At 37.5% G+C, this 144,179-nt stretch overlaps 5 protein-coding genes across 7 annotated transcripts; 1 reads left to right on the top strand and 4 right to left on the bottom strand.

Moving 5' to 3' along the window:
• Positions 1 to 5,744: 5,744 nt before the first annotated feature.
• TM2D3_1 (TM2 domain-containing protein 3) lies at positions 5,745 to 15,834 on the bottom strand. 2 transcript variants are annotated; one of them, XM_051212315.1, is made up of 4 exons: positions 15,801 to 15,834; positions 15,710 to 15,764; positions 12,564 to 12,703; positions 5,745 to 7,685 (listed from the first exon to the last, which is right to left on the bottom strand). In XM_051212315.1, exons 3-4 carry the CDS (start codon positions 12,564 to 12,566, stop codon positions 6,861 to 6,863), a joined length of 828 nt encoding a protein of 275 aa, XP_051072485.1. In that variant the 5' UTR covers positions 12,567 to 12,703; positions 15,710 to 15,764; positions 15,801 to 15,834; the 3' UTR covers positions 5,745 to 6,860. The 2 variants fall into 2 exon arrangements, with proteins under 2 accessions (XP_051072485.1, XP_051072486.1); XM_051212316.1 differs by lacking the exons at positions 12,564 to 12,703; positions 15,710 to 15,764; positions 15,801 to 15,834 and having other exon boundaries at positions 5,745 to 7,026; positions 7,058 to 9,100.
• Positions 15,835 to 26,296: 10,462 nt separating this feature from the next.
• On the bottom strand, positions 26,297 to 87,239 carry TMEM8A (Transmembrane protein 8B). 2 transcript variants are annotated; one of them, XM_051212313.1, is made up of 14 exons: positions 87,151 to 87,239; positions 86,956 to 87,112; positions 86,645 to 86,912; positions 79,172 to 79,560; positions 73,131 to 73,612; positions 70,642 to 71,045; positions 67,851 to 68,015; positions 58,494 to 58,816; positions 53,842 to 53,986; positions 49,295 to 49,723; positions 46,480 to 46,884; positions 44,053 to 44,656; positions 34,124 to 39,448; positions 26,297 to 34,088 (listed from the first exon to the last, which is right to left on the bottom strand). In XM_051212313.1, exons 1-13 carry the CDS (start codon positions 87,203 to 87,205, stop codon positions 39,402 to 39,404), a joined length of 3,873 nt encoding a protein of 1,290 aa, XP_051072483.1. In that variant the 5' UTR covers positions 87,206 to 87,239; the 3' UTR covers positions 26,297 to 34,088; positions 34,124 to 39,401. The 2 variants fall into 2 exon arrangements, with proteins under 2 accessions (XP_051072483.1, XP_051072484.1); XM_051212314.1 differs by lacking the exons at positions 44,053 to 44,656; positions 46,480 to 46,884; positions 49,295 to 49,723; ... (7 more) ...; positions 86,956 to 87,112; positions 87,151 to 87,239 and having other exon boundaries at positions 26,297 to 34,653.
• Positions 87,240 to 102,632: 15,393 nt separating this feature from the next.
• Positions 102,633 to 104,856, bottom strand: MS3_00004402 (uncharacterized protein). Its single transcript, XM_051212312.1, has one exon. The coding sequence runs from the start codon at positions 103,545 to 103,547 to the stop codon at positions 102,813 to 102,815; it is 735 nt and encodes a 244-aa protein (XP_051072482.1). The 5' UTR covers positions 103,548 to 104,856; the 3' UTR covers positions 102,633 to 102,812.
• MS3_00004401 (uncharacterized protein) lies at positions 104,545 to 110,985 on the top strand. Its single transcript, XM_051212311.1, has one exon. It carries the CDS (start codon positions 109,213 to 109,215, stop codon positions 110,452 to 110,454), a length of 1,242 nt encoding a protein of 413 aa, XP_051072481.1. The 5' UTR covers positions 104,545 to 109,212; the 3' UTR covers positions 110,455 to 110,985.
• A 10,831-nt stretch (positions 110,986 to 121,816) lies between these two features.
• On the bottom strand, positions 121,817 to 130,333 carry NSA2 (Ribosome biogenesis protein). Its single transcript, XM_012945119.3, has 6 exons — positions 129,903 to 130,333; positions 129,799 to 129,866; positions 129,644 to 129,763; positions 129,459 to 129,609; positions 125,432 to 125,752; positions 121,817 to 123,116 (listed from the first exon to the last, which is right to left on the bottom strand). The coding sequence occupies exons 1-6, from the start codon at positions 129,903 to 129,905 to the stop codon at positions 122,997 to 122,999; spliced, it is 783 nt and encodes a 260-aa protein (XP_012800573.3). The 5' UTR covers positions 129,906 to 130,333; the 3' UTR covers positions 121,817 to 122,996.
• Between the last annotated feature and the right edge of the window lie 13,846 nt (positions 130,334 to 144,179).

Below are 144,179 nucleotides of genomic sequence, written 5' to 3'. Positions count from 1 at the left end.
GTAAAAAAATAAACTTATTTAGAAAAAATCACTCAAGTGGAAAATATAAGCACTATGATTAAATCAGAAAGGGGGTTTTGTGGAGACTGTAGTAATTGAATAGTTGAATTCATGAGTCGATTAAAGCTGGATCACCATGGAAAACCTGGAAGCACTGGACGGCCGTTTCGTCCTAGTATGGGACTCCTTCTATGATTAATTATGAAAATTATATTTCTCTATAAATGAATGACTATAGATAAGTTAAATTAATTACCTTGATTATAATTCGAAAAATTAATAGTTATAATAAATTTTTTTTGAAATTACAGAGAATTATGTTAACTATAGAAATAAAAGCAGGCAATAAGTATAATCAGTTTCTTTAACGAGTTTGTATAATTTGAAGGAAGTTCAAGTTTTATTATCAAGTGGAAAAACCAGGAAAAACTAAACGGCTATTTCATTCTAGTACAAAACTTTACATTGGCTCACCTCTACTATTCCAATCTAGGTCGAACTCGGGCTACTTTCCACTAACTAGATTTAAGGTAAATTTATTAACTTTCAAGTGAGGAGCTATGACCTATGGTAAAAACGAAATATGAAGCGAAACAATATCCCTTCGATAATATAGTATGAAGATCACACTATGTCACTGACCGAGTTGAAGAAAGGTGTCATGCTTAGGTCACCAGCTAACACAATGAAAGGTAATGCTGACAGAACACTTATAAGAGTTTTTTTCATTACTACATGTTTCTATAATGTGAATTTACCTGACACCGGTCTTCACTTCGAACGACTTTGTCAACTGTCCTCCATGCACGATTTTGCAGTGTAATCCATCATATGAGTTCTGTATGATATTGACTATCTTCTGAGGCACGCCGTAGTGTCGAAGAAGTTTCCATAGTGTTGTTCTGTCCACGCTATCAAATGCCTTTTCGTAGTCAATGAAGTTGATGTAGAGTGATGAATTCCATTCAATTGATTAATCCACAATGATCCGTAGAGTTGCGATTTGGTCTGTACACGATCTATCCTTACGGAATCCTGCCAGTTGGTCACGAAGTTCGGCGTCTACGGAGTCCTTCATCCTGTTTAACAATACCCTGTTGAAGACTTTTCCCGGTATTGAGAGAAGAGTGATGCCCCTGTATTTATCACACTTGCTGAGATCGCCTTTCTTCGGCATTTTGGTCAGAAGTCCTTCTTTCCAGTCTGTTGGTACTTGTTCCTCATCCCAAATCTTATTGTAGAGAATGTGGAGTATCCTTGCAGTTCCCGCTACGTCTGCTTTTAGTGCCTCTGCTGGGATGTTGTCCGGTCCTGCTGCTTTGCCACTCCTGATTTGTCTGATGGCCATGCTGATTTCTTCAATTGTTGGTGGGCCAACATCGATTGGGAGGTCCGTGGGTGCTGCTTCGATGTTGGGTGGGTTCAGTGGAGCTGGTCGATTCAAGAGTTCTTCGAAGTGTTCTACCCACCTGTTTTGTTGCTCTTCAATGTTGGTGATTACCTTGCCTTCCTTGCTTTTCACTGGCCGTTCTGGTTTGCGGCGATTTCCAGAGAGTTTCTTTGTCGTGTCATTCAGTTGTCTCATGTTTCCTTCTCTTGCAGCCTTTTCCGCCGTCATTGCTAAATCTTCCACATATTTACGTTTGTCGGTTCTGATGCTCCTCTTCACTTGTTTGTTTATTTCCGTGTATTCAGCTTGTGCCTTGGCTTTTTCTGCTCTTGTTCGGCTGGTATTGATTGCTGCCTTCCTGTTCCTTCTTTCTTGAATCTTATCCAGTGTATCAACAGTGATCCATTCCTTGTGATGGTGCTTCTTGTGACCCAGGACCTCATGACATGTTGAAGTGATTGCCTCTTTGATCCCTTTCCAGTTGCTCTCCACAGTAGTTCCTTCTCCATTGAGTAGATCATGAAAGGCCTGGACTATCTTGAAATTGTTGAGTTTGTTAGTATCCTGGAGAAAGGCCGTATTGAACTTTTGTGATACTGTCTGCCCAGTTGTCCAGTGCTTCTTGAGTTTCAATTTTATCTTGGCGACCAGTAAGTGATGATCTGATGCTATATCAGCTCCTCTCTTGGTTCTCACGTCCTCTATAGTCCTCCTGAACGTTTTCTTGATGCAAATATGGTCGATTTGGTTTTGTGTAGAGTGATCCGGTGAAGTCCATGTGGTTTTGTGTATGCGTTTATGTGGGAATATGGTGCCGCCTATAACCAGTTTATTGAAGGCACATAGGTTTGCAAATCTCTCACTATTTTCGTTTCTTTCTCCCAGTCCGTGTCGCCCCATGATGTCTTCATATCCAGTGTTGTCCGTTCCAACCTTGGCATTGAAATCTCCCATCAGAATGGTCAGGTCCTTTGTTGGGCACTTCTCGACGATTGACTGCAGCCTATTGTAGAATTGATCTTTAGCGTCTTCATTGTAGTCGTTGGTAGGCGCACAGCATTGGATTATGTTCATTGAAATACCCTCTTTCTTTGTTTTGAACGAGGCTTTGATGATCCTTGGTCCATGAGATTCCCATCCTATAAGCGCATTTTGCGCTTGTTTGGACAGCATCAATGCAACTCCTTGTGTATGTGGTGCATTTTCTTCCTCATGGCCGGAGTATAACAGGAGCTCTCCTGTAGTTAGTCGTTGTTGTCCAACTTGTGTCCAATGTGTTTCACTGATCCCAAGTACCTCTAGGTTGTATTTTCTCATTTCTGCAGCAATTTGGAAGGCTCTCCCGGTGTCCCACATTGTACGAACATTCCATGTACCTAAATAAATGGTTGCTCTGGTTGTCAGAAGGGGCATCGGCCTCGTAACTTCCGAAGGAATTCGGCTTTCATCATGAGGCGTCATAATTCTTCTAAATGAAGACCTTCTGACTCCCAGGGCAGAGTTTAAAAGGTTTGAATATTTTTTTCTGGTTAGCGTTTTTTTAGCGAGTTAGTTTTCTACGGGATGGGGACGCTAACCCCATGCCCAACCCTCCTCCTTTATCCAGGCTTGGGATCGGCAGTAGCCCCCGGAGGGACTCCAGGTGGAGTTTAGTTTGTAGTAACTGGAAATAAATAAAACATTCACATTTAAGTGTTGGATTAGCCGCAAACAAAATGAAAACTCATATACTTACTTACGCCTGTTACCCCTCGTGAAAGATTATAGGCCACTACTCACCAGCACTCTCTATCCAACCCTGTCCTGGGAAATCCTTTCCAGTTGTTATTCACCCTTTTCATGTCTGCTTCCAATTCCCGACGTACTGTGTTCTTCAACCTTCCTATTTTTCGTTTCCCTTCACGATTCTATGTTGGGACTTGACTCGTGATGCAGTTTGATGATTTCCTCAATATATGTCCTATCCACCTTCATTGTCTTTTCCTAATTCCCTCTTCAACTGGAAGCTGGTTTATCCTCTCCCACAGTAGGCTGTTGCTGATGGTATCCGTTTATCGGACATTAAGTACCTTGCGTAAACAATTGTTTATAAATACTTGTACCTTCTTGATCCAGGGTACGTATATCCACTCTGATGAATCCAATCACTCAAAATAATCAACGCGTAAAATGACTTACAATTAATATTTTCACAGTAAAAAGTAGCTACTTAAAAATTGTAAGTAGAATGCATATTTATATAGAAAATCCAGAAAGGAATTCCTTTTTGTAGCCCTGCTGTAATAAGATAAAGAGCCAGTTACATGAACTATTGTACACTATTTGAGCATTTAGTAGATTAAAACTTCATAGTTGAGGTTTCTTCATCTGTTCCGACTTCGAAAGCCATCATGAGTATAGCAGGTAGGTCACAACACTTTAACTCAGTGGGTTGGGCTAACAAATTGACAAACCTTGCACAGCAATTTCAATGATGAGATTTTGAATTTTTTTTCAATGGGATTTCTATCGATAGATCATTAAGCTTTTATTGTACTTGTGATCCAACTTGTTTATAGAGAAAGGAAGAGAAACTAAATTCTCTAAACAATACTGACAAGGAAATTGTCAATATGACGAGAACTTTTCTAAACATTGTATAAAATTACAAAATTAAGAATTCCAATCTTCTATATAAAAAAAGAATATTTAGAACTCCCAGCAACAGTAATACTCATAAGTATAACTGACAGAAAATAATAAACAATATTTTTGTGTATGTACAGAATTCATTATTTTATGACGAATTTTCCTATTGAATGGTAAATATCGTGTGAGGTTGACAGTTGTTTTGTAATATTCATAACAATATTTCATGTACATCACATCACTCGATGCACATGATTCGTTGTTTTACTTCGATGTTAATCCATATTCACTTAAAAAGTTTGCCGCATTAAGTTAACTATAAAAAAAACTTCATGATTGAACGATCTACATCAGAGAAAATGACAACACTGAAATCATTTTTAGTCGAAATACACATTAAAGAACAATCGTCTATCAAAAGAGCATAAATCAATCTTTTTTCAAAGTGGATTACATTTTTCTTCTACATATAAATTATATTTTAGTGTTATTTACTACACTTTGAAAGGGTGAGTTCACGTTAATCGTACGGAATTAACTTTTACGTTGACACAAGCTACTTTCATAGAATACTAACTAAATACGATCATAAATTCTATTACTAATCGGTTCTACTTATATCATTAACACTTAGGTTTCCAGATACTGAATAATTAACACCAGTGAGTGGGTAAGTAATCTCTGCTTACGGAATTTATCTATATCTTGATCAACAATATGATAATTGAACAGTACGTTTAGATGCTGATAAATTTAGCTAAGTGTGATAGTAAACGAACTCACCAACTATATCATTTGACTAAATTTTATAATATCATACCTGGCTCTCCATGCCTGAAATCAATAGTTTATTCGGTCACTCCATTACTGGAGAGAAATATTTAGAAAACGTATGACTGAAAACGTATTTCTGGATTTGAGATACACAATACTTCACGACCATGAAGTACGACAAAATGAATTGTTGCACAAAATAATAATTTTACAGACAGTTAAGCTTTTTATCTATCGAGAAAAGCAGTGACCAGAAAACTTACGTAACAACTCTTACTCAATAAGATTACGCATTGATGGGAACCAATCCTGAGAAAGATACTTTGAACAACCACTCATTATCACTTAAGGTGTATAGCACACTGCAATCTGTTGGAACCTTGACTTAACAGTATAATATTTTGTTTGTTTTACGTGTCTCTAGCACGATAAGTAAACAAAAAGTAAAAGATTTGCGACACTGCGACAATTAGGTATTGAACCTTGCTATATGTTCTTGAATTAAAACACCAGATACGATCCTACCAATATGAATCCAGTCTATAATCTTCTAATCCGAGTACGCGTTTGCCTATAAACCAGGAACTTAAGCTTTAACTAATGGTACGCTTTGACCAACAATAATTATTCTTGAACAGTGACTGAGATAATCTTAACGCGGATGAGTTCAGGTTGCACCCCTTATCCTATCCGAGTATTCAGTCCGGAGTAGGATCACAGTGAGCTGGCAAATTTATTGTTATATTCTAAATATACGGATTACCAGATGTCATTACGTTGTAAAGAGACTATCGTTTGTCTACAGTCAAGATCGAAGTAATAAAGGAAAGGGTGAAATAATTAGTCAATAATAAGTTAGGAATAGTCAAATGCATATCAACAGTTTAGACATTAAGCGAAAGCTTATAAATAGGATAATATAGAAATACTGTTAAACAATTATTTAGTAACTCTATGGTCAAAATAGGAATAATAGTTTATAATATGACAGTCCTAGAAGTTCCAACCTATGAAGTATTAACTTCGTTTTATTGTAAGCTACAATATTTATCATTTTCAATGTGGGTTTTTTTTTCAGAACTATCACAAGAGGATCTAGGTCACTCTCTACAAAACGGAAGAATTAGATTGATTAAGTGAAACTACATCTTACGGAGACATTATAACCAATATCTCAGTCAGAATATATAATAATTCTGAACTACCTTGCTTAAAACCTCTGAAAATGATCTATCAGAACTTGTAGCTTTTTATGCCCCAAGTCTTGATATCTTTAACTTTATTGAGAGTTGACGACTGAATATCAATCGCTCATTTAGGCTGTTAGTAAAAATGGGTGATTGGAGAATTTCTGTAAGTCACCATAAATGTTTATCACTGTCCTATGTAGAGGGAAATTCATTATAGTCAGTTAGTCAGCTACAACATATGACCAGACACATATATGCATCATTCCAAGTTGCCATACCTTATTAGAACAACAAATCCACTATAATGGTTTTGTAAGTTTAATTTGTTAGAGTACTTTTTCATACGCAACACCTAGAGTGCAACGATACAGGAGGAATCTTAGGAACAATAAACAAATGCAATTTAGGTTAAGTAAGCAATTGATGACTAGTGTTAATTAAATTGTCGTATTGATGTTACATAGATATAATATTATAATCATAATGATAGATAATCTGTTTATCACTAAATCGAACAGTGTTAATTGAATTAATACCGCTAAAGACAAAATTTTTGAAAGAAAATATTTTGATTGAAAACTATCGACAAACATTATCATCTGACTAAAATGAAAAATTATTAGGATAACCATGAACATTTGCATAAAAAAAGATTTGAGATTATATTTTCAGAAGGAACAGAAACAAATACATGAAAAATATACAAGTTATTAAAATATGTTCAAGTACTAGAAACTAACACTTGAAGGATACAGTTATATATAGGAGACAGGAAGAATTAAAGCACGAGATAGTTGTTGAAATTATTGGAAGTAGTAAAAAGTATAAATTACCTTGAATTATATGGGTGATTTACATCACTATTGCGTCCTATTATATCACCAGTATACAGCATCTCCAGGAGGCTTTACATATCCGGATACAATTAAGATAAAATCAACGATACTCCATAAACCAAGACCACCGAAGCTAAACAATTTGCCTAATCCTTCTATCCACATGCCCAAATAAAAACGATCAACTCCCAAACCACCGAAAAATAAACTTAAGATAACAGTTAGTACATAACTTTTACCAGAAGACCAATCACAAGGCACCATACGCCTGAATACTCTTCGTCCTAGGCATAGTATATGAGGAAATGGTTCACATTTCGTTTCATAAAAACTCCGAGGTACATTAGGTTGACGACAATTAGTTCGACCGATACAAACAATCTCAGTATCACCTAACTGGTGGCAAAATCGACACACAATCGGTTTTTGAATTAGGTAATTTGTTTGATCATTCATCGGATAAGAAAAGTCTGATGAATTAGTTTGAGAAGTTTGGTTTTCTTGAGCTATACCACTTGAATCTTTGCAATAAACTCCTGGACGGGGGAAGCAAGTAACATTGACTACCGCGCCATAAACACATGAAGTATTGAAATTGCACATAAGACAATAACCTGGTAACTCACTACACTTGTACTTCATATATGGACATAAATGCTGCCATTTAGCTTGCGTGGTCTGATTTGTACTCGGCTCATTTTTAGGTGAAGATAAGTTGGAAGCTGGGAATAGTGATACAGATGGATGAGAAGCATTTACATAGACATTTTGAACGACGTCAGATAACGAATGTCCAAAAATATAGTGAACTAGAAAGAAACAACCCAATGATATGATTATTCGACTTGGTATTTTCGTTGTAAATAACTATAAGGCAAAAAAATCAGACATTAAAACTTAAAAGGGAGAAAAATGTCACTTTCCAGAAATCTATGCAGTTAATTTTCGTTGGATTAACCAAAAGGATGGAAGTTAACAATTAACCAGACAACCCTTCATCAAAAATAACTCTTAATGATTAATCTCATTAAAATATTCAAAGTTAGATCATATTATCCATATGTAAGATTCGAATAGGAATCGCTTTCAGTTGACTGTAGGGACCAAAATATTATCAAGTTATGGGATAACAAACAGTACGATTAAGGTATTCTAATTTTAAGTAACACTGAAACTATTGATAAGGTTGAGAAGTAACAAAGTTGTTAAGTATAAAATCTAGTCGTTTCAGTTTAGTTATTCGAAAACCTTTACATAATTGGTTGGTTATTTGTACGAATTCGAACTAATAATCGCGCTCATACTCCAACGATATTCACAGGTTTATTAACATAACAACTGAAGTAATATCAAACTTGTTTTTTGACAGCTAGACAAACACTTGGGCAAAGCAGTAATGGATTGAATTAGAATAGGTATTATTTAGAAATGTATTGGAACAGAATGGAATAAGTGAAATTATGTATGCTTTCCGAATTAATAAATCCAGGAAATTAATCCAATCAGACATTCAAACACATACAAGTAGTCATATGCAAATGAAAGGGTTTATTTTATTTGAACACATAAATATTGGTACAAGAGGGCACCAAATATATATGCGCCACACAAAACAATGAGAATGGGAAGAGAAAAAAGGTAAGGAGCGTAAAAGAAAAAAAAGAACAATAACAACCAGACTAGTGTAAGGTAGTGTAATAATAATGGGGGAACGGAAAGGTACAATCAGAAGAAATCTTCCAGTTAAGGAAGATACAACCACTTTTTATAAAGTAAAAGAAGGTTACAGCAGGATCGCCACTGGCTTCTATTCTGAGCTATATATTACAACGTCTCTAGCCACTGTGTTGCACCATCTCTCGGACCCCAGCCAGGGAGTCGTAAAGGACCAACACAAACCAGCTCCTTGCAGCTTTCTTTCATACCCCGACACCATGTCATACACTGAACACCTCTCCGCTTCTTACAAATAATGTACGACGTGGAATTCTCTGGGACGGCATTCGTAAAACATGTCCAAGCCACCGAAGTCGGTGTTTCAAGATGGTGACACCGATTGCATTATCGTCTTTGTGCCCAAACACACGATGCCGAATCTCTGTATTACTAACATGGTGTTGCCACTGGATGTCAGAAATCCTCCAGAGACAACGATGATCAAGCACAGAGAGCCGTCTAACATCCTCAACTCGGAGAGGCCAGGTTTCACAAGCATAGAGCAAAACTGCTCTCACTGACGCGTTGTAGATCCGACCTTTTACAGCCAGACTAACATCACGAAGATGCCAAAGATGGCCCGGATTGACATAAGCCTCTCTGGCTTCACTATACGCGGATTGATCTCATCACTCACGCCACCACCAACACTTATGCAGCTACCCAGATACACGAACTTCTCGACTACTTCTATCTGCTCACCATCCAGGGTGAGTACAGGAATAGGATCCTGCCAGTCTTGTAGGAGTACTTTGCACATCGAAGGTACAAACCACATACCGCACCTACGGACATTGATTGTCAACTGATTAAGTGCGGATTGCATGCCTTGGGCATTATCGCACAGTAAGACAATATCATCCGCATACTCAAGGTCGAGAAGTCTCTCTCCAGGCAACAGATCCACACCACCATTACTTACATTCATCAGAGCTGTTTCCAGAATGTCGTCGATGGCAAAGTTGAAGAGGGATGGTGAGATTGAGCAGCCCTGTGTAACCCCACTGCTCGAATGGAACAATGGAGGAAGGTGGTTGTATGCCCTCACTCTACCTGAGGTGTTTGTATATAGGGCCTTTAAGATGTTACCAAACTTCTCAGGCACACAATTCTTCAATACACAATCCCAGAGAACAGTCCTGTCCAACGAATCGAAGGCAGCCCTGATGTCAAGAAACACTACGATTGTTGGCCTTTGATAAGTATGACGTTTGTGGTCAAACTCACGGTCACCCGGAGTAGACCGACGGGTCTCGATGATTTGTAAGGAGCCTGAAGAAACCCAGTGCTTATAAGTGGGACATTTCGCGAACCCACAACTCACTTTACTCGCCATTTTCATGGTGTCATGCAATTGCGACCAATGCTCATCTATACTTTTCGGTGGAATGGTAGCTAGCCTATAACCTAGCTCAGTTTGATACTTAGTTACAACAGAAGCTGCAACCAACTTGCTGACGTCAATCCTTTGGTGGCGGTCACTTTGTTGGCCACTGAGAAGTAAGGTAAGATTGGCGCAGACCAGGGCATGATCAGAATCCAGATAGGTACTCCAAAAGGGGCGGCAGTCTTGTATACAACTACGCCATCGGTAGCTGATTGCGATGTGATCAATCTGAGTCAAGGCTTGAGATTCAGAGGGAGGACGCCAGGTAGCACATCAGCGATGACTGTGCCGAAAGTTAGTGCTAGCCAGAAACAGATTGTGGTCTGTGCACGGTTGCAGTAGACGGTCCCCGTTATCTGTCCTGCGACCAACAAGTCCCCATCGGTCACCAAAAAGATTCCCTTCTGTGCCTAGGCACCCGACCTGAGCATTCAAGTCTTCGGCTAGTACTACAATATCTGTCGAACGCACTTTCTGGAGAAGAACAGTTAACTGGTGGTAAAACTCGTCCTTGGTTGCACCTAAGTTGCAATCTGTCGGGGTATAGGCGTAGACGACGAAAAGACATCGTTTCTCACGCCGATTTCTTCCCACTTTGATGGAACTTCCTAATCTAACAGCACATAACCAACCGACTGTTAATAGGGATCCAATCAATTAGTGCTGCCTCAGCTCTAGCGCTTAGTGCGACACCAACGCCAGCAAGACCAGACGAAGATGCCACAGGGTCCCCGAATAAACGCAAGTAAAACAAGCTTGTTGAAGCGACAGATGGAGAGCGAATTTTTAGTACTTCACCAGAGTCTTGAACACGGGTCTCGGATGGACAACAAACGTCGATATTAAGACTTTCTAAAGACATAGCCAGCCCTATCTGTTGTCCAACCTGCATAAATGTGCAAACCTTGAAGGCAGCCAGTTTGAATGGTGCACGTGGTTTCAGAAAAACTGCTTAAGTATTCGTATTTGGTGGTAGCATTCAATTTCCAACCAGGCAGTGACTCGAGAACATTTAGGTAGAACCGAGTTTCCACCATAAGCGAGCTGCTGTATAAGTCGAAAAATAAGGATACACAGAGCGGGAATAAAAGAGAGTGAATAAATGACGTGGTAAACAACAATAATAGTAATAATAATAATAATAATAATAATAATGTGAATTGTTTGACTGTTAATCGAAGCGTGAATAGAGTTTTCAGTAATTATCGTCATTTTCATTCTATGTGTGTGTGGGCTGTGATACTGCCCAGGTGCCCAGACCGAAGCAGGTGGTTTTCTTAGCGGGACACACCTTGAGCCTTTGACCTAAAGCTCTGACCCACAAGGCAGTGGAGCATCGTGAGGAGATGCAGTCCCATGGTAGCCGGTGACTAACGATTGGTTCATACGCCATTTTTTACCGCAGGATACTGGAGCCCATATGCACCATTGGTTTGGGATCCGGTTAAAGCGCCGGACATTCACTTTTCGTCCTCTCATTTTCGTAAACAACACCCCCGCCACGAGAAGGCAGTGAGTAGGACTTCCCTGGTAGAGGCTGTATACGCGTGGCCGTGTGAGAGTATTTCGAGAGGGAGGGCGAACCCACCCCGCTCTCGGCCATACCAGGGCATTTGAGGGCAGATGCAGATACAAGCTACTAATTATTCATACAAATAAATACAAAATAACCAATATAACTAAAATGACATGATTATCTATTCTTAAATGCAGATCAAATGAGTATATAAACTGGTCATATAAATTCATAATATTGTTCATTAATAAATATTATCACAATAACACTTGTTTGGTGATCACAAGCATTAGGAGTGAAGTTGGTAACAACCGCATTTTCCCAGAAACTAATTCAAGTTAATGAAAAACTTTTGGATACACAGTTGTGTGAAACCATCATATTTGTAGCTCAAGGTGAGGACAGTGGTGTTGTGAATTTTGAGCTAGATAGTTTGGTTGTAAAGTATTTATTGTTCTTCTGAACACCATCAGCACGTACCTCAAAGAAAAGTGAGCTATTAGAAATTACCTACAACTGGATAACAACCAACCGAATTCCAGGTCAACAGAACAAATTGTTAGCCAGCTGTGGGGGAACTCTAGCCGCTTCCTTCTCTTTGAAGTGTGTACTGATGATGTTGTTAAGAGGAACAATCGAAGCATCACAACCAGACCATCTAGCCCAGAGACCACAAAATGTCCAACATTGTTAAACATAATAAAGAACCCCCTAAAGGTTTATATGTATCTATTACATGTGTGAGGTAAGCAATTTGAAATAACACGTGATGTTAAGAACAATCTGCACAAATTCCTCGTTTCATCAATTGCAGTTCTCTTGAATTGCTCATGTCATCATATGATGTTCCAAAAGACCAGAATAGTACACTAAACTCAAGCTTGTAGACGAATGGATGATTAAGTGACACCAATATTATACTATGTTGTAAATAGGCTAGATAGTTACAAACTACAACAATACTGTACCATGTTAGGCTAGCAAACACAAATCTGTGCATACATACGACAGACAACTGTATGCCAATTATGTGAAGATACATATCTCTCATAATTACTCAATTTACCAAGTGCTTATGTATTACTTTATTTTTATTTTTACTTTATCTACATCAAATACGACATACCATTTAGTCAAATACTCGTTCTTCAATAATATTTTCTTATGAATTGGAAGTGGTTATTGTAGAAAATTTACGAGTGTAAATGACAGATGAGTAGTCCGTAAATAGTAGTGATATCATTCCAAAAGAAGAAAATGGATAACCTGAAAAACAGAAAGTAATAACAGTAAGTTTTTTCAACAGAGTCAAGCCACTCACCATCGTGGAATTTCAGACTTCGAAGTAGGTATTAGCATATTACACGCCTTCTCTGTAGATGTTATATAATTAGTATACATGGGTGTCATCAAAAAGCTGATAACCTTATGACTCGATTTATCACATAAGAAACTTAAAAGCATGACAAAGACTGTCATCACGACTATAAGTGAACTACTGTTGCAGTGTGCTGAAAAATTTAGAGTATGTATCTATTTGGAAAGCAACAGAATGTTGTTTATTTCTCCTGTATTTAAGTCTGACTACACTAAAAAATGTTCTACCTTGCCTTCTTATCTAAATTTCCTACAGTTAGCTACTTATTCCTTACCTCATCCTAAGTCATGTAGCAGTTCGGTTGAGTCTGTTATGAAGTAATTTCCTTGTAGGATATAAGTGGTGCTACGATGCAGGGCATTTAATTTACAAAATTTATTTACTTAAGCACATTGCTGATGACGTCAATCTACGTAATGTGTTGGACATATATTCTTCACTTCTTTTTGAGCCCTATATACGTCAGATCAAAAGGATCATATATTGCTGATACGTTGCAGCCAAACAAGCTATTCAGTGGTACACTGAGAAATCAGTTATTAGTAGGTCGAAAGGCAGTAATCTCGCCATGAATGACAAAAATTCAGTTAACTATGACGCAAAAACAGGTAATAACTTGTAGGAATACTAGGTTCACATCATTTAAGCCTGAAAATGTAATCATAAAATGCTTTTTTGAAATTTGTTTTAGCCTACACTTAAAAAGTCTGTAGTTGAAAACGCCTTTGTTAGTAGAGAGGTTCTAGCCATAGCTATCAAGTGGCTAGTAGATCAAAAACTATGCATGTATCCGACCACTTCAGCGGACATGGTGATTAGAAACAACGTGGATCCGAACGACAGTTAGTCCACTGTAAAATGTGCAGCTATTCACTACTTTGGTTAGTAAGGAGGATTAATTGTTTCCTTGTAGATGATTTCAGATGTGCTTCAGACTTGGTCAAACCCTTCACCAATAAAATCGGATATTGTCACTCGCAGGATGAAAACACCGCACCAATGTACTCAGAAAAACCCAAACGGTAAATCAATTACAGTTTCTGATTTTCTACCATTGTATTTAAGCACCAGTCAAATTACTTATACGACTTTTTGGATTTCGGTGGAATGTAAACAGGATACAGCCAGGTCGAGTATTCAAATTTAGGCTGTTCGAAACCTTAACTTTCTCAATTACCAAGTAAGTCTGTGATCTCTATAACTGTACGTGAATAAGTCCAATGGAAGTAGAGTTGTTGTTGTCAGCCGCTGTCTGAACACTCGATAACACTGCAATCTGTGACCAGTAAGTTTTACTTGGAACTTTCTGAAGTCTTGTAGATCACCAAAGATATATACAAACATGAAAAAACTGTCAGCCGAGATTGTGTTGTCCGTAAATATGAGGCAAATAGTGCTGTTGTTGAAAACACCAGCAACAAATTACCAGTCAAAACAATTTAGCGGGGAATTAGCCAGCTTACAGTTCCCTTTGTTAACTGAGTATGAACTGTAACCTTCAGGTGTGCTAATTCAGTAAGAAGCTACAAGGGATAAATTTGTAAGTAAACTGATTTAGTTTACAATCTGTGTACTATTTATAGGGCAATGATCACTATCCGAAAACGTCCCTCAAATCTTTACCATTACACCTGATCAAACCAGAAATAGCAATGAACTTCACATTGATAGGTACTGATACAAAACGGGACATTATAAAGTACAGATTCTATAACACTATATGATGTAGGACTACATTCAAGTTTATGTTATTAAAAAGGCGCATTAACATCACAATTTCTATTTATCAAGGTCAGCGAAAAAGATCTTGCGAAGGTGAACGACGTGGCTACACAAGGTTTTTTTTAAGAAAAGAGAGATAAAGTGGACAGGCGTTATCATTAAAAGGAAGATTAAGTGCGATTTTGTAACCGAACATTTTCTTTTCGTTTTTTGGATCCCATCATCAGCCCTCATACCCGTGACCTTTGCAATATAACTGTAAGTTTCAGGGCATCGAATAACAAATGCATGAAAAGCATTTTACAAAAACATTGATAACTGTCAACTGCTGTTCTGTTTTAAAATTCAAGTGATGAAAATTCCGTTTGTCACTGAAAACCCTGTTACTGTGTACGTAACCCCTAGTGTAAAAACCTTTATGTTAAATGAAAACTCCTTAAGCTCAAAATAAACTCACTTTGGCCGAGTACACTGAAACTAACTGGATGTCGAAAATAAACGTTAATGTATATGAGTACCTCGTATGGATTAAGCTTTCGTATATGCACGTAAAACCCCCACTAACTTTTTAAAATTACCATCGAAGACAATTCTTTTGTCATTTTTAATGTAGGTGTTTTACTATTTTTTCTACGTCAATGTTCCTGACAACTGTATATGTGAAAAATGTTAACAAATCGTTCCCATTTAAACCACTATGTTGATTATTGTCGAGCACGCATATGATTTGTCTGATCTACGGAATTAAAGGCGAACCTCCGAACCATGTAGTATACTAGAGCACTAAGTTCAGCTAAAATTTAACTATTTCACTTGTAAGATTTGACAGTTTAGAGTAGATTTTGGGAGGAAGTAGACGAATTGAGGGTAATTTAGATCAAAAATACAAATCAGGGTTAATTTCGGGAAAGAATGGACAGATTGAGTTGGCTTCGGGGGAGGCAAAATCGTTAATTTCGAAAGTTCTCTCATTGGGGAAAATACCAGAAGCAACACAAAAAGGGGAAATAAAGGCGAAGAAAGGGGAAATAAAGGGGTAAATGCTTTGGTAGCGAAATGGGAAATAAAGGGGAAAACGCATCAGAATGTGTGTACACACTATTTATCCCGGACTGGTGAAAAGTGCGACATTTTGATGACTCGTCACTTATATTCACGCTGACTATACTTACACACTTTCACCGAAATTCGAACAAAGTTCGCCTTTACTTCCCTTATTTTGTTTGCCTAGATATCAAAAAAATGCAAATTCTGCGAAATTACCTTGCGCGAGTAACCTTGAGACCAAACTCCCTCCGGGATGAAATTCACAAATCAGTTGTTTTTAGTAAAGACAGAGGCCATACGGCCAACGTTTTTCCTTTACTATTATGCTTTTGTGAGTGTCCAGTCTTCCTTCGAATGAGCTAGTGGAAAGTGAAGACACCACTGCTTCGGATAACAGGTTCGATGAGAAAACCTGTATGCCACGGATATTTTATTGATTCTTGCCTTTTACACTTGCCTACCATGTCCTCTGAGTTGTCTAAATCTGGTAGAAAAAAAACGAAAGGATTCATGAGGTCCAAATCATTTCCAAGTATTCTATACATCAGAATCAGGTCACCTCTTAATCTGCAATAGGACAGAGTAAAGAGGTCTAGCTTTTTAAACCGCTCTTGGTATGGTAAACCCTAGAGCTCTGGAATTGCACGGGTAGCTGCCCTCTGTCCTTTTTTTTCAGGATATCCTAGTCACCTTTTGAACAGGGGCTTGCAGCCTGAACGCAGTTCACAAGCCTAGTTCTCACTAAAGTTGTGTATACTGTGTTGAACATGGTAGTATTTAACTTGGCGAATGTTCGTCTTACAGCCCAAAGGGTTTTAAACCCTTTAGCTGTGACTACCAGGTGATGGGCCGTGATCTTAAGATCATGACCCACTGTCACTCCAAAATCCTTGTGAGACCAGACCACGGGTACAAGCGTTCCCCCTATGTTGTACCCGTTTACCTTTGTTTCCCCAAAGTGCCTGTAGACACACTTTGCCGTGTTGATGGGCACCAGCCACTCCGTAGACCAGTTGATCACAATATTTAAGTCTGCTTGAAGCGCGCATGCATTTGCGTCTCCCGTTATTTGATGTCAGATTTTTATATAGTCAGCGTATAGCAACATTGGGGACTACTATATTTGGGAGATCAATTACATACATTATAGAAAGTTGTAGGTCACCAACGTAGATGATCTATGTCAAGTGATCGGAGACCTACTCGGGATAGACGGGAATAGCGTGACGGACCAGCTAACGTCGAAGTCACACCTCGTGGTCGGGTGAATTTATCCGCAACGCAACCATGTAAACTTAATGTATCGCCCAGGGTCATCTGTGCGTTCAAGCAACCACAGATTTTGTCATTTCATAATATATTTTTAATTAAATAACTAGATTGTGTTCTTAATTCTGCTCTGTTTTTAATTTTTATTCGCCACGTCCGACTGCGTTACACTATGCGTTCATTGCACGCTGGAATAATATCTCAAGTCATAGTTAGTTTAATCACACAGGTTATTGTTTCCAGATAGACCATCAGTGCATGATGTTACTGAAGAAATCTTTGTTGTACTGTAGACTATGTTTTTATGAACAACTGACTGTTGTCTTCAGTCTCAAAGCAATATATATATATCCTTTGTCTTCTCTTACGTAAGTTCGACTGGCCTATATTTCGTGTTTTGCTTTTATCGGCTCAATTATGTTCATTTTACTCCGTTTAGCAACATGTCTGTGCAAATGGAACAATAATTATGACACTTGCTTAGTTTAGTATTCTTGGTTGCCGTATAATTTAGATTATTCTATAGAATTATAGTATACTTAAGTGTAGTCCTTAAAGCCTGTAACGAAACGGACCAGTTTAGTAAGTAGAACTGCCTGTTTTTAATGAGTATAGTGATTGAAATCAGTCTGATTAAAAATAGGAAAAAAGTGCCTTTGGTACTGTTCTTGTCATATATTATAAGATAGCTTTAAGTACGTTTGGTGTGAAGATGGCACAGGTATTCAGTGTTTGACAACGCTTTTACCAGTAACACCTTCTAATATAACTCGTACCCACCAAGAGAAATCAAAAGACAGAATCGAGGAGATCAGAAGTTGTATTTGACGATTGCCAATATATCGGAATTGTCTGATCTAGTCTGGCTAGCGATTGCAGCAGATGTTGAGCACGGCGTTCCCACACGTACGGATGCATGACCGAGCACCTTCAGCTTGGTGAGTCCACTAAAACTAATCTGGTCAGCATCCAATGTTGAAAACTTACAGAGCTATTTATTTTGGGGATTTATTTACCGCTACAGGTGTTTATTTGTAGACAGTACGTCTAACACTGTTCATGTTTCAAGACCACTATCATTAAACAATTTCCCCAGCAATAACGTCGGTAGCAGGATAGCTAAGCGTCTGAGCTTTTAGTTGCCCCCAAAACAGCAGTATACAGTCTTAGAAGATGAGTGTTCTGTGTCTCAATTAAATGTAGCTGGCTGTGGATAAATGTTAAGAATCTTTTTGACAACTGGAACTTTTAGTTTATCAGACGATAACTCTGCTTGTATGTCTTCCTATTGAACTAGATGCAGATGCATGAGAATACTTAAATGGGAGCAGAATAGTAGTAGCTGGCGTGATCTGATATTCATGAAGTCGAGGTAAGTCACAGCTGCATAAATTATTTCCTTAGAAACATCTAATGTGCTTATTTACCTTTTCAACATTCTTCACTAAATCCATTACCATCTTTTATTTAGAATGTAACAGGAGTGAGCCGTCACAGATGTTACAGTGTTTCACCTTTAGAACTATAGCCCTATGAAACTTTATGGGAGATCCACCTAACAGCAGATTACTAAAAGCATGCCGGACATCCACTTCCAGTGTTTTGGAGTTACTTCTTATACCCTTTCGTTTGAAAGAAGAAACAACAAATACAGCAGATTAACTACCAACGCCACAATGTAGTTGGTAACATGGTGTAAATCTTTGTTTCATATTCCATTGTTAATTAAAGTTCCTGAGTAAATTTGTAAACCTGATGCTACTTCGTTTTATCTAGTTAACCGTTACAAGAAACTTGTGAAACGCAAGCCTCTGAGCACCTAGTTGGTGTGTAGCAAATTTAAGTCACAGCAGTTGATGGATGGATACGTTACACATCCCAACCGTCCCTGTCTCTAATACCATATGATAAGCAAGCAGTGGGTAACCCCCAATTCTGGGCCTTCTTATAACCTATTTCAGCCGCCATGACGTGTTGCACTAGTACGTTGACAGGTACGCGTTTGAGCCATAGCTGTTTACTGGGATGCCGTCGGATTTGCAATCAATACCTTAGGTACACTTGCGGGTCACCAGTAACGTGAGGTCACGCGCCTGCCAAAACACAACTACAGGCCTGTTCAATGTTTTCATCCCCTTATACCAAACATAGCAAGAAACTCTGTATTTAGTGAATATAAGACTTTTATTTAATAAGGTATTAACAAAAACTGGCAACGCAGCAGGCACACATGACGCGATTTGTGTTCATTGAGTATCTGAAATAGAGGGTACGAGTATTAGCTTAATAGATGCAATTATAAATACTTAGATTTTGATTTCCAAAGAACCAGTGGACTTACTATGTTCGGAATCTGTAGGCAGACGCCTCATGCATATTAATTCATCAACTTGATCTATCAATTGCCTTAGTGTGTGCTGCACCGTCGTCTGTCAGAAAAGTGTACTGAGTGTGTGGATTTTACTGCGTAGAATGCGATACAGCCTGTTCGCTTCAGTACAATCTGGAGACGAAATAGCTGGTACATTTACATCTACATCTCCACAGGCTGTCCAAGTCCATCTGCAACACTGCGTCAAAACTAAATCAACTACTTCATGATACAAAGATGAACATAACATACCTGTGAACTCCGTCATTTGTAGATGAGTAAAAACCATGTGCTTACATGGAATTCGACATGTTTTAAATAAACGGCAAGTGCAAGTGCCGTTGCTTATATGCACTACCGGACAGAGAGGGATGTCTACGAAGAACACAAAGGGTGACTGGTTATTCTTGGTGTACACCAGTCCCCTTTTTATAATCTTTAAGGACTATAGAGCCAGCATAGGTGGTTAGCTTGCTTAGTAGAGGCATTAAGCAATCTTCAGCTTCGTATCTACGTTTGTGACTACAGTGTAAGCTGGACTGAAGTGACCTACGTTTGCTTAATTGCCTCTGCCATGTAAATGTCTTCCACATACATTTAGTCAACGCGTCTCCGTCAGACAACTTTCTCTTCAGTCGTCTGTGTGCACTTTCAACCCGGTTCACATAATACCGTAAACGAAACAAGGCCTTGCAACCACTAAACTTTGATCTATGAAAATTGAAAACAATAATAATAATCATTTACCTTTTTACTCTCTCACCATGGCCCTCTGGCTTCTTTTTATGGCCAAAAGAACATACATACACTACATGCTCGCAGCAAATTTCCGGCTTTTCTTTCTCCAGCCTGTTTTCACGTACTACAATAGGAGTCCAAGTTATCTATCTACTGCATAGATTGAGGCAAGGGCCTTACTATTCTCTCTAAAGTAATTAGGGAATTTAAATCAGCTGTATACTTCGTCTGTTCCAAGACCATGGAACAATTTTCCATTCTTATAGCTAGGTTTGACAGTTGCTCCGGATCACTATAATCAACATTTGCAGTTTTGAATAAGTCCTCTAAAGTTTCTCGAGCAATTACATGCGCCTGTCCAAACAACCGTTTTAGAATTTCCTTGGCTTTCTTGTAGCCAGCAGAGGCTTCCAACATAACACGCCTCTCAGTGGCTGTTTTTGCTTCACTACTACAATAATGTATCAAATAAAGCAGGCGTTGACTATCATCCGTGAGCCTTGATTCTACATAGGCCTCAAACTCCCTTAAAAACTTCCAGTAACCTCTTGGTTGGCCGTCAAAATAACTTAATTTAACCATTGGTAACTCTAGACTTACCAAAGGCACCGTAGGCATCACGTTTTTCGCTTGCTTCACGTCTAAACTAAGATTTTCTATGCTATCTGTCATTATATCACAACTAGATTCACTATAATGACAATTGTCCCTACCGGAATATGAACCATGACACACAGAAGCATCAAAAGGCACTCGCCTTGTTTGAGGGGATCCATTCTTTTGTTCATCTCCCTTAACATTCACGAGCCTTGGGCCTAATTTCCTTCGACGATTATTTGGTATCACAAGGGAACGACCAAATATTCCCAGAAACGATAATTGGAATCAACTTAACGAAAGCCAAACGACGTCGACCAATTAATATTTGTTTAGAACTGTAAGATCCAAACTAAAGTTTGGACTGATGGACAGCTGACCAGGTGGGTTAGATATGCGCCCTTGCCCGTTTGAAACCAAAACAGAGTAATTGGGTGAAAAGATGGTTCTATAATTCATCATAAATTTAAATGTACATTGTTACCTAAACAAATATGACCACTCAGCTACCCAACCAATAATTGTTCAATTGATCAAATCTAAATTACAATAAATAAGGAAGTTGATAAAGGATGCAAAAAATTACAAATCACAACAAATGAATGTTATTCTATCCTATCTGGATAGACAGATTCGCTCAAAAAATAATATTTGGTCGCCTTATAACACAAAGTGTTTCCAATTCTGGAAGAGTGCCTCAATTCACAACCAAAAATGCTCAATTCCAGTCAACACAGGTAAAGCAATCAAAAGGAGGAACAAACCAATATGTGTGTAGCCAAGACTAAGTATAATGTAAAACAACATAAGTGCAGTTCGGGAAGAAACACGGAGACTTAGTGAAGGCGTAATAAAAATAAAAACTATGATAAAATACAAATATTAACAATTCAAATGTAATCAAAAATTAACAATGTACAACTAAGGGGATCAATAGGAACAAAGTGCAAGTATATACATGTAGGGATTTCCACACACACACACACACACATAATATTCAAAACGGATCTTACAAGGCCATGATATATAGAATCCCAAAAGGGAACAGACTCACAGTTTGCAATTTGGTGTACCAGATCACATTAGGCTCATCAATGAAGATGCCACAGGTATTTGGAGTTTGAAAACGCTTTAACTAGTAACACTTGATATGAATCATACCCACCAAGGTAAATCAAAAGACAAAAGCGAGGAGGTTCGAAGATATATTTGATAGGCTATCAACATATCGAGGATCGTCTGATCTAATCTGGCTAGCGATTGCAGGGGACATTGAGCACGGCGTTTCCACTCGTGATCTGGTGCAGATGCATGACCGAGCACCTTCACTTAGATGAGTCCATTAAAACTAATGTGGTCAGCATCCACTGTCGAAAACTTACAGAGCTTCAGTCTTCAGTAATAAAGATAGTAGGTTGGTGAAACTGTGGTAATCCTGACAGATTGCCTTCCAGTTAACGTCCAGTTTCTCCTTGAAAATATTCACTGATGGGGCTGATACCACTTGTTCTGGTAAGGCGTTTCAACCATTGACTACTCGATGAGAAAAACGGGACCCCACTTTAAGTTTCTTAGATCGCGGCTTGTGAACCTTCTTGTTATGACCACGGAGATTATTAGTGCTGGAGGGAGCAAAAAGATAAGACATATTAACACCCAAATCATAATTAAAGATACGAAATGCCAGTATAAGGTCACCTCGCGTCCTACGATTCGACAAGTGGAAAAAGTTTAGGCGTTTTAAACGTTCATTATAAGGGGTTGAAAAAGACCCTTCAATAATTTCGTTCCCACACGCTGGACACGCTCAAGTGAGTTAGTATCCTTTACCAGACATGGGCTAGCTGCTTGGATACAGTACTCGAAATGTGGCCTTACATAGGCGGGATATAAAATTCGAAACGTTTCCTCGTCAAAAGATTTGAACGCTCGGCGAAGTGATCATAACGCACGAAAACCATTGACAGCGACTGCACTGCAATGCGTAGTTGTTTTTAAATCATGACTTATTATTACTCCTAAGTCTTTACGCTCTTGAACACATGGTAAAGGTTTACCATCAATAGTATAATGGTAACTGTTACCGTGACCGATGTGCATTAGCACACTCTCCTTAGAATTGATTTCTAAGCCTCAACCTCGAGCCCATCTAACTAATTCGTCTAAGTGCGCTTGGAGATCAAAATGATCAGCCTCACTTTTCATTGCTCTCCAGATTTTTACGTCATCCGCAGACAATAATGTCGACGACCTAAGCAATAGCGGTAACTCATTAACGTAGAGAAGGAGGAGCAGAGGGCCTAAGATGGTGCCTTGAAGTACGCCACTATTGACCGGCTTCCAATCGGATAGCGTCCCATTGACCCTTACTCTCTGTCTGCGGTCACATAAGAATTTACCTATACACTCCCTTACAGTACCTATTATTCCGAAGCTCGTGAGCTTCTGCATAGGACCTAAGTGTGAAACCTTGTCGAATCCTTTGCTAAAATCTATCACATCGACAGACAGACAGACCGTTATCTAGGGCTACTGTCCAATCCTCTCTCGCAATAAGAAAGTTAGTCAGACATGAACGCTTGTTACGAAATCCGTGATGCTCAGGAGCTAACAGATTGCGTGAATCTATGTGGCTTAGCAACCTAACCCGAATTATCTTTTCAAGCAACTTAACGACAATGCTAGTTAGACTGACAGGCCGGCAGTTAGGTACGATATGTCTCTGACCATCCTTAAATATAGGACTGACGATAGCGTCTTTACAATCTCAAGGGGGTCGAGCGAGTGGAAGGGACATGTTGAAGAGTGTCGCGAGCGGTTTTGAAATAATGTCCGCAAGAGATGACAGCAGCCGTGCATGTAATCCGTCACGGCCCGGCATCGTACAAGATTTGAGGTTACTTATTTATTTATCGAATTTATTTACCTGCCACAACGTTGATGTACAGCTTGTTACGGGTGAACTGAAGAAATTTTTCTGATTAAAACCTTTTTTGTATGTCAGAAACGCTTATCACTGATCACTTATACCTCTGCAATTCCCACAGAGCGAAAGTAAGAACAGAAAGACTGATAAAAGTGAAAATTTACTAACCCCCAAAACCCGACAACGACTCTAGTCAAAAATACACTCATTTGTACATTGATTGTACACCCATTTTGAATAATAATTAGAATGAAATGACATATATGAGAAACAGTCACAGTTATAACAAGTCACATGTTGAGCATAACTCATTTCAAATAAATACAAGAATATCGTATGTTACACAGAATAAAATATCATGCCGGAAAACAGAAATAAATACTGCGCTGTGTAATCATTACATTAACTTAAAGCGGATGTAATGTTAAATAAAAATCATAATGAGTAAATCAATCAAATTTTGACATTTCCTCCCGTCATTGTTACGGAAGAACTGAAGACATTTGTCTGATTAAAACCTTTTTTGTATATTAATAATTTTACTGTGTTCTTGGATGTATTTGTTTTACCTAACTTTTGAACTTGTTTATATAATTGATTTCGAACATTTCGGTTTCTCTCTGTCATTGGTTTGGTATTTGGGAGTTTTTGCTCCGGGAACCTACAAAATTGAAGGTTTGTTTTGTAATTGTTATAATTATTGTTGTTAGAACGACATTTAGGTCAACTATTTGTAAATCGCGAATAAACTTTGGTATCTAATTGGGATTTGGTTCTATTGTTAATTTGGGTTCGTGAATTGCAAATAGATCGACAAACCGTACTTCAATAAAGGGAACGAGCAAAATCTTGGACGTGACATAAAGTTCTTGAATTCTGGTTCTGTGTTCATACAGTGGGTTTGTCTGGACAATAATTTTGGATCCAAATTTCTGGTTCTACTGGTCGGTTTCGTTTGGAATAATTCGGATTTGTTTTGGAACGAAGGCATACTATGGAAACACGAAGCAAAAGACCGAGGGAAAATGACGAATTGGATGGTAAAATTTCCAGAGCTGCTTGTGGTATGTATGACGTTAATGATGATAAATGTGATGTTAGTATTAATAGTATGTCCTCTAGTCAGCTTAGTACTTCTAGATTAAAGTTAGGTAAAGCATTACTGAGGAAAAGAATTTAGAAAAAGACTTGGATTAGAACGACAGCTTAAGATGTTAGATCTCCAAGAAGAGGTTGATATAGCTGAATTGGAATGCAAGGTCATCGAGGACGATGAACAATTGCCTGTAGACAAATACGGGATAAAAGCCAAGGTGGAAAGTTCTTTGGATTGTGATACTGGGTGTAATAATCACTCAAGGGAGATATGTAACATCTCAAAAAGCGACTGGGTTGATGAATTGAAGGATACGTTACATACAATGGTTAATAATATGGTTTTACCTAAGATTGATATGATGTACTGTGATGGACAACCGGGTCAGTACTACCGTTTCATTAGTCAGTTTACTAGCATTATAGAGAGTAAACCGTCCGATAAGGGCCAATTGTTGCCGTATCTGTTATATTATTGCAAAGGAAAGGCCAGAACGGCTATTGAAGCATGCATTTCTTTGCCCAGTCATTTGGGTTATGATAGGGCTAAACGAATTTTATGATTTATTTGGTAAGAAACACCTTGTTGCACGAGAACTAATTACTGAGTTATTAAGCCACAAATCTATTGAAGGATCAGCTGACATATTAACTGACTTTGCGATTAAGTTACGTAATGTATGTATAACGTTGAAGGAAATGGGATACATGTCTGGTGTTAATTCTACGGCTAATTTGGAAGTAATAGTTTCATGCCTACCACTAGAATTATAGAATAGACGAGTGGAAGTCGCCGATTAGATCATGATGCACGGGAAGGAGCTGAGCTTTGAAGAATTTGTGATCTCTGTAGAAGAGAGGGCCAGAATTGCTCGAACATGTTATGGTAGATTAGTACAGTGTAACCCAAGGTTCGGTAAAAGGAATTCTGAAGACCAAGCTGATGGGAGATCATGCTTTCATGCAATTAGGCGAGACCCAAGCAACTCAGTCAAGGTTTCACGTTGTGAAATCTGCTTAGGTGATCATGAGGCTACAGATTGTCCAAGGTTAACAAAAATGAATGTAAGAGAAAGGAGACAGGAGGTAAGATGTGGTCTATGCTATTTATGTTTGAGGGAAGGTCACATAGCTATGTCATGCAACTCAGGCTTCAAGTCCGACGTTGAGAATTGAAAGGTTCGGCATAATTCATTATTATATATTGATGGTATTGACAACCATGTGGTGAACTTAGCTAAGGATTGGAACTCCTCAAAGGTTTGTTTGGGTATCATTCCGGTCAGACTATACGGTCTCAAGGGATTTTTGGAAACATACGCCCTTTTAAACAGTGGTTCAGATACTTCTCTTGTATGTGAAGAGTCAATTAATCAGTTGGGCCTCAAAGGTAAAGAGACTTCGATAAAAGTGACGACTGTGAATGGAACTACTACTTGTGAATGTCTGGAAGTAAATTTAGAGGTATTTCTATTAGATGAACGGGGTTCTATAAGGATCAACAAGGCTTATACGACCAAGAAACCTCCGATCGATTATGCAGAACCCTTAACCGAAATTCGGCTGAGACGGTGGAAACATTTAAAGGACATAACCCTCCCGAGGTTGCAAAGTAATCTTGTAGGAATATTGATTGGATGTGATGCTCCAGATGCACATTGGGTCCTGGAACAACGCCTGGGAGACAGGAGGCATCCGTCTGGTGTGCGTACTCACCTCGGTTGGATGATTATAGGTCCTAAAGGAGTATCAAGGTCTCTACATCGAGTTCAGTGGTGTCATTGTTCTACTAATGATATTTTGCGAGATATAGAAAGATTATATAATCATGAGTTCGAGGATGCAGATATGTTTCGTAATGGATATTCTGTCGAAGAAAAAAGAGCTCTAGAAATAGTTAGTAGTTCTTTTAGACTGGAGGGTGGCCATTTCCAAGTTGGTCTACCGTGAAAGTATGACAAGCCAAGGCTACCGAATAATTTGGAACTAGCTGAACGCAGACTAGAGTGTTTAAGGAAGAGGTTTGTGAAAGATAATAGTCTTCTGGAGAAATATCAAGTTGTGGTGAATAAACATTTGAGTAAGAGCTATATCATTGAAACTAGTAAGGAGGGATTTGACCGTGATGCTGTTTGTTCGTATGTTCTCCATCATCTTGTTATCAACCCTAAAAGCCTGGAAAACTGAGAATTGTTTTTGATTGTGCAGCTGTCTATCAAGGTTGTTCTCCTAATGGTCAGCTTTTGAGAGGACTAAGTACTGTAAATAGTTTAATTGGTGTACTTCTACGATTCAGATTAGGTAACGTAGCATTAGCCGCTGATACCGAAAAGATGTTTCTTCAAGTAAAGGTCTCGAGACAAGATAGGGGAGCGTTTCGTCTATTGTGGTGGGAAGACGGTGATATAAGACGGCAGGTTACGGAGTATTGTTTAACAGTTCATCCGTTTGGAGCCGTGTCCTCTCCTTTTTGTGCTAATTTCGCTCTTAGGAAAACGGTAGATACATTCGGTAAGAAATTGAATAAAGATGTCCAGGTAGTCGTAGATAAGAGTTTCTATGTCGACGACTATTTAGCCTCCATCGATAATGTGCAGGGTGCAATTGAGCTAGCAAAAACCCTTGGTTTACTCCTCGGAAAAGGTGGGTTCAGACTTACCAAGTGGATAAGCAACTGTTTACAAGTTCTCGAATCAACTCATCCAGAAGAGAGAGCAGAAGCCGTAAGAGGGATTGACTTTGAAAGACTTCCTACGGAACGCATGTTGGGATTATTTTGGAATACTATGGTTGATTCGTTTGAATTTGAAGTTCGCATACCGAAACGCCCCCTCACTAGGCGAGGTATGTTATCGAGTGTAGCCTAACTTTACGATCCCTTGGGATTGTTAGCACCGTTTATACTTCCCATGAAGCAGTTACTTCAACGTTTAGGTAAATTGGGACTAGGATGGGACAAAGAGATTCCAAATGAGGAAGGCAAACGCTGGTTGGATATTTTAACTGAATTTCAGAGGGTTGAGAACGTTAGTTTTCCACGTTGTGTATTGTTTTCGCAAACAGACCGCTCGCTCCTGGAACTTCATATTTTCAGTGATGCTTGGGAAACGATGTGGTGCAGTTGCATGCGTCCCCTCTTACATCCCTGATACTGAAATATGTTCTCGTCTTATTACGGTTAAGGCAAGAGTAACCCCCTTGAAGGTTCAAATTATACCGCGCTTGGAACTTACGGCAGCAGTGTTAGCAGCTCACATGGGGTCCCAGCTGCAATCCTAGTTACATATTAAGTTTGCAGAGGTTGGATTTTGAACGGATTCCATGATTGTCTTACATTATATTTGAAATGAGAAGAGCCAGTTTAAAACATTCATAGCAAACCGGATTTCAACTATTCACAGTCTTACTAAGGTGAACCAAAGGAGATTCGTACCTTCGAAAGAAAACATAGCAGACTTTGCATCCAGAGGTCTCAAGTTCAACATCAATGATGTCAAGGTATGGGAGGGTCTACATTTTCTGAAGAAGCCAAAGGAGTGTTGGCCTGCTGCTGCTGTACAAGGCCCTTACCCCCATCTCTTGGAATTAAAGAAGGCAATGTCCGCGCATGTAATGGTTGAAGAATCCATCGTTAATCTACTCATTAATTATTACTCAGATCGGACTAGATTACTTAAGGATGTTGCATGGTTAACCCGATTTAAGCGATATTCATTGATAATGCGTTCTGATAGAACTGATCTGTCTCTACAGGTGGGTATGCTCAGAGTTGATGAGTTAAGTTTAACTTGCTTAGATTTAATTCGATATGTCCAACGCATAGTATTCCGGAAAGAGATTGAAATGTTGTTGTTTGATACCATTAGCAACGTGAGAATAAATTCACCGTTACGAACCTTAAATCCAATGATGGTAAATGGATTATTGTGTGTCGGTGGCCGACTTCAAATTAGTTCTTGACCCAAGTCGAGGAAGCATCCCATAGTATTACCATCGAACCATACAATTTTGAATTTGATTCTACAGTATTACCATATTTTGGAGGGACATGTTGGAGCTACACGGGTAATGGCAACGGTCCGAGAAATATTTTTGGTTCTGAGGGGTTGTTTAGATATGAGGAGGGTGATAAAGGATTGTGTTTATTGTAAAAGGAGGAACACCCGTCCCATTCAGCAACTAATGGCACCATTACCTCCGACCAGGATAGAAGGTGGTCACTATCCATTTTTATCAATTGGGGCAGATTATTTTGGACCCATTATGATTAAACATGGTAGAAGTACTGAGAAGCGATATGGTTGTGTATTCACTTGTCTAAGGTTGAAAGCCGTGCATCTGGAGGTGACATATGGTTTTACCACAGACTCATCATGGCACTAATGAGGTTTGTCAGTAGGAAAGGTTATCCAAAAGAGATACAATGATAATGGATCAAATCTGGTGTGGGCTGAACGTGAACTAAGATGTCTTCAGGGTTGGGTGCAGGAGCGTATACACTCTGATTTACTAAAAAAAAGGGATTGGCTGGCATTTCAATCCTCCGGCTGCTAGTCATTGGGGAGGAGTATGGGAGTGCATGATTCGCTCTGTACGTAGGGTATTGGGTGCTCTTGTAAAGGAACAATCTTTAACAGAGGAATGCCTTGAAACTTTCATGATAGAGGCTGAGCGTATAATTAACAATCGACCTTTGATTCCTGTTACAGACGACTCGAATGATCTCGATGCAATAACACCAGCAAAACTGTTACTATTAAGAGAGAACGTTGCAGAATTCACTAATGCTCTGTCTAGTGACAGTTGTTCTAAGAGATGGAAGCAAGCGAATTCCTTGGCACATGTGTTTTGGAGACATTGGTCTAAGGATTATGTTTCGCTGTTTCAGCGTAGATACAAGTGGACCCAACTAGAGAGGAACATACGGGAGGGTGACTTAGTAATCATATGTTCTAACTTCTCCGAGAAAAAGAAGTGGCCCTTAGGTCTAGTACAGAGAGTGTGTTGTAACGGGTGGATTGCAGGTTAGATGCGCAGCGTTTTATTGATCGATTACAGTGACACGGAAAACACCAAATGAACGGCCTAGGGTTCTGATTGGCCCTGCTTCGCTGTCTAACCCAGCCAGTTGAGTCCAGAACACAAGTGACAGCCTCCGAGATATGAATCGTTGTATTTCAAACATACTCTGTTTATATACCAACCAAACAGACCACATCGTACCACAAAAATAGAAAACAACATCTGTACAATATTTAACGAGTGAAATAAATAATGGCCAATAGGGACATCATTAGACTTAACATGATAATGATTGGAATATTCCTCTGCATCCATAACAGAGTGATACTAAGTAAGGATAGAATAGTGAGACAGGTAGAACTGAGGACAAGGAAGGGGACCCTAATAAGAGATGTTCGAAAACTGCGTCTTCCTGAAGCTGCAGATGGTAGGTAGCTAATCGGATCCCTTGGCGTACTGGTGTAAGTCCTAGGGATCACGAGATTGTTGGTATATTGAATGCCCGTTGTTGGTTGCTTGTGATGCATATACTTGGATTATTGTTACCTATTTATTTTCCTGTAAAAAGAACTTTGGTTCTTTAGGTCGGGAGTGTTACGGGAGGACTGAAGACATTTGTCTGATTAAAACCTTTTTTGTATATTAATAATTTTACTGTGTTTTTGGATGTATTTGTTTTACCTAACTTTTGAACTTGTTTATATAATTGATTTCGAACATTTCGGTTTCTCTCTGTCATTGGTTTGGTATTTGGGAGTTTTTGCTCCGGGAACCTACAAAATTGAAGGTTTGTTTTGTAATTGTTATAATTATTGTTGTTAGAACGACATTTAGGTCAACTATTTGTAAATCGCGAATAAACTTTGGTATCTAATTAGGATTTGGTTCTATTGTTAATTTGGGTTCGTGAATTGCAAATAGATCGACAAACCGTACTTCAATAAAGGGAACGAGCGAAATCTTGGACGTGACACAGCTGCACAATCAAAAATTTTCCCAGGCATCACTGAAAATATGAAGTTCCAGGAGCGAGCGGTCTGTTTGCGAAAACAATACACAACGTGGAAAACTAACGTTCTCAACCCTCTGAAATTCAGTTAAAATATCCAACCAGCGTTTGCCTTCCTCATTTGGAATCTCTTTGTCCCATCCTAGTCCCAATTTACCTAAACGTTGAAGTAACTGCTTCATGGGAAGTATAAACGGTGCTAACAATCCCAAGGGATCGTAAAGTTAGGCTACACTCGATAACATACCTCGCCTAGTGAGGGGGCGTTTCGGTATGCGAACTTCAAATTCAAACGAATCAACCATAGTATTCCAAAATAATCCCAACATGCGTTCCGTAGGAAGTCTTTCAAAGTCAATCCCTCTTACGGCTTCTGCTCTCTCTTCTGGATGAGTTGATTCGAGAACTTGTAAACAGTTGCTTATCCACTTGGTAAGTCTGAACCCACCTTTTCCGAGGAGTAAACCAAGGGTTTTTGCTAGCTCAATTGCACCCTGCACATTATCGATGGAGGCTAAATAGTCGTCGACATAGAAACTCTTATCTACGACTACCTGGACATCTTTATTCAATTTCTTACCGAATGTATCTACCGTTTTCCTAAGAGCGAAATTAGCACAAAAAGGAGAGGACACGGCTCCAAACGGATGAACTGTTAAACAATACTCCGTAACCTGCCGTCTTATATCACCGTCTTCCCACCACAATAGACGAAACGCTCCCCTATCTTGTCTCGAGACCTTTACTTGAAGAAACATCTTTTCGGTATCAGCGGCTAATGCTACGTTACCTAATCTGAATCGTAGAAGTACACCAATTAAACTATTTACAGTACTTAGTCCTCTCAAAAGCTGACCATTAGGAGAACAACCTTGATAGACAGCTGCACAATCAAAAACAATTCTCAGTTTTCCAGGCTTTTTAGGGTTGATAACAAGATGATGGAGAACATACGAACAAACAGCATCACGGTCAAATCCCTCCTTACTAGTTTCAATGATATAGCCCTTACTCAAATGTTTATTCACCACAACTTGATATTTCTCCAGAAGACTATTATCTTTCACAAACCTCTTCCTTAAACACTCTAGTATGCGTTCAGCTAGTTCCAAATTATTCGGTAGCCTTGGCTTGTCATACTTTCACGGTAGACCAACTTGGAAATGGCCACCCTCCAGTCTAAAAGAACTACTAACTATTTCTAGAGCTCTTTTTCTTCGACAGAATATCCATTACGAAACATATCTGCATCCTCGAACTCATGATTATATAATCTTTCTATATCTCGCAAAATATCATTAGTAGAACAATGACACCACTGAACTCGATGTAGAGACCTTGATACTCCTTTAGGACCTATAATCATCCAACCGAGATGAGTACGCACACCAGACGGATGCCTCCTGTCTCCCAGGCGTTGTTCCAGGACCCAATGTGCATCTGGAGCATCACACCCAATCAATATTCCTACAAGATTACTTTGCAACCTCGGGAGGGTTATGTCCTTTAAATGTTTCCACCGTCTCAGCCGAATTTCGGTTAAGGGTTCTGCATAATCGATCGGAGGTTTCTTGGTCGTATAAGCCTTGTTGATCCTTATAGAACCCCGTTCATCTAATAGAAATACCTCTAAATTTACTTCCAGACATTCACAAGTAGTAGTTCCATTCACAGTCGTCACTTTTATCGAAGTCTCTTTACCTTTGAGGCCCAACTGATTAATTGACTCTTCACATACAAGAGAAGTATCTGAACCACTGTTTAAAAGGGCGTATGTTTCCAAAAATCCCTTGAGACCGTATAGTCTGACCGGAATGATACCCAAACAAACCTTTGAGGAGTTCCAATCCTTAGCTAAGTTCACCACATGGTTGTCAATACCATCAATATATAATAATGAATTATGCCGAACCTTTCAATTCTCAACGTCGGACTTGAAGCCTGAGTTGCATGACATAGCTATGTGACCTTCCCTCAAACATAAATAGCATAGACCACATCTTACCTCCTGTCTCCTTTCTCTTACATTCATTTTTGTTAACCTTGGACAATCTGTAGCCTCATGATCACCTAAGCAGATTTCACAACGTGAAACCTTGACTGAGTTGCTTGGGTCTCGCCTAATTGCATGAAAGCATGATCTCCCATCAGCTTGGTCTTCAGAATTCCTTTTACCGAACCTTGGGTTACACTGTACTAATCTACCATAACATGTTCGAGCAATTCTGGCCCTCTCTTCTACAGAGATCACAAATTCTTCAAAGCTCAGCTCCTTCCCGTGCATCATGATCTAATCGGCGACTTCCACTCGTCTATTCTATAATTCTAGTGGTAGGCATGAAACTATTACTTCCAAATTAGCCGTAGAATTAACACCAGACATGTATCCCATTTCCTTCAACGTTATACATACATTACGTAACTTAATCGCAAAGTCAGTTAATATGTCAGCTGATCCTTCAATAGATTTGTGGCTTAATAACTCAGTAATTAGTTCTCGTGCAACAAGGTGTTTCTTACCAAATAAATCATAAAATTCGTTTAGCCCTATCATAACCCAAATGACTGGGCAAAGAAATGCATGCTTCAATAGCCGTTCTGGCCTTTCCTTTGCAATAATATAACAGATACGGCAACAATTGGCCCTTATCGGACGGTTTACTCTCTATAATGCTAGTAAACTGACTAATGAAACGGTAGTACTGACCCGGTTGTCCATCACAGTACATCATATCAATCTTAGGTAAAACCATATTATTAACCATTGTATGTAACGTATCCTTCAATTCATCAACCCAGTCGCTTTTTGAGATGTTACATATCTCCCTTGAGTGATTATTACACCCAGTATCACAATCCAAAGAACTTTCCACCTTGGCTTTTATCCCGTATTTGTCTACAGGCAATTGTTCATCGTCCTCGATGACCTTGCATTCCAATTCAGCTATATCAACCTCTTCTTGGAGATCTAACATCTTAAGCTGTCGTTCTAATCCAAGTCTTTTTCTAAATTCTTTTTCCTCAGTAATGCTTTACCTAACTTTAATCTAGAAGTACTAAGCTGACTAGAGGACATACTATTAATACTAACATCACATTTATCATCATTAACGTCATACATACCACAAGCAGCTCTGGAAATTTTACCATCCAATTCGTCATTTTCCCTCGGTCTTTTGCTTCGTGTTTCCATAGTATGCCTTCGTTCCAAAACAAATCCGAATTATTCCAAACGAAACCGACCAGTAGAACCAGAAATTTGGATCCAAAATTATTGTCCAGACAAACCCACTGTATGAACACAGAACCAGAATTCAAGAACTTTATGTCACGTCCAAGTTTTTGCTCGTTCCCTTTATTGAAGTACGGTTTGTCGATCTATTTGCAATTCACGAACCCAAATTAACAATAGAACCAAATCCTAATTAGATACCAAAGTTTATTCGCGATTTACAAATAGTTGACCTAAATGTCGTTCTAACAACAATAATTATAACAATTACAAAACAAACCTTCAATTTTGTAGGTTCCCGGAGCAAAAACTCCCAAATACCAAACCAATGACAGAGAGAAACCGAAATGTTCGAAATCAATTATATAAACAAGTTCAAAAGTTAGGTAAAACAAATACATCCAAAAACACAGTAAAATTATTAATATACAAAAAGGTTTTAATCAGACAAATGTCTTCAGTTCTTCCGTAACAATGACGGGAGGAAATGTCAAAATTTGATTGATTTACTCATTATGATTTTTATTTAACATTACATCCGCTTTAAGTTAATGTAATGATTACACAGCGCAGTATTTATTTCTGTTTTCCGGCATGATATTTTATTCTGTGTAACATACGATATTCTTGTATTTATTTGAAATGAGTTATGCTCAACATGTGACTTGTTATAACTGTGACTGTTTCTCATATATGTCATTTCATTCTAATTATTATTCAACATGGGTGTACAATCAATGTACAAATGAGTGTATTTTTGACTAGAGTCGTTGTCGGGTTTTGGGGGTTAGTAAATTTTCACTTTTATCAGTCTTTCTGTTCTTACTTTCGCTCTGTGGGAATTGCAGAGGTATAAGTGATCAGTGATAAGCGTTTCTGACATACAAAAAGGTTTTAATCAGAAAAATTTCTTCAGTTCACCCGTAACAAGCTGTACATCAACGTTGTGGCAGGTAAATAAATTCGATAAATAAATAAGTAACCTCAAATCTTGTACGATGCCGGGCCGTGACGGATTACATGCACGGCTGCTGTCATCTCTTGCGGACATTATTTCAAAACCGCTCGCGACACTCTTCAACATGTCCCTTCCACTCGCTCGACCCCCTTGAGATTGTAAAGACGCTATCGTCAGTCCTATATTTAAGGATGGTCAGAGACATATCGTACCTAACTGCCGGCCTGTCAGTCTAACTAGCATTGTCGTTAAGTTGCTTGAAAAGATAATTCGGGTTAGGTTGCTAAGCCACATAGATTCACGCAATCTGTTAGCTCCTGAGCATCACGGATTTCGTAACAAGCGTTCATGCTTGACTAACTTACTTATTGCGAGAGAGGATTGGACAGTAGCCCTAGATAACGGTCTGTCTGTCTGTCGATGTGATAGATTTTAGCAAAGGATTCGACAAGGTTTCACACTTAGGTCCTATGCAGAAGCTCACGAGCTTCGGAATAATAGGTACTGTAAGGGAGTGTATAGGTAAATTCTTATGTGACCGCAGACAGAGAGTAAGGGTCAATGGGACGCTATCCGATTGGAAGCCGGTCAATAGTGGCGTACTTCAAGGCACCATCTTAGGCCCTCTGCTCCTCCTTCTCTACGTTAATGAGTTACCGCTATTGCTTAGGTCGTCGACATTATTGTCTGCGGATGACGTAAAAATCTGGAGAGCAATGAAAAGTGAGGCTGATCATTTTGATCTCCAAGCGCACTTAGACGAATTAGTTAGATGGGCTGGAGGTTGGGGCTTAGAAATCAATTCTAAGAAGAGTGTGCTAATGCACATCGGTCACGGTAACAGTTACCATTATACTATTGATGGTAAACCTTTACCATGTGTTCAAGAGCGTAAAGACTTAGGAGTAATAATAAGTCATGATTTAAAAACAACTACGCATTGCAGTGCAGTCGCTGTCAATGGTTTTCGTGCGTTATGATCACTTCGCCGAGCGTTCAAATCTTTTGACAATGAAATGTTCCGAATATAGCATTTAGGAAAACGAGGGCAATAACTATATGGCGATGTAAATTTTGGAAATAGGAAAACCATAAAAATCGCTGGGTGAATTTACAGATTTCATTTTACAATATTACTGTCTGATTCCCGTTATAACTCAGTTATCAGTTCAACATACCCCAAATCCTGTTTCCTCAGTTATAAACATACTTCTGCGTTTATTTGTCAAGACACTGTAACAACAAGCGACGTGGTTACTGATGTAGGAACATGGTTGTTTCAGTCTCAGAACTAAAGTCAATGCTTCATTTTAATGAAGATGTGTTCATTAAATCTCATATATTGGTTGTGAGTGCATTAATGGAATACATGCCCAGAAAATCAAATCCGGAATTGCACTCAAAATCTATAGACATATTTAACGAGGTAACTGAAACATCTCGTGATCTAATAAGGAACAGTTTTTTGATTGAAGACGTCAACAAGTTCTTTAATAATGTTGACCCTGGGCAATGTTTAAATGCTCTTTTATCAGTTTCATCATACTCTAATTGTTCAGTCACCTCAAGTGAAATTCAAAATAATTGTGAGACAAATGTTTAAAATCAATCGATTTTTGATCAAATTCTTGATGCTGTCAAATCAGATGCTGACTGTCCTAATGATTCATTGGTTTCTAATGAAGTCTTTAGTGAATTTGAGAAAATATTTTAAATTATTCAAATCCTGGAGATATCATAATAAATGTTTGTTCGCACAAGTCATTCGTTTCTAGTGAAAACCTTAGTCAATATGAAGCACAAGTTCCCAATGGGTTCAAATCTATTTATAGTTCTGATGGGCTCATATCATATGTTACTTACCCTTACAATCCATTTGCTTCTAGCCAGTGTAAGAAAAAATGTTTTAAACGAGTTATACTGTGATCACATTTCAGATGTCATTGTAGATGTTGGGTCCTCTCACACCTCATGTATTTTACATAGATTCCCTCCTCCATGCTGTTATAAATCAATTGACGTAACAAGTGTTTGCGAAACCAGAATGTCCAGGAGTCACAAAAAGATCCTTCAACCTCTGTGTATACCCACACGCCACAATGTGCACATATAATAAGGGTATCAGTTGTGATAAAACAGTTCAGGTCAGTAAGGTCACGTTATTAGTAACATGAGTACATGGAAATCCAAGATTGTTTCGTGGGTGGGGGAGAATCATTTGCTTAAGTATACATAATGTGACAAGCATATACATCCTTCCACTAGCTTGGTCATATTGTGAAGTGTAAGAATGCACACTTTGTTTTGCTTGCACAATTAGTTACAATTTCTTAATATTTTATCATATTTGCTTAGTCAATACTATTTGACAAGCGGTGGATCAGAGGTGTAGAGGTATTCTAGACTGGGTCTTTGTAATCACACCAATCTAAAATATCACTAAAGAAAATCACTATTGAGAAACCATAGGATGTTGCCGATCGTCATTCGTTGGTATAATATTATTAACATTCTCGTAGCTTATTTCATTATAATTTGCACCCTACAAGTGGCTGGAATTTCTTCAAAGATAGATTTAATGTCTACAAGTAAATAATATAGTTGCGGTTCTTCTTTCAATGCCCACTCAATTTGGTCAGGAAAATTAATTTTTGGTGACTCCGTATGATTCATTCATTTATTATATCATTTTCGACGTGACGTGTCAATCATCGTTTACCTACTTTTTTATTTCTATAGGTATTACCCCCTTACATCCACCATCTTTTAACAACATAGGTCCTATTTTATAGTTTGCGTGGGAGACAAGCAGTATCCGAACTCCAGAAACAACTTATTGATTCTCAAAACTCGAGAACATTAATCTGCTTTCACCAGATGGGTTATCAGAGAAGACGAGAGATTGTAGTGGCTGGTACTATGTCGAGCCCACATAGCTTATCCTAGCTTCTGGACAAGCAGATTTATCCACTCTTCTCAAGCTACATTTTAACCTTGTTAATTATTCACTTATCAACCCTGACTGCTTTTATATGAGCGTATGTGTATATATCTTATCCTACTCATCACATGTCTGTAGCTTATTTTTGTGTGACCATAAGTATCGATTAACGCTTGGTTAAATCAAGTTGGCTCACACGCCTTTTCCACTGTGTGTCCTTTCGTTTCGCCCTCTTCTTCGCTGCGATTATCTGTTCTGATCAACGAGTGTACAAAATAGACATATTCAAACATCTATTCTCGTATTTGAATTATTTGATTCCGTTATTCACTAATGCGGATTAATTCGATGATTGTATACGACGATAGCCAGGATGTATATTTCGATAACAATCATTCATACGATCTACTTGGAGTCATATAAGGGGACACAAAAGTGGTGGTCCCGTCGACAATATTGTCCGATCTAATTGATATCGAAATGAAGGACACTACTAAAACATTTACTCCTGAAATCAAACGCGTATACTCTGTGATAGGCTCTAAATAAGTAAGTAATTGGGATTATTTCACTGCCTGATCGATAGACTATAAATCAGATACTTAGTAATCTTCAAATATGTCACTGAGTGCCATAGCAAACAGTAAAATTAGAAGGTTGAAAAATGGACTTCTCTACTGACTTTTGCTGAGGACGAATGAATAGACTAGTTCTTCATAATATAGTTTAGAGGGGTTTGCGATTACCTCTACTCGTGTGTATTGTAAAATTCCTAAAAAGCCGAGCTCTTAAGTTTTCATTTGATCAATGAACTTACATGACTGGTCTTTTGAGTGTGGTATTCTTTATCTATTGATCGAAGTTCAATCTCAACCTTTACTCTATGAACGATAGAAATCTCTAGCAGACATAAATGTTTAACAGTTAGGAGGATTTAGACCGTCCAGTAAAAATCAAACTAGAGATATGAGATATAGAAGCATCTAACACTGGCTTTCTTGCGTAAAATGATTTAAAAAAAAAAACTAACGGAGCATAGAAATCAGTATTCTACAGGAAATGAATGCAATAATTGGCAAAGTAGAAGAAATTGATACACACACAAATACAGTAATTTATTGACATACCGACCCGAAGGAAAATATATAAAATATTCCAATCTATTAGAACAAAGTAATGAGGAGACTGGGAACATACAGATGTTAATTATATGAGCATGATTTTCTTTTAAAAAATATGCATAAATATTATTCGGTTTGATCCTTATGATACCTTGAATGTAAAATGAAAATACCAGTAAAGCCTTGATAGATAGTTTTACTTATCAAAGTGCTCAACATACACATAAATATTTGTATAGTATAAACACTTACTCAACAAAAGTTTTATACAGATTAGTAACCAACTTCAAATTGGCTACATATAATCTTATTTTCAACTAAAAATTCAGTTTTTTTTTAAAACAAAAGAAATGAACACATTGGAAAAAAAATCGACAAATTAACAACCATAAGTTTACAAAAAACAATGAAATAATAAAAAATCTAGAAAAAATTGGGCTGACTAGTCTTGTAGTTATTTTTTTTTCTCCTAATATAAATGGAGGATTACAAAAACAACGAAGTGTTTGATGGGCGGGGTGAAAAGAAAGAAGCCAGTTTAATCTGCTTGAGTATCAGCAGAGAGAACGTTCTTTGGCTTGTAACCTTTCAAAGAAAAGAAGAAGAGGGGAAAGATGGAATAATTAGTTTCAATGGGATAAATCATAACATTGAATGATATGAAGTTGAAAAATGTTGAGTTGCGAAAATTAGTTTCGTCAGTGGCATAGACATTATTTTGTGGAACAAAGTGATATGGTATCATTAGCCGGATAGGATTGTATGCATTAATTTCTATTTATGCGTTGATAAGGATGGTCAACTTAAGTAATTAGGAGATAGCTACCGGTTAAAGATCTAGCTAAATGTTAGATGATTTGCTCCTCCAGGATAATAAGAATGAAATAATATTCAGTCTTTTTTCATACATGCAAGTATACAAACAAATAACAATATGTGATACACTAATTGTTCTAGAAATCTAAATAGGTAGAGAGAGAAAGTTGAATAAACCTATACATATCCAAAGACCACTGGCCTAATCTTATAAGAGTCACTCAACAGATTATTAAGGGTTTTGAAATACAAGGATTTGGAACTGTAAATAACCAGATTTCAAACTTCAATGGTCACTTTCGACACTCTAACGACATACCTTTAGTCAGAATAGGAATTCATTTTAGCAAAAAAATTGACACTAACCTAATTAAGAAATAGAAAAGTTTACACTCGTTCAAAGAAAGAAATTTTTCTCTTTCAAAACAAATGACCCCTTTAATTCGGATTACTGCTACTTTATATATGAATATATTCTTAAAATGTTATGCTTACAACTCAATTTTTTAAAGCCTCTTGAGATAAACTTTAGTCTATTTTTAGATGTTCTTATTGTCTAAGATTAAAAAGACTATCCAATTAGAAAAAGCCTATGTGGACAGAATTTTTATTGTAAGTCAGTCAGCTACAACGTAGGACCAGGCACATATGTGCATCGGTCTAGGTTGCCATACCGCATCAGCACAACAAGATGAACACCGGATTCACAGCAATGGTTAGGTCAAAGGTGGTAATATATAAGAGAAAGATTGCCTATAGAGATATAGTACAAGAAGAAAGAATTGGTTCGTAGAAAGAAAGATATGAAGTGATTTTAATCTCTTAGTTTAAGGGAAGACAGGGAGTGTATACACCGACGCCATTGTGATCGATTCTGAGCCATGTCACCAAGAGTCTCCAACCATTGGTTACGATAGGCACGCGGACCCCAACCAAGTAGTCTGCATCTACCAACATGGCTCAGACTAGAAGTTAGTGTCTTCAAGCACTGATGCCACGTTTTGGTTTGGCCGCCCCTAACTTTCTTCCAAACATCTCCAATACCGGATAGCATTGCACGTCGTGGTAATCGGTGTTCAGGCATACGTAACACGTGGCCCAACCATCTCAGTCGATGAAGATTCATAACCTCATCAACTGATTTACCATCATTCCCTAATACCCTGCGTCTAACCTCACTATTACTTACCCGGTGATCCCAGCAGATGCCAGCAATATTTCTAAGGCATCTGTGGTCAAATACTAATAGCTTACGAGTGTCTTCTACTCTTAATGGCCATGTTTCGCTGCCGTAAAGTAAAACAGAACGGACTGCCGCGCAGTATACTCGTCCTTTTATTGATAGACGGATATCTCGCCTTCGCCAAAGGTGACGCAAGTTGGCAAAAGCCAAACGAGCTTTTCGAATCCGTGCTGAGATTTCGTCAGACACCAACCCATTAGGGCTGATCAGACTTCCAAGATAAGTGAAGTTGCCAACGCGTTCGACTACTTCACTCCCTATTTAGTTATTGTAAATTAAACTATTGACGGTCCTAATGGAGTACTGAATTGATAAATTTAAATTGTTACATCCATTCATTGCCTTAGTACCAAAAGACATAAATTTCGACTGGATTACTATTAAACGATAGGCACATTAAGTTGGAATAGATAAAAGAGAAAGTCTACTTCTTCTACTTCACTTAGGAAAAAAGTCATATTTAAAACTTCGATGAACAAACAATGTTTAGAACTTGGTCCCTAAAAAAATACTATTTAATGTAGCCATTAAAAATACAATATAAACACAGTCAAATCTATATATTTTCCCGACATTTGTGGTACAACTTTACTTATTTCAGGTTTATTTACTTAACCTTGAGTCACACTATAGATCTGCTCAAATTGATAGAAGTGAGTAAAAACTCTCAACGTCTAGTCGAAAGTCAAAATGTATGCACAATTAAACTACCGCTTAAAACTTTAATCAAACAAAAAATTGAAAATCACACAAGAATATGTCTCAGTTTATTTCTAAATTCTATGATTAATAGACAAAGTCATATGACTTTATTAACACTGGGAGTGGTGGAAAGAGGAATAAGGGAGATAGATAAACGCGATTTACAAAGTTATCAATAAAATCTTCTAATATAAGCAAATATGAATAAGAAGTTTGTATTTGATAAGTAGGCGTACATTAATTACACACTATGCATATAAAGTAACAACAGATGTTCTTCCAGTGAATATATAAGACAGTGATTTTTTTCCTCTTATATAAAACAAAAATACTAAATGAAGGAATTAGACTAGTTACTATCGTTACTAATAAAGAGAAAAGCAAAGGACTTAAATGACTGATCTTCTGTTCACCCCATAGTACAAAATAAAATAGACAGGAAAATTAATTTTAAAAAAAAAACATTTTATTCAGACAATAAAATTCTACAAATGAAAAAGTTGCATGTATGTATATGGAACAATGAGAAATCAATTCATATACCTGACTTTCAATGCTTTTAATGTCTCATAAAGATAAATATTACTTATGAGGGTTATTTTTAAGGTAAACAGGAATTTTCAATAGACAATGTTTTCTTTAATATTGATGACAATGTAATTTTAGTTGTTTTCTTTATGTAACATACTATCGGACAATCGTTTAAGGAATAAAGTCAATATTAATTTTTAAAAATACAGTATTTACAGTGAATAGTGGGTTTTACTTTGGTATTCGGATTAACGAAAGATTTGCTTCGTTATGCAAAGTATTTTAAACAGTAATTACAAAACTTCATCTTTGATATTATTGAAATTACAAGTAGAAATAATAAAATATGGTGACTAAATATATATTTGTGTCCCCTTAAATGGAATTTGGTAGACAACTAATCATTTAATGTTTTAAGTTTATGCTTTCCTCAAAGGTAGAGTAAAATCGTAAATATGTATCACAAGACTGACTCTTTGCATGATAAAATAAATGGCTACAATAGTAGTTCACATTTTTATTTTAAAGTACTGCTTTAGCGAAAACGAGTCTGGAAAATAATATAATTGAAGGACAAGTTTACTTACGACACAGATGTCTTCGAAGCACTGCTCGTATAAAAGCAAGAAAATCGAATGAACAATACTAAGGTTAGACAAAGTAATAGATAAAGTGATATGTGACTAGTGGAAGTAAGATGTAATTGATCACTGAGCGTGGACAGATAGACACGGCTTGCTCACTATTTAATATCTGGTTTCCTTTCTAACAATGATTTTTAGTCTACACTTCATTGAGTGTATACTACTTGTAATCTTGTTGAATAAAGTATTGTCTAGTCTATTATCGGATTCTCTATATTTGGTCTCAAATCAAATATCTGATATAAGTGATCTCAGTTTCAGTATAAAGCATCAACTGAGTGCCCAGTCTAATGGTAGTACAATTTTGGGCATGGACTGTATTAAAGTAGTATATCATGGCAAACAGATAACTTTATTTTGCTTTTGCACTAAAAACGTAGCAAGTCGATTAACGAGGCTATGAATCTTCATCTACCGAGACGGTCAGAAAACATATCACGTATCCTCAGCCATTCTCTACGTGAAAGCGCAACTGCCAATTGTCATTGAAAAGAAAGCTAGTCAAAGTCAAATGAAGGCATCTTACCAATCAATGGACTCACAACTCTTGATGTGTTTTATTTTTGTACGTGAAAACTATTTAGTTGAGGTGCGAACGATAACTACTCAGCAGTTGGAGATATCGTGTGATAGGGCTCAAAACTGGTCATTAACCGATTTATCTTTTTCTTCCCTTAGAACTTGAATTTCAGTAATTCATAAGACATGCTTTCTTTTAGATCCATATTCTCAATGTTTAGTATTTTTACTATTATAGACATTTTTTTATAACGCTCAGATTTTCTTCGTCTACACGACTAAGACGTTAATTAGCCTTAGACAAATATCTACACTAGATTCCCTTCCAGTAACTACTCTGCAAGATTTCACAACTCAGATCAAGAACACGTGATTAACCTGACTAGAACGTAAATAAATCTTCACACCAAAAAAAACCGACAACAATCGCAATAATAAGGATAAGAGAATATATAACTCATCTAACGCCTGTCAGACTATTTATCTACAAGTCTGACTAAGCAAACAACCAATCATTCTCACCCACACATCGATATCCTAACTAGTTCAACTGGTTTATTATACATCTTAATTCTATATCGCTATGTTTATTTGGTGTGCCAAATAGAATATATATATCCCAGGTTTTAGATTAATCACAAATGTTTCATTGATGTTATTGCAAACAGAATTAAACTGGTATAAAAACAAAGAAAAAAATAATTCATTGAAATTTACACGAAGAATGTACCTACCGTAAGGTAATATCCACTTTAACTTTGGCCAACGTGTACATAATGGATCAAGTAGAAAATTCAATTGAATTTGTTTATCTATTTGTAAAGTAAACTTTTGATATATTTTAGATGTAAATTGTGTTAATTTATTTAAATTATTAGTTAATTTGTTAATAAAAATTGATTTATATGATAATTTTGTTAATGTCATATATTCATTGGAAAGACTAACATCTCTATTCCCATCTAATACATTATTACATCCAGGAAGATTTTCTGATTCATTCTGTATTATTTCAACTGGTATTACTAATGAATTAGTATTTGATAAATCACTATTATAATCATAATGTTTCGGTAAATTACCACATGATAATGGTATATGTACAGAAATAATTGGACTTAATGCTATACGCCATCGAAATGGCCATGGAAGAAAACAAGCTAATGATAAACCAATTAATATATGCCATATACTATGATGTTTTGTATAGTTATGTGTTGATTGTCCATGAAAAAACATTGATGCACCGATAGTTGCAAATAATACACCTGGAATAAAACTAATTATCCACCATTGAATTGGTGGAAATAAACTTTTCAGTTTAATGCAGAAATTTATCTAGAGAATAAAAATAAATAAACAAGAATAAATGCTTGAATTCCAATTTACAATGTTAATCATTTCGTTTTTTTTAAAGATAAAATAGTTTCAAGTACATAATGCCTAAACGAAAAATGAATTGTAGTAGATAATTAGGTATTCAATTCTTCGGCAACTAGTGACCGATAAAACGTATATCGTACAATTCGTAATGGCTTAAATAAGTTTTAATCAAATAGAAAAGATCAACTGTAACTAGCAGTGGAATTCAGAATGCCAATTTCATCCTATTTTAAACCCATTAGCTGAACATACTTATATTTCAGTGTTGATGTCCACATTGGAACCCAAACAGTTATTAATAAGGTTTCAGTTATGATTAATTTGTGTTTAGTATATTATCTCTTAGTCTATTAATCAAGATAAAATATATTTTTACTGACGAACTGTTCAGCTTGATGGTTACTTTACTGAAAATTCCTGTTTAAACATAAAAAGTTTGTCAACCAATGAAAACAAAAAAATGAAATGGTAAATCTCTCTTTTAACAGATGTTTAAAAGAATACAACAACTATGAGTTTTCTTCACAGTTGAATTCACGATTCAATCTAAGCTAGACCACCACTAAAAACCTAGAAGCACTAGACGGGTGTTTAGGAGTGGATATCTATTTAAAAAATGAATTTTAAGCAGTGGATACTTATGATTCCTTAATTGACTTTCAGGCCAAGCGATAATAAAATTACAGACAAGATAATGGGTTGATGATTTAAATTTTTCAAAATTCACCTATTCCTTGATACAACAGTTCTGTTAGTGAGTACATGTTCCTACTCACATATATTTCAATATTTCAAACCATGAAACATCATTTGAGTTCATTTATCAAAGTTAACTATTATTAAACAACGTATTATTTAGTCTTGTAACTTGTTAAATTTCAATAAATGTAATACAATATGAGTTCTTATGAGTAAAACAGTTAGTAAAAGGTTTGCTTAATCTTAAGTTTATAACTCTTCAAGTGAGATAAAAGTACCATAAATCATATATCATTATTCCAAATTAATTATCAAATCTTAAACTTGAAAGTTGTTGAAACGGCGGCTAACCAATATGTTGAAACGGCCGCTAACCAATATGTTGAGGCTAATGTCCTCAATATCTGACTCCAATAAATAATATCCCGTAAACTGAGTATTTAAGGTAGGCTTAATCTCCTAGTAGAATTACGGATTTACTCGAGATTATTAAGAAGCCCGAACACCAGTTGTAGAGATAATTTATTGTTAAAGATCAATCAAAATCCGCAAGCGTACAGCGAGCAAGCACACGATGAAACAAAGTGAGTGAGTGTGTGTGTGTGTGTGTTAAAAATCCATATATATTTTTGAGAGTTAATCGAGTGTGGATAAATTATCGATTATCTGCACATTGCAATCGATAGAAGGATAGCTTAAGGGTAATGTACAGACATGCGTTCGATCATACACACCGAAATTAACATAGTGAATTAAGAATCTGAAATACACACAGAAATTAACATGATGAATTAAGTGTCTGAGCTACAATGAGTAGACAAATGATACAGTGGCCAAAGGGGCTTGCCACAAAGTTCATATTTCATTCCGAAACTTACCCATATCTGATTGACTATTAATGTTTATTTAATTAATGACAATTTATGATGACAACTACTATTATAATAATATAAGTCCAAGAAACAATCAATAACCTACTCCATATGTCTTTGTGTAGTTACTATCCAAACGATATAGAATTAAAATTTCAAAAAATAATTGGATATATATAATTAGAAATAATACTTTTCATTACTTACCCAAGAATAAAGAATAATTATTAATCCAATTATTAATGGAACTAAAATAATACCAATAGAATAACGAACAATTTGTACTGCAACTGTAAGTAATAATGCACCAATAATAAATGCACATTGTGTATATTTCATAGGTATTGCAGCTATTGTTAATGTACTTATCCAAATTGAGAAAATTCCGCCAAAAAAATCACAAAATGATAATGTATCCACTGGTAATACACATATTGATGAGGTAAATTGTGAATAAATAAATGATTTACTACTACTACTACTGCTAATTGGAATATTCATTTTAAATGCAATATTTGTAGATTGATAAAGCATACTACTACCATAATTCGGTGTGTGCATAACATTGTAACCTGGTATTAGATTAGAATCTGTATCACAAATATGATAAAGCTATACAATAAGAAAAAAAAAGGAATTTTAGCGATAAAGATAGACAAAAAGCATCACATAAGAAATGTTTATATCTTCACTGTATACAACTTTACTAATAAGCGGTAGAGATAAAAAGTGAGAAAAAGCATCACTTTAAAAACCATACCATCGAGTAGTGAAGTTATATGAATAAATAGACAACAATGTGGGACTCCTCAACCATGCACATTCATTGTGGTGTGTGCCACTGACGTAGACAGATATAAGTAGTATGTATCATCAACTGAAAGTGAAATGTCTGGAGAATACAGAGTGATTGGTGTGGAAACGAGGAAACAGTCAAGTCTGAGACAATTGATTGACATTTCGCAAATGATATATATATATATATATGCATTGAAACAAAAAGCATTCAGTGATAATCTATTAATACTACGCAATTATCAATTGATAATCAAAGTTCCATGAACACTGAATTAAAAACGGGGAAAGACCAAACAAATAAATGTGTATTATTTGCCCACGACACAGAATCCTGGTGGGTCGCCTATCCTCCTTATCGAGGGGTAACAGACTTAAGTAAGTAAGTAAATACATTAATAACTACTATAGTAATGTTAATTCCATTTGACCAATGGGAGTAGTAACAATAAGATTAACAAAGAGAATGCTGTGTCAAAGCTGAATACTATAAGTCTCATTAGTTGACAGAGTTACATTAACTGAAAACAGATAGCTGCTAATGGCAATGTTAGGTAAGGTTTACTGTTTAGTCAAAAATCTATAGAATTAGAAATCTATCAATTCATCATTTAAACTACAATAACTTAGTATCGAACGAAGTATATATCTCAGTCAGTGAGTATTTAGGCTAGTTCTTAAGTGAATAATATCTCTAGGTGTGAAATGATGAATCATTTCACAGATTACTAAATTGAAAAGAAGAAAACAATACAAATTTGAAGCCTTACTTCAATTTTAATATCTGCAAATTAAAGATTAATTATATTGATGTGTGACAAGCATATACTTTACTGAAAATTGAAACCTGATTAGGATTTTGATCATTTTTTTTTTGTTTAAAAGTTAATTTATTGGGACCACTAACTCAAATTTCCTAAAATTCAATCCCACTAATAATTTAATTTACTTATATTTATTTTCTCGACTGAAGAGCTTGAAAACACTGACTTATTTATCGTAAAACAATTAGAAAATAATTAGCTAAGAAACACTTAGATAAGCTACAGTTTATTTAACAAAATTGCTGTATCACGAAAAAAATAGGGGAGAAGAAAAACAGAAAATGTTTAAACATGGTTAGAATTTTGATTTTGAACAATTTAGTTAAAAATTTAAAATGCAATACAGTAACTTTGCCTTGGGTTAAATATTCGACTGTGGTAGAATAAATAACCTGAGAAAATGAGAGACTATGTGAAAACAACGAAAGTTGATCAATAGGAGAATTTTCTATTAATAGAATTATACAAAATCCCCATTCAGAAATGTTTGAAAACTACAATATACAGAACATGAGAGTCACTGGTGTAACTTTCAAGAAACCTAATCTACCAACTTAAATAATTTATGATATAATATTCTAACCAGAGACTGTCAACAGTAAGCCTAGATTCTTGGCGAAGTTAGTTTTCCATCTAAATAACCCCTGTTATTACAACCAGCAGACTATATTGCTTGTAATAAAAATCACTAAATATATTCTGTTGTAGTCAATGAAAGCTATTGCAAAACTATACCACATGAAACTTTTTGTAATTTGCTAATGGAAAACATTGCTATCGTGCACACTAATCTCATATAACAGTATATAATCTCTTGAGAAATTTTAGTCAAACTCAAAATTTTAAATTTTAATAACAAAAAGGATAACACTTCCTTTTAAAATATATCGTTTGTGGCTAGTATTTGAATCAATGAGGCATGTTTCACTCGATTTGCAAACCGACAACTAAGTGAGTCCATATCCCAATGCTGATGTTCACACTACAACTAGAACCAAGTAGCCTTCAAACACCAAGACTAATCAGAATTCAATCCTGAATATCAAAAACGCGATAATTCAAATCCTTTCTAAAAGCTAATCGGTTTGAGTCTTGGTGTAAACATCAACACTGTGATGTATGTACACTAGTTGACGAGTCCCAGAAAAAAAAACACTCACGTTCCGTATTTAGATGCCAGCCACAATCCATCTATTCTAAAAGCTTGTGATTACACTTGTCAGTCGTCTGACTTCAATATTTGTATATTTATAATTGACATGAATTTAAGTCGAATTTACATTTTACCTCCGACAAACAACAATACTTAATAAAATTATATATATATATATATATATATATATATATATATATATATATATATATATATATATATATATGAAGTACTAAAATTATCAACTTACTGTAGAAAAAAGAAAAGTGTATCCATAAACTAATGCCGGTATCCAAAGTCGATGAATAACAGTCAATAGAATTGCTGGTATAAAACCGAAATTGGACAAAGCCAATATCAATGCATCATATGATAATATTTGTCTATTAGGATAGAGTCCAAAAGTTTTAAAATAATCTATAGGTAATGGCATACAACCTAGTCCACCATAACCAATAGGGCAAGCACATGTCGATACATGAACTGATCTTTGAAAAAGATTAATACATATACCTTCACCTGGTATTTTACCAATTTTTTTAACTGGAACATAATTAAATGGACTATTATATTTAAAATGATGATTTTCTTTATCAGTATTATCTTTATTACTACCATCATATGACCACCATGGTGGACGCCATCGTTGGCTACCATCTCTAGAACGTGATGTGTTTACCTAACATCAGAAAAAAAATAAAGGTAACAGATTTTTCTATTGATGTAAAGTATGTAAAATGATAATGCAATTAGAACGAAAAAATAAACATACTTGGTATACTAGCTTTAGAGAGATTATTAAACACTCTAAACCCGTTTTTTAGTCGATCCTAAGATTTTACCAGTGAAATCTTCAAGTAACAATCTATCAAATATTTTAATCAAGAAAACTTACTTGCCTTATCACCTACCTAGTCCCGAGATGATGGCTAGTGAAGTAGATTAAAAGAAAACTAGAGCGACTAAACCAAGATGTGGCATCAACCAAAGAGGCCATTGATCGTTAAACTGAGCCATGTTAGTACATAAAGACAATATAAATTCAATTGTTATTGTTTACTTGAATCTTCCAATTGATGTTTAGGACCGCAATTGATCAGTCTCTTATTAGCATATGTGCACACTGCGTATTACCTCGATATTGCCTTAATTTACAAGCATTATAAGCAAAGATGGATAGTGGCTAGTAGTGGGATCCAGGACGCGCGTTTCGTCCTACTCGGAACTCATCATCTGGGTGTACATGCATCTCAAGGTTGATGTTCACTCTGGGACTCTAACCCACTACCGACCACTTCAAACGTCATTACGTTATCCACTTAGTACTGAGAGCCTGATCAATTGCAGACCTAAACATAAATAGGAAGATTCAAGTAAACAATGCCAAATGAATTTAAACTTCATCACATTGCAGAAGCAAGTGGCTATCAGGACTCAGTAGCTAAGTGGATAACACGATGACGCCTGAAGCGGACGGTGCTGGGTTCGAGTGCCAGAGTGAACATCAACTCTGAGATGTATGTGAAACCAGCTGACGGGTTTCGAATAGGACGAAACGCGCGTCCTGGATCCCACTGCTAGCCGCTATCCATCTTTGCTTACAGACAACACAGTTGAGATAAGCGTGGTTATTGTAACCAGCGTGATATGATGGAAAGAAAAGTCGATTTTCGATTGATTTACTCATTATGAGTTTTACTCAAGATTATTTCCGTTTTGATCCAATGTAAAGATGACTCAATGTAGTATTTGTTTTCTTTTCTCGTATGATATTTTATTCTGTATAATATGCGATATCCTTTTATTCCATTGACATGAACTATGCTCAGTCTGTGATTTGTTATGTCTCTAAGTATTTTTTTATATATGTGATTTCATCCTAATTATTAATCAAAATGGATGTACAATCAATATATAAATGAGTGTATTTTCTATCAGAGTCGTCGTCCTCGTGTTTTGGGTTAATAAATCATCATTTATACCAGTCTTGTGTTCTTACTTTCGCGTCGTGGGAATTTCAGAGGTCCCTCGTTCCGAGTATAAGTGATAAGCGTTTCCGACATAACAATCAGAGACGACCAGATTTCAAAAAGTAGCATTAAAAGAGCCAAGACAAGAAGCATTCAAACGACAAGTTATAACACAGTTCTAGGATGCTTTATGTGAAATGGCTCAAAATCAGTCGCAATGGCGCGTATACATTTAATCTTTATATTCTTATAACGTGAATTTCACAAGTATCCTGGACTATTTTTGATGTGAACAGAGAATCAAGTAGCCTTGACAAACTACGGAATCTATCTTTTGGGGACGTTATTCCGTTCAATTCAAAGCTTGTAAAACAGTAACATTTACTTTTTCCCCCAATCTATTCTACAGATCATAAGCTTTCGTTTGATGCATGATTCACTGGAATAGCCTTTTCTGTTCCAAATCTATTGTAATCTAAACATCATCCTTTGTGCTCTATTTTTTACTCAGATCCCCAGTTTTGAACGTGACTGTATCTTCCTAATTGTTTGTGCGTTGTGGCCTGGTTAGTCATGTATCTTTTTACACTAATCTGGATCGGGAATCAGATCGAAATTGGAAATAGGTTGAGTAGTGTTCCAATTGACTTGTCTTCTCTCTCTCGTGACTGTCAGCCAATTGGATGATAGAATAGTTTTCGTCTCACTTCGAGCTCACTCATACTAGCCTCAAGGTTAGGCCAATCAACCTATCACATCAATGTCTTAATCTAGATTTAGATACAGCAGCGGTTAGGCAAATCAAGGACATAACAATTTTTACTCCAGCAATCAGTATATTTTTATCGATTCATATTAAAAATCCCTGTTCAGTACTACTACGTCTGGTGCTGTTAATACTCCTACTCCTCTGGTATGTAGTTTGGCAATGTAAACCGATGCATATATATGCTTGATCATATATTCCGTACGACTGGTTGACTGTTCAATAAAACGTGGAGACGTTAAACCTGTAAAAACAAGCCCAAACCATAAATACGCAATTTGGCATTGCAAGAAGGTGTTAGATGTAGGATAACCTGATGTGTAGGTCTATGCATTTTGCATCAATGACAGTATGTTTTCTTAAAAGATCCCACTAGTAAGTGAAATTTCTGTGTAAACTCAAAAACATCATTGCGTAATTATTTGGTTTAACATATCGTCAGTAAACTTATTAGATTAAGTATAAGTACAGAGAGAGCAATAACATTTTGGAAATAAGTTTAGCGTTGTGTTAAAAAAATAACAAAAAGAAACATTTTCAGCTTCTCAACTTACAAGTAAAAACATTTCTCAGTGTTTGATGTGTCAGTGATAGGAATTCATGATTGGTTAGTGGACGAAGACATATCCAGCTATACTAAATGAGAGACACTATAATATTGTGAACTCCTTCCCGCTACTGATTACACAAGCTAATTGTTCGAAATCCCAGTGTAGATTATCTGGTTCTCAATCATTGGCCGCAATTATGTATCTATGTATCGTGTGATCTAATATAGTGACCTAACCATCGGGTGTCGTGATAGAGTGCGCTCAGTCAATTATCTACTGTATGATCGTGTCATAGAACTGATATCGACAAATTATTTATTTTTGCCATTACAACACTTTAATAGCATAACTTACACTTCTTTATTAGAAGGGAATGGTGAAGAAACACTAATCGAGGTAAGTTTATATGAAAAAGATTACGATGTTATTAAATTTTCAGAGTGAATCATATGGGAAAGTCCAGAATACAAGTGAATCAAACTTCAATGCTATGAATATCTTGAAGTATAATTTTACATTTTTACATATATTTATTCTACATAAAGACTTGTTACTTATTTAACTCAAAAGTAAGTCTAAAACAGGACGGTTTTAACTCTCAACCGAGTCAAAAATTTTCGCATGTATTTCAAATAATTCAGTTGAGAAGGTCAGATAGCTGATAATTTTCATGACTAATGAAGTGGACATCAAACGCTAAGCCAACAATTTATACGAACCGAATGCGACTGAACACTCCACAGACAATCAGACTTCAACCGTTCCTAACACACTAGTAAAATATGAATAAAACGACTGGTCTTCTTCAAAAATTTTTCTACTATCTCTATAAAAAGCGATATTACTTTACGACTAGTCTGTGTATGTAGTTTGAAAATAACATCGAAAATAATACGATGAATTAACTTATTGGATCATAAAGTTACCGATGAGCGAAAAATAAAACGACGGCGTACATATTCTAAGCTCATTGAGAAATTTCGGAATGTAAAAAAATATAAAAAATCATATGGTCAAGTCAAAACAGAAAAGAATTTTTTAAAAATATTCCGAGCCAGCAGTAGGTATCTTTGGCTTTTACAGACAGAATAAGTGTGACTTATACAGCTGACTATATGAATCCCTACTAAATTTCCTAGTTGTTATTCTTACGATATTATTATGTAATTTGAGTAATTACTCTGGAAAGGAATTATGAAATTAAATAATTCTGAATACTATTTAAAGTGTGTACATATTAGAAGATTATAGTCTGTTATTTTTTGTTGTTAATTGAAAGTAGTAGATTTCGGATTGATAAAAATCTTAATTACACATTGCACATAAAGGAAATAAATAAATAATCATTATTTTGCAATTTTACACAAACGAAACAATTATGAGAATGACGATTATTTCGATTTTCAAACTTCTTAGTGTAACGAAAAACCAGTGGGAAAAAAAGCAAGAAAATATTGATATTGATCAGTGAAATTATTCAAAGAAATAAATCGATATAAGAAAAGCTTACTATTAATTCATTCGGATATAGGAGGCGAGATGGAGCTATTGTAGCTCCTTCACCGATCTGTCGACAATGATTATTTATGCATGGAGTTGAACGTATTATTAGTGAAACATCAATTACTGCTGACTGATCCAATCCACAAAGTGCACTTGGTTTTTCAACAAAAAAAGAGGACAACACAAATATGTTGGGTAGTAGTGGTAGTAGAACGAGGAGTATGCATTATACGTTTATAACTGAATTTATACAACCGAATCAGTCGTTATAATGATCATTTCTTATTTTTAACTAAACGGAAAACTATTACAAGTAAGTTTACGACATATCTTCATAAAAAATAGTGTTTTATTAACCGGTAATTGGAAAACCAGTGAATACTAAGGACATCTCTACTCTATTCTCTTTTCTATCAATAGCACTATGCAACAGTAATTATTATTAAGTGGTTGGAAGTACTCAACATGAGATCTTAGACCTAGTTTCTTGTTATTTTGCACTTGCTAGTATGGGATACTAGTTATCTTGACCAGTGACAAATAGCGCAAAATATAAGTTCAGGGACCCCTGTCGATTAACTTCGACTACCTAAAATGTCAAAACAGTACAAGAGATATCTAGACACTTAGACTAGTGGCCAAATGTGATCAGCACTAAAGGACTAGATAAATAAGAAATTCGTGACTATTCAGTGATCAATCAATTATAAATAGCAACTACTCAAAAAACGACATGACAACCAGGTAAGTCATTGAGTTATTTGATTTGAAGTTAAACAACCCAAAGCAATACAAGTGTAGGTTAAGATTTAAGTCCATACATTGAAGAAAAAACAGTATTCCTACAGATATGTAGTATGGAGAGAAATAGAGTGAGGACAGAAAAAAAGTGAGGCATAAGATAGAAGAAATTCATTGCACGAAAACAGTCTGCATATAATGTGTCTTCATAACAGTGTAGTGTGTATTTATAACATACAACCCTTTTTCCCCGCTTATTCTCAATTTTTCTACACGCTAAGATAGCAATAAACTCAATTGTTTCAGGATATATAAACATAGAAAGACAGACACATACATATGTACATATGATGTATATTCATAAATATTGATTACAGGGAACAGAATAACGGAACACATGCATGCGAACAGACGTACATCACAACATTGAACAAAGAACCGTGTGAATAAAAACAGAGAAAAAAGATACGTGTACACAAAAGACATGAAACAGAACAGTTGTTTTTAATGCATACAGAACAGATGAAAAAGAAGATACCAGCTCTCTAACACAGCTTAAAGAAAAAATCCTAACTATGTAAATAACTTATTATTATTATTATCTCACTGTTGAATTGCAAGATTTAATGGATCTATGGATAATTTCCATTTCCTAAATGATATTCATTGAGTTCAATCGCGTCAGTTGTGAAGTTACCCGATGAGGACAATCGAAGTTGACCACGTAGTATCCCAGAATAATCGATATTAGACCTGTATACTATTAGATCTTAAATCAATGTTCTAGAAATTAAGCACTCATTCGCGATACCGAAGGTCCTAGATTCTATTCTTGGTTCCTGAGTCTTGGGTGCTTACTTTTGAGGAAACACATACTAGGATAAAGTGAATGTTCATCGCTTTCATATTTTCATTGATTGTTTAGTTTAGATACGCTCGTTTTTTTAGAAAAAAAGTTGTAGCAGCATACCTGTACAGATTTAAATAGTTATGTTTAATATGACTATTTTAGAATCCAACATTTTAAGGTTACGAAGAAAACATGAAGAACTCCAAGAAGAAAAATATAACACAAATTTATTTTATTTAAACAAATAAACATTGGTACGAAGAGGCACCAAATATACATGCACCACACTTCGCCATTCAATGCAGATGAGAACTGGAATACTGTCCAGGAGCCCAAAATGAGGCAGAAAATTTTCTTAGTAGCTGCTTCCTGAGCCTTCGACCTAGAGGTCTAATCCACAAGTCAATGGAGCAATGTTAAGAGGTGCAGTCTCATGGTAGCCAGTGTCCATGAATGCGTTCATACGCCCTTTGTCCCTGCAGGATTCCGGAGCCCATGTGCACCGTTGGTTTGGAATCGGGGTCTTACAACTCCTCTAGTTGGATCCTCCATACCCACCTACCCGGTCTAAGAGCCGTACATTCGCTTATATCCTCTCGATTTCGTAAGTAACACCGCTGCGAGGAAGCGGTGAGTAGGAACTCTTTGGCAGTGACCGTATACGCGTGGTTCAATGACAACTAAAACCCAATATTCTCAGTTTTATGTTAAGAAAGATATCAGCAATTATTATAGAGTACTACAAAACATTAAAAAGAATAAATTGTATTAAAAGATTCTAAATTGATATATTACATATTTATTGGACATTCATATCAGGTACATCTGATATTTATTAGTTATATTAATATTATATATCTGTGGATAATATAAAATCAGTGTAAAATTACACACTTATACGGTATACATTCCTAAATTACTGAGTTTATTTCAATAATACTTCTCCAATTTGAGGAACTGAATAATTTATTCACTACACTTCTACGGACAATAATTGCAATAGTGTAGAAAGTAAATTATATTGTTAAAATTGTATAGTGTATTCATTGTTGGATGTGATGATTCACACCACTCTCCCCTCCCTTGGTGCGATAAGAAGTGTCCAATTGAAATTTCCCTTCATCTAATGAAACAAAAATATCTAAATAATAATAAGTGTCGACAGCTTCACTCTGTCATCTTTGGCCTTCTAACTTATACAACAACGCACGTAGAAGTCATGAACACAGAGGATATAAAGAAGAGTGGAGAATCTATAGAAGCTTGGCACTCAGATCAATCAGCAATCAATAAACATATAGAAACCGACCCAATTTATCAACTAATTAGAAAACTCATGGACAAATGTAAGATCAAGAATCAAGTCAAAGGGTGAGACAATCGAAAGGAATGTGCAGACAACGACGGGTCAATAACAACCAACCAAAATTAAGATGGAAAAGACAAGTCGCCAGTCATATGTGAGAGAATTCTAACACCCTACTTCTGAGTTGTTAGCTAATGTGGCCTAGAGACAAGGAAAACCAAAGGTAGAGGGTGTAGCACACCTATTTTCAACGCTTCATTGATTAAGTGGCTTAAACAACCTGAAAAGTTACACTTAAATTCAATACTGTTCATTCAGTTGTCCATATAAGTACAAACAACTTAACAAGTGTATCAGTGATCAAATTTTGAGTGTAATGAACATATTCCTTAGAGTAATAGAATGAAAAGGAACTAAAAGGTTGTATGCTTGATGCTAATGAGATAGGGTATATATTTTTACTACTATACAATTCTAATAAGACCACTAAAATGATTATTATCAAAGAAATAATCAACACAAATAAAACGAGAAACTTTTGTAAACACAATAGCCAGAACGATCATGAAAATATGCAGAAATATGTAAGTAATAATGAGGAAATGACTAGTCTTCTACAAAGAGAACAATATATTGTTGCATCTGATTTTAAAGTATGTAACCATTCGTAATAGAAATAAATAGAAGTTTCAAATTAGGTGTAGTATAAAAAGATCCAATTGGCTGTTTAAAAACTGAACAGATTATTATTTAATTCAGCAGATCCAAAGTTTGATAACACAGTTGTACAAATGGAGTGTGATGATGTTTAGATAATTCGAGAACAATACAATCAAGCCAGAAAAAAGAGGAGAGGAAAACTTGTTTGCAGAAAGTATTCAACTATTAGTGTATGCTGCATAGTAACATAATGCTCTCTTAAACTGATAGATTAACAATAAGAGTAAGATTTCAAAGTAAAAACACAGTCCCAGATACTTTGAATCACAGTATACATCGTTATCTAACAATTCAGTTACCAATAAATATATAGGAGAACGAATGGTAAATTTTTTTTGGAAATTCGAAAAGTTTTCACAAAACTCTTATATTAAGATAGAAAGAGGTATGTAGATATACTCGGTAAAAAAATAAGTTACTAAAGGTCATTATTTTAAATTCACCATTTAACATACATCGAGTCTCGGAGTGAACATCATCTCTGGGATCGAGGTGTAGCCGACTGATGTGTAAAAATGGAACAAAATGTGCATCCTAGATTTCACTGCTAGCCACTATCCATCTCTGATTATAATTCTTATGACTTAAGATAATATCGAGGTAATCAGCACAGGATGCATGTATACCAATAAGAGACTGACCAATTGCAGTCCTAAACATCAATAAGAAGATTCAAACAACCAAATACAAGATGAATTATGTCGAATTTCTGACTCAAAGTTCATTATTTATTGCATAGTGAAGTTACTTACAGTTGATGAGAAGTTTTAATATAAAATGAATTTATTCTCTGAGAACTATGTTGTTTACAATTAATTTATAATTAATATAAGTAATCAGATTTATTCAGTTCTTTACGTGAAACAAACAAACAAAATTTCACTTTTACTTCTGGTACAATATGTTGACAAAACTACAGAATAACTTTAGATGTTGCGAAAGAATGATCTAATTTTTCCATCGATCATTCCAAATAAAAATATACGTTTATTACTCGAAATAGTCAACATTTATAATCACGAAAGAAAACCAAATTACTTACTCATATTCTGTGTAACATTCAGGATATAAACTAAGATACCAGCGTCCAGGTGTTGGATAAGGAAAAAATAAAAAACTTCGATCTACACTTTCATTGAAAGAAGTATCAAGATTGGGCGGTCGTTCACTTCGACGTGGTGATTGACTAGAAGCGAAAACTTTCGGAGCAGCAGATGAAATAGCATGAGCTACAGATACCGCTAAACCATGATCTGTAGCTAAACGAATCCATAAAGGACATTGACGAATATTTGTGAAACCTTTTGGTGTATTAGTTAAATGTCTAGCAAAACAACCATGTAGAATAATTTGACGTGGTAAAGGCTGAGTAATAAGAAAAAAATTGAACAGATTTTATTATTATTTTTAATAACTCATTGTGACTAAATACATTTTAAAAAATATTATCCAATATTAAATGCAATTTTTGACTTATTTCGTACGCATGTTTGATATAATGACAAACGAAACATCATGAAAGGAAAGTATGATACCTTCTTTGGTTTATAATATATAACTGTATTTAAACCAATTCTAGAATTCGCTCGAATAAATACCTACATTGTAATATGCAAAATCAAATTTTCTTGTAGGGTTACACGAAAACTATGTGTAATTTGATTTTCGATCATTGTCTAGCAAAGAAAATGTTACAAGAATGTGTAAGGTAGGATTTTCTTTTAATAAAAGTAAGATAGAACGATGAATAGAGGAAGGAGTGATTCAATCTCTATGTAAAAATAATTTTAAATTACAATTTTTAGGCTCGGGAAGATTGACGTACTTACCACGAAAAACGCAACTATAATAACACACATACACAAAAAAGATGGTGGATTTTGTATTATCACTAACAAAAGATTCTACTTGATAATTTAGAGTAAATAGATAAATAGAGAATTGGGTAGATTGTTTGTAATAAAAATGATACGTTGATAACTGTTAAGTCAGCAAAAAGAACATTTTCTATATTATATATAAGTTCCTTTTTCGGACGACAAATAATTAATTCAAGTTAATTAAGTTTCAATACCAAGAAGTTTTTCTATGTTCAAAATTCTTTAAAAATTTGGTGCTCAGTGAGAATGTACTTAATTCATATACAATTCAAAAATAAATCAGTCTCTTCTAGGGATTTCGAATATCATCATTTAGAGTCACCAATTCATTCACAACAATAGATTTCAGTTAAGCTAGAAACTTTATTACATAACAATCAGTTAGAACTGACGAAATAAAGGCCGTTTTACTAAGTGCATAAAATATGAAACTACCAGAAAAGAGCATATTCAAGGATGTTGAGGACATCTACTATCAATAATTTACTAACAGTGAATGTATGTTATGATTTACTTGTTGATAAACTACCCATAAACCGTTAATAATTTATATGAAGGCTTTAGTCAACGATCAGTTTTCGATTTATAAACTAAAAACTAGAATTTTCTCGATTTTGTTTTTTGTTCACCTAACATCAAACTTTCAGCGAATTTACTAGGTTGCTTATCTAACCACACTGGACAATGCTCGATAAAAGCGACCATAAACTGTTCGGATTGTTTTCCCTAAGTAACTGATTCCACGGAAGTAGGCTAAATTACAAAAACGCATATTAGCAGCTAAACTCGGAAGATCATTTCTTTCATGTGAATCGGTAGTTTACAGAAAGTCGCAAAAATGAGAAGCAATGTGAAATGCACTAGAATCCATGAGTTTTGTAATAGGTAGCTAAGAAAAATTGAATTGGTTCATAAAACTAAGACATTTTACGAAAACTTGTTTGAATTACGTGGAGAACTGATTCAAAATCCAGAATCTGATAATAATAGTTAGAATGGAATACTATTCCCGTGCTATACATGAAACGAAATTCAGTTAATCCATGTGAATACGAAGATCATAAAGACTTTTGTGGAGATATAACAATTTGCACACAAGTGATTAGTAACTAAGATTTAATTAGGTGTGTATAACAGACAATCAAGTTTGTCCGTTTTGATTAAAATAAAAAGCAAATGACATACGAATTGAAATGTAATCATATAAATAGAAAATCCTGTTTGGAGTGATCCTTCAATTAAATCAGTTGTTCGATAAATTACTACTATTTCGCTATGAATAACTTTGAATGCTTTCATGACTGCAAGACATTAATTAAAACCAATATAAAAGAAATATACTTTCGTTCTTTATAAAGAAAACCAGGTTGACTAAATTTTAAAGGCTAACAATAGGAGATAAATTATTCTGTTATGGTTCGAAAAATTTCTAAAATCGTAAGATGATTCACTCGGCCTAAAACAACCATATACAAATTTGTTTAATATAAAGTCAGAGAAAACAAATAGTTCGAACAGCACTTTGTTATCAGATTACAGAGCAATCCAGATAGAATGCTTTGTTCTGCTGTAGATTTCATCACCGAAAAAATACCAAAAAGTGAATGAAAAACATTCCCTCAAGTATTTTCAAAAGAATTCATTTGTTACACAGTTATTATTATATGGTGTTTTACATTCATTTCCAATATCAGGAACAATGCTACATAGAAAATAAAAGAAAATCCATTAGCATAAAATCTATCAGAAATTAATCAGTCTAACAATTAATATCATCAATTAAAGCCAAACAGTATCGACTAAATGACAGGAAGTTGTTCAGTTTTAGGAAGCAAGCTGATGGATCTTGAATTGATAAGAGATACGTTAGGACAATATTGATTTATTGTTACTTTTTAAAAATAATTAGTGTGGAGAGAGAAGTAACAACAATAATATTAGCTATTAATAATAATAATAATAATAAAATTTCCAAAAGTTGACGCACCGAATTTGTCTAAAACTTTCGGCACATCACCATGTGATAGACAGACATGATAACAACGAATTCTTTGAATAAGGATAATTATAAATTGGAAAATAGCTGACATGGATTGGACTCCATTGGTCATGATTTCACATTAGAAATCCAGGAGTTTCACCTTGAAGTTAGTCACTGGTGAGCACATGACTATTAACAGTATGAGGATTTGTGAAGATTGCAGCATTTTCACAGTTGAATTCACGAGTTGATCTAAGCTAGACTACCATTGAAAACCTGGAAGTGCTGGACAGTCATTTATTCCTAGTATGGGACTCCTGAGCAGCGCGCATCCACGATACCGCACGCGAGAGTCGAACCCAGGAATTTCGGTCTCGCGCGCGAATGCCCAACCTCTAGACAACTGAGCAGACATCCGACGGTGTTAATGTCTGGCTCTCACTTGTTGGTAGAAGGTGAATCGACAATACAAAAAATATATTAGAATGAACAAGATGTTTATAAAAAAGACAAAGGTAGAAAAACGTAATTCATTTTAAGCTGTGTTATCTAGTGTATTAGATTATTTCTGTTTAACTCGAGACATACCTATTCAAGAGGCATATACAATCTCAACTTGCGATAAATAACTTCATACATATTACTGTCAAACTTCAGTATGCCTACACTTTTGGAGTTTTGGATAAAATCTATCTGTAAAAATCAATCTTGAATGTTTTTGTGAGTTATATAAGCGGCTTGAGTTGATGTTATCAGTCAGTTTATCTACTCATTAAGTCAAAATTATTGAGTTGGTAGCCACACAATAAGTTAAGTAGTGACTAAACTGAACCTATGATTGAATATTTGCAATTTTTGTATCGTCGAGTTCTAAAGATTATTTCCCATTGTCGTATAAAAACACCACATACAAAGCTCTACTTAATAATTCGAACACTTTACCTGTAATCTTGATGGTAGTAGTATACGAAAATTAACATTCTATTCGAATTCAACTTAAAATTCAGATTATGGAAACTGACACATTTTCACAAATAGGTGAGGCGAACAAACAGACATAACTACTACGCTTTACTCAAACAACTCCACTCGGCAACAACTCAGGAAATTTTCCAAAAGTCAGGTAAAATGCCGAAGATACTTCAAACAATCAGCGCTCTTTGGAAAATTCCAAGAGAAATCTCGAAAACGTCGGACTATATTTTCTCATTTTTGATTAGATAATTACCGAATGATACTAATTTTAGCATCGTTCTACGAAGCTTCTAAAATTTTAATATCACTCGTAGAAAGCTGAGGTAATTTGGATCATAGGCTTTTAGCAGTTAGGAAACAATCAGGGAGCACTGGATAGCTATTTCATCCTAATTTTGGGACTTCTCACATCGCGCAACCACGACTCTATCAGGAGCGAAACCCGGAACTTTCAGGTCTAGCAGCTAATGTTATATACCACCAGGTTGGCATCCAACAGTCAACACTTTCAATTCCGAAATGTACAAAATTTTCAGAGAAACACCTTATAAAACTAAGTTAAAGTAGTATAGTATTCGCTAGCAGTGAGCACCCATGATACCACAGGAAATTCGTCCCTCTGCGCGAATGAAATATCATGGATTGATTGGAGTTAGACTTGTACACCATTGAATACCGGGTCAGCGGCATTCATCTGAGCGAACAAAAGTCTTGGGTTCATCTCCAGGTTATAGGATCAAGGATGCGCATTGCTGAGGAGCCTTATACCAGGACGAAACGATCATCCAGTGCTTCCAGTTTCTTAATGATAGTTTAGCTTAGACTGGCCTCAATAAAATTTAACAATCTCCAAAACCCCTAGCTGTTCGACTTCCTATGGTTTTTGATAATCCTACAGATGGTGGTGATTCACGATGAAAATCATTCACAAAATACTTGGTGATTTGAACAGATCCTAATATCTTGGTCAAAGTATCAAAGACGAGACAATAATTATGAAAGCTAATAAGCGTATAAAAAAGACTATGTCAATAGAAACATTACATTATTAATTTTCACATTTTATAAAATAATGTGTCTGTGTGTTCATTGAAGAGCCAATAAATGTAGATGACTTACAGTTAGTATAAAACAGAATTAAAAAGAAAGATGATAAAAATGATAGCATTTTATTAAATCATAACACTGACGGCGACAAATAATGAGACAAAAATATGTTATGCAATTGAGTGATTACATAGACACATGTAGATTTTAAGAGGTGATAATTAAGTTTAACAATCTTGTATGCTGGTTATTACAAGATATCATGAATTTCGATATGGTGAAGAAGGATTTACATGGTTTGAGTGTCAGTGACCTAAGAAATTGATTTCTTTTCGCAAATGTTCATAACATATTGAAGAGTAATTATGTTGGTTATATCTGTTGGCTGATTATAGACGGTTAATTTCATAATACTGTGAATATATGTTAATACAGTTACTGATTAATCAATATCAAGTATGACTCAGTTTAGTTTACACAAATCTGACTATTCATCGTTGTTAACAAAACACAAAAATCAGTATGTTTTAGACCAAATTCTAATTTAAGTGTCAAATAAATCCTTATCTATCCTCTTCGTGCTCTACCTTGCATTGCGTGAACCACAAGTTCGAATAGTTAGTAACAGATGTCCGTTGACGCGTTTTTTGAGGGTCAATAAAGATTTCCATTTTCACCAGTTTTGTCACCTTATTTGCTTAGCGTAAATCACACGATCCGTTGTTCAAAATCAGTGGTTTTTTAGTTTCAAGTATTACAACAAATTGCTATGCATGTAGAGTCTGAAAATGCGACCGAAAATGACTAATCAATCTTATATATATATATTAAATACTAAGAACATAAGTCATGCACACTGAAGAATGATCCAAATTCATTTGACGTAACAAAAGTAAAGATAATTTTTTATTATCTAAGCAACTCACTATTACATAAACAAATAGAGTCGGTATTGCGAAACATAATAGATTTTGGAAAAAAATGTAACTAGATGATTGAGGTACACAACTTTCCATCATTTAACTACAAGTTCTAACCCCATATTGCTTAAGTCGGTTTGAACAACTGAGCAATATCACTAGTTGTTATTCAGAACATACAGCTTAAAACTCAATACATTGATCTTTAGCTGTTTAATGAGCTGGATTACTTTTCGATCTTGTCAAGATGTAAATTTAGCGAGTTATAAAACATGTAATGACTTAATTAGTTGTACGGTTTGCCGATTTTCTCAAGTGTCCATGGAAAATACTTGATAAAAAAGTTCAAATCAAATAGTCAGAAAAATAGCACGATATAAGTATTACGGGCACTATTCGACCTATTATGAACTGTAAAAGTAAATGAAATACCGATGACTAGTTATTGATATTCAAAAGCTAATAAGTATTCTACAAATTCAAAATTGATAATCACAATGGGAGCAATCATTTAAATCATAGTTAGAGAGTGATTATAAACAAAGGTTATTACCTAATAGATAATTTAAAGCATTCTCAATCAGACATAAGAAAATTTTAATTTAAAACTTGACCTTAGAAAGGAATTATTAAAACATATTCATAAAGCGTTCTTTATCGATTGAGACCTAGAAGTTTATTCGAAATTCTAAACGAATATATATTTATATATCTCATATGAGAAAAGAGGAATTCTTGGAAAAAATATAAATACGGACTATTAATAATAATAATAATAATAATAATCGAAACACTGAATACGGAAACAATGAATATAACAATCGAATACCACTGAAAAATTCCCATTCTATTGAAACACAATTGATATGATCGAAGAATATTCTTTTCAATAATTTCTCATCAGGTTCTACAATTATCTCATATCCAAATTAATAATCCATAAAATTGGCCACAGTTAAGGCAGAGTACATCATTTAAAGTTGTAACATGTGAATCAAGAATTGTTGTTTGTCATATAAATGAAATTACTATAAATATCCACAAGAAACGCCTTTTGATAAAATAAAATCGTTAATGTTGGGGTTGACTAATATGAAGTGTTAACTTGAATCAGTTTATAAGTGAAATGAAATTGTGAGATTAGAATAAATATGGTCAACATGGGATGAGAGAGAGAGAATAATGTAATTAGAAATTAGAAATTACGTAATATGTATAGTGATATGAATTAGGTCAGATTTATTAGAAAGGGGTGGATGTTGACAAGCAATTCTTCATTCATATGATACAGTTTTAAATGATGTACTCTGACTTAAATCTGGCCAATTTTATGGATTATTAATTTGGATATGAGATAATTGTAGAACCTGATGAATAATTATTGAAAAGAATATCCTTCGATCATATCAATTGTGTTTCAATTGAATATCATCTATGTTTGTCAAATAAGAATAGTCCGTTTTTTTTATATTGTTGACTTATCCGTAAGAATTAACTTGTATTTTTGAAGAAACATTCACCAACTAATTAGTTAGAATGATTAAAAATATAGTTGTTTATTCAATAACCATGATATCAGATAAGTATCAGAAGGGGTTTTGTGGAGATTGTGGTAATTTCAACAGTTGAGATCGTGAGTCAATTGAAGATAGACCACCATGGATAAATATATGTAATAGTAACCAGTAGAAAGAGATTGAGGTTGAGATTTTAGAATGATATTTGAAGACTCTCCTTTTATATTTTGGTTGCAACAAAGTTCAAAACTCACTGAATTACGAAGAATCATTTTGTATTGAATAAGTATTAGTTGTTGATTGTTATTATAATTAGATAGATGAATAATTTCTTAATTTCAGCATTAACTTTATTGTATATAACATCTCAAGTGATATTATGGCATTTAAAGATGAAGAACACTTTTGTAAAAAGAATTATTATTTTGAGGTAAGTGGAAAGGATTTTAAGTAGCAATTAAATACCTGGTAGATGAATTCTTTAATCAAAGAAGACATTCCGTAACAATGAGGACAAGTAATGATAAGCATAGTTTAACGAAAGTAAGTTATCGAACTTAATCCATTCCCTGTTTAACGAGCTTGCGTTAGTCATGATAGTCACCTAGTTTTTGGGTAGGTCTAGAAAATAGTTTAATGACATTAAAAATACCTAGAGCAACGAATTTGACCATTTGTCAAAGTCACAGTATAATGCATAGAAGTTCACTGTATGTTTTATGTATGAAGCATGATTGTACAGAATGAATACGACGAAACGGTTAAAAGTATCCAACAAGAGAAGACTCGAAAACATTGTTTCAGTAAAACAACGTCAATAAATGAGTAATGTTAAAAGTATGGGTAGACTTTTAATTAAGAAAATGTCCATCAGTGAGGTTATGAAAGTGAATCAAATAAGGTAACGCTTTTTACAAGCCTCATTGACTATCCCAGTAAACATATGCAACGATAAAATAATGTGACATCTCATCTCTAAAATCAATATGCACATATTTAATCTTTTAAGCAAACTGTCATTATCGAGAGTACAATAAAATGGATGTTAACTTTTTTCGACGCGCTTATTTACTTTATGGTCCACTTCCGATCTGTCACTAATGATAAACCAAGTTCGTAACATTATACAAATGATTTCGTTACAATACTATTTCTCTGTCTTCTAAGTAGTTTTCGCTATTCTTCATACTTCAACACGCGATTTTAACATGCAATTATTTTATGTAAATAATTTGTTTTTGTTCACGCTTCACAAACCATTTTTTTGCATTAAGTTATTTCAAAATGTCAATTTGTTACTTTATTGAACATCCATAGGATTGTGTTCAGATATCCTTCAAGATAACTAACGAGTGATTGTTGAATTTTATTGAGATCATGAATTGATCTATGGTGGTCTAATAGTGATCGGTTCATACTGTAAAATATTCATAGAGATCATGTATTCACTTGGTTTTATAGTGGAAACCTGGAGTCATATGTGTATATCGAATGAACAAAACATGATTAGATTCGTTTTTCCAATAGGCAAGCCGACAAACATATTACTGGTTTCTTAAATATTACTGGTTGAAACAACTCTTTCGCCAAACCTTTAAAACTACTAGTCATAATTTAATAGAAAACATCCATTTAGTTAACAGTTTATAATCATTGCATATTTTTGTGTATTGGGGTACTTACTATTGCAGATAAATGCTTTGAACTATACCTTTTTTCAGGATGATTTATAAGCACTTTTTGTGTCATAAACACATTATCATTACATGGATTGCGAAGTTTCAGAAAATAAATTATTTGCGCAAAGATTTATTTATTAAACAGTTTGGTAACCATAATCAAAAAGATAAAAGGAATTTTCATCCCGAACAGACGTCAGCTAAAGTATCGTCACTTGAAATTAGTGAGTGCCCACTGCTGAAGAATACAAAATTAGGGCAATACGAAAAATCTAGTGTCTTTTAAGTTTCAACAAGTATCCCACCGACATCAGTTTGTATAAAATCAACGGAGTGACTAGTAAAATTATAATAATGTCACACTCAAATATTTAACTAACAAGCTACCATTATTTCTTACCTCTCTATATGTTTCATTGAATTGCCAAGAAACATTTAATGCATTAAGTTGTAAAGCAATCTCAAGAACACTTGACATATCCATTACTGAATTTAATGTTATCGGTATGACTACAATATGCCATGGTTTTAAATGAAGTAGACTGGCGTATCGACCAAAATCAGGCTGTAAAACAAATCCATACAAATATGTAGGAGAAGATAACAGAGAGTAAAGCTGTGTTAAACTATAAATGTACATGATTCTATTAAAGACAATTGTACAAACTGATGTTGGAATAAAAGTATATTTTAAAGTTTGTGATAATTTATTCATTAAAAAAAAAAATCTAGTAAAATGAGACGGTATACAAGAATTTACATCAGAAGTTTACTGACTACATTTTCCATTTGAATAATCATAAGGTATGATATTTCATGAAAAAATTTATTGAAACTCATTTCAAATGTATTTGCTGAAAAGCGTTGTGTCAGTATATCAATCGTAACAATAGGACATGGTGGAATTGTTCAACGGTCCAAGTTGCAACATTTCACATCAAAATACTGGTAGTAAATAAATAAGATACATAAAACAAAGTAGTCGAAACATTGGTGGTATCTGTTGTGATAAAAATTAAATTTACAGAATTTTGATCTAAAAGTGAAGATTTATTTGAAAAGTGAAACTGAACTCAAGATTTAGGAAAAGACAAAGAAATATAATGACAAATTCCGGGCCGTTCCATCCACGGTTTCCAACTACAGATTGTGATTGTGAAGCGTATATATGTATCTACTAATGAAGATCAGTAAAGAATGACACCTCTGTGTAGGTGATGGTCGGAGATGTATAACTCATGTCCAAGTCACTTAAGCTAATGGAAGTTTACGGCCTCCTTAATCTATTTCCATTCTATACTTGATCACTCCATGTATAACTTCAAAATTACTCACTTGACCGTTCCCATTATAGTCGAGAAATGTCTCGAAGTGCAGCTTATGGATATTTTTTTCTATAGATAGACCGACACAACCATATATATATACATGATTTATCAAATGATTTTCTTGGTCAATAATGTTAAAAGAATTCAATTTTAATCGTAACCAAAATGTGAACTACTTTCTTACAATCATATTTATTATTTTTTTAAAAAAAGAGTCATAAAAGTTATAAAATTATTTATACGAAAATGCCCTGAATAAAAATACTCTTCTTATTTCGATAATAGTTATTTTTAGAAGATTTAAAACAAAGCGCTTACATACAGAGAATGGTAATATATAAAAAAAACCCGTAAAAAGAATATAAATTGTTACATCCCATTATTACCCACCTCTTGAAGAAAAGAATAATTGTTACATAGAGTTGAGTGTGATTTAAACAAAATTAAGTTGGGCGAAACACACATATACATATATATATATATATATATATATATATATATATATATATATAGGTGAAAGGGATGATTTTGAATGATTTTCCCAATTGAGTTGAACAACTAGCTAATGATATTGATTTCAAATAGCCCAACTTTTATCTAATAACTTTGTTCTTAGTGCCAAGAATGCTATAAATATACATGTTGATAATGAATTACAAATACGCGTATTCGGCTTCAAGTTACGTTATTTTGGTCCATAGATGTTACTCAACTTACAAAACCAAAGTAAATATATTTATATATAGTTCGCGCGACTATATTAACCAATGGTTGGAGACTCTAGGTGACATGGCTCAGAATTGATCACAATGGCGTTGGTGTATACATTATGTGTTCTCTTCAACTGGGAGGTTAGAATTACTTTATATCATTCTTCCTACGAACACATTCTTTCTGCCTGCATCACATCTTTATATGAAATCTTTTATACATATATTACTACCGTTGAAGTAACTGTCTCTACGAATTCGGTGTTCATCTTATTGCGTTAACGGAGGTATGGTAACTTGGACCGATGCATATGTGTGCCTGGTCCTACGTTGTAGATGACTGACTGGCTAGGTTTTTCATCACGAACCGACATCGGCTAAAATGCCAAAACGCTATTTAGCTAAGTGGATGAATAAATTCCGCGCCAAAATCCAAGACCTGTTATCTTAGATTGGATTGGTCTCGCCCACACATGAAAAGTTCAAATGAGAATCATAATTATTAATCGGCTACATACAGAACAAATGTAATAAGAGTAGGTTTGAATGAATATTGAATAAATGATATATGGACTAAAATTTTAATGATTTGATGAACGAATTTCCGATTGTTGAAAAAAATATAAAAGAATGCTGATCGATATGATTGAGTGATTACTGTTTATGAGACTGAAATATTAATGAAGACTGTCGAAGGACCTGTGGTCAAAAATAAGATCACTAGCCAGAACCATAAGACTTCTTTCTTAATAGAATTATACGTTTATATACAATCGAACAAAAAAATAATAATAAACAAAATTACATGCATAAAGCTATGAAAGAAAATCAGCTATACAAGTCACTCTTTTAACAATCAATTAAGAGCCTACAGTTAGGTTTGATTTTGTACACCATATCCATTATGATAGTTTTCAATCGACTTCTAAAACAATTTATAGTTAATGCTCAATACAATTACCTGCAAAAAGTAATAATAACAATAATAGCAAAAACAATGAATGTTCTTAACCGTTTTCCATCAAAAGAACTTCACTCTGAAGTTTCATAAAAACACAAACAAGTAATTGTTACTATAACTTAAGAAGATATTAAACCATCATAGAATTAATGAAAATTAATTATATGAAAATAAATAAAATATGCTTTTTACTTGATAAGCAAAATGATAAGTAAATTTCACTGGTAAATGAACACGTGTTGGAGTAGGCCATATATAACACAATGGTAAATCTTGATATCCTGGATGATTAAAATTAAATGAACCAAAATTTGATATGATCAATTGTTGTGTATTGATTGAAGAATATGTTTTTAACCACTTTTTTTCACCATATTCTGGTGTTAATTCCGGCCAATCAGAATTAATCCAAGGTAATAATGATATACTTAAGAAAAAACGATAATTTATATTATTAGTTCGATTAAAATTGATCTTATCTTTAAATGATTTATTTTCATGTTTCATTGATAAAAATTGTAATGAAATTTTTTGAGATTGTTGATGTAAATAATCATTATGATGAAAATTTCTGGAATTTTTCATTAGTGAACAACCTACATAGATGGATAAATAAGAAGAACAAAGGTTAAGAAATATAAAATTTATTTAATTTATAAAATGAATTTTTAATGTTTCATTTTTCATTGAACTAAATGAAATAATAATTACACAAAGTTAAAGGACTTCATTTTAACTGAGATCATGAATCGATTAATATTAGACCACCATTGAAAACCTAGAAGCAATAGATTCGAATCCCGCGTGCAAAATCATGGATACATACTGTTGAGGAGTCCTATAATAGAACAAAAATTCCGTCCAGTGCTTCCAGGTTCTCAATGTTGGTCTAACATTGATCGATTCATTATCTCAACCAAGAAATCAACAATCTCCACAACTATATACTGAGAATTCATTTTCTTTTGAAGTTTGTTTAGTTATTATGACAGTAAATAGAATGAGTGAACAAATAGATCTAAGAATACAAAGAGTATAATTATGTAGTAAACTTTACAGGTCTAAGTATTGTTTAAAAATTATTGAGAAATGAATAAGAAAGAAATATTTAAAAATTGTTGATAGTTTGATGCCTTCTCTCTTTTCTCTCTCTCTCTCTCTCTCTCTCTATATATATATATATATATATATATATATATATATATATATATATATATATATATATATAATTAAAATAACCCATAATGTCATTTAATAAGAGAAAGAGAATTCAGCGAAGAAAATTTTCCCTTCGACGAAATCATTTACTTAAGCTGTACATTCGTATATATAGTTAGATGGAAAATGTATGTCTATAGGAGGACAGAAAAAATCGCATCATCGAAATGGATTCGAGGATAAATAACAAATGAGGTTATGTACCAATCAAGGGGTAAGGAAGAAAATCGTTAGATATTATAATATCTAAAATGAAATGAATGAATTTATTGAATGATTTTGGCTAAATTACATCATATAATCCGAAATATACAACGCATCTATAATCATATAATTAAAGGTCAGTGCAATTTACATCTTTGATTAAACAATTAAAGTGATAAATAATGGTAGAATAAGTCTTATGTAACATTTGTTCGTATCACAATTTACATAACGATATTTAAAACAAAAAAAAACTTAAAATGTTAGACGTTAATGAATGAAAAGTTCCAATGTACAATTCTAAGATTGTTTAACAATGAAATGCTTATACCTTTGTCATAATGCAAAAGAAAACTATATTTCATTTTTCGTTATAACTAATTGTTGTCTTTAAAACGAATAGATCGAATAGCAGTTACCAAAAGATAAGGTCCTAATTAGTTATCATGATACAGTAAAATTAATCTTTATTATTCATACCTGATATGACTAAAAAGTCAATTGGTCTCTGAAACATTTGAATTAGAGATTTCTTTTAAATTATTGCATCACAATCAATTAGTAATAAACAACGTAGGGCCTAGCATAAATGTATACCAGGTTAAGATGACCTATATTGCTTTAACACAACGAGATGAAACTAAATACTAAGGCACTGAAAGTAGTAGTATAATAGATCGCTAAAAATGATATTAATGCAGTGTCCTTCAAGAAAATTTCGATGAATAACGAATCTTTTAATTCTTCGTTAATAACTACAAAAAAGAAACTACATGGGATTTGTAAAACTAATCAAATTGAAGAAAACTACAGTATTTTGTGTCCTTTCACATTGATTAGTATCATTTACACAGCCACATATTTTACAAATTCTATCTAAACATTAGACGATTAGTAAAAGGTTACAAACCACTGAGATAAAATCAACCCAAAATACTTGTTATTGCCTTAGTAATATGACAGTCAGTAATTCGACTTTTACGTCCGGTAGCTAAGATTGTCTTTATTGTTTCGTAATTTCTTTAGTAACATCACAAGAATTTTATGTAGATGATATAGAATATTGCTGATAAACACCACTCGCTTCATCTTTTAATTGATTAAATCGCTACCACAAGAATCAATACTGATCATAATTGGCATTGATTACTCATTATTCTAAATCATTTTACGACATTTGTATTTAATGTCCATGTGTACGAATAGAAACTGAGATTCAAATTAATCATAATTATCAGGCATACATATAAAGAACTCACCAAACTTAGGAATTATAACCAGTCGTGAGTACACAGCAACATGAGAAGCTTGATTAAGAATGTATAAATAATGATTTATTTGAGAACCACGAAGTCCTAGTAAGCGGAATATCCTCTGAATGTTTGAGTCCTGAGTATAATTGAAAGTGTTTGAAGATGGTGAACCAACATTCGATGAAAAACCGATCCCATGCTTAGGCTTGTCTGTTGTCGAAACTCTAAATCCTTGAGATTGATGTAGATAAGAAAGACTAGATGGTAAAGCTTCAACACTACCATCAATAATAATTGGACAAGCAGAAGAATCAAATATAATCTCATTAGGCAAGTTATCATGCAAAGATGATTTTGTTTGATCATTTGAAGTCGAATTACTATGCTTGGACACCGAAATATTTTCATGAGATGGAGCAATCGGTGTAACAATTCTACAGTCTTCTAATATTACGTCAATACTAGTCATCTCATCCATGATGGTTAATCTAGAAAAAGTTTTAAAAAAGAAAGATTTGAAGATCAATAGTACAGTTTGTGAGGAAATTTTTACTTGGATACCACTTTATTTGAACCGAACAAGAAATTCATATCAGCTAGGGAGTAAATTTTTATGAAAACAGCTGCTTTAACGAAAATAAATACATAGTTAATATCGACTCAAAACTTGTTAACACACCTGGGATATCTCATGAGAATAACTGTCATTTTATCTTATGAGCTGAGAATAAGACAAATTTTATACTGCCTAAAACGAGTATCCTACTGAATATAAAATGTTTGTGTATATATGGTTTGTTCAAATAACTTATATTAAAAAGAAGACAGTAGTATTAACTGTGATAACTACAGGGGCATCACTCTTCTCTCAATACCGGGAAAAGTTTTCAACAGGGTATTGTTAAACAGGATGAAGGACTCCGTAGAAACCCAACTTCGAGACCAACTGGCAGGATTCCGTAAGGATAGATCGTGTACAGACCAAATCGCAACTCTACGGATCATTGTGGAACAATCAATTGAATGGAATTCATCACTCTACACCAAATTCATTGACTACGAAAAGGCATTTGATAGCGTGGACAGAACAACACTATGGAAACTTCTTCGACACTACGGCGTGCCTCAGAAGATAGTCAATATCATACAGAACTCATATGATGGATTACACTGCAAAATCGTGCATGGAGGACAGTTGACAAAGTCGTTCGAAGTGAAGACCGGTATCAGGCAAGGTTGCTTACTCTCACCCTTTCTCTTTCTCCTCTTGATCGACTGGATCATGAAGACGTCAGCATCTGAAGGGAAGCACGGGATACAGTGGACATCTAGGATGCAGCTGGACGATCTAGACTTCGCAGATGATCTGGCCCTTCTATCCCAAACGCAACAACAAATGCAGGAGAAAACGACTAGTGTAGCAGCAGCCTCAGCAGCAGTAGGTCTCAATATACACAAAGGGAAAAGCAGGATTCTCCGATACCACACAGCATGCACCAATCCAATCACAATTGACGGAGAAGATTTGGAAGATGTAACAACCTTTACATATTTGGGCAGTATCATTGATGAACAGGGTGGATCTGATGCAGATGTGAAAGCGCGGATCGGCAAAGCAAGAGCAGCATATTTACAACTGAGGAACATCTGGAACTCAAAGCAACTGTCAACCAACACCAAGGTCAGGATTTTCAATACAAATGTCAAGACAGTTCTACTGTATGGGGCAGAAACCTGGAGAACTACGAAAGCCATCATCCAGAAAATACAGGTGTTTATTAACAGTTGTCTACGCAAAATACTTCGGATCCGTTGGCCGGACACTATTAGGAACAACCAATTGTGGGAGAGAACAAACCAGATCCCAGTGGAGGAAGAAATCAGGAAGAAGCGCTGGAAGTGGACAGGACACACATTGAGGAAAGCACCCAACTGCGTCACAAGATAAGCCCTCACATGGAATCCTTAAGGCCAAAGGAAAAGAGGAAGACCAAATAACACATTACGCCGAGAAATGGAGATAGACATGAAAAAATGAACAAGAATTGGACGGAATTAGAAAGGAAGGCCCAGGACAGAGTGGGTTGGAGTATGCTGGTCGGCAGCCTATGCTCCATTAGGAGTAACAGGCGTAAGTAAGTAAGTAAGTATATATGGTTTGTTCAAATAACTTATATTGAAGACAGTAGTATCAATGACGTGACGGAAACTGACTCCTAACGTTTAAGCTTTCCAATAATTTATTTTGCATGAAAATTCCTCTTAAAAATGTTTTCATTCTCACCGTTTATTTTTTGGCATTCATTCTAGGCGTCATCTTAAGGATATGCTGCAACTTAACAGTTATGGGACACAATGCACCTGTCATAGTTGCGACTCAACAAGACAATGAAGCACAATAATTATGCGGGAAATGTATGAGAGTCGCACCCATTATTTTGTTTTCACGGCATTGTGATCTGTGGAATGTAAAATTAGATTGGGCACAGAATATTAACAAATGGGAAGATTTACTAATACGAATGTGCACCGAATGCAGGGTTAAACAGGTCGAACGACTCGTACACATTCCAACATTTAAAAAGCACTTGTGAAAAAAATGATAAAGAAAAGAGGACTTTAAGATAGGGCAGTAACATGAGTATAAATTAAACTATGTATAGATTACTATTCAAACAATAAGACAGTATGAACAGATGTGTATTAAGTGATACTACCACACTTATAAGATCCAAATAAGTAAACTAAGCTATGAAAGTGAATAATAAATAATAATAATAATAATAATAATAATTTTTGTAGCATAAACATTAACAGATCACGATCGTCTTCATCATCATCGATCAAAAATAACATAAGGAAAAATTGAAAAAAATAAATGATCTGCGACTCCTGATAGAGCTCTACACGCTAGCTAGAGCATTATAGTAAATAAATGACACACGCATAACTTTTCCAGTGGATATTCGAAGACAGTAAACCACATTTCATGATATTAATTTCAGCACTTGACATCATCAACAATATTCCTGAACTTTGGAAACTAACGACTTATAATGAACAACTAATTACAAATAGGTTTCTAGTTCAGTTGGTGTAATCCAACATATGACAAAGACCCATTAAATGATATTGTCCCATTTTTTAATATTGTATGAAAATAACCAAAACGAATGGAATTTAGGCGAAATGGCAGTGAATGAAAATGGCACTTATAAGATATAAACAAAGGCCTTCAAATGTACTGGTACGGCTGAGGATGAGGGCAGTCGCCTCCCCACCACGAAATGCTCTCGTACGGCCACGCTTATATAGCGACTGCCAAGGAAGTCCTGCTCACTGCATCCTTGCGGTGGTGTTACGAACTTGAGAGGATAAAAATCGAATGTACGGCGCTTGAACCGGGTCGGTGGATATTTAGGATACACCTAGAGGAAGTATAAGACCCCGATTCCAAACCAATAATGCACATGGGCTCCGGAATACTGAAGGAACAAATCGCGTATGAAGGTATTCTTGGACACCGGCTACTAAGGGACTGAACATCCTAACATTGCCCCACTGACTTTTGAATTAGACTCCTAAGTCAGGCTCAGGGAGCGGCCACTAGGAAAACCACCTGCTTCGGTTTAGGAACCCGAGCAGTGTCTCAGGCCACACACAAACTAAATAATGACAACCATAAGACCTATTTACGCTTCAATTATCATTCTAGCAACTCATACTCAAAACTACTTGTCAATACTTGTTTTTATTTTAAATTGCGTTACTTGCCTATTCCTTTATTCTTCAAATTGTATAGTATTCAATAACCCCTTTCTGCTGTTTTATTCAATTAGTGGGGTTAGACAAGGTTGTTTAATCTCCCCATCGCTCTTCAACCATGCCCTCGATGACATTTCGCGGGCAACTCTGTTGGATGTAGGTAATGTTAGTGTGGATCTGTTAACATAAGAAAGACCTCCCGACCTTGGGTGTGCGGTTGATATTGTCTTACTGTGCGATCATATCCATGACATGCAATCTACACTTAATCAGTTGGCAATCTGCGTCCATAGGTATGCCATGTCAGCCAGTAACAACGTAGAACTTCGTACGTACGTACATCAGTTCGAGTTGCCATACCACATCAGCACACAGATACAATTGTCGATTCAAATCCTATGGTGGTAGAGATAGTAAAAGCATAAGCAGTAATCGGATAGATTAGAGGTTGAAGATGTTAGTCAAGGAGTATAATCCAGTGAAATAAATTCGGCAAGATAAAAAAAGAAAGGGACATGAAGATTTCAGAAGGTTAGAATTTGGGAGGACACAAAGAGTAGATGCACATGAGCCATTGCAAACGATTCTAAGCCATCTCATTCAAGGTCTCTAACCATCGGTTGCAATCGTCTCGCGGATCCCAACCAGGTAGTCTACACCTACCAACATGACTCAGTCCACTTGTCAGTGACCTCATGGATTTGTGTCATGTTTTGGTCTGACCGCCTCTAGCTTTCTTCCAACCTACTTTTATGCCATGAAACATCGCACGTCAGGACAGTCGGTTGTTGGGCATACGCGAAACATGTCTCAGCTATCTCAACTGATGAAGTTTCACTACTTCATCAATTGATTTGCCAATCTTACCTAGTACCGTTTCCTAACAACTGCGTTAATTACTCGGTGGTCCCAGGATATACGAGAAATGTTTCGAAGACACCTATGATCAAATACTAGTAACCTACGTCTATCCCCTACTTTTACCGGCCATGTTTCCTTGCCATAAAGTAGGACGGGACGAACTGCTGAGTAGTAAACACCTCCATTGATTGATATACGGATATCTCGCCTACTCCATAAATGATGCAAGTTGGAAAAAGCTAGTCGAGCATTCTGTATCCGTGCTGAGATTTCGTCACACACTAGACCATATGCTTTGCACCTTTCAAGTTCAAAGTACTTCTACAAGACTGGTAGGACCCTGAACGCGCACTCATCCTGGGTAGTGAACAGATGGAAGCAGTAGAGAAGTTCCAGTATCTAGGTAGCTACCTAAGTGCTGGTGATGACGTGAGATCAGGTCAACTCACGTATAGTGGAAGCCAGAGAGGTTTATTCCAATCTGAGACATTTTGACGCCTTTGTGATGTTAGCCTGACTGTAATAGGTCGGGGTCTACAACGCGTTGGTGAGAGTAGCTTTGCTCTATGTTTGTGACACCTGGCTTCTCAGAGTTAAGGATATTGGACGACTCTGTGTTTGATCATCGCTGTCTCCGAAGGATTGCTGACATGCAGTGGTAACACCATTTTAGTAATGCAGAGGTTCGGCAACGTGCTTCTAAGCAGCAGACAGGTACATCAGAAAAGAGACCGTTTAATGATGAACTTAATACAGGAAACGAAAACGGTGTGGTCTAACATAAACTACTTGATAAGACGATAGGGTATCAGCCATCTCATAAAATATCAAAACTACAGATCAGTCATATGTTTAGTTTTTTATGCCTGAGGAACATTTGTTCTGGACTACGAGCTTCGAAAAAAACTGCATTCAGCAAGTAATAAATTTGTTAAACACAAGATTTTAAGTGAAAAATATATATTCTAACCATTCATTCCACTCAAAAGATGTCAATAATGAAGTAAAAAGTTGAGTAATTAAGGTATTCCCCTATCATTATTCGTTAAGAGAATCATTTTAATCTAAATATTTGATCATTCCACAGAAGCAGTGAGGTCAAGTAATGTGCCAGGTAGGACAAAATAAGGTTTGAAACATATTTCTAAAGCGCAAATGTACACATAAGATAAATAAACAATTAAGTCTAGAAAACTGACGAAATGTTTCAACAATATTTGATTTTAGAAATCCAGCTAATTCATGTTCCTTTTGAATGAAAATCTAGATATTAAGCAACCATAGTTGTTTATAAAATACTTACTTAAAGTTTTTGACGTCTGCTTATTTTTAAAGACCACTTACAAAACTAGGTACAAACGCTATCGAAACAAGCAAAATAAAATGGCAATTCAAATTAAACTAATTGCTGAAAGACTCACAAATATAATCTGCCTTCCATGGGGGCCAGCTCCAAGTCAAATGGTGACATTAAGAATGATAATGTCCTTATATGGTATGGATTAATGTTGATTGATTCTGTTGATGAACTTGGAGGTATCAAAGAACTGTGCATAGGTTGGTCCGCCGTAGAGTGAACCACAGAATGATAAGAAGGTTTGCGTCGCTTTTTCCGGTGGAAAAGTTTTTCTACTGCATGAGAACCAAATATTGTTCTGCTGGGGAGCTTATAAATACCCTCAATAAATGGTTTATCATAAGAAATTGATTGATTGTGTCTTAACTGAGGATTATAGTTGTATGAAATATGTCCATCAATATAAGAAATGTCGTGTCTGACAGATGGTAATAGCCATGCTATGCATTCCTTCTAAATATAAAGTTCACAAAATATAAAATCTTACAGTTAAAAACCAAAAAAATCTAATAGTATTACGGAAATTCAAAAGAAGGAATAGTGATGTTTCATCATTACTATAAGAATAAACATTCAATTATAAGAAATGTTACTTGATTTTCAAATTACAAGGACTACCTCATAAGTAAATTAATATATTTGTAATATCCCAAAAAGTAGAAAAATTAAATGTAATGACATTTCGTGACTCAATGTAAGTCACTTATTCAGAGAATAAATCAGAAGTGGCTTACACCGAGTCACGAAACGTCATAACATTTAATTATCCTACGTATTGAGATATTACATATATATATTAATCTATTCATAGCAATCTACCCAATGTTCAATAGTTATTATAACCAACTGTACCAGGGACTGTTTTACTGTACTTGTCTGTTTAACTTTACCAAAAACATACATTCTTCCGTTGATTGTGACCTTGCACGAATTCGGTTACGCTCAGTAACCCCACTTGTAACCTGGCACGATCTCGGTATTCTTTCGATACCACGAGATCGCCAACAAATACATCTCGACAACAGCCACCAACTACCTTCTGATATTTGACCTACGGGGGATCTTATCGGTTAACTAGCACGTAGTCTTCCTGTAGTGGTGATCATAGTCAACCGCGACTCGACACCACACTACAGCCTTGTGCTCTTAACCCTTGATTTCAATTTCCGAATCTCTCTAATGGTTAAATATACATTATTATTCCTAAGCGTCATGTCCTTTTTTTCTATTGCAAGTAGACAGATAACTCACTAAACTTATGGATGTTGATCAACTAAGGCCGATCATAAGAAACTCAAAATGTCCTAAATTCTTGTGAGTTGCTCAATGTTTTATTTTTCTTACCTTGAAAATTTTACAATTTTATACTCTTTCATATTCTTTGATTCGCTATTAGTCCTTACCATCTCTAAACCACATATAATCTGACTTTTTTTAAAAAACGTTTACCGCTAATTACCTTCATAGCAGTGTGATATACTAAATGGATGTTTAACCCATAATACAAATGCTTTATCCATCTGATTTGCTTGTAATATCGAACTAGTAGAGACAGTGTATTCCAACTATGGGCTTTGATTGAAGCAATATTCGTACTTACCACAAACGGAAGAGAGCCTTACATCACAAAAAGAGGGAGAGTGGCGTTACTGACCAACAAAAGTGCCTCATGTAACAAACAGTTACTTGAGAATAAATTATTATTATTATTATTATTATTATTAGACAATAGTTTATAAATACAGATACTTTTCAGATGATGGTTATAGTAGTTCTCCACATTTGAGCCTCGTACAGTAGAACTGTTTTGACGTTCGTATTGAAGATACTGACTTTGATATTGGTTGACAGTTGTTTTGAGTTCCATATGTTGTTCAGCTATAGGGATAAGGCCCTTGATTTGAGTTTTCATCTGCGTCGGATACTCCTTGTTCACCGATGATGCAGCTGACTATGTACGTCAAAGATTTCACATTTTCTAGAGCTTCTATATCAAATATGATTAGGTTAGTGTTTTCCATGTTGTATTTGAGGACCTTGCTTAATCCCTTGTGTATGCTGAGGACTACTGGTGCCGAGGACGCTGCTGCTACGCTGGTTGTCTTCTATTCCATAGAAGGGATAGGTCACATGTGAAATGCAAATTGTTCAGCACCATCCATGCTGTCCATTGTATTCTATGCTTCCATTGAGATATGGGGGTCTTCGTAATCCAGTCCACCACTAGATGATAGAGAAAGGGTGGGAATAATTAGTCTTGTATGACATTGATCCTCAACTGAAGTGAATCTTCCGGCAGTCCCCCACTTGCGACATCATCATATTTTCAAGAATATAACGAATATATAATAAAAAGTGAATAAAGACTCTGAATATTATGGTGAACTGTAATTGGTACACGTAGACAGTGATGAAAGATAGTAATGTGAAACAAATTATAACCCAACTTGTGCAGAGACAAGAACTAAGTCGTCGTAACAATTAAAGTTCAATAATAAAATCTAAGTGTTTCTTTTTGCAGCCTTTTAGACAGATTCGATGAAAATGTGTAAATTTCGAGGGAAGCTTTCCCCACTTAAGCACAACATGGTGCAACAACAATGATTTGTGATTATCTTTGTGAAAATTATTATTATTTATTTATTTACTTATTTGAACACATGAATATTGGTATAAGAGAGCGCCAATATATATGCGCCACACAAAACAATGAGAATTCGAAGAGAAGTAGAAAGAAAAAAAAACTAAGGAGCGCAAAAGAAAAAGAGAACAATGACGAAGAGATTGGAGTAAGGTAGTGTGGTAGTAACGACGGTACGAAAAGGTACAATCAGGAGAAATCTTTCAGGTAAAGGAGACACAACCACTTTTTTATGAAGAAAGTAAAAGAAGGTTACAGCAGGATCGCCACTGGCTTCTATTCTGAGCCATATCTGATAACGTCTCTAGCCACTGTGTAGCACCAACTCTCAGACCCCAACCAGGGAGTCGTGAAGGACCAACACAAGCCAGTCCTTTGCAGCTTTCTTTCATGTCACGACACCATGTCATGCACTGACCACCTCTCCGCTTCTTCCAACCAGTCCCAGAGTCGGCAAATAATGCACGACGTGGAATTCTCCGGGACGACATTCGTAGAACATGTCCAAGCCACCGAAGTCGGTGTTTCAAGATGGTGACACCAATTGAATTATCATCTCTGTGCCCGAACACACGATGCCGAACCTCTGCATTACTGACATGGTGTTGCCACTGAATGTCAGCAATCCTACGGAGACAGCGATGATCGAACACAGAGAGTCGTCTAACGTCCTCAACTCGGAGAGACCAGGTTTCACAAGCATAGAGCAAAACTGCTCTCACCGACGCGTTGTAGATCCGACCTTTTACAGCCAGACTAACATCACGAAGGCGCCAAAGGTGGCCCAGATTGGCATAAGCCGCTCTGGCTTTCACTATACGTGCATTGATCTCATCACTCACACCCTCACCAGCACTTATGCAGCTACCCAGATACACGAACTTCTCGACTACGTCTATCTGCTCACCATCCACAGGATTAGAATCCTGCCAGTCTTTTAGAAGTACTTTGCACTTCGAAGGTGCAAAGAACACACCATACCTACGGACACTGATTGCCAACTGATTAAGTGCGGATTGCATGCCTTGGGCATTATCGCACAGTAAGACAATATCGTCCGCATACTCAAGGTCGAGAAGTCTTTCTCCAGGCAACAGATCCACACCACCATTACTTACATCCATCAGAGCTGTTTCCAGAATGTCATCGATGGCAAAGTTGAAGAGGAATGGTGAGATTGGGCAACCCTGCCTAACCCCACTGCTCGAATGGAACAATGGAGAGAGGTGGTTGTATGCCCTCACTCTGCCTGAGGTGTTTTTATATAGGGCTTTTAGGATGTTAATAAACTTCTCAGGCACACCCTTCTTCAATAGACAATCCCAGAGAACAGTCCTGTCCAACGAATCGAAGGCAGCCCTGGTCAAACTCACGGTCACCCGGAGTAGACCGACGGGCTTCAATGAGTTGTAAGGAACCAGAAGAAACCCAGTGCTTAAAAGCGGGACGTTTCGTAAACCCACAACTGACTGATCCCGCCATTTTCATGGCGTCATGCAATTGCAACCAATGCTCATCTATACTTTTCGGTGGAGTGGTAGCTAGCCTAGAGGCTAGCTCGGTTCGATACTTATTTGCAACAGAAGTTGCAACCAGCTTGCTAATATCAATCCTTTGCTGGAGATCACTTCGTTGTCCACTGAAAAGTAAGGCAAGATTGGCGCAGACCAAGGCATGGTCAGAGTCCAGATAGGTACTCCAGAAGGAGCGGCAGTCTTGTACACAACCACGCCAGCGGTAGCTGATCGCGATGTGATCAATCTGAGTCCAGGCTTGAGATGCAGAGGGAGGACCCCAGGTGGCACATCGGCGATGACTGTGCCGAAAGTTAGTGCTAGCCACAAACAGGTTGTGGTCTGTGCAAAGTTGCAGTAGACGGTCCCCGTTATCTGACCTGCGACCAACGAGTCCCCATCGCCACCTAAACGACTCTCTTCTGTGCCTGGACGCCCGACCTGGGCATTCAAGTCTCCGGCTAGTACTACAATATCTGTCGAACGCACTTTCTGGAGAAGAACTGATAACTGGTGGTAAAACTCATCCTTGATTGCATCCGGGCTGCAATCTGTCGGGGCATAGGCGGAGATGACGAAAAGACATCGTTTCTCACGCCGATTTCTTCTCACTTTGATGGAACTTTCTAATCTAACAGCACATAACCGACTGTTAATGGGGATCCAATCAATTAGTGCTGCCTCAGCTCTAGCGCTTAGTGCGACACCAACGCCAGCAAGACCAGACGAAGATGCCACAGGGTCCCCGGATAAGCGCACGTAAAACAAGCTTTTCGAAGCGACAGATGGAGATCGAATTTGTAGTACTTCGCCAGAGTCTTGAATACGGGTCTCGGATAGATAACAAACATCAATATTAAGACTCTCCAAAGACATAGCCAGCCCTATCTGTTGTCCAACCTGCATAAATGTGCGAACGTTGAAGGCAGCCAGTTTGAACGGTGCACGTGGTTTCAGAAAAACTGCTTCAGTCCTCGTATTCGGTGGTAACATACAATTTTCAACCGGACAGTGACTCGAGAACGTTTAGATACAGTCGAATTTCCACCAAAGACGAGCCGCTGTATAAGTATAAAAAAGGGTGAATAATGTGGAAAATAATAATAATAATAATAATAATAATAACAATAATTACAATAATAGTAGTAATAATAATAATAGTATTAATAATGACAATAATTGTAATGATAATAATCTGAATCAATTGTTTGTTTTTCAAAGAGAGAAAGGTAATTTCCATAGGCATAAAGAGTTCATCAATTTGTGTGTGGGCTGTGATACTGCCCGGGTGCCCAAACCGAAGCAGGTGGTTTTCTTAGGGGGCCACACCCTGAGCCTTTGACCTAAAGGTCTAACCCACAAGGCAGTGGAGCATCGTAAGGAGATGCAGTCCCATGGTAGCCGGTGACCAACGATTGGTTCATACGCCATTTGTTCCCGCAGGATACCGGAGCCCACGTGCACCATTGGTTTGAGATCCAGTTAAAGCGCCGGACATTCGCTTTTCGTCCTCTCATTTTCGTAAACAACACCCCCGCCACGAGAAGGCAATGAGTAGGACTTCCCTGGCAGAGGCTGTATACGCGTGGCCATGTGAGAGCACTTCGAGAGGGAGAGCGGACTCTCCCCACTCTCGGCCGTACCAGAGCATTCAGGGGGCTTACGACATCATCATATTTTCAAGAATATAACGAATATATAATAAAAAGTGAATAAAGACTCTGAATATTATGGTGAACTGTAATTGGTACACGTAGACAGTGATGAAAGATAGTAATGTGAAACAAATTATAACCCAACTTGTGCAGAGACAAGAACTAAGTCGTCGTAACAATTAAAGTTCAATAATAAAATCTAAGTGTTTCTTTTTGCAGCCTTTTAGACAGATTCGATGAAAATGTGTAAATTTCGAGGGGAAGCTTTCCCCACTTAAGCACAACATGGTGCAACAACAATGATTTGTGATTATCTTTGTGAAAATTTTTCGCCACAAGTAACTTATTTGAGCTTTTTCCAAATCACTGTAGACTTGTAGTGGCATTAGACCATAACCACACAATCTTCAAAGCTGAACCCAAGACTACTCAGAAAATAGATATTCAATATTTAACACGGAGAAATACCTAACAATGGAGAAGGCGCGAACAATGAATGGAACGGACTGGAGTTGGTCGAGTGGCATGGCTCGGCCATGCAGGCGTGGTCTCTGCTGAATGTTACCTTATATCTTCTATTCATATTAAATATATTGTTCTTTCTCTAGCCTAACCTTGTCCTACATCATGTATTGGTAATTGATACGATACAGTGAGTTGGTGTAGTCGATGGTGTGACTTCCACGTAAGATCTTATAGATTAGGCAGTTATATCATGACAAATCTACAAATTTAGGATTAGGTCTATTATTAGAGCAGTACTAATATCATAGTAGACCATAGTTCTACAGACTCACAGGTCGTGTTAAGTTATGGTCAAAACAAATATTCTTCGTCTCTAATACTTTTTCTGCCTTCAAAAAGTTACTAAAATTAGTACGGAAGTACCAAATACCTTCAAAAGAAAGATAAAATAATGATGCACCAAATAGTAGCGGGCAATGGGAAATCTATAAGTAACGATAACATTTACGAAATCAAAATGTTCATTGTTTGGTAGTCAAATAAAGATAAAGAGTACTAAGATCAAACAGTGGTTGTAGTGTTTGAAGCAAAACAGAAATGGCGACCTGATCGTTCACCTACATGACTGAGAACCTGTTTTGACTATTGAGGTTGTAATGAGAGGACAGATCAACTACTGAGCCTATACGTGGAGACCGCTATCAGCCTGATTGATGAAATAATAAAACCTTACTCAGTCGCCAAAAATAACGAAACATGTCGCCAGGTCTTAGATCGCATGAGGCTAAGTGGCTACAGTTTCAGTAAACATAATATATAGCTTTAAATTGAGATGGACACTGTTAAGCAGCGACTTTGTGTCTAAAGTGCTCGGTTACCGATTCCATGTACAAAATCAACTCCACCGAATTCAGAATAAACATTTAGGCATATTATGTCAGAATGGATTAAATTCGAATTTGAACACGCATGCTTGACAGATGAGGAAATGTCTGGACATACACTAAATACAAACATAGCATGCAGCTTCAACGATACAGAGTTGAGGAAATTTTAGCATTGCTCACCTAAACGGATGATCATAGCTGCTTCCAACGCTATAGAACCTCCTAAAGGACAAACTCAACAGTAGAACATCATGAAAGTATGTGCTGTGATTTCAAGTCATAGTAGAAATCGACAAATTCAAGTCTTACTATAGCTTTATCAATCATTGAAGACTGGTGAAAAAAGAAACCGAACTGCATGATGACCATACTCACCTGAAAAGAGGTGGTCATGTAAGCACCAATATACCACATGCCAACAACAGGCCCATGAATATTTATGTCAATGTTTGCTGCATTTCGAAGATTAATTGACTTCACATGAAATCGCGAGTAAGTCCCACAATCGTCCGAAGTAACTGTTAGATTGAATGATTCCTTAATCGGTATGTTTAGTGAATAGGAGTTTCTAGGCTCTAAAACACCATTTGGCACTGGGACATCGAATGGTCTGACTACAGGAAAAGATCCTGAACGAAGAGTTCTAGAAAAAGACAAAACGTGTAATAACAAGGCAAACAACCAACAAACTGATGTTTTCAGGACTGCAACCGTGAAAGGTGACGGATATTGAGAGTTTGGTAACGAATGTGTGTTGTGGTATGGGGAAATTAAAATAAACTATATCGTTTGTAGACAAGAAGCTACGAAGTGCGAAATGTGGTAGTTTCTCCGTTTCTAGAACTGCAAAGAAACAGTAAATAACTAACTGGAAGACTTACTTGAGAAAGTTAAAGATAGTATTAAGTTAAAAATAAATAAAATATGCCACAACATTATCAAAGAGCGTTATCCCACCAACACAACTAAATGACGCGCAGTATGTATCAAGGTAATTACACTCAAAACCTGATCATTACAATGGTTTACTAAAAATACTCGAAACATTTTTTTAGATAGTCGGCCTCATTTTTACAAAACTTTATTGTGTTTGGTTGTTTTTCCATAGACTAACAATTTCACAGGTTCAAATGTTTGCTTAGAGAGAGTTCGTGAATTCTTTTCTAGCATGCTCTTATGCTCAGTCTTCAGTCTTCAGTAATAAGGATAGGAGGTCTATCGACCTATATTAATCCTTGCAGTTTGTAATACTGTGGAGGTCCGATCTCGCTTTAAATATATGAACAGAAGGTGCTGATATTACGTGTTCCGGTAGAGAATTCCAGTAATTCACTACTCGGTGAGAGAAACGAAACTCCAGACGTAAACGATTTGATCTCGGTTTTTGAACCTTCTTTAAATGTACTCTCAAGTGATCAGTCCTGGACAGAAGTAAAAGATAAGGCATGTTAATACCAAGGTCATTGTTCAGTATACGATAAGCCAATATTAGATCACCCCGTACTCTACAGTCAGATAACGGAAATAAGTTGAGGTGTCTCAATCTGTCATCATAAGATAGGTTAGATAGACCCTGTACCATCTTAGTACCTCGTCGTTGAGCTCTTTCCAGCATCTCTGATCCATACTTGAAACAAAGACGCGCTGCTTCAATCTCATATTCTAAATGTGGTCGCACGTAAATAGGGTATAATAATCTGAACATTTCATCATCTAAATACTGGAAAGACCTACGAATAGACCATAATACCCTATAGACTTTCGCAGTTGCAGCCTTACAATGACTAGTGGTTTTGAGATCGCTGATTAATATGACTCCTAAATTTTTATAGTTTCTTACTTCGTGTAGCACGTTTCATCCACCTACGATTCATCATAGTTATTTATTTGCATCACTACACTTTTATTAGGATCTACTTCCTGTCCAATCATGCCACCAATGAGCTAAGATCATTCTGTAATACTATCCTATCCGACATACTGTCTATGAGTCTCCAATGAGTCATCAATGTTGATACACTTGATAAGATTCGAGAAAGGAGGAACAAGAAGGCAGCAATCAATACCAGTCGAACAAGAGCAGAAAAAGCCAAGGCACAAGCTGAATACACAGAAGTTAACAAACAAGTGAAGAGGAGCATCAGAACCGACAAACGTAAATATGTGGAAGATTTAGCAACGGCGGCGGAAAAGGCTGCAAGAGAAGGAAACATGAGACAATTGTATGACACGACAAAGAAACTCTCTGGAAATCGCCGCAAACCAGAACGGCCAGTGAAAAGCAAGGAAGGCAAGGTAATCACCAACATTGAAGAGCAACAAAACAGGTGGGTAGAACACTTCGAAGAACTCTTGAATCGACCAGCTCCACTGAACCCACCCAACATCGAAGCAGCACCCACGGACCTCCCAATCGATGTTGGCCCACCAACAATTGAAGAAATCAGCATGGCCATCAGACAAATCAAGAGTGGCAAAGCAGCAGGACCGGACAACATCCCAGCAGAGGCACTAAAAGCAGACGTAGCGGCAACTGCAAGGATACTCCACATTCTCTTCAATAAGATTTGGGATGAGGAACAAGTACCAACAGACTGGAAAGAAGGACTTCTGATCAAAATACCGAAGAAAGGCGATCTCAGCAAGTGTGATAACTACACGGGCATCACTCTTCTCTCAATACCGGGAAAAGTCTTCAACAGGGTATTATTAAACAGGATGAAGGACTGCGTAGACGCTCAACTTCGTGACCAACAGGCAGGATTCCGTAAGGATAGATCGTGTACAGACCAAATCGCAACTCTACGGATCATTGTGGAACAATCAATTGAATGGAATTCATCACTCTACACCAAATTCATTGACTACGAAAAGGCATTTGATAGCGTGGACAGAACAACACTATGGAAACTTCTTCGACACTACGGCGTGCCTCAGAAGATAGTCAATATCATACAGAACTCATATGATGGATTACACTGCAAAATCGTGCATGGAGGACAGTTGACAAAGTCGTTCGAAGTGAAGACCGGTATCAGGCAAGGTTGCTTACTCTCACCCTTTCTCTTTCTCCTCTTGATCGACTGGATCATGAAGACGTCAGCATCTGAAGGGAAGCACGGGATACAGTGGACATCTAGGATGCAGCTGGACGATCTAGACTTCGCAGATGATCTGGCCCTTCTATCCCAAACGCAACAACAAATGCAGGAGAAAACGACTAGTGTAGCAGCAGCCTCAGCAGCAGTAGGTCTCAATATACACAAAGGGAAAAGCAGGATTCTCCGATACCACACAGCATGCACCAATCCAATCACAATTGACGGAGAAGATTTGGAAGATGTAACAACCTTTACATATTTGGGCAGTATCATTGATGAACAGGGTGGATCTGATGCAGATGTGAAAGCGCGGATCGGCAAAGCAAGAGCAGCATATTTACAACTGAGGAACATCTGGAACTCAAAGCAACTGTCAACCAACACCAAGGTCAGGATTTTCAATACAAATGTCAAGACAGTTCTACTGTATGGGGCAGAAACCTGGAGAACTACGAAAGCCATCATCCAGAAAATACAGGTGTTTATTAACAGTTGTCTACGCAAAATACTTCGGATCCGTTGGCCGGACACTATTAGGAACAACCAATTGTGGGAGAGAACAAACCAGATCCCAGTGGAGGAAGAAATCAGGAAGAAGCGCTGGAAGTGGACAGGACACACATTGAGGAAAGCACCCAACTGCGTCACAAGATAAGCCCTCACATGGAATCCTTAAGGCCAAAGGAAAAGAGGAAGACCAAATAACACATTACGCCGAGAAATGGAGATAGACATGAAAAAATGAACAAGAATTGGACGGAATTAGAAAGGAAGGCCCAGGACAGAGTGGGTTGGAGTATGCTGGTCGGCGGCCTATGCTCCATTAGGAGTAACAGGCGTAAGTAAGTAAGTAAGTTTGTCTCCTGTCATGTAGAAAGTTACTTATCCAATCTACGACTGTATAATGGATTCCAAAACGTTACTGTTCGAATTTAAGTCCAGAGTGGGAGACTTTATCGAAGGCTATACTTAGATCTATGAAGATCACATCCACAGGAATATCCTAATATTTTGCAGCAGTCCAGTCTGCTCTTGCAATGAGACGATTCGCCAAGCACGATAGGCTTCTCCGAAAACCATATTGTTCCCTGGAGAAAAGATTATGCCCTTCAACATAGTTTATAACAGCTATTCGAATGATTTTCTCCGTCAGTTTTACAACTGCACTAGTTGAGCTAACGGGCCTATAGTTACTAACTAAATCCCTACTCCCAGCCTTATACACCGGACTTATTATAGCGTCTTTCCAGTCTCTAGGCAGTCTTGACTGTCTCAGAGACATGTGGAATAGTATCGCTAATGGTTCAGCAATTTCATCTGATATGGCTTTCATAGTCCTACTATGAATATCGTCAGGACCACTGGACTTATCAGGTTTGAGATGCTGAAGTAGCCTTAAATCAGTACCTTTCTCAATGACTACAGGATCCATCAGCGGGCCGTCACGGTCGCGATGAATCGTTGGTCGTTCCTCATTACCGATAGAAAATACTTTACTGAAATATTCCGATAAAGCTTCAGTTTTTTCGGCATCATTTTCGGCAATGATTAACGGATTTTCTTGTATCAAAAGTGATGGAATTCCATCACTTCTTTAAGTTCGCCTTTTAAAATACAAGAATAACCGTTTCGGACTATATCTAGCTTCCCTAACCAATTGTTTTTCGTATGATAGTCTAGTCTTACTTATTAACGCTTTACAGGTATTCCTAATCTTACAATAACTGGATCTGTATTGTTCTAAGCCAGTAGAGATGAACAAATTCCAGTGCTTCTTCCTTTTCCTAAGAAGTTTTCTGACTGGTTTAGTTATCCATGGTGGACTGTTATTTGGTCTTCGTGGCACTAGGCTCGGAATGAACGAGGACGTAACTAGACTAAACTTACCTTTAAATACAGACCATGCTCCTTCAACTGATATGCTAGTATCTACTAACCAATCTGATTTAGCAGCGCATTCCTGAATGGCTGATATGTTAGCTTTCCATATATTTGGGCGAGGTGTAACCTGATCGTATAACATAACCCTAGTTCTAAACACGAATAACAAAACAGCGTGACCGCTGTTCACTAACGGTGGAAGAATATTTAGGTCGACAATATCCTCAGTATCATGAGTCATTACCAAGTTCAACAGAGAAGAACCCTGGTTAGAACCAAAAAGTGTGGGTTTGGATATATGCTGCACCAGTGCATGCTCCATTATTGTTACCAGGATTCTACTATCAAAGGGGTTTATAGATCCTTCCGTGGTCATCTCAGTCCAACTAATATCAGGTGCGTTAAAGTCTCCTATTATCAAACATCTAGTATTTTCACTCCAAAGATGAATGCGCTCTGAAATAAAGTCATCAGCTAGGTATATCATGCTGCGATAGATGACACCTAGCATAAATGTACTACATCCGATAGTTAACTTACAGCTAATGACTTCACAAATACCGCTATCATGGGACTCGTTAGCAGAGGAGCGGATATTTATATTATTGGCTATATAACAGGACGCCACTTCGGTTTCTATTATCACCAGTCTTCAATGATTGATAAAGCTATAGTAAGACTTGAATTTGTCGATTTCTACTATGACTTGAAATCACAGCACATACTTTCATGATGTTCTACTGTTGAGTTTGTCCTTTAGGAGGTTCTATAGCGTTGGAAGCAGCTATGATCATCCGTTTAGGTGAGCAATGCTAAAATTTCCTCAACTCTGTATCGTTGAAGCTGCATGCTATGTTTGTATTTAGTGTATGTCCAGACATTTCCTCATCTGTCAAGCATGCGTGTTCAAATTCGAATTTAATCCATTCTGACATAATATGCCTAAATGTTTATTCTGAATTCGGTGGAGTTGATTTTGTACATGGAATCGGTAACCGAGCACTTTAGACACAAAGTCGCTGCTTAACAGTGTCCATCTCAATTTAAAGCTATATATTATGTTTACTGAAACTGTAGCCACTTAGCCTCATGCGATCTAAGACCTGGCGACATGTTTCGTTATTTTTGGCGACTGAGTAAGGTTTTATTATTTCATCAATCAGGCTGATAGCGGTCTCCACGTATAGGCTCAGTAGTTGATCTGTCCTCTCATTACAACCTCAATAGTCAAAACAGGTTCTCAGTCATGTAGGTGAACGATCAGGTCGCCATTTCTGTTTTGCTTCAAACACTACAACCACTGTTTGATCTTAGTACTCTTTATCTTTATTTGACTACCAAACAATGAACATTTTGATTTCGTAAATGTTATCGTTACTTATAGATTTCCCATTGCCCGCTACTATTTGGTGCATCATTATTTTATCTTTCTTTTGAAGGTATTTGGTACTTCCGTACTAATTTTAGTAACTTTTTGAAGGCAGAAAAAGTATTAGAGACGAAGAATATTTGTTTTGACCATAACTTAACACGACCTGTGAGTCTGTAGAACTATGGTCTACTATGATATTAGTACTGCTCTAATAATAGACCTAATCCTAAATTTGTAGATTTGTCATGATATAACTGCCTAATCTATAAGATCTTACGTGGAAGTCACACCATCGACTACACCAACTCACTGTATCGTATCAATTACCAATACATGATGTAGGACAAGGTTAGGCTAGAGAAAGAACAATATATTTAATATGAATAGAAGATATAAGGTAACATTCAGCAGAGACCACGCCTGCATGGCCGAGCCATGCCACTCGACCAACTCCAGTCCGTTCCATTCATTGTTCGCGCCTTCTCCATTGTTAGGTATTTCTCCGTGTCAAATATTGAATATCTATTTTCTGAGTAGTCTTGGGTTCAGCTTTGAAGATTGTGTGGTTATGGTCCAATGCCACTACACTACTCTCTCACCAGAATCAACGTGATGTTGGTTCGATACCAAATTGGATGGGATTGTCGCGCGCTGGATGTTGCCGAGGATAATAAGAATCCTCCGGGTATTGATAAGCTGAAAGATAAATCAAAAGGCGGCAGCATCTGATCGGGAAATACATGTAATAATTTTAAAATATCTGCCTTCATGCTTAACATGCTTGAAATGGAAATTTGAGTGAAATTTAATTGAGCTATAAAAAATGGGATTACAATAATAATAATAACAAGACGATGCGTGTTAATAGCCGTTGGACAACAGATAGGGCTGGCTATGTTTTTAGAAAGTCTTAATATCGACGTTTGTTGTCCATCCGAGACCCGTATTCAAGACTCTGGCGAAGTACTACAAATTCGATCTCCATCTGTCGCTTCGAAAAGCTTGTTTTACGTGCGCTTATCCGGGGACCCTGTGGCATCTTCGTCTGGTCTTGCTGGCGTTGGTGTCGCACTAAGCGCTAGAGCTGAGGCAGCACTAATTGATTGGATCCCCATTAACAGTCGGTTATGTGCTGTTAGATTAGAAAGTTCCATCAAAGTGAGAAGAAATCGGCGTGAGAAACGATGTCTTTTCGTCATCTCCGCCTATGCCCCGACAGATTGCAGCCCGGATGCAATCAAGGATGAGTTTTACCACCAGTTATCAGTTCTTCTCCAGAAAGTGCGTTCGACAGATATTGTAGTACTAGCCGGAGACTTGAATGCCCAGGTCGGGCGTCCAGGCACAGAAGAGAGTCGTTTAGGTGGCGATGGGGACTCGTTGGTCGCAGGTCAGATAACGGGGACCGTCTACTGCAACTTTGCACAGACCACAACCTGTTTGTGGCTAGCACTAACTTTCGGCACAGTCATCGCCGATGTGCCACCTGGGGTCCTCCCTCTGCATCTCAAGCCTGGACTCAGATTGATCACATCGCGATCAGCTACCGCTGGCGTGGTTGTGTACAAGACTGCCGCTCCTTCTGGAGTACCTATCTGGACTCTGACCATGCCTTGGTCTGCGCCAATCTTGCCTTACTTTTCAGTGGACAACGAAGTGATCTCCAGCAAAGGATTGATATTAGCAAGCTGGTTGCAACTTCTGTTGCAAATAAGTATCGAACCGAGCTAGCCTCTAGGCTAGCTACCACTCCACCGAAAAGTATAGATGAGCATTGGTTGCAATTGCATGACACCATGAAAATGGCGGGATCAGTCAGTTGTGGGTTTACGAAACGTCCCGCTTTTAAGCACTGGGTTTCTTCTGGTTCCTTACAACTCATTGAAGCCCGTCGGTCTACTCCGGGTGACCGTGAGTTTGACCACAAACGAAGGATGTTACGTAAGGAAATTGTGCAAAGCTTGCGTAAGGACCGAGAAGCCTGGTGGTCGAAGCGTGCTATTGAGCTGGAAGCAGCAGCTGCATCTGGTAACTACCGGAAGCTCTTCCAGCTCATCCGAGCCACTGGCAGCAAGAAGTCTGGTGTGAGTGAAACAATCTGCGAGGATGATGGGATGCCAATCACCAACATCCATCGACGTCTTGGACGATGGGCAGAATCTTTCGAAGGGCAGTTCAACTGGCCTGCTGCTCCGGCAACATCGGTCAGACTGTCCTGCCCTCCATGGCCGGTGACGACTGATCCACCAAACGAGGAGGAAGTCCGCAAGGAACTCCAACTCTTGAAGCGTTACAAATCACCTGGCCCAGATGACTTACCTCCGGCTCTTTTTAAAGATGGTGGTGACTTTTTGACTAAGGAATTGACGACGTTGTTTAAAAGGTTTGGGTGTTAGAGAGTGTACCAACGTCATGGAATGAGTCGATAGTTGTCCCTATCTTTAAAAAGGGTTCACGTCGTTCCTGTAAAAACTATCGAGGGATAAGTCTACTTCCGATTGCGTCCAAGCTATTGGCTTCCGTCATACTTCGTAGGTTGTTCAAAACTCGAGAAAGATTGACTCGCGAGGAGCAGGCTGGGTTTCGTTCTGGTCGAGGATGTATTGATCATATCTCCACCCTCCGCCAAATGTTAGAACATCGCCATTCTTATCAAAGGCCAACGATCGTAGTGTTTATGACATCAGGGCTGCCTTCGATTCGTTGGATAGGACTGTTCTCTGGGATTGTCTATTGAAGAAGGGTGTGCCTGAGAAGTTTATTAACATCCTAAAAGCCCTATATAAAAACACCTCAGGCAGAGTGAGGGCATACAACCACCTCTCTCCATTGTTCCATTCGAGCAGTGGGGTTAGGCAGGGTTGCCCAATCTCACCATTCCTCTTCAACTGTGCCATCGATGACATTCTGGAAACAGCTCTGATGAATGTAAGTAATGGTGGTGTGGATCTGTTGCCTGGAGAAAGACTTCTCGACCTTGAGTATGCGGACGATATTGTCTTACTGTGCGATAATGCCCAAGGCATGCAATCCGCACTTAATCAGTTGGCAATCAGTGTCCGTAGGTATGGTGTGTTCTTTGCACCTTCGAAGTGCAAAGTACTTCTAAAAGACTGGCAGGATTCTAATCCTGTGGATGGTGAGCAGATAGACGTAGTCGAGAAGTTCGTGTATCTGGGTAGCTGCATAAGTGCTGGTGAGGGTGTGAGTGATGAGATCAATGCACGTATAGTGAAAGCCAGAGCGGCTTATGCCAATCTGGGCCACCTTTGGCGCCTTCGTGATGTTAGTCTGGCTGTAAAAGGTCGGATCTACAACGCGTCGGTGAGAGCAGTTTTGCTCTATGCTTGTGAAACCTGGTCTCTCCGAGTTGAGGACGTTAGACGACTCTCTGTGTTCGATCATCGCTGTCTCCGTAGGATTGCTGACATTCAGTGGCAACACCATGTCAGTAATGCAGAGGTTCGGCATCGTGTGTTCGGGCACAGAGATGATAATTCAATTGGTGTCACCATCTTGAAACACCGACTTCGGTGGCTTGGACATGTTCTACGAATGTCGTCCCGGAGAATTCCACGTCGTGCATTATTTGCCGACTCTGGGACTGGTTGGAAGAAGCGGAGAGGTGGTCAGTGCATGACATGGTGTCGTGACATGAAAGAAAGCTGCAAAGGACTGGCTTGTGTTGGTCCTTCACGACTCCCTGGTTGGGGTCTGAGAGTTGGTGCTACACAGTGGCTAGAGACGTTATCAGATATGGCTCAGAATAGAAGCCAGTGGCGATCCTGCTGTAACCTTCTTTTACTTTCTTCATAAAAAAGTGGTTGTGTCTCCTTTACCTGAAAGATTTCTTCCGACTGTACCTTTGCGTTCCCTGATTACTAGTACATTACCTTACTCCAATCTCTTCGTTATTGTTCTCTCTTTTTTTGTGCTCCTTAGCTTTTTTTTCTTTGTATTCCTCTTCGAATTTTCATTGTTCTGTGTGGCGCATATATATTGGCGCTCTCTTGTACCAATATTCATGTGTCTAAATAAATAAATAAATAAGTTTTTACAAGATGATTAATAGTAAGTGATGCTCATGTGATTAACAGGGAGAACATAAGTTGTAACCGGGGGGAGTATACTCCCAACTCATGTCTATGATAATGGCTTGAACCTTAGTCATTGTTGGGGTAAATTCGACATTGATGTTTTCAGTTTGCAGGAGATTTGCTCGACTGCTTATACTGATTATTTGCATGCATGATTGTGTCGCTAAACCATCAATTAGACTGACAAGGTTTTGAGATATTTACTGAATGAGCAACTGAGAGAGAAACATACTGTAATCATCTGTAGTGAATGAAGATAAAAGAAAAACAACACTAGTGATAATTGTAAGTCAATTTGCCGACCGATTTTGTCAATAGTTTCATTAATTTTATCAATCATATTACGTGATTGTCAAGTCATGACAATGCTTTATGATGATATCCTGAAACTATTAAATTTAACTAGTTATAGTGTTGATTGAGGATTAGTCAGTGGAAAAATAGGTATTGTTGCTTTAGGTGATTCGAAATTATCAGAAATTTGTAACGTTAAAGAATTCGAGACGCCTAATTTAATTATAAATTTCAATTCAGAAATATTCGTTTAGTGTTAATTCTAGTAGGCTACGAAGTTTTGATTTGAAACGTTTGTTTAGCCAACAGCTACCTAGGGATTTAGTTATTTTACTAGTGCAGTTGATAATACCTAAATTTTTAATCTTATTATCTAAACTATGTTCGCATTTTAGGCTGCTAATATGATAAACCAATCCATAAATCCAAATACGATTAGCAACAACGACTATGATGGGTTTATTAATAAATGTTAAAGGCGATCCAGATGATTTCTAAATTTAGAAGACATGGAGATATAGTGCAACGCGTGTATGGGTCAGGTTAACATGCAGGTTGTTGACGTATATGACAGTTTAAAAAATAATGAACATGACCAGGAAAAGTAATTTTAAAGTCGACTGCTTATGAAACTACAAGCAGGAATGTAACGCGTTATAAACTTTCCATGAGAAATTCCTGCATTTAGCCTAAAGGCACTTACAAATATATGGCACAAGCAACTGGAAAACATATACATGTTAAGTACAAAAAATATCGTCCAGTAAAATAGTTAAACTCGCCTGGATTATTTCTGAAAATTAGATTATTCAGTGGACGACATATATAACGACATTCGTGAGGAGTAGTAATGATCCAAAAGTATCCAGAATAAAACATGCAGTATGGCAATTAATTCCGGGGTGCTTGATGCTGTTGACGTTTTTGCCACTCGCTCGGATCAGAACAATCGAATGAATCCAGATAATTGTGTGGTCGCCATTGAACGAGCTGTCTAAAATGACCTTATGATTGCAGAAAACTTATGGCTGAAACTCACCGTATGTTTTTAGAGAAGTGTCATCCTTGTTGTTTGGCAATGGAACTCGAGAATATGAAATTAGGCAGGCAGTGGTCGGAAGAAAAGATATTACAGGATAGTGCATAGTTTAAAACAGGATGAGGTGTTAAGTGAAGGAACACTAAGAATTAGATCCCGATAACTATTTAGTCCTTCCTTACGTTGTTAGTCAATGTGTACTTACGTTATTTACAGGTCGTATTTACTAGAGCTTGATGTTTAAACAAGTCTATGTCGCTGAAGCATGCAAATGCTATTAAAGCTTGCTAACGAACCATCAAACTTAATTAGTTAATTTAGACGACCAGTTTTAATATCGATTGAGCTAGTATGTTAATATAACATTACGATAATACATGTGAGCATTAATCAGTTGGGCTTACCAATGTAGAACTATGGTCTACTATGATATTAGTACTGCTCTAATAATAGACCTAATCCTAAATTTGTAGATTTGTCATGATATAACTGCCTAATCTATAAGATCTTACGTGGAAGTCACACCATCGACTACACCAACTCACTGTATCGTATCAATTACCAATACATGATGTAGAACAAGGTTAGGCTAGAGAAAGAACAATATATTTAATATGAATAGAAGATATAAGGTAACATTCAGCAGAGACCACGCCTGCATGGCCGAGCCATGCCACTCGATCAACTCCAGTCCATTCAATTCATTGTTCGCGCCTTCTCCATTGTTAGGTATTTCTCCGCGTTAAATATTGAATATCTATTTTCTGAGTAGTCTTGGGTTCAGCTTTGAAGATTGTGTGGTTATGGTCTAATGCCACTACAAGTCTACAGTGATTTGGAAAAAGCTCAAATAAGTTACTTGTGGCGAAAAATTTTCACAAAGATAATCACAAATCATTGTTGTTGCACCATGTTGTGCTTAAGTGGGGAAAGCTTCCCCTCGAAATTTACACATTTTCATCGAATCTGTCTAAAAGGCTGCAAAAAGAAACACTTAGATTTTATTATTGAACTTTAATTGTTACGACGACTTAGTTCTTGTCTCTGCACAAGTTGGGTTATAATTTGTTTCACATTACTATCTTTCATCACTGTCTACGTGTACCAATTACAGTTCACCATAATATTCAGAGTCTTTATTCACTTTTTATTATATATTCGTTATATTCTTGAAAATATGATGATGTCGCAAGTGGGGGACTGCCGGAAGATTCACTTCAGTTGAGGATCAATGTCATACAAGACTAATTATTCCCACCCTTTCTCTATCATCTGGTGGTGGACTGGATTACGAAGACCCCCATATCTCAATGGAAGCATAGAATACAATGGACAGCATGGATGGTGCTGAACAATTTGCATTTCACATGTGACCTATCCCTTCTATGGAATAGAAGACAACCAGCGTAGCAGCAGCGTCCTCGGCACCAGTAGTCCTCAGCATACACAAGGGATTAAGCAAGGTCCTCAAATACAACATGGAAAACACTAACCTAATCATATTTGATATAGAAGCTCTAGAAAATGTGAAATCTTTGACGTACATAGTCAGCTGCATCATCGGTGAACAAGGAGTATCCGACGCAGATGAAAACTCAAATCAAGGGCCTTATCCCTATAGCTGAACAACATATGGAACTCAAAACAACTGTCAACCAATATCAAAGTCAGTATCTTCAATACGAACGTCAAAACAGTTCTACTGTACGAGGCTCAAATGTGGAGAACTACTATAACCATCATCTGAAAAGTATCTGTATTTATAAACTATTGTCTAATAATAATAATAATAATTTATTCTCAAGTAACTGTTTGTTACATGAGGCACTTTTGTTGGTCAGTAACGCCACTCTCCCTCCTTTTGTGATGTAAGGCTCTCTTCCGTTTGTGGTAAGTATGAATATTGCTTCAATCAAAGCCCATAGTTGGAATACACTGTCTCTACTAGTTCGATATTACAAGCAAATCAGATGGATAAAGCATTTGTATTATGGGTTAAACATCCATTTAGTATATCACACTGCTATGAAGGTAATTAGCGGTAAACGTTTTTTAAAAAAAGTCAGATTATATGTGGTTTAGAGATGGTAAGGACTAATAGCGAATCAAAGAATATGAAAGAGTATAAAATTGTAAAATTTTCAAGGTAAGAAAAATAAAACATTGAGCAACTCACAAGAATTTAGCACATTTTGAGTTTCTTATGATCGGCCTTAGTTGATCAACATCCATAAGTTTAGTGAGTTATCTGTCTACTTGCAATAGAAAAAAAGGACATGACGCTTAGGAATAATAATGTATATTTAACCATTAGAGAGATTCGGAAATTGAAATCAAGGGTTAAGAGCACAAGGCTGTAGTGTGGTGTCGAGTCGCGGTTGACTATGATCACCACTACAGGAAGACTACGTGCTAGTTAACCGATAAGATCCCCCGTAGGTCAAATATCAGAAGGTAGTTGGTGGCTGTTGTCGAGATGTATTTGTTGGCGATCTCGTGGTATCGAAAGAATACCGAGATCGTGCCAGGTTACAAGTGGGGTTACTGAGCGTAACCGAATTCGTGCAAGGTCACAATCAACGGAAGAATGTATGTTTTTGGTAAAGTTAAACAGACAAGTACAGTAAAACAATCCCTGGTTCAATATTTTTTATAATAATAATGGTGTCCATTACACCAATCGCGTTCTGTTGATAAAAGTACGTCACTACAATGTCATGATTGATAATCAATAAATTTTGAGAAAGGACAAATTTTGTGTTCTGTAATTTAGTAATATTCATAATATTAGCAATGGTGCTCGTTATATTCTTGTTTCTGTCTAGACATTTGGCGGTCCATAATAATGTGTCTCATTAGTGGGTGGGAGTTCAAGGAATAGTTTAAGCTCTTTAGAGTACAGTAACAGGGCTATTAGACTTTCAAATTTGGTAAAAGTGTCACAGTTACGGATAATTATTGACAACCTGTCCCACAATAAACTATACCGCACTGTGGAAAACTTACGACGCATTTGTTTTTGGTGTTTTACGGTAAGCAGTGTATATGCGTTGTTTCTTAGTCTATAGGCTGGGTCGTGGATCATAGTCGGGTGGGAGGTTAGAAATGAGAGTCCATATATCGCTTTGTAGAGAAATATTAAATTGTTCTTTAGACTTTGGTGTCATAAAGGTTCTAAAGAGAGGTGCTTACGTCTATCTGTGTAATGAGGAATGGAGTTACTTCCTGGCAGTTGGTGTGTGAAGCGTCTTTGGACGTCTTCTACTCTTATCTTGTCTGTGGCGTTCATATTGGAGAAGACAAAAGAGCAGTATTCGAGGGAAGGTTGTACACTTATTTTGTAGAGAGTAAGCTTAGACTCTGTTGTGAAGAGATTTCTCATTATTAAACCAATTGGCCGTCTACATTTATAAATATTAGGGGAGGCATGTTCTTCAAAGTTTAGGCTTCCTATGTAATCAATTCCTAAACCGTGCACTGATTTGAGTGTCTGGACTCCACTTTTATTTAATTGAAGTTGCAGTTCATAGGGATGCTTTCCAAAGTGCATGATCCCGCACTTGTTGAGGTCAAATGGTAATTGCCATTTTTCACTCCAGATAGTTATGTTATTGAGGTCATTTTGAATCAGGGGTACATCTTCACTTAGAGTCTCAGGCTTATAGCTACATACTACTTTGCTATCATCAGCATATAAGTATGGCTTCCCAAATTTTATGATGTCACATATGTCGTTTATGTACATAAGAAACAAGAGTGAACCTAATACACTTCCCTGGATGACTCCTCTAGTTATCGGTCTAGGTGATGAGAGACAGTCGCTGTTCTTTAACACTGGTTTGCATTCTGTTAAGGACGAAACAAACCATGAGTATAGTGGGTTGTTTATCCCGAAGGACCTTAGTTTGACGAGAAGCCATTTGTGTGGGACCTAATCAAAGGATTTCTTAAAAACTGTTGTCTCGTTTCAGAGTTATATCATGCAGGTTGTCTACTAGGCATGTATCGTATGATCTGGGCCTAAGAAATTCGTGCTGGGAGGTTGAGATGAAATTATTAGTAGGTAGATGTTTGACTACAGCCTCCATAACTTCTGTTTATATCACTCTAGATACCACTGAAGTTATGTTTATTGGTCGGTAATTGTCAACATTTGCTTCAGGTCCTGTTTTAATTTCGGGTATGATATGTGTAATTTTCCAGAGAGTATGGTAACACACTGTAGAGAGTGATATCGCGAATAGTCTGAGAAGCAAAACACACATGTCATCACCTTCACGTTTTAGCGTGCTAGATGGAATACCATCTGTTCCATCAGTGTAGGAGTGTTTCAATGTACTGATTGCGTTGGAAATATTTTGTACGTTGAAGTCTACATTAGTAATTTCACAGGAAGATACTGGGATTGGTTCTGAATAAGTTAGTGGTTTTTCTTTAATTTGTAGCGTGGCGTCGAGTTGAGATTAACTATGAACACCGCTACAAAGAAACACGTGCCAGATAAATCAGAAGGCGTAAGAAGCTCGTTCCAAATGACTCCATAAAATCCCCGAGAAGCCAAATATCAGAAGGCAATTAATGGACCAAGTCGATGTTTATTTGCTGGCGATCTCGTGGCATCGAAAGGATACCGAGATCGCGCCAGGATACAACCTTGGTTACAGAAGGTAACCGAATTCGCGCGAAGTTACAATCGAAGTGTGTATATAAGAATGGAAGCCCAAAATAGCTATCATTAGCACAGTCAAACAAAAGCACATTAAAACAAACACTGGTACAGTTGGTTATAATAATAATTGTTTTTATTAAACCAGTCGTGTTCTCGTGATAAACGTGAGTCACTACAGGAGCCCCCCGCTAGAAAGGGTTTACACTTTCGATAAATAGCGGTTTGAATCGTGGGACTGATCGGCTGACGAGCGATTGTAGGACGGAAGAATTGGCGAACAGGAAAGCGATCGTTGATCGTCGAGTTGCCAACGAAGGTCGTTTTCGGAGAACGGTACCAGGAGCGATGTGTTGTATTTATTGCTTGAGTTGGCATGCTACACGAGAGTGGTTTGTATCCAGAATCTGAAGAGGGCGTTCGTAGGGAATGCGGACCAGAAACGCTGCAGACGAAGGACGAAACCACGTTGAGCCAAAAGACCAGAAGCGACCGTAACGACCAAGTTCGAGACCAAGCGTATTCCAAGCATTCGAAACCAATATATCGACTGAGTACGTTGACAAGAGCGTGGGTGATCAGGCCAGCTTTCGCCAAAGTTGACTGAAGTCGACGGAACCAAACGGAGATGGTCGAAGGCGTGGGCTCAGGAAACAAAAAGAAAATCAAAAAAGAGAAGGGTGTAGCATGCAAGTAGCATAGGAATATTCCTACACCGTATCGGTTGTCGACTGTGCGACTAGTCGAGGAGGCGTACGGGTAACCGTACTCGGCGACCGGAACGTGAGACGGTTGTCTCGTTCGTATCTCGTGAGCTTGCAATCTCATCCGAGGTCAGAGGCGGCGTGGTCTGCTGATCTGGACGTGAGACTGTCGTCTCGTCCGTAGACGGTGCAGATGACGCGTGCTGTTGACCGGGACGTGAGAATGAGGTCTCAGATGTATCTAGCGTGGGACCTGAAGAAGATTTAAGGATCCCGCTAGTAGGTTTGATAGGTCTAGCATTGAATCTCAAGTTATCAGATAGGGCACTGTCATCGACGTGTGCTGGTTTGAGACGATCAATGCTGACGATCTCGACGCGTCCATATCGATCAACCTTGAAGGTCTTTTCGTGACGAGCGATCACGTGAAAAGGGCCTTCGTAAGGCTGTTGCCAAGGTTTGCGTACCGAATCTACTCGTACAAAAACATGTGAACAGGTAGATAACTCTCGAGGGAGAGCGACCTGTCGATGTTGTATTCGAGTTGACACCGGAGACAGCGTTCACATAAATACAGACAGTCGACGGACGTTGTCTGATTTACCGAAATTAGGTCTGCTCCGTGGTGTGAAGAATTCCCCGGGCAGACGCAATGTCGTGCCGTATACAAGTTCAAGGGCGGAACATTGGATATCTGCCTTTAAGCTCGTTCTGATCCCTAAAAGAACGAGCGGTAAGGTTTCGTGCCAGTTGCCGTTTTCGTGTGCTCGTAGAGCATTTTAAGTTGGCAGTGAAACCGTTTACTTAACCATTTGGCGCTGGGTGGTAGACGGATATGCTCATGCGTATGCATTCCGTACCAAGCAGCCGGGTCAGCGGGGAGAATCGTTAATAGGGTAACATTTCTCGAATAAAGCGTGGAATTCATCATCACGCGAATAAAAAGTGACAAGGATTCGGTACACATACGTGTGAGTCTATTATATCAATACTATTCTTATCGTTATCCGTCATGTCGCGTATATTATATATTGAAAAATATGAAAATATACGACAGACGTGGATAGATAAATCATAGACTCACCGAATTGGCTTCTTTGGAAGATTTGACCAGAAGCTGAGGCGTGTTCCAAAATACGGGTCACCAATTGTGGTCGGATTGGGATTACCGATTGTAGCGTGGCGTCGAGTTGAGATTAACTATGAACACCGCTACAAAGAAACACGTGCCAGATAAATCAGAAGGCGTAAGAAGCTCGTTCCAAATGACTCCATAAAATCCCCGAGAAGCCAAATATCAGAAGGCAATTAATGGACCAAGTCGATGTTTATTTGCTGGCGATCTCGTGGCATCGAAAGGATACCGAGATCGCGCCAGGATACAACCTTGGTTACAGAAGGTAACCGAATTCGCGCGAAGTTACAATCGAAGTGTGTATATAAGAATGGAAGCCCAAAATAGCGATCATTAGCACAGTCAAACAAAAGCACATTAAAACAAACACTGGTACAGTTGGTTATAATAATAATTGTTTTTATTAAACCAGTCGTGTTCTCGTGATAAACGTGAGTCACTACAACTTAATGGTAAACAAAGGTGTTCATCAGATAGTTCCGTTACAAGTTTGTGGTCTTTGTATAATTTTTTGTCATCAATAAATATGTTCCCTCTCGATTCAGGAAGTTTAAGTTTATTTTGGAGGAGTATGGTGAGTGCAGATGAGTTATTATTAAGTTCGACTGTACGTTTTTCCTGTGTGATTGCTTTTCGTGTACTTATTACCTCTGTTCGGAAAAATATTTCTGTCACCGTTACTGAAGAGGAGAAGTCATTAAAGCCGTGGAATCGAGTACAATGCTTTTGAAGAAGTCTTCGTGTGCCGACCTGTATATACAGATCTTTAGAGAACGTAAGTCTCCAGTATTCTAAAGGTGAGATCTTGGTGATGATACTTCTGATGTTAAGAAGAAATACATTGGTTAGTATGTCCGTATTGTTTGCAGTAAAGAAAGTTCCCCAATCAATACTTCTTAGGTAATTGTGTAAGTCGTTCTAATCAACCTTGCGATAGTTTCTATGAAGTGTTACGGTTTTACGTCTACTGGTTGTGGTTTTTATATTAGGCCCACATATGACAATGTTGTGATTACTACCTGAAAATGTTTATCCAATATACACAGTATTGCGATGAGGCCACTGGTAAAGACTAAGTTCAAGATATTTTGATGGCTGGTGGGGCTACTGACATACTGAGTCCACTGTCCGAGCTCTGGACATTGAATAAATGATTCATAACGTTTCGGCGTCTTGATTGGGAACCAAGAAATTATAGGCATGTTGAAGTCAATACAAATAAGCTTGCCTGTGAATGGGAAGGATGATAACAGTGTGAATACCTCCGATAATACTGCTATTTCACCTATTGATGAGTTGGGTTGACGGTAGACACTGCCGAACAGTAGGGTTACGGAATTCGATGGCTTTAAACAATTCACACCGAATCCTTTAGTTTGTTTAGCTCAGGCACATTACATGATATAGAGTTTAGGCTAGGGTGAGCATAAATAAGGCATCCTCCGCCTCGTCCTTTCATTCCATCACTTTTGTATTGAAAATAGTTATCAAGAGATATACTTAGGTCGGAAATATTACTGTTAGTCCATGCTTCGGATATCATTATAAGTGATGGTTGATATAAGGATAAAACAGGGCTAAATACGTCTTTTTATTGCAGATCGACCTAGCGTTGATAAGACATATATTAAACAAATGGCCTAATAATTCAAAATTAGTGAGAGTATTTCGATTAAAGTTTTCGTAACCCTCGCGGTTGCGATATGAGTTTAAAATGTGTGATTGGATATTCTTCAGAAGCTCAGAATTTTTATGGCTAGAGTTAGTGGGAGGTGTATCAAATAAGCTAGTGAAGTTTATTGGGAAGTCTACCTAGGCGGAAAGGGTGGGAGTAAATCTGATGGAAACGGTAGGGGAAAGCAAGTTTATGTTCCGTATATGGTTTGAAATGACATGGGCTTCAACAAAGCAGTCACAAAAGGTCGTACTCCAAAACAATTTTGTACAGGCCGACTGTAAAGTGTACGGTTATTTGCAAAATAGTCTTGATGGTTAAGCTCGTAGCCTCTTTTTATAGCTGTTTACGTTAGTGTGGGCGTGAAGAGGATCTGCTGCACGTAACTGGAAGGAGTTATGAATGTTACTACACATGTAATCCGTTTTTATATGATCAGTTGGTACTAAAGGGTGTGGAGAGTTTTATTTTTTAGAGTGTACGTAGGGTGTGATGTGAGAAGCCTATTATTACCATTCTGATTAATGGTTTTAGGCTTTAGTGGGTGAGTGGAGTGATCAGTATTCTGGTAGTTTTTGTTAGTCTATGTGTAAAAAGCCTTGTCACGCTCAAGCCTACTCCCCGTTTTGCGACTTAGTGGCGTTGACGGTAAGCTATGTGTTATCAGCGGGGAGAACCTGTTCACTGTTGTTGAGATACCTATAGAGTTCAATCTTACGTATTCCCCTATTCGGTATCGTGAGTCTTCTCACCCTTTTTTGTCAGGGCCGGAGAGTTTCGTTGTCTTTATGGGATGAATTTAGATTCATTCGAGTCAACTTGTGGAATGTCTTTAGGAGGAATAATTTTCAAGTGTATAAGTTTAGTTGGAAGTGCGTTGTCAATGGGCTGACAATTTATTACTTTAATGAGCAAACAGCCGAGATTAGACATGTCATTATGCATTTTGGTGACAGTTGGAATCCGTATCTTATTCAAAGGGTTCTGATCAGCAGACTCATCTAGATCTACAGAGTGATACCATGCTTATTGTACATGTGCTTTAATCTATTTACTGTGCTGCAAACCGTCTGTAGCTTTTTTTGCTGTAACACTGCCATGTAATCCTATCGCTTAACGTCTTCTTACACGGCGTTAGGTCTGGAGTAACTTTTATGTTTTCGTATGGAATTATTAAGCTAATATTTTTGCTCGGATCAATAAACTGGTTTGTTTTTAAGTGTTAACCGGATTAATACAAGAATCAGAGACTATGAGTATATGGTATATTTCAGATTTATTTCAGACTTAAGTCCGTAATAAGAATAATATTGACTGGTAAGTGTCCGTCGAAAATTTTTTCCAGGGTAAAATGTACCCGATATACAAGGCAGGATGAAAGTCTCCGTATAATACACCCTGCAAAATAAACGATTCGAAAAATTTCTAAACCACTTGAAAAACAACTACTACGTAAGATACTCAATGTCCATTGGCCGGATACAGAAGAACGAAAGAAAAAATATCCAGAAATACGAAAAATATCTCACTATATGTAAAAATAAAAATGAAAAATGATGTACAACATTGCAAAAAGAAAATCCTGGATTGTTATATGTTGTAACAAATAATCACGGGCTAACCACTAAAGATGCTACAAGTAATAAAAGTTTGAAAACGCTTTTTCCAGTAACACCTTAATAGTAAAAGTATGCCAACCTACTCAAATCAGAAGGCAGAAATGAAGGGGGTCGAAGATATGTATGAGAGGCTATAGGTATATAGAGAAGCGCTTGGTCTAAGCTGGCTAGTAGTTGCACGGGATGCGTAGCAGGGTTTACCCACCCGTGATCCGATGCGAATACATGTCCGAGAAACACCAGCTAGGGTGTGTCCAGTAAAACTAACGTGGTCGTCATCATGTCGAAGACGTATGGATCTACTTATTTTGGGGATTTATTTAATGCTACAGTATTTGATTCCACATATTTATAAAGTGTAAAAATTAATTTTTAAATTGTTGAAATATATCTATATATAGGTAGAAGCACTCGGAGCAGGTGACTTTAATGCCCAGGTAGGTAGCTTAAACCAGACAGAAAGATATTTAAGTGGGTATTTCAGTATCCCAGTTTAGTGAGGAGATAAAAGTTACCATCTACTGCAATTGTGTTCAGACAATTGTTTATTCTTATCAAGCACTAATTTTAAACATAAAGGGAGACATCGTGTAACATGACGACCGCCTGCATCAAACCAATCATGAACTCAAATTAACCATATTGCCATCGGTCATCGTTGAAGAGGGTCGATAGAATAACGTCGCTCGTTCTGGAATACCTGCTTGGACTCCAATCGTGCTCTAACACGAACACGCGTTTCCTTGCGACTCACCGGACGCGGAAAAGTCACATTAAAAAGATATATCAGAGTTGAACTCAGTGACAAGGAAACCAAAAGTAGATTCTAGGAACAACTGAGGTCACACTTAGGTAGTTCTGAGAACGAGGCTGACCCAGATTTTGCTTGGAAATATATATGAACAGCTGTGAAAACAGCAGCGTAATCTTTTAATGATCATAACTAAAGGGTTTCGAAGTCTATGGGATTCTATTAGGTTTATTGCACTGATGGATTCTCATACAGTCATCGCATTAGGGTCTGAACACGGTTTTTGGAACGGGAAGTTTAGTCCTAACGTGATTTGTATTTATCAAACTTTTGCTGTGTTCTTACGCAACAAAAGTACCATTTCAGTTCTAAAGAATCTATCCTGAGCTATACGTTCGGTAGATTACTTTTTTTAGTTTCACCATATTTAATAGTTACCTGTGGTTTTGCCTCAGCTTACTATTCGTTTTTTGTTTTTCACGTATAGACTAGTTTCAGTTTATATCACTCGTTTTATCCATTTTTGTCCGTTTTCAGTGTGCTTTTTGGTGTTTTTTAAAGGTCTTAGGCTTTGCAAGCATCTATAACATAGTTTGCTTCAACATAGTCATGAAAAACTCATGCAAACGTCCAGGATGCCGTTTTGCTGTTACAACTGGCATGCAGTGCGACAACTGCAAAGGTTGGTTCCACGAAGCATGCACAGATCTGACAGCAACTGCTTACAACAGACTCAGCAAGTCAGACCAAAAGTGGGTATGTGTCACGTGCAGCACGGACGCTGTAGTCTTGCTGAGTAACATCATTGACCTACTGACAGGTCTTCGGAACAAGTTGTCAGTTAACTTGGATAACGATTGTAAAACAACCGGTAGACAAACAAGAGCGTGCGACGGATACAAAAATAGGGATGTCGACAGGTATACCATCGATGGAACATCTATCAACAGTAATGATGACGTGTCGAGGCTCAGCACCATCATGACGTCGACGGTTCTAGACTCCCTAAGCAAACTCGGGTCTCCCAGCTCAGGGTCTCTGAACACAACAGTGGTTCCCAAAAACCCTGTAGGTGATTCGACCCACGTTAAGAGAGCCCAAAAGAACCAGGCATCACCGCCTAAGCCGAGCAACCCAAGTATTGCTGTACGGAAAATAACTGGTGATTTGGTCGCACAGTCTACCCCCAAGACTGTTCGTCCGGTCAATAAAGAGCCCAAGACTCAAAAACGCACACTGACTTCCAAACAACAAGTTATTAAACCTGAACCCACCGCGAAACCTGGTAAATTAACAACAGTTCGTGACGATTCTCTCATTATCATGAACCTCGTTGACAATCCTGACCTTCCTCTCAGTCTGCAGGACAAAAATGACAGGATGCTCTGGGGTGAGTTGAACAAGAAGCTCGAACTTCCTAGAATAGAGCCTTTGACGGTCATTCGGCTCACTCGAGGAAAGGCTTCTAAGCATCTAAACCACCCGAGGCTTCTTCGAGTAACACGTAAGAATGCTACCGACGTAGAGGACGTTTTGCTAGCAAGTCACTTGCTGAAATCCGATGGTAACGTAAGAATATTGCCCGACATACCGTACTCTGAGCGCAATATCATACGGAACATCCCTAAAGAATCTCGCGAGAAGTTTTTCCGCGGAAGAAACATAATTGTGCAAGGTATACCGAAAAATGCAGACCCTACTCAATCAAATTCTGACATCAGGGAATGGAAATTCATCAAACAGTCCCTGAGGCTAAAACACATACTGACTCAGCATGTAACGAGCTGCAAGCCACCTACAGTAATCAAGAACCGTACCCTTTGCCTGCTAAGCCGCAAAAGGCACTGTTGAGCGGAATACAAACGAACTGATAACGACGGAGCGTATAGGTAAAATAAACAAATAAGGAACATATGCACGAAGGCTATAAGAGAAGACAGGCTTCAGTACCAGACAAAGCTTATGGACAAATTTGCCTCTAACTCTAGAAGCCTATTACGCTATGCAGCCTCTCTTCGTCAAGCCAAAACAGGAGTTTCTCAACTGCTAGGTATTAACGGCCCGACCAACAACGATGGCGAAGCCGCTAACCTTCTGGCGGCACATTACTCTCAAACATTTCAACCGGCTGACATCAACTTTACTGACGACAGTTTCATCTGCAATTCCACAGGACTTCCCGAAGTAGACCTAAGCGCTGACTTGGTGTTCCGCAAATCGCAGCACTTAAGACTAGATACTTCTCCTGGCCCGGATATGGTTCATCCTGCCATACTGAGGGAGGCAGCCTCAATCCTGGCAACGCCGCTTGGAGTGATGTTTTCACACTCGCTAAGTCGAGGCAAATTACCGGAAAATTGGAAGTTGGCTCACATCACACCAATTTTCAAAGGAGGTCGACGCAATGAACCTTCAAGTTATCGGCCGGTGGCTCTTCTGTCATTACCTTCAGAACTCACGGAGTCCCTGATATGCGACGGTTTAAACGACTATCTACTGTCCTTAAATTTCTTCTCACCCCAACAGCATGGTTTCAGGAAGGGTTACTCTTGTATAACCAACCTGCCGACTGCGGTGGACAGATGGACAAGCATCCTCGATCGCAAGGGAAAGGTTGATGTCATCTACCTTGATTTCTCAAAAGCTTTTGATAAGGTTAACCACTTGTGTCTTATCAATAAGCTCAAACGACTAGGTACCAAACCACCTCTAATCGATTGGCTTACTTCATACCTAAAAAATCAACACTTTAAGGTTAGGGTTAATTTCACTTTATCTCAGGCTATGGAATGTCCTAATGGGGTCCCCCAGGGCCCAGTACTAGGACCTCTTCTCTTCTTGAACTACATAAATGATCTTCCTCAACAGGTACCGTCAGACTTATTACTTTTTGCCGACGGCGTGAAACTTTGGAGAGAGATACACAACCAGGACGATACACAGGCACTTCAGGAGGATCTGACTCGACTTCAAAGTTGGGCAGACGATAACGGACTTACCTTTAACACTTCAAAGTGTAAAGTAGTCCATCTACGACATGTCGCAAACTACAGTTACAACTTGAGAAACTCCTCTCTAGTAGTATCCCAAGTTGAAAAAGATTTAGGAGTCCTGATGCCCCATGATTTGAAGTCTTACGCTAACTGTGACAAAAATGCCTTCCGAGCAAACCTTGCACTGGTAACGTTGAAGCGCATTTTTGGACAGTTTGACGGACGAACTTTCCATACAATCTTCAATAGTTTCATCCGTCCCCATTTAGAGTACGGAAACATAGTACTCCACCCTCACTCCAAGAGGACAAGGTCACTTTGGAGCGTATCCAACGGCGAGCCACGAAATCAGTTCGAGGACTCAAATCTAAACCTTACGAAGAACGCCTCCATTCACTAGACCTTTACCCATTAGAGTATAGGCGTCTTAGAGGTGATTTATTAATGGCTTATAGTATTCTTAACACTTCTGGACATCCTCTTAAACACCTACTTAAGCTTAGTTCGAATAATAACCTAAGGGGTAACACCCAGAAACTGGAAACACAACATAGCAAGACGGAATGTAGACACAACTTCTACTCCTAAAGAGTTGTCAAATGCTGGAGTTCGCTGCCGGCCGAGCTAGTCCAAGCGACTTCTCAGGAGTCCTTCAAGAGGCAACTTGACCTATTCTTAAGGACCAAGGACAGCATCACACTATGATTTACCAATTTCTTTTCCTCTTTTATTGTTAACATACCTAGGTTCCTGCCTGGAGGATTTGGTGATCCCCTGCTACTAGACACGGAAGCCTGTTAAGCGAAAGCTTCTTCTATTCCGTCCACAACCATTTGAACCATTTGAAGAGCAAAACAAGTCAGATGTAGGTTGAACAAAAGTTTAAGGAACGGCCGTGAGCAGTGGTACGCAACGAAAGCAAAGGAACTGGAAAAGGCAGCGACTGCAGGTAACATCAGACAACTTTTCAGACAAATAAAAGAAATTGGAATTAAGAAGTGTAAGTGAGACGATCTCGGAAAACGACGACACTCTTAGTTGCTCTCCACCCAGACGTTTATAACGATGTGAGGAACAGTCCATCTGGCCTTCAGCTACTCTAAACTACCCGCCGTTCCCAAGTAGCTTGAATCATTGAAGTACGTCCCCCGACTTTAATTGAAGTACGAAAAGCAATGGGTAATCTGAAATGAGGGAGAGCAGCTGGTCTAGATGGATCGGCACCAGCGGTCTTCAAGTATGGTGGTCTAGTTTTAGCGATTAGATTAACTAATATTTAAGCTAAAATCTGGCCACTAGATAGACGTAATCCCGTATAAGTGGTCGCAATCACTGATTGTCCCAATATATAACAAGAGGTTAAAATCAGTCAGTCACTAACAACGTAGAACTTCGTACGTACGTACATCAGTTCGAGTTGCCATACCACATCAGCACACAGATACAATTGTCGATTCAAATCCTATGGTGGTAGAGATAGTAAAAGCATAAGCAGTAATCGGATAGATTAGAGGTTGAAGATGTTAGTCAAGGAGTATAATCCAGTGAAATAAATTCGGCAAGATAAAAAAAGAAAGGGACATGAAGATTTCAGAAGGTTAGAATTTGGGAGGACACAAAGAGTAGATGCACATGAGCCATTGCAAACGATTCTAAGCCATCTCATTCAAGGTCTCTAACCATCGGTTGCAATCGTCTCGCGGATCCCAACCAGGTAGTCTACACCTACCAACATGACTCAGTCCACTTGTCAGTGACCTCATGGATTTGTGTCATGTTTTGGTCTGACCGCCTCTAGCTTTCTTCCAACCTACTTTTATGCCATGAAACATCGCACGTCAGGACAGTCGGTTGTTGGGCATACGCGAAACATGTCTCAGCTATCTCAACTGATGAAGTTTCACTACTTCATCAATTGATTTGCCAATCTTACCTAGTACCGTTTCCTAACAACTGCGTTAATTACTCGGTGGTCCCAGGATATACGAGAAATGTTTCGAAGACACCTATGATCAAATACTAGTAACCTACGACTATCCCCTACTTTTACCGGCCATGTTTCCTTGCCATAAAGTAGGACGGGACGAACTGCTGAGTAGTAAACACCTCCATTGATTGATATACGGATATCTCGCCTACTCCATAAATGATGCAAGTTGGAAAAAGCCAGTCGAGCCTTCTGTATCCGTGCTGAGATTTCGTCACACACCAAACCACAAGAGCTGATGAGACTTCCAAGATAAGTTAAGCGGTCGACTCGTTCAAATACTTCAGACGCTATCATTTGTTCGGGTGTCGATGCGACTTAATCCTGAAGCCACATTTCGCATTTCGAGGGGGAGAATCGCATCTCCAACTTGCTTATATTGTTGTTGGAATTTGTCACAATACTCCCGGTAGAAGTTAAACCCATGGAAATTTAGATGAGGAAAGTGTTATCTCTAAAAGTACGTCGACGACAAAGTTAAACAAGAATGGAGAGAGTGGACAGCCCTGACGAACATCACTTGAGGTAATCAATTCTGATGACAGTTCGCCATAAGCTCTCACTCGACCGGTTGTGTTCGAGTAGAGAGCCTTTACAAGGTTAATGTACTTATTTGGTACTCCTTTCAGTGAAAAACTCTGCCACAGAACCTCACGAACAGCAGAATCAAAGGCCGCCTTAAGATCTAGAAATACTGTGTGTATCTATGTTCTAGGACCTGACGTAGTGAGAATACCTGGTCTATAAAGTCACGTCCAGGTCGAAAACCAGCCTGGTTTTCTGTAGTCTGTTCTTCACGAGCTTTGGTTAGGCGTTGAAGTATTATTGAAGCTAATATTTTAGACACTATATTAGTCAAACTAATTCCTCTGTGATTGTCACAAGAGGACTTTTTCCCTTGTCAGATGGGATTACGTCCAGTTCCCAAATTCTACCTAAGACCTCAGTTAATCTCACTGCTAATACTGGACCACCATCCTTAAAAATCTCAGGAGTAAACCTGTCAGGGCCTGCTACTCTCCCTCTTTTCAGATTTCCTATCGCTTTTTCAACTTCGTAGAGTCGGAGGACCTACATTAACTTGCCATTCAGGTTGACTGGAGATCGCGGGAAACCGAAGTGTGACTGAAGGCCAGTTGAACTGATCCCTAAAGTGTTCTGCCCATCGATCCGATCTCCTGGATTGAGAATGAATATGTTCATCTTTTTCTGAGATAGATTCGCCTACAGTTGGGTACCTAATACCGCTTTACTTAACAAGTCTGAACAGTTGTCTGCTGTTGCCTATTGCCACTGCCTTTTCCATCTCTCTTGCTTTCGCTACTCACCACTGTTCGCGATCATTGCGTAGGCTTGTCAGCTTGCGCTTAAGCTGACTACGCTCTTCGTTATGTTCAGAGCCAGATGGAATTAGTTTTCAAGCATCTATCTGTGTGGTAGATGCTGTTGAGATCTAGTGCTTCTCCCTAACCTTGTGGTTTACCTTAATAGCAGATATCACTGCTGTTTCCACAGTTTTTCGGATGCCATTCCATGCTGCCTCGGGGTGGACATCACTTACATGGCTGCCTAACTGTTTTCCTAGTTGTTCCTGAAATATACTCTTAGCTTGACTATCATTAAGTAGGCCCCTAAGAGGTTTCCTTGCAGCGTCTTTCCTACGTCCAGTAAGACGCAGGCAAATACGTGCTCGCATTAGAGCATGATCTGAATCTAAGCATGTTTTCCAGAATGAACGACAGTCTTCTATGGAGCACCTTCAACGGTGGCTGATAGCGATATGATCTATTTGAGTCCAACGTTGGGACGAATTGGGGGGTCGCCATGTTAAAATATGTTTTTCCTTATGCTTAAAGTTAGTATTTGCAAGAAAGAGGCGATTTTCTGAGCATAGCAGCAGCAGACGCTCGCCATTATCTGTTCTTTGAGCCACGACAACATAAGATCCACCCAGATGTCTTTCCTTTTCGCTTAGTTCACCTAATTGAGCATTATTATTACATCAGAGCACCTAGGTTTTCGGAGGAGTTCAGAAAGCTTTCTGTAAAACTCATCTTTTACATCATCTGAGTTGTAATCAGTGGAAGAGTAGGCAGAGACGACGAAGAGGCAACGACGAGTATCCCAATCTTTTTGGATCCTTACTGTTCCGTTTAGTCGGACAGCACACAAACGACTGTCTACTGGGATCCACTCTAAGAGAGCTAGTTCTGCCCTAGGACTCAATGCTATACCTACGCCGGCGAGACCACAGGAGGCAGCATCAGGGCTTCCAGATACACGAAGTGTGAATCGAGGTGGTTCTTTATTTTGATATAGTGAGGTCAAATGGATGAATCTACTCGGATCCTGTGTGTGCGTTTCGGCACAGTGTTTGGACGTTAAAAGCTCTACATGTAGTTTAGAGCGTCGTTTCAGGAGACCAGGAATAACGTTATGCGTACCCGAATCGTTTGCCCTAGCGATGCGATAAAAGAACGTGAGGTTTAGTCATGGAGTTATTGGGAATTGTAGGAAGAATTTTGTAGGGTCACTGAAATATCACTAGGCCCTAGCCAAATCATCCGGCAGTTGGGTCACTGAATATCGAACGGATCATCGATTCGTGTCAAGGAAGACCAACGCGAATCAGTTATTGGTACTCCATGAACTGATCTATGCTGGGGTGGTCTCACTTTCGCTTGTATGTACTTTAACTAATATATCTCTGTTTTAACGTCCTTTGTGTTATATAGTCTTCAAAGCATCTATAGTACTTCGATACGACGATGGGGCAATCCACGTAAGGTGCTGACCGCGAGGCGTGACTTCGACATTAGCTAGTTCGTCACACCATTCCCGTCTATCTCGAGTAGGCCCCCAATCATTCGACATAGATAATCTACGCTAGTGATTTACAATTTGAATGTGACCGACTTAGTCTCGTGTGCTGTTACGAGTATGAGGGATGATGTCACTTCCCTGCTGCCCACACCATGGAAGGGTATTTCTTGAGGAACCTGTAAAGGATGAACTGTCATCTGATTTTGCAACCTCAAGTGGGGTCTGGCAAGTATGTCCACTATCTAGATTTTCGTTGAATTTAATCATAGGTCTACTGCCGGAAATAACGTTCTCGTCGACTGAATTTTCGGGTGATGATCTCCATCTTCTTATTGTGCTAATGAGATGTGTTTACTTGGACAGATGCATTTGTGTCTGGGCCTACGATGTAGTTGACTGACACTAAAATTGGAGGATATTTGTAGGTTACTGGTACCCGATCATAGGTGTCTACAAAGCATATCGCGTGTATTTCGGGACCACGGAGTGAGGTACTTGTGTTACGTATGTACAGACACTTATTACTTCGACAAACGGTAATTTCAGGTGCAGTTTGGAATAAAGTTAGGGGTGGTCAAACCAAAACATGGCACCTGTTCATGAAGTCACTGACAATTAGACTTAACCATATGAATGGATGTAAACTACCTAGTCGGGTCTGCGTGATCATCATAACGTAAGATAAAGGACTGTGAATGACAGTGGCGCAGGTACATCCAACTATTATCACCCGGATCCTCAGATTCCAGATTTTTCATAACCTTTATTTCACTAACTTACATTTTAAAAACACAACAGTATGAACGAAGAATATTCTTTTCAATAATTTCTCATCAGGTTCTACAATTATCTCATATTCAAATTAATAATCCATAAAATTGGCCAGATTTAAGGCAAAATACATCATTTGGAAATTGTAATATATGAATCAGGAATTATTTGTTATATTAAATAAAATTGTTAATGTTGGGGCTGACTAATATGAAGTGTTAACTTGAATCAGTTTATAAGTGAAATGAAATTGTGAGATTAGAATAAATATGGTCAATATGGGATGAGAGAGAGAGAGAGAATATTGTGATTACAAATCGGAAATTGCGTAATATGTAAAATAATTAGGTCAAATATAGTAGATTCAAGGGTGGATATTGAATAAATTCCTCAAAAAGGGGTTATCAAGTGTAAAGGCAATAATAGTAATAATAATAATAAGTTTGGGACATAAAATGAACATTAATCAGATTACGTCACCACATTATAAGATTGATTATTAGCTAGTTGGCCAGGGTAAAAGGAGTGGCTGAACATACTTCTTTTGGATACAAAGCTCTGGCTTTTTGATCCGAATAGCAATTGCTTCAGCCGTCCGTAGGATTCGCAGTCTGACGGAATTAGGTAGACTGCTGTTGACACGATAGACTATTGCAAAAGATTGCTCCATGTTGGCTGTATGTCCTGTTTGGACTAAATGGTCTAAGATGGAGCTGTTAACAGTTTTGACAACACCTTTGCTTAACCACACGGGTAGGTGCTCACGAGCCCGAATGTACAAATTCCTAGAACATCTGCCAATATAACTTGCTCCACAGGAGCAGTTGAATTGATAGATACAGAAGGAGGTGGCTAGTCTAGGTAATTTATCTTTCAACCTCGGAGTGATTATTGGTCGTGTGGAGAATACTAGTTGTAGTTTAGCTGCGTTAAAAGTCCTTTGAATTGATCTATTTAACTTAAGTTTTAACATTTCACTCGGCGCGTCGCCTCTGAATTGTAAGCGTATATATAGAGGCTTTTTATTTACCGTTGGGCATTCTCTACGCTGTCTTTTATTGGCTAAGTTTTTATTTATAAATTTCTCTGGATATCCATTTTCTTTCAGGGTTGTAAACAATGTCTTTGTTTCATCTTCACTCGTATCCATAGTGCATATAGTCTTGATTCTATGATGTAGTGTCTTGATAAGGTTCCTTTTTTGTTGTAGAGGAATGAAACTGAAAAAGTTAGTATATTGACCCGTCCAGGTTATTTTCCTGTTTATGTTTCTTTTTAGTGATCCATCTTTTCTCTTTGTAAGCAGAACATCTAGGAAGGCTATTTTACCCCCATTTTCTTTCTCACATGTGAATTTTATGGACGGGTGAGCTGTATTGAATTGCTCGAGTGTTCTTATCATGTCCGTATGCTCGTTACAAAGGATAAATGTATCATCCATATATCGACAGTAGAACAGAAACTTATCGATCTCTTGTGCCAGTGGGCCGTTTTCTAGTTTAGAAAGGAAAATGTCTGCCAATGTGGGACCCAGGGGTGAACCCATCGCGACGCCATCTATTTGTCTGTAGATTTCACCATTGAATTTGAAATGTACATTCATAGTGCATTTTAGTAATAATTCTTTGATGATCTCCACAGGGATTGTCGTTTCTAGTTCCTGTTCTCTAAGTTGTTCACAAATATATTCTACAGTTTCTCTGAGTGGGACATTTGTGAACAGTGATGCTACGTCAAAGGAAATCATCGTCTGATCTTTCGTGTTTATGTTTTTAATCCTGTCAACGAATTGGAATACATCCTTAATACTGTTTCACCAGGCGATTATGGAGTGGTTTCATACTTTACAAAGTGGCTAGTAAGTGTTTTGAAACCACCATTCGCTTTTCGTCCTCTCATTTTCGTAAACAACACCACCACCACGAGAAGGCAATGAGTAGGACTTCCCTGGTAGAGGCTATATACGCGTGGCCATGTGAGAGCGTTTCGAGAGGGAGAGCAGTCTCTCCTCACTCTCGACCGTACCAGGGCATTTATATCAACTATACACAACTTAAATAAAGTATCATTTTTCTGAAAAAAACTTGAAATTCATGTACGACATTTGATGATAAACATTAAATGTACTGTGTACAAATCACTCGTATACGAAATATTAAGTTACTTCGCTACTTTACATTATTTGATTAGTGGAATTAACTTCGCTAGATAAAAAGTTGGTTCATTATCTAAATAACTCTTTGATTACATCTCCAAAACAGCACTGTGTGACAAGACTAAAAGTCTTCTTAATCACTAAGATTTTTTTTTACAAAATCTTTAATTTTAACCATTAGTTTTGGATATTTGACTAGTTCGTTAGCAGTTGACTAGTTATCGAAAAGTGATTCTATATAATTCTACCAACATTAAAGACTCTACAACATCATACCAGTTTCTTTTTAATAATGACCTATAAACACATGATAAGCTTTTAATTAATCCGTATAAATGCAGATAGTTTTCTTTTCCGATAACTAGACCTATACTCTGTATCTCAGGTATGGTAGTTGATGAACTCTGGTGATTATTTCCGAACTAGAACGAAACGGATTTCAAGTTCTTTCTGATTCTCTAAATGATATAAACCTGTGATCAACTATTTTCAAACCAAATTAATCTACATAAACTGGTTAACTAAAACAATTGCTGAATGTCTTGGTAACATCAATTTAGCTTATTTTATTAACATAGGGGGATTTTGTAGATTGTTGACTTAGATAATTCACATGACTACGACTGGAAATCTGGAAGCACTAAATAGTTGTTCAGTACTAGTATGACTCCTCAGCAGTTCGGATTTAAAACTCCAGTGGGGATCGAACCTAGGATGGTCTCTACAAACTCATCTGTACATGTGTCCAATAGTAGCTAAAGTCTAAGGATAATTTACCTAGGTTATACGGACTGCCAAACATACATAAACCGGATATCACAATTGATTGATCACTGGGTGGTGATCAATGTCATGCTTGTCTAGTCCTTATTAGTGCAGATCGAATGCTATCGATCATGTTGCAATGTGGCCAACAGTCTAGGTGACTCGACACTGCGGGCACTATGTATTGAGATTTAGATGGTGGTTGGAGGTAGTCAACAGGAAACCCTGGACCCGAGTTTCGTGCTACTTGGCACTCGTCAGCAAGGTGTACCTGTAATCTTGAGGGAACTGATGCTCCCTGGCGGATTCGATCTCGTGTCACCCAGCTTCATAGTCAGAGACGTTACCACTGAGCTATCCGAGCCGTGACTAACCTCCTGTAGGACTGAGATGTAATCACAATTGATTGATCACTGGGTGGTGATCAATGACATGCTTGTCTAGTCCTTATTAGTGCAGATCGAATGCTATCGAGATCGAATCCGCCAGGGAGCATCAGTTCCCTCAAGATTACAGGTACACCTTGCTGACGAGTGGCAAGTAGCACGAAACCCGGGTCCAGGGTTTCCTGTTGACTACCTCCAACCACCATATAAACCGGATATCCCATTAAGGCCAATTTTGGACATGTACGATTACCCATATCATATTGTAGCAAAGTGGCTAGTACCTATTTTGAAACCACTCCATAATCGCCTGGTGAAACAGTATTAAGGATGTATTCCAATTCGTTGACAGGATTAAAAACATAAACACGAAAGATCAGACGATGATTTCCTTTGACGTAGCATCACTGTTCACAAATGTCCCACTCAGAGAAACTGTAGAATATATTTGTGAACAACTTAGAGAACAGGAACTAGAAACGACAATCCCTGTGGAGATCATCAAAGAATTATTACTAAAATGCACTATGAATGTACATTTCAAATTCAATGGTGAAATCTACAGACAAATAGATGGCGTCGCGATGGGTTCACCCCTGGGTCCCACATTGGCAGACATTTTCCTTTCTAAACTAGAAAACGGCCCACTGGCACAAGAGATCGATAAGTTTCTGTTCTACTGTCGATATATGGATGATACATTTATCCTTTGTAACGAGCATACGGACATGATAAGAACACTCGAGCAATTCAATACAGCTCACCCGTCCATAAAATTCACATGTGAGAAAGAAAATGGGGGTAAAATAGCCTTCCTAGATGTTCTGCTTACAAAGAGAAAAGATGGATCACTAAAAAGAAACATAAACAGGAAAATAACCTGGACGGGTCAATATACTAACTTTTTCAGTTTCATTCCTCTACAACAAAAAAGGAACCTTATCAAGACACTACATCATAGAATCAAGACTATATGCACTATGGATACGAGTGAAGATGAAACAAAGACATTGTTTACAACCCTGAAAGAAAATGGATATCCAGAGAAATTTATAAATAAAAACTTAGCCAATAAAAGACAGCGTAGAGAATGCCCAACGGTAAATAAAAAGCCTCTATATATACGCTTACAATTCAGAGGCGACGCGCCGAGTGAAATGTTAAAACTTAAGTTAAATAGATCAATTCAAAGGACTTTTAACGCAGCTAAACTACAACTAGTATTCTCCACACGACCAATAATCACTCCGATGTTGAAAGATAAATTACCTAGACTAGCCACCTCCTTCTGTATCTATCAATTCAACTGCTCCTGTGGAGCAAGTTATATTGGCAGATGTTCTAGGAATTTGTACATTCGGGCTCGTGAGCACCTACCCGTGTGGTTAAGCAAAGGTGTTGTCAAAACTGTTAACAGCTCCATCTTAGACCATTTAGTCCAAACAGGACATACAGCCAACATGGAGCAATCTTTTGCAATAGTCTATCGTGTCAACAGCAGTCTACCTAATTCCGTCAGACTGCGAATCCTACGGACGGCTGAAGCAATTGCTATTCGGATCAAAAAGCCAGAGCTTTGTATCCAAAAGAAGTATGTTCAGCCACTCCTTTTACCCTGGCCAACTAGCTAATAATCAATCTTATAATGTGGTGACGTAGTCTGATTAATGTTCATTTTATGTCCCAAACTTATTATTATTATTACTATTATTGCCTTTACACTTGATAACCCCTTTTTGAGGAATTTATTCAATATCCACCCCTGAATCTACTATATTTGACCTAATTATTTTACATTTCCGATTTGTAATCACAACATTCTCTCTCTCTTACCCCATGTTGACCATATCTATTCTGATAATGTATCTCACAATTTCATTTCTCTTATAAACTGATTCAAGTTAACACTTCATATTAGTCAGCCCCAACATTAACGATTTTATTTAATATAACAAATAATTCCTGATTCATATATTACAATTTCCAAATGATGTATTTTGCCTTAAATCTGACCAATTTTATGGATTATTAATTTGAATATGAGATAATTGTAGAACCTGATGAGAAATTATTGAAAAGAATATTCTTCGTTCATACAATTGTGTTTTTAATATAATGGGAATTTTTCAGCAACTTACATTTTCTTGAACCGTATCTTCGATTCTCAATGATTCCTATCACCACTGAAACTGTTATTATCTCTACCATTCTGGGATTTGGCCTGACAATTTGATCTCTATCCTAACGGGGTATGACAGCTTGAACGGATAAAAATACGTACAAGGTTATACGTCGTTACTGACTATCTGATTTACTGAAACTACAGACGAAACTCAGTCTGTCTGAGATAGTTAAACAGGACCAGTTGTGCCAAATTATACCTATTACCTGAAAAAATTAAGGAGGAAAATTAGTTTAAAATCTTTAACGTTGCAACGAATTGAAAACCAGATGTACAAGCTGTAGAACTATTAGATACTGAACAAAAGGCTTTAGAATAAATTAGTTTCTGTCTATACAATAAGAACTGCATTTACACAACCTTCGTTTTCAGGATTATTAGTTACTTGAGCATATTTACCCCAGACAACTTTACCACTCGGCGTGACCAAACCAAGATCGCTGACGTTCACCTACATAAGTAAAAAAGGAAAAAATGACGTCATTCGCTGCTGAACGCAGATATCAACAATTATCAACCTAATCAGTGAAAAAATAATTATGTAAGTAATTCTTACCGACTACAATTTACTACTGAACAACATTTATTCTTAAATATTTTACAAAACATTACTTTTTGTATGTGCGTCGTCAGAATTTTCAGAAAATATTGCGCTAATTTATTACTTAGACCTAATAAACATCGTTTACTTGCTATATTATAGCAAACTTTTTTATGAATTGATTGCACAGTAACATTTCCACCAACTTTAAAAATCTAATTTTTATCTCAAAGCCTTTGACTAAAGTGCGTTCGGATTTTTCGTTTATCATAACCTCCATGTGACTTTATCATAAAAACCAACCGTAGTCTGCCATTTAAAAGATAGTTTTCATCACGAACTTTCATTAGTTGGAGAACTAATAACCATTGAAAAACTGTTCCATTTCAGTGAGAACTCTGAATGAGCATTATGATGCCATAGGACATCTGTAGTGGACGGTACTCACCAGATTGCTTGTAAGTAGTGTTGCAGAACGTGATCTTGAAGTTATCACAGTCAGACAGAGTGAATAATTCTAGTGCATCGGAAGCACAGAGTAGGTACAACATTTGATGACCAGACGACAAGATAGTTTGTATGGCAGAACTCACCGCGAAATGAAAATGGATGATAGAAGGCTGTGCATACGTAAACCCTTTATAATTTCTCTTAATAAATAATTATTCTGTTTATTGTCGTGTTCTACATATCCAACCAAAAAATCGTAGCAACTATGATGTCATTTAGCCAATGAGTTAGGATTCAATGATTTTCATTTTTCAAATTCAGTCAATTTATGACACGGTGCGATTATCATTTAGCGTGATAGTTCATCAGAATTGCCACTAACTACGTTAAGCTGTTTGATTACAAACTCCTATTAAAACTTCAAGATGTCACTACGGACAAATAAAAATGACCTTTAAAAGAGCGCCTATAGTAGAGCATGTACGATATGGGTTTAGTTACATTGGGGACCACATGAGGTTAGCTGGTACGTCACGACAAACGGAACAGTTTAGGATAAGTTTTTTAGTGATAACGTTAATTTAAAGGTGGTAACCATCACATATATGTACTATTAGGAATCAAGGGGGACTGGAAAAATGTTTCGTGCTACTGTTGAACTGCACCTAAAACCAGTCTAAGGGATCAAATTCAAGACCTTTAGGTTACTGAGTAAGTGTTTAGCCACTAAATCTCTGGAAGGATTATTGATTCACACTACTGCAGTCCTATATTAAGGCATAAAAATGAAGTCAATCTGTGACGAATATCATATTTACAAAGGACATATTTTCATGATTCGATCATCTCCAGATAATGCACTGAGAGTTTTTTATAGAATAGTGTGGTATATTAAACCAATATATCATGAACAATTTGTTTGTACATTGGTTTAGGAGGATATCTGTGTCAGATGGATGAAACTAGACAATACAATAAAGAATTCCCATTATATCTGAAATTGTGAACAAACTAGACAATTATGGATGCATAACCATAATGGTAAAACAAGTGATTTCCTTCAAAATGATAATTTATCACTCCGTATGTTAGTTCATGAAGGTATTTTTCTAGCTGACTAACCACTGAAAACTCAACACACTGATTGAACAGTCCTATATTACAATCATTATTTGAATAATAAGCGTGACCCACAGAATAACTAGCTCTTTTATTGGTGAAGTTACGAAAAAACATAGTGCGAACATGATCGAATATGAAGTTATGAATTTATGCTAAGCTTTCACTATCACTTAAAACCTGTCTTAGACTTTTTAATTTGTTGTTGGCTAAATCTCAATGCCGTTAGTTACTTGAGGACAGTGAGGATTTCTGTGGTGCAAATTAGGAACTAACACAAACAAACATTTGATCTTTAGATGTCTACCTGGTTTCGAGAACTAAAATATCATTTTAAACGTCGAATCTCCCAGTGCGAAAATCGATAATTAAACAACTCAGTGGTCACATGCATGATAAAGTTTAAAAGATACACAGAAGTTAATCGCTTCGCTCCAATGAAATAACTATAGTAGGTAGTAATGCTTGTTTAATAAAATATCGCTTTCATAGTGTTTTAAGTTTTATTTAAAATGTGTTTTGGTGTAAACGCAATTAACTAGTGAGAAACAGAATGATCGAAGTGTAAACCATAGACTTTATCACTAGTAAGAAGTACACTCAGAAATGAATTATAACAACCAACCACTGAATAAATACCAAATGAAAGAACATACCTCAATAATTGTACCTTTAGTTATTACACCTAAAGTAGTATACATTGGTGAACTTGGATTTTTCTTCACTCCAATTATAGGAAGCTGGAAAGTAGTTTTAAGTTCTGGATGAGTAACGTTTGCTTTCTTTACACGTAAACCCATTGGACGAATAAAACGTTCAAATTTAGGAGGTTTTCTTGTGAATGTATCGCCAACAAAGCACATTTTAGTGACCAAACGCTTCCATGCTTTACGTTTAGACTTTCCAGTTCGTACAACTTTAAATGCCTCTGCTTCAGATACGCTTCTTACTTTTGGTAATGGCACCTCCCATTTTCCCTGATTATAAGAGAAATTTAAGCACAGAAAGTATGTATCCAGATAGATGTAACTATCACAGATCAAAGTGTTGAGTGATACAAAAACAAGACAAATATTTTTTCTAGCACAACCACTGAAACAGGCCATATTTTGAGCGTGACTACGGAAAGTTGACATAAATATACTAATCAGTGACATGAAAACAAAATATTAATCTTCTGAGCTTATACCTTTTTACTGCCTATAATTATTATCGGAATTAGGATGGTTCGAATAAGTACTTGAATTCAGCCAGAAATTACATAAATTTTATATTTAAGGTGAACTGAAGGATCTAGGAAGCATAAACATATGTATTAAAATGTTCAACAGAAGATACACCAGCTGGACGAAACAGTTGATTTTTATGTAGCCAGGAATAAACGATGTCATGCAGAAGGAGTCCGATTATTTCTGACGAAGAGCGTTTAGAGATACAAAATGGATGAATGAAATGATACAGTGAGGTCGAGTGATAACTATTCATGAGAAACTCCCGAATGGACTATTATCGAAGACAAGACCACTAGCCAGAAGTCTTTTTAGCTAGTAAGTTAGCATGCTTATATAAAAAACTAACATAAAATGAAAGTAATCGGATGTCCTACATGACTGGGAGATTTCGGTTTTGCAGGTCACTTACTCCCCAGTGAAAAAGATTGGATTCTGAGACCTAATTCTTATATATTATTACTTACTTACGCCTGTTACTCCTAATGGAGCATAAGCCGCCAACCACGCTTATATATTATATCAGACATTATTTCTACTTGATATCAATGAGACAGGTCAATCCATTCTATATATCAGAAAAGTCAAGAACAACGTGCAGAGATTCCGTTCATCAACCGTGAAAATGAAATCATGTAAGAGGGTAAATTGATATACAAAGTGTATTTGGCAGAAACTAAGCTCTGTCTGATAAATGAAATAACAGCATGGCGTTCTAATTACTAAGAACATGAAATTACTGCAGCCTATACTCACTAAGACAATTTAGACTGAATGTGAGAGACTTTCTATTACGCAGTAAATACCTTCATATATCTTACAATGTTGTACTTAGTGGTAAGTTAAGCAAAGCGAAACTAAATCAGGAAAAAAATGACTATTTGATGAATTATTTATTCCATCCACTGTTAAAGGACTAACAAAAAGATCATCAACATATGCGATGACAAACTGAATAAAGGTTTGATTTTGATAGATCGAATAAAATGTCTATCGAAATAACCTTAGATACTATTTACAGAGAAAGTTAAGCACAGCTATAAATGAGTACAACTCAGCTGAAACACTAAAAGCTATATTATATGGAAATCTTCAAAGTCCCAAAGATTGTATATTAGCTACGACAAAAAGGCACCTCTGGTTATTGGAGTAAAAAGCTGTGTAAAATTAGTAGTAGCACTAACCAGTAGTGCAATTTGTGAGTGACGATTAATAACGTTCTGGCCTTGGGTGTGCGGTTGATATTGTCTTACTGTGCGATTATATCCATGACATGCAATCTGCACTTAATCAGTTGACAAACTGTCTATAGGTATGCCATGTGCTTGGCACCTTTCAAGTTTAAAGTACTTCTACAAGACTGGTAGGACCCTGAACGCGCACTCATCCTGGGTAGTGAACAGATGGAAGCAGTAGAGAAGTTCCAGTATCTAGGTAGCTACCTAAGTGCTGGTGATGACGTGAGATCAGGTCAACTCACGTATAGTGGAAGCCAGAGAGGTTTATTCCAATCTGAGACATTTTGACGCCTTTGTGATGTTAGCCTGACTGTAATAGGTCGGGGTCTACAACGCGTTGGTGAGAGTAGCTTTGCTCTATGTTTGTGACACCTGGCTTCTCAGAGTTAAGGATATTGGACGACTCTGTGTTTGATCATCGCTGTCTCCGAAGGATTGCTGACATGCAGTGGTAACACCATTTTAGTAATGCAGAGGTTCGGCAACGTGCTTCTAAGCAGCAGACAGGTACATCAGAAAAGAGACCGTTTAATGATGAACTTAATACAGGAAACGAAAATGGTGTGGTCTAACATAAACTACTTGATAAGACGATGGGGTATCAGCCATCTCATAAAATATCAAAACTACAGATCAGTCATATGTTTAGTTTTTTATGCCTGAGGAACATTTGTTCTGGACTACGAGCTTCGAAAAAAACTGCATTCAGTAAGTAATAAATTTGTTAAACACAAGATTTTAAGTGAAAAATATATATTCTAACTATTCATTCCACTCAAAAGATGTCAATAATGAAGTAAAAATTTGAGAAATTAAGATATTCCCCTATCATTATTCGTTAAGAGAATCATTTTAATCTAAATATTTGATCATTCCACAGAAGCAGTGAGGTCAAGTAATGTGCCAGGTAGGACAAAATAAGGTTTGAAACATATTTCTAAAGCGCAACTGTACACATGAGATAAATAAACAATTAAGTCTAGAAAACTGACGAAATGTGTTGGTCCTTCATGACTCCTTGATTGGGGTCCTAGAGATGGTACAACATAGTGGCTAGAGACGTTACCAGACGTGGCTCAAAATAGAAGCCAGTGTCGATCCTGATGTAAATTTCTTTTATCTATATCACGAAAGTAAACGTAACTTCTTAAACTGAAAGAATTCTTTCCAGGTTTTTTTCTTAACTGAACCGTTTCTCCGTGTTATTATTTTACTGAATAACTGATTTCTGTTCATTGTTCCTTTTTATTATACACACTTTACATCGTCTCTTCACAAACCCGTTGTTATTGAGTGGCGCATATGTATTTGGTGTCCCCTTGCACTAATGTCTATGTTCAAACAAACATAAATTTTAGTAATGAATAACAGACCGGATACAGCGTAATTTATATATAATAGCATGGTGATAACCAGAAAATAAGTTCGCATCATGAAATCAACAAGACAATCATTACACAGCCGAAAGTATTAGGAATGCTTAATAATTTTTGATGGTAGATATTAAAAATAAATCTACCGTAGATTTCGAACCAGTAGAACAAAAAATTGATGAAACTGAATTATTACGGAATATATCCATTTTGCAATTACTTGTCTACAGGCCACACTTTAGCTACGAGAGTAAATGATGCTACCGAAATAAACGGACGGGGCTCGAACCCGGGGCTTAGTGGGTGAAAGTTGAACAGTAACCACGAAGCCCCCTGGCGAGGTTTGTTGATCGATCAAAGCTTCTGGACTACATCAACACAAAGAGATGAGACTGTGCAGAAATATCATTGACAGTAAATATTCATTCACACAGTTGGTCAGTTACAACGTAGGACCTGATACGTATGTACATCGATTCAAGTAAAGACTAGGTACATACAGTGATTCAATAATTAATTAGTTGAATAAAAGACCGACGACATAAGGGAGAACAAATATTAGGTGCGTCTGTTATTATGATCGATTACAAATCATCCTACTCACCTCCAACCTATACGGTTCAGTCCGTCAGTAATTTCAACTAAACATGATGTGGTAATACTATAAGTAACCGAAGTACAAACTATGTGATGTGACAGAACTTACAACAGAGGCTACCTAGTGTTATATTTGGACTAGAAAACTGCAAAAATAATGCAAACCCTTGACATTTGTCATAAACTATATGTTTAAATTGATTAAAAATGAGTAGCAAATAATGGAACGGAGTTAATTATTCTTACCGCTTTCTCAGCTTTTTTCTGCTTAACTGTGTTAGATAACACTTTGGCAGAGATCTGTTCACCACGATCTAAAAGATATGCAGGTACTTCTCCAGATCGCCCAGCTTCATCGACTTTTTGGTTTTTTCCTTTTAACTCGTGCATACGTAAACTAGGAAGGTTAAAACTTCGGCTTAAAGTCTCACGTCTTTTTCATTTGAACTTTTTCTTTAAACCTTTCTTTATTGGCAATTTTTGCCTTTAATCCTCGAAGCTTTTTGGCCTTACGACTTCTTTCATGAGGTTCACGAGCCTCTTTTTTCCGCCTGAAACATGATAAACCAGGTAGACAAAGACTGACTTTCTTTCAAAATAGTCAAAGCGATACCCATGGCGTTTGCGATGAAGCTCAATATGCTCGTTTTGAGGCTAAACAATAGGTCGTATGGTATTATACAAACTAACCATGTGATTACTATTGAGATTAGCGTCAAAGGTCCTACCCACGACCTTCAGGTGATGCCAGTAAACAACAAGGACTCATTTTGTTCCCAGTGTTTATGAATGAAATATAATAAGCTTCTGTCCAGCCAACCTCAGTTTTTAATAATAAGGGTTTGCCGATGTCTCCAGGACGGGGGGTCCGTGGTTCATATATACAACAATGACTCAGCCTTGCATTGTTTGGCGGCTGATATGGATTCTACCACTGTAACACGTTCGAAATCCTGTGCTATTGATCTTTCGTTTCGATTATCAGGTTCTCTGGATCTCACAGTTGTATAATTTCTGACTGTTATTAATGGTTTTTGCTACTAAAAGTATTTGCTTTCTCAGTCATCCACCCACTTATCATCTTATTCTGTACTCTTCCAGATTGTAGCGGTAAATAAATCCCCAAAATAAATAGCATTAAGTTTTCGACATTGGATGCTGACCATATGTTTTAGTGGACTCATCTAGCTGAAGGCGCTCGGTCAGGCATCCGCACCAGATCACGTGTGGTAACGCCGTGCTCAACATCAACCGCAATCGCTAGCCAGATTAGATCAGAGAATTCCGATATATTGGTCATCGCCAAATATACTCTTCCGATCTCCTCGACTCTGTCTTTTGATTTCTCTTGGTGGGAACGAAATATATTAGAAGGTGTTACTGGTAGAAGCGTTGTCAAACACTGAATACCTGTGACATCATCATTGGTGAGACCGACGTGATCTGGTACACCTAATTGCAACTGTGAGTCTGTTCCTTTTTGGGATTTTTTTATATATCATTGCCTTATTTTTTATTTTTTTTGAACATTGTGATTTTTTTTCGTGTTTTTTCTTGGATATATATATATATATATTTTCCCCACGTTCATTATCGTACTTCATACTTCATCATGACTGAACAGACACCTAAAGTACTCAAGCTTAAGACTTTGTCCCCACCTTCGTTTCAACTGATGCCTTTCTGGCCCGACAACATCGAAGCCTGGTTTTGCTACGCAGAAGCCGACTTCTCCGAGCACGGCGTGATCGACACACGTGCACAATTCCTCGCAGTAGTCAAGGCACTACCGCGCGAATTCAACAGGTACGTAACACCTAGTATGTTTACTAGTGATGTTTCCGATCCTTACGAAATCTTAAAACGCTCGATTCTTAAACGAGGAGATCTAACCGATCGACAAAGGTTAGATCAACTCTTCAATAACATCGACCTGCAACACGGTTCTGCGACGGACATGTTGCAACGGATGAGAGAGGTAATAGGCCTAAGAACTTTCGACGAAGGTCTATTCAAACAACTCTTCTTGTCAAAACTTCCCCAACAGGTGCAAGCAGTTCTGGTCTCGTTCCAGAACAACGCCTTAGACGAGCTAGCTGCATCTGCCGACCGCATTCTAGAAATTACGAAACCTACTACCGAGGTATTTTCAGTCAAAGAAAAGCCTCACACGACTCAGAATGATATAACCGACTTATGTCACACACTCACGCGTTATCTTAGTCTTCGTACCGACCGTAAGAGATCGCGCACACCACGTAGAAGCATTTCTCGTAAGCGATCTGTCTCTAGACCACGAGAGACAGATAACCCCGACTGGTGCTGGTATCATAACCAGTATGGAAAGCTTTCCAGAAATTGCAGAAAACCCTGCAATTTTCCCAACACGAAACCGACTGATTCGAAAAACAATTCGGGAAACTTCCAGGCCGACACGCGTTAACGGCAACCGTAGCCGGCGAACAAAGCCGTCTGTTATTCGTCACAGATGTGACAACGAGAGTTCGCTACCTCGTCGACACTGGCGCAGAAGTTAGCGTCCTCCCAGCAAATCCTAACGACCGGCTTCACGAATCGACCCTAAACTTACAGGCGGCAAACGGAAAACCGATCGCTACGTATGGCAAAAGGTACGTTTACCTTAACGTGGGTTTACGCAAACCCATTCACTGGATTTTCGTTGTTGCAGATGTTTCTATGCCAATCATTGGTATGGACCTTCTACAACACCACAATCTGATCATCGACACGCGCAAACGGAGGCTAGTAGACGGGAACACTAATTTGTCCGTCTGCGTAACTTCTTTTACTGGTTGTAGAGTATCCCCAGTCACAGTTAAACATATGATAGACCCACTCTATCAACCACTACTCGATAAGTACCCTGGGATACAACAAACGCAACCGAGATTACCGTGTGTAACCAGCAATGTTACACATCACATCACGACTACAGGACCACCTGTATTCTCTAAAGCACGACGACTAGCTCCTGAAAAGCTAAGGTTAGCGAAAAACGAATTCGATCACATGATGGACTTAGGAATCATACGACCGTCAAGTAGCCCATATGCATCTCCGTTGCACATGGTCCCTAAAAAGGACAGCAACGATTGGCGTCCAACTGGTGACTATCGGCGATTGAACGCGAAAACCATTCCCGATCGTTACCCGTTGCCTCACATTCACGATTTGACAGCTACCTTGAAAGGTACAACTGTCTTTTCGAAAATCGACTTGGTTAAAGCGTATAACCAAATCCCTATGGCTACTGACGACATAGCGAAAACAGCTATCATAACTCCTTTCGGACTCTATGAATTTTTGCGAATGCCTTTCGGTCTAAGGAATGCTGCTCAAACATTCCAAAGATTCATAGACGACGTTTTTCGAGGTCTCAACTTCGTACACGCGTATGTTGATGACTGTCTAATCGCAAGTCCGGACAGAGAAACACATCTCAAGCATCTGGATCTTGTTTTCGAACGACTTCAAAAACATGGCATTACTGTAAACGTTCAGAAATGCCAATTCGGAACCGACTCGTTAGACTTTCTGGGACACACTATCGATGCTCAAGGTATCCGACCCTTAGAACCAAAGTGGCGGCCATTCTGGATTACCCAGAACCGACCACCGTCAAGCAATTACGCACGTTCAACGGCCTGGTAAGTTTCTATAGACGTTTCATACCCAAATGCGCATTACTTATGAAACCTCTGACCGACCAACTTCGTGGAAATGCGAAATCCATTAATTTGGACGACACCGCACGAAAAGCATTCTCCACAGTTAAGGAACTGATCGCTAAAGCAACAATGCTCGCACATCAGGACACCCGAGCACCCATTAGCATCGCAGTAGACGCATCCGACTCAGCAATCGGAGGAGTCTTACAACAATGGGTTAACAACTCCTGGCAACCCTTGGCATTTTTCTCTAGAAGGTTGCTAGACACCGAATCGAGGTACAGCACATTCGGTAGGGAACTCCTAGCTATGTATTGTGCTGTACGGCATTTCCAACACTATATCGAAGGTCGTGAATTCACTCTTTTCACGGACCATAAACCGCTCACTTTCTCGTTAAGCTCTCCTTCTGACAAGTACTCTCCCCGTGAGTCTCGACAACTAGACTACATTTCGCAGTTTACTTCAGATATTCAACATATTTCTGGAGCAAACAATGTAGTTGCAGACGCCTTATCTCGAATAACTTCCTTGAACAGTTTCCAAGGAATCGACCTTCTTAAACTCGCCGAGCTTCAAAAAGAAGACGGTGATCTTCAGCACGAGTTATCGTCCACAACACTTAAACTACGCATCAAACAGATGGGAACAGGTAAGAAACCTTACTTTGTGACACATCTACAGGTAGGGATCGCCCAATCGTGCCGAAACATTATCGACGCAATGTCTTCAACACATTGCACAAACTTTCGCATCCAGGTGTTCGTGCAACCATCAAGCTTATAGCAGAAAGGTTTTGCTGGCCTGGAATGAATAAAGACGTGAGGGAGTGGGCACGCTCCTGTGTAAGCTGCCAAAAATCTAAGGTTATCAGACACAATAAATGTCCCTTAGGCTCGTTTAAAACTCCCGATGCCCGTTTCGACCATGTTCATCTGGATTTGGTAGGACCTTTACCAGATTCAAATGGATACTCTTATCTCTTAACCTGCGTTGACCGTTTCACTCGATGGCCAGAAGCAGTACCTATTAAGGACATCACTGCTGAAACAGTGGCCCGCACCTTCGTCGAACGATGGGTAGCAAACTTCGGTTGCCCTTCAACCATCACTACAGACCGCGGACGTCAGTTTGAATCTGATCTTTTCCGTCGTCTGACCACACTTTTAGGAATCACTCGCTTCCGAACGACCGCCTACCATCCACAAGCAAACGGGTTGGTAGAACGTTTTCACCGACAACTGAAAGCTTCGCTATCAGCAGCAAACGTTTCACAGTGGACCGACGCTCTTCCACTCGTCTTACTAGGTATCCGCAATGCAGTGAAAGCTGACATTGGATACACTGCGTCTCAACTCGTTTATGGAACGACACTTCGACTTCCAGGAGAATTCGTGGATCCTTCATCCTCTTCAATGAACATGGATCTAACCTCCTACACGAACAGGCTTACAAACGCAATGCGTTCAGTTAAACCTGCTTTCACTCGACCTCAATCAACTGATGTTTTCGTTCAACCTGGCTTACGATATAGTACACACGTTTTCATTCGTCGAGACTCGCATCGACGACCATTCGAATCAGCATACGAAGGACCCTTCAAAGTTCTTCAACGTGAATCTAAGTACTATATAGTCGATAAGAACGGAACAAACGATAGCATCAGCATCGATCGCTTAAAAGCAGCGTATTTAGAAGGAAATCCTATCCACGTCGATTTTCCTTCGGTACAATCGAACGACACGACTCCGACACTTACAATACCTCATCCGACAACCAACACACACGATGATACTTCGACAGTATCCGAAAATAAACTTAAAACGACGCGTTCTGGAAGAAGTTTTCGACATTGGATGCTGACCATATGTTTTAGTGGACTCATCTAGCTGAAGGCGCTCGGTCAGGCATCCGCACCAGATCACGTGTGGTAACGCCGTGCTCAACATCAACCGCAATCGCTAGCCAGATTAGATCAGAGAATTCCGATATATTGGTCATCGCCAAATATACTCTTCCGATCTCCTCGACTCTGTCTTTTGATTTCTCTTGGTGGGAACGAAATATATTAGAAGGTGTTACTGGTAGAAGCGTTGTCAAACACTGAATACCTGTGACATCAACAATATGCATCTTTTTCAGCCAAATTACAAGAGGCTAGTAAGTAACTGTATCATAAGCTTTGATAAATCAGGATATTACAAACACATTCATTTTCTATCAGGAATGGTGTCTCGTCCCCCCACCAAAATTAATGATTTGGTTATGCATAAGTATCCATTCGTGGAACCATACTTTCGAAGTGGAAGTCTTCTGCATATGATGGTCAGCCAAACCATTCTAAACTGGAGATTTATAACTTTTCTGATACTGAAATATTACTGGCCAGTTGTTTGAGAGTTCATTGTTTCGAGCTTCATTGAAAATTGGTTTGGTGTTTTCCAGCTTCCATTTCTCTTGGATCTAGGCTCTACTTAAGGAGTGAGAGAACGGAATTGGACAGTTGCATAGACTGAATGGTCGTGGGTCAGATAGCAGAAGCTTGCATACACTGGTCATTTGTTTTTAATAATAATAATATATTTCTGAATGAGCAGGTACACGCCATATTTACGGGCATGATCTACAAATTACAACACTGGTTGGCTCACAGCAACAGATCAGCAATGTTTGTAGGTAAGAGTTCAGGTGCGTGAAATACGTCTCAGTAAAGCATCTTACAATAGTGTTGAGTTCTTAAAAGAATTGGCATCTCCGTAAGACGGGTTAGAGGGGTGTACCGGAACCTCATCATAAGAAGAGCAGTTTGCGCTCTCTTAGAATTTTGGTCTACTTCGTTATCAGTACTGCTCTTAGAATAGACCTAATACTAAGATTTTAGATTTGTCATGATGTAACTGCCTAATCTATAAGATCATACCTGGAAATCACATCACTGTTTACGCTGACTCATCGTTTCGTAACGGTGACAAACATATGATGGAGAACACACTTACGGTGGAGATAGAACAATATATTTAATATGAATGAAAGGTACAGGCTACAAAAGAATGGTCGCGCCTGCAAGGCCGAGCCATGCCATTCGATGAGTTTCAACTAATTGAGTTAATCCTTTCCGCTGTCTCCATTGTTGGGCTTTTCCCCGCGTTAAATGTTGAACATCTATTTTCCCGATTGTCTCGTGTTCAGCTTTGGGGATTGTGCGGTTTCTGGCCAATGCTCCCACACTTTCACCCACTTCAGTAGAATAGGCTTTGTATTGGTATCTCACATAAGTATGGCCTAAAAAGTATTAAAAACGGGAGGCTAGTCATGTTAGTCTTGACAAACCCAAACTCAAACGTCTTGGCATAACGATTCAAGCGTTGTCAGTCTATGTACTTACTCTCTTTGTATTTGATACACTATTCTATTGTCTCATTTTGGATGGTTTTGTTCCATCCTCATTAAAGCCCAGAAGAAGAACTCTTTCTCCTTTGCTAAAAAGTGTTATGAACACACCAAACAGCATTCAAAGTACGGCCATAAACAGCGCAGATGTCGTCGTAACTGTTTAGGTTCAAACGTTCTCATATATGTCTCTAGTTTTCGTAAATCGTTCTTCAGAGTTATCGACATGTGGTTCCAGCGAGACTATAAATTATGGACGGACCAATCAGGTACAAGGTAATACGTCTCGGATTTGGGCGCGAAATTCACTCATCCATTTGGTTAAATAGCGTTTCGGCATTATAGTTGATGTCAGTTCGTGGCGAGAACCCTAAATCAATTTCCTAACTTTAACCATCAACTGTAAATCATAATTCTAATTCCCCAAACCTATATATAACCCTCATTTGGTCGTAGTTATTAGGCGGACACTCAAGGTCAGTTCAGCTTCGCTCAGAGGTCGTCCATAAAATATGGTCTCACCGCAAGTTCTTTGAATACCAACGAAAAGTTACACAATGACGTATTGTGTTACCGTGGTCATGCCTGGAAATGGCGTGCAATTTGAAAAACCTCTTTCAAGGAAAGAAATGTTATTGAAAATGCGAACCGATCTAGTTCGGATAACTAATGTAACCACTAGAATATTCACACAGCTGCATGCCGACACAAATGTACTCATCATTGGTCAGGAATTATTTATATCATTATATAGACATCTGGTTGTGATACATTGCATTGCAAGACCGTTTTGACGCAGTATAAAAACATTTATTCTCAAATAACAATTTGTTACATGAGACATGCCAGTTTACAGGCAAGATCAAATTATTACAAATTATACAATATCCACTGTAGTAAATTACTCAGCAGGGTTGATAATTTGTAAGATATGAAATGTAAATGGTTGCAGTCAGTATCACAGTTGGCGCGCTTCATGAAAGTGGCGTTGCGACGTGCAACTGATGGTCAAGGACAGATCCATTGAAGGTGGGAGCATCTAGAAATCACAACCATATATCCCTTTGGAATAACTGGGGCTCTATTGATGGTGCAGGATTGAATCACCCGTTCCATATCTCAAGGGGGCTGAAAAAAGGAGCAACTAAAAGAAAGGGCGAGAGGCAGAGCAGCCAATGTTCATGAAAGAAAATTTAAGGTATGGCTACTCAGTCTCATTTTCTTTTACTAGAATATTTACTAAGCAAGAGCATTCTAATAGGTTAAGGAAAATAAGTGTAAACCAGTTATGAGTGAATAAAAAATGACAAATGAAGGTGGTTCAGAAAGGAGCTGAGAGTATAGGATTATGTATAGTTATAAAATAAAGTACTGGAAACGGTATTATGACACACAAATGGCCGTCTCTCTTTTTATTGAAGCTGTTTGAGCCCGTTTTTAGAATTTATAATATCTTGAGTAGGCTTCGTTTTTAGCAAATTGTCTGGATTGATTGTAATGAGATCGCTCGGTAGGAAGTGGAACCAATTCAATAGAAAATTAAAGGATATGAAAGAGTATAAATTTGTAAATTTTTCAGGGTAAGAAAAATAAAACATTGAGCAACTCACAAGAATTTAGCACATTTTGAGTTTCTTATGATCGGCTTTAGTTGATCAACATCCATAAGTTTAGTGAGTTATCTGTCTACTTGCAATAGAAAAAAAGGACATGACGCTTAGGAATAATAATGTATCTTTAACCATTAGAGAGATTCGGAAATTGAAATCAAGGGTTAAGAGCACAAGGCTGTAGTGTGGTGTCGAGTCGCGGTTGACTATGATCACCACTACAGGAAGACTACGTGCCAGTTAACCGATAAGATCCCCGTAGGTCAAATATCAGAAGGTAGTTGGTGGCTGTTGTCGAGATGTATTTGTTGGCGATCTCGTGGTATCGAAAGAATACCGAGATCGTGCCAGGTTACAAGTGGGGTTACTGAGCGTAACCGAATTCGTGCAAGGTCACAATCAACGGAAGAATGTATGTTTTTGGTAAAGTTAAACAGACAAGTACAGTAAAACAATCCCTGGTACAATATTTTTTATAATAATAATGGTGTCCATTACACCAATCGCGTTCTGTTGATAAAAGTACGTCACTACAATGTCATGATTGATAATCAATAAATTTTGAGAAAGGACAAATTTTGTGTTCTGTAATTTAGTAATATTCATAATATTAGCAATGGTGCTCGTTATATTCTTGTTTCTGTCTAGACATTTGGCGGTCCATAATAATGTGTCTCATTAGTGGGTGGGAGTTCAAGGAATAGTTTAAGCTCTTTAGAGTACAGTAACAGGGCTATTAGACTTTCAAATTTGGTAAAAGTGTCACAGTTACGGATAATTATTGACAACCTGTCCCACAATAAACTATACCGCACTGTGGAAAACTTACGACGCATTTGTTTTTGGTGTTTTACGGTAAGCAGTGTATATGCGTTGTTTCTTAGTCTATAGGCTGGGTCGTGGATCATAGTCGGGTGGGAGGTTAGAAATGAGAGTCCATATATCGCTTTGTAGAGAAATATTAAATTGTTCTTTAGACTTTGGTGTCATAAAGGTTCTAAAGAGAGGTGCTTACGTCTATCTGTGTAATGAGGAATGGAGTTACTTCCTGGCAGTTGGTGTGTGAAGCGTCTTTGGACGTCTTCTACTCTTATCTTGTCTGTGGCGTTCATATTGGAGAAGACAAAAGAGCAGTATTCGAGGGAAGGTTGTACACTTATTTTGTAGAGAGTAAGCTTAGACTCTGTTGTGAAGAGATTTCTCATTATTAAACCAATTGGCCGTCTACATTTATAAATATTAGGGGAGGCATGTTCTTCAAAGTTTAGGCTTCCTATGTAATCAATTCCTAAACCGTGCACTGATTTGAGTGTCTGGACTCCACTTTTATTTAATTGAAGTTGCAGTTCATAGGGATGCTTTCCAAAGTGCATGATCCCGCACTTGTTGAGGTCAAATGGTAATTGCCATTTTTCACTCCAGATAGTTATGTTATTGAGGTCATTTTGAATCAGGGGTACATCTTCACTTAGAGTCTCAGGCTTATAGCTACATACTACTTTGCTATCATCAGCATATAAGTATGGCTTCCCAAATTTTATGATGTCACATATGTCGTTTATGTACATAAGAAACAAGAGTGAACCTAATACACTTCCCTGGATGACTCCTCTAGTTATCGGTCTAGGTGATGAGAGACAGTCGCTGTTCTTTAACACTGGTTTGCATTCTGTTAAGGACGAAACAAACCATGAGTATAGTGGGTTGTTTATCCCGAAGGACCTTAGTTTGACGAGAAGCCATTTGTGTGGGACCTAATCAAAGGATTTCTTAAAGACTAAGAATAGGACTGATGCAAGGAGTGCGTTGTCTCGTTTCAGAGTTATATCATGCAGGTTGTCTACTAGGCATGTATCGTATGATCTGGGCCTAAGAAATCCATGCTGGGAGATAGTTCTTGCTTACCTAGCCAATTTTTGCACGATAGCAGAAGACAAAATCCAAATATCTGTTTGGCTAGATCAATCAGTTGTTATGTATAATTGCTGCGTAGGATCAACATGGTCGTAAAACTCGCAATCTACCGGGAAAATTGTGAAGTAGTTACTTTTTTCAATAAATTTGCGAATTATCATTTTCTTAGACACGTCTATGATGGTTCTCTAGGTTGAACATCCACAACATATAACAAACTCTCCCCACATAATTTTACTTTAACGGTGGAATTTTCCAAACAAATACGCTGAAGGTTTGAGTAATAAATCATACGGAACAGTGAAATTAATGATATTCATGACATAGTTATTATTCAGTCAAATATCTTCATTTCCTCGTGTAACAACGCTGGCCTAAAATATTAATGGTGGTTTGGTCTTAGGTTTTGAAAATAGTTTAACTCCAGGGAGAACGATTAAATTTTCCTGATAGAAACACAGAAATTACTCAATCTGGTCGGAGTAATATGTGGTCATGCGACTGACCATCAAGCATTGCTTTCTCAAAATCCTCAAGAACTTTACGAGTCACCGTGAGGACTCTTGGACGACTTAAAATGATACTGGGTGTAGATAACGTGTTAGTTAAAACAAACCCCTTGCCTGTTCGAATTTGACGACACGAACCATATACTGTATTGACATCTCTACGTTATCTTGTAGGTTCTACAATAAGGGTTGTAAGATGATGCTTATTTATTCTCACCGCCGTTGAGAAATCCGAAGTGAACCGCTCATCAACGTTAATCGATATGTAGACCAGTGAAGTCACCGGTGAGAACAAACTAAAATAAACTTATGGACAACAACTAAAGGAAACGCAATGCAATACAAGAAAAACCCAACATTTCCAGTTTTGCTTTCGTCAAAATCAATGGATATTCCTCAAAGTGAATAGATCTCTAAGCGCTAGCAATTGACTCTGGCTGTGAGATTTTCTGAACATGGCACAACCCAAAGCGTGTCGTCAAGCGCCAGCACAACAACACATTTCACTTTATGAAACTCAACTCTGCTGACAAGTTGCCAGACTGGAGGTTGTACGCTAAGATCCATATATATCGACTTACTCAATCTTCCCTGATGTTTCTCTGATTGACCTGGATTCCTTCTAGCTAAAGAAGTTAGAATGCGAGTGTTATAAACTTTGGCTTTATATGGATCATCCTAGTACTGCGCTAGTACATATAACTTTCTCATCCCAACTCCAGCTAATCTTGAAAACAGTACTTCACACAAATGATCGTTATAAACCTGGAAACACGGTTAGACTAAGCTCACATCGGGAGCAAACCACAATACCAGATGTCACTTAACCTAAACTAAAGGTTGATTTCCCAAATGCAGCTGATTAGTGTGATCTGAGTAACAACGAGAATTATCTCTATTTTCATCCCATCGCTGTTAAAAGTAGTCATATGAAACACCGGCGAAATAGAACTGATGTTAGAAGAATAACTAATCGAAATCAGACTCCATGAATCTAAAAAGCGCTGTAAGCGACCTGTCAGATGAATTCTTGTTTGTTTTCAAAGCACACCTCTCTCATTGTTTGGATATATGACGAGTGACTTCTTGCTACCTAAACCAGTCAGGCCGAGCAAGCCCGATGGTAAACAGATGAAAGTGGTCGTTGTGATCACAAGAAAGTGATATAATTAGAATCATTACTAGCACTGCAATGGAGCCACGTAAATAGAGGTCAGTCAAACAGAGAGGATGTAACCATCTAACGGCAAATTGTCAGAAGTTTCACCGTGAAGAAAAAGTGAAAAACATTTTTGATCGAAAGTAATGGAGAGCCGAGCACTTTAAAATTGACCGCTTTTCAAGATGCACCGTGATTGAATCAACACTTCAATTTGTTCGGGGGTTGTTGTTTCTTAGGGAAATTTTCAAAGAAAACAATGGGTAATATGGCTGAAGTAGTTCGGGATTAAACAAAAGAAGCTCTCGATAAACGAACTTTCGATACCCCCAAGTAGGAACTCAGGTATATTTAAATACAAAAAGAGGATGTTAGAAAATTATTGTGAGGTACTGTCCTGAATCCTTGAGAATATATGAAAGGTTCTGTTGTAGGGTCTCGGTAAGTATCTTAAACTATATCACTCGGCCACAAACTTTAGAATTTTACGTCTCGTAATAAGTAAAGTGTATGCCTGAAACCCATTCTGATATTCTGGGTCTCAAATTTCTGTGTATCAAACTGAAAGTTTTGTTTGGGACTGGACTTAAGTCGCTGTTTAATTGGACGTCAAAAAGTGTCTATGATACTACAAGTCATTAGAAGCCCACCAATTAAACTCTCAGAATTAGATGAGTAAAGATTCAGCGATTTGAGGAGCTCGTCATAAGGTTCGAATTTGAGTCCATGAACTGATTTCGTGCCTCACGGCTGGATATATCTTAGTGTACTCTTACCTCTTTGGTGTGAGAGATGAAACGCTATTTTCTCACAATGCAAAGAGGGTCAATTACTGCTCCTTATGGTCTAGTCGGATGTCACGAACTTATGGTAGTGATGATGATTTATCATGCGAAATACCTCATTAAACCGTGTTTAGAAAGTTAAATTGGTTTCACTTCCTTCTCAGTAATCTTATTGTAAAATCCAAACTACGGTTTGGATGTTGAAGAATAGCCGACCGGGGACTTTAGACACGCGCCCTTTCCCGTCGAAATCAAAACAAGTAATCAGGTAAATAGCGGTTCTATAATTCATCTTAAATTTAAATGTAAATCGTTACCTAAACAAATATTACCACCCGGCTATTCAACCAATAATTGTTCAATCGATCAAATCTAAATTACAATAAATAAAGAAGTTGATAGAAGATGAGGGAAAATTACCAGTCAAAACAAATGAACGTTATTCTATCCTGACTGGATAGAACACACACAAAAGGAGGAGCAAATCAATATGGCTACCGCCAAGAACAAGTGTCAAGTAAAACAACACAGATGCAGTTCAGGAAGAAACACAAACTTAGTGAATGCGTAAGAAAACAAAAACTATAATCAAAAATACAAGTATTAACAATTCAAATGTAATCAAAATACAACAATGTACAACTAAGGGGATCAATAGGAACAAAGTACAAGTATATACATGGAGGGATTTTCACCAACACACAAAACCTTCGAAATGGATCTTACACCGGCCCCCAAAATCCCTCCATACCACACAAGCTACCTTGATGCCTACGGTCATGGTTCATTATATAACATATTACACTATAGGAACGAGTATGACTTACAACAGTACGCCTACTCGACCTTACTACATTAATAACAACAAAGACTACTCCAAAGCTTCAAGGAGACCTGCTTCACCTGTTCTCTGGTGATCAACAATAACAGTCGTGATATAGACCTAATCACTCTTCCCCAAACTCCACCCATGCTGTTGGATGAGGGCCTCGCTGACAATTCAGTGTTTATCTTCTGATTCGACTGCTGCACAAACTTGCTTAACTCAGAAACTGTCCCCACGAAGCTTGACGCACTGTCACTGTAAATCTCTGGAGGTTTCCTTCTTCTTCCAATAAAACGTAATAGAGCCATTAAAAATGAATCAGTAATCAAACTACACATCATTTCAATATGTACTGCCCATGTTTGCAAACAAGTACACACATATCCATACCCTTTTTCTAATGATCTTCCTATGTGTCCTTGTTCTTTATGACAATGTCTAATTATCATTTCCGTCACTAAGTGTCGACTGGGTAAAATTACTGGATATTTAAAAGCATTTGGGAAATCTGAGTATCTTAGTCGACCTCCAACGCAGAGTAACCCATCAAGCATTATCAACGATAAACCTTTCAGATCACCATGGCTTACTACTTTACTGCTGTTTTTAAATTCACTAATTCTCCATACACTTCTCTCTGAACCATCAATAAAATCTTACGCTTGGCAATCTCAAGCTCTTTGACCTTTATAAACATCCTAGATGAACGGATCCTTCACAACTCGATAAACGAAGTACCATCAAGAATTCGATGAACCTTCTAAACCAGGTTACAACTCTGACTAATTTCAACCACTCGCAATAATAAGAGAGAACAGGTGTCTTGTTGTACGTTATACTACTCAAGTTAACCACAGCAGTTTTTCTAAACTCAATATCGTCAAGAGTAGGTTCTAGACAGTCAGTGATTGTCATATAAAATTCGCCATGCAATAAAGTAGGACATTTGAACCAAGATTCAAGATCGGTCATTTTTTGTATACTTCCTCTACATAATAATTCACTTATATGCTTAACGAAACTCTTTGCTTGATCACAATTGGGAATGGATATCAAGCAATCATCAACATAGAAATTATTCTTGA

The sequence above is a fragment of the Schistosoma haematobium genome, chromosome ZW, assembly GCF_000699445.3.
Source record: "Schistosoma haematobium chromosome ZW, whole genome shotgun sequence".
NCBI lineage: Eukaryota > Metazoa > Platyhelminthes > Trematoda > Strigeidida > Schistosomatidae > Schistosoma > Schistosoma haematobium.
The sequence above is the reverse complement of the archived record's forward strand: the minus strand, read 5'-3'. Positions and strand labels throughout refer to the sequence as shown.

Excerpts from the sequence above, each read along its gene's own strand:
- MS3_00004402 (XM_051212312.1), bottom strand. The coding sequence starts at position 103,547 with ATGAGATTGCAAGCTCACGAGATACGAACGAGACAACCGTCTCACGTT.
- MS3_00004401 (XM_051212311.1), top strand. The coding sequence starts at position 109,213 with ATGAAAAACTCATGCAAACGTCCAGGATGCCGTTTTGCTGTTACAACT.
- TMEM8A (XM_051212313.1), bottom strand. The coding sequence starts at position 87,205 with ATGTTGTGGCATATTTTATTTATTTTTAACTTAATACTATCTTTAACT. Across the intron at positions 53,987-58,493 it reads GAATGTTACACAGAATATGA|TGCACTTTGTGGATTGGATC; the intron begins GTAAGTAATTTG and ends TGAAAAACCAAG. Across the intron at positions 39,449-44,052 it reads AAAGTGGATATTACCTTACG|GTTACAAGCCAAAGAACGTT; the intron begins GTAGGTACATTC and ends TTTCTTTGAAAG.
- NSA2 (XM_012945119.3), bottom strand. Across the intron at positions 129,610-129,643 it reads AAAGTTCAAATGAAAAAGAC|TTTACGTATGCACGAGTTAA; the intron begins GTGAGACTTTAA and ends TAACCTTCCTAG. Across the intron at positions 125,753-129,458 it reads AGAAAAAAGCTGAGAAAGCG|GGAAAATGGGAGGTGCCATT; the intron begins GTAAGAATAATT and ends TCTTATAATCAG.